General features: G+C 42.7%; 1 protein-coding gene and 1 pseudogene across 1 annotated transcript; both read right to left on the bottom strand.

Moving 5' to 3' along the window:
• Positions 1 to 39,002: 39,002 nt before the first annotated feature.
• Positions 39,003 to 92,020, bottom strand: LOC118931297 (collagen alpha-5(VI) chain-like). The gene is given in 31 exon segments (XM_057495419.1): positions 39,003 to 39,758; positions 41,180 to 41,305; positions 41,308 to 41,350; positions 41,395 to 41,479; positions 42,138 to 42,234; positions 43,568 to 43,858; positions 43,861 to 44,039; positions 44,041 to 44,225; positions 55,334 to 55,435; positions 56,097 to 56,147; positions 57,480 to 57,592; positions 62,099 to 62,226; positions 63,540 to 63,564; positions 64,391 to 64,459; positions 67,211 to 67,425; positions 67,892 to 68,324; positions 68,890 to 68,983; positions 71,263 to 71,285; positions 71,288 to 71,504; positions 74,792 to 74,845; positions 76,341 to 76,433; positions 77,004 to 77,146; positions 78,793 to 78,846; positions 78,849 to 78,875; positions 78,985 to 79,260; positions 79,263 to 79,322; positions 80,934 to 81,011; positions 81,014 to 81,224; positions 81,226 to 81,491; positions 88,706 to 88,731; positions 91,845 to 92,020. Coding segments are annotated over 31 exon segments (4,164 nt in total). The 3' UTR covers positions 39,003 to 39,534.
• A 5,587-nt stretch (positions 92,021 to 97,607) lies between these two features.
• Positions 97,608 to 143,805, bottom strand: LOC118931298 (Krueppel-like factor 17; annotated as a pseudogene).
• Positions 143,806 to 144,179: the final 374 nt, after the last annotated feature.

Genomic DNA, 144,179 nt, shown 5'->3' with positions numbered 1-144,179 from the left:
TTAGTGTAGTCACTGATATTGTGTGATTTCTGAGTCAGGGTCATAGGAAAAAATTGTGACAAGGAAAAAATCTTGGACTTAATGAATCACAGTGCATTGTGAGTTCAGACTGTCGACAGCCAAGTGATCTAAGTCAGCCAGAGTTCTGTAACTATCACTTATAAAATGAAATAACATACTGACTAGGTGTTGTATAGACAGTAAAGAGATATAATTGCTGATCGCTGTTATTCCAGCTGCTTGGATAGCACTGGACGAGAGGCTCTCCCTGCCAAAAGAACTTCTTGGACCATCATCGGTTAGCTTTAGGTATTAACAACCTTCTTTATAATGGATCAAGGATGACTTGCTTACCACTTTAAGTCATTATATGGTATTTGTGTAGAGTCATACAAGATTGTAGGTTGCCATCCACAGATCATTCTGTTTCTATGGGAACTGATTGCCTTCCTTGTTATCTGTGGCGCATGCCGCAGCTCACTAAATCTAAACCGAGGTCTGTTTCTTGTTATCTCTATCCCCTCATTGCCTGGCGACAGGGACAACTTTCCCCAGCGACCTGGGGGCAATGACATTCCTGTAGTAAAGCATGTTAATCATTGTGTCTAGAAACTTGTTAACCCACTCAAGAATGTGATACCTGATCAATAAACATGAGAGGTGCCTTTCCAGCACCACTCGAGCTGGAATGCCTTGAGTCCCCTGGCTGGCCTACTCAGGTCTTCGATATCTCCTCGCGTCGCCTCCTTTATCTGCGGGTCGGAGATGGGGAGGAGGCCGACACAAGGTGACTCTTTTAGATTGTCTAGATCCCTTTAAAAAGAAAGAAGCTAAGATCCAGAGAGATTCAGAGCAGCTCTAAAAACATAAAATAGATGGTCACGATGTGCAGTGAAGTGGGCAGTAAATATGCCCCGCTGCACACAGGCTATCTGAACAAGCTCTATGTCATGAATATATGTGTATGTGTTGTGTGTACTATGTATCATATGTGTGATGGTTAATGTTAAACTGTTTGCAATACATATAATTAAATCGGAAGTTACCTACAAATTGTACAAAATCCAACTAACTGAACAATACAAATAGTTATTTCAGTTTTTCCCTTTCATTCTGTTTGACTGTAAAATCTAATTTTTCATAAGTTTCTGATTTTCTTATATTTAAATTCCTAAATCTGTTTCTTTTTACAAATGGGTTTGATATTTTACTAACTAGAAACAGAGATAATTTACTGGAAAAAATCAAATGTATGTTGTACATTCATAATATAAACATGAAAAGTCCCTTGCTTCCTACAATTTGAGATATTTCATAGTGCTGTGAATAACTATTTGTAAGTAACTGTGCTCAAAAAACAAAAGAATTATATTCACATTCATATAATTTATAGTCGGGAAAATTTCAGCTGAAGTAATAAAATTTACTGGGCCAAATAAATAATGATGGATAGTAAGATGAACATTAAGGAAATGAATGGTTTTTTATATGAGGACATTAAACTCAGAGCACTGGTGTGTTGAGAAAAAGATTGGGGAAAAATTCACACTGGGAGGCGCCTTGAAAATGTGTTTGTTTGCGGAAACATGTGCCAATACAGTATCCAGTGCTGACGCCCCCAAACCCGACGGCTCTGCTCACTGCTCTGCACGGAACAGCACCCACGTGACTGCGTCAGCATCCGGGAACTGGGAAGAGCATGAGGATTGACGCAGGGAAAATCAAGCAGGGAACCTAAGTGGCTTATGTACTGCAAAGGAAAACCAATAGTATAAGATGCTGAAAGGGAACCAGTCATTCATTTTTTTAATTCCTCAGTACACTTGTTGACTTCTCAAGTTCTTTCACTTTTTTAAACAGATATGTAAAATGCAAATATAAAATACAAGAAAACAAATATACCACATTAAAAAATTTGTTATAAACAGAAATTAACAAAATCATGTGTATGTGGCTTTTTTTTTTAGTACTTAACATGTCCTCCAAAAAAATTTTAAACTGTTCTACACATTTATAATAAACAAATATTTAGAGGAACAAGATGCTTTTCAATTGTTTTGAGATCAGTAATGTTTATTGTAGTACATGCACATTTGTACATAATAAAATGCTAAGAGTTTCTAAGACTACTTTCACTAAGTAAAAATTAAAGCAGGAGATAGTAACTAGGTGAATGCTCAATATACCCCGACGTTACCCATTTTAATTGTATAAGATCTGGATGAAAGAACAAAATAAGCAATAGTTTGAGGCGGTTTTCTGTCTATACTTGGTTCAAAGTTTTAAGTGAAAAGAATGTTTTTAAAAGTACCAAGTAATCCCATCCCCCTCCACACCCAGACACAGAAACACTGCACATCGCAGCCAGAGTACAATGTTCTCTATTTTGGGAAGTAAGTATGAAATTATTTGTAGAGGGAAGATGGTTCTACGCGTTCATTTATTGTGGCTATTATGTTGTTTTTTTTATAATGCTTTTTTTTCCTTGATTCTTAACAATAACAGGTTCACATCTTGGGGGAGGGTTATTATTTTCTAATTATATCACTCAGTCATTGTTCATTTATTAGCTTGCATTGTCCTGTGAAGAAAATTGTCCTTTCAGGAATTGGTGATAAACTAAAGTTTATCCTATAAAAAATGTAAATATCTAATCCCTTTCCTTTAATTATCTCCTTTTCAGGGTGGAGTTGGCATAACAATCAATAGTAGCAGCAAACAAGCTTTCTTTCCCCTTTCTCCTTTCCTCCTGCCTTCTCTTCTTCCTTCTCCCTCCCTTCCTTTCTTTTATTTCCTTAATTTACCTCTCACTTTGCTAGTTTGTGTATTATTACACACTCAGGATTTTTGTAAATTAAACATTTCACATTAAATTGCAGTCATTTATCTTTTTGCTAGTCAGACTGTCTATAAAGAACTTTTAAAACTCAACAAAAAGAAAGAGACCCAATAAAAACATGGGCAAAGTGCTTGAAAAGCTATTTCTCCAAATAACATAAAATGACCAAAAAGCAGGTGAAAACATGTTCAACATCATTTGTAATTAGGGAAATACAAATCAAAGCCACAAAGAACACTTCACACCACTAGGATGCTTACAGTAAAATTAGATTCATAAAACATGATAACGGGAAGTGTTGGTATGGAAATGGAGAAATCTAAGCCCTCATTTGACATTACTTGGGAGAATGTCAATGGTTGAGCTGCAGTGGAAAACAATTTGGCAGTTCCTCAAAAAGATTGAATATGGAATTATCATATTACCCTGCAATTACACTTTTAGGTATATACCAAAAAGAATTAAAGACAGCTACTCAAGCAAGTACACGTGTTTGCCTGCTCACAGCGTGAACATGTCCACTAAGAGGGAACAACCCAAAGGTCGGTCAGCAGATAAATGAATAAACAAGCTTTGGATATTTTTTAGAAAACTTCCACATACAACCGAATGTTATTCAAACAAAAAAGGATGAGGTACTGACACATGCTGTAGCATGGATAAACCTCAAAACATACGAAGTGAAAGAAACCAGCTACTATTTTTCCTTTCACTTCTGTCAATTTTTGCTCCATATATTTTGAGGATCTATTGTCAGGAGCATTGACTATTTTGTCAAAATGTAATGTCCTTTTTAGGGCGATGCTTTTTGTTTGTTTTTATCCATTCTGTGAATCTTTGTCTTTTAATTTATGTTTATGCTATATACATTTAATGCATTTATTGACATCTTTGGATTTAAATCTGTTTTATTATTTGTCTTTTGTTTATTTCCTGTTTTGTTCCTACATTTTCTCTTTCCTGCTTTCTTTTTTGCTATTTGACATATTTTAGTATTCCATTTCATTTATTTTTGGCTACATCCTTCTGCATAATTTCTATTGCTTCCTTTAGATACCACAATAAACAATAAACTTTTCATAGTCTACTTAAAATCAATATTTTATTGTTTAAAATGAAATTTAGAAAATATACCACTGTATAGATACCTTTAATCTTTTTTTTTTTTTTTTAATAATTATTTTTTATTGAAGGGTAGTTGACACACAGTATTACATTACATGAGTTTCAAGTGTACAACACAGTGGTAGAACATTTATATACATAATTCTAGGTTCCAGCTATCACCCTACCAGGCTGTTACAATATCTTGACTATATTCCTTATGCTATACATTACATCCCGGTTACTAATTTATTTTACCATTGGAAGTCTGTCCTTTTTTTTTTTTTTTTTTTTTTTTTTTGTGAGGGCATCTCTCATATTTATTGATCAAATGGTTGTTAACGACAATAAAATTCTGTATAGGGGAGTCAATGCTCAATGCACAATCATTAATCCACCCCAAGCCTAATTTTTGTCAGTCTCCAATCTTCTGAGGCATAACAAACAAGTTTTTACATGTAGAACAAATTCTTACATAATGAATAAGTTACATAGTGAACAGTACAAGGGCAGTCATCACAGAAACTTTCGGTTTTGCTCATGCATTATGAACTATAAACAGTCAGTTCAAATATGAATACTCATTTGGTTTTTATACTTGATTTATATGTGGATACCACATTTCTCTCTTTATTATTATTATTTTTAATAAAATGCTGAAGTGGTAGGTAGATACAAGATAAAGGTAGAAAACATAGTTTAGTGCTGTAAGAGAGGAAATGTAGATGATCAGGTGTGTGCCTGTAGACTATGTGTTAATCCAAGCTAGACCAGGGCAATAAAACATCCACGTATGGAGAAGATTTCTCTCAGAACAGGGGGGGTGAGGTTCTAAGCCTCACCTCTGTTGATCCCCAATTTCTCACCTGATGGCCCCCCTGCGACTGTGCCTGTCTTAGGTTGTTCCTCCCTTGAGGAATCTTACCCATCTCTGGCTAACCAGTCATCTTCCGGGGCCATACAGGGAAATGTGAAGTTGGTAAGTGAGAGAGAAGCCTTATTGTTTGAAAAAGTTAGCTTTTTACTTCTTTGCATATTTATGCCCTGTGGCTTCTATGCCCAGCATTTGTCTTGAGGTATCTTTACCACTTGGAAGAATTATGATACTCAGTAAATTTGATATGAGGCACGAATTCTATTTAAGGGTTGTAATTAGGAAGGAAGAAGAAAAGCTATAGAAGTAGCAGGCGGAAGAAAACATGGGAAGATTGATTATTTCTTTGACATATCTTCTTGTAGAGTAACTTCAGCATGTATAGGTTTTAAGCTAGTACTTAAATTGCGCACACACATTAACATAATAGGAGTATACTTACATAACCAAAGAATACCTGTAATTACCAGCCATCTCCAGTGAAACCAAGAAAACCAGTTAGGCACCATAGGCATTTGTGAAAACTTATCTATGATATGGTGGATATTGTCCAACTGAACTTGAACAGTCTGAGAGAAATCAGACAAATTAAAACAACCCATTCCTGGGGAATGTTCACATCCCTTATGTTCTTTTAACAGTAAATAGTCTGTAGTTGTAAGATTTTGGAGCGCTACAATTTGCACTTCTCCTAATTCTTGGTTGAGTTCCAATGGTATAGATCTAGTCAAATTTGTTGTTTTACTGTATGCACAGGCCAGCTTAGATATCTCCTTCCTCATTCCCATGGCAAGTCCAGGAGCTGGTGGGATGAATGCATCTAAAGCTGTAGCAGTGCGTGGATCTTTGTTGGGGTTTTTTGATGATCATCTTCTGGCATGAGTCTTCCAGAGAGTGCAGATGTTGGAAGTTCTTTTTCATATCGTATCTTAGTTCATTTTCGGGGTAGCCCAATTAGGCTTTGATCCTCTGTATAAACACAAACAGACCCTTTGCCTACACTTTTATATGCCCTTTATACCCTTGTGTAGAACTCGTTGGAGGTTACCACACAGGAACTGCCCTTTTTTTTTTTTTTTTGCTATCACTAATCTACACTTACATGACGAATATTATGTTTACTAGGCTCTCCCCTATACCAGGTCTCCCCTATAAACCCCTTTACAGTCACTGTCCATCAGCATAGCAAAATGTTGTAGAATCACTACTTGCCTTCTCTGTGTTGTACAGCCCTCCCTTTTCTCCTACCCCCCCATGCATGTTAATCTTAATACCCCCCTACTTCTCCCCCCCTTATCCCTCCCTACCCACCCATCCTCCCTAGTCCCTTTCCCTTTGGTACCTGTTAGTCCATTCTTGAGTTCTGTGATTCTGCTGCTGTTTTGTTCCTTCAGTTTTTCCTTTGTTCTTATATTCCACAGATGAGTGAAATCATTTGGTATTTCTCTTTCTCCGCTTGGCTTGTTTCACTGAGCATAATACCCTCCAGCTCCATCCATGTTGCTGCAAATGATTGGATTTGCCCTTTTCTTATGGCTGAGTAGTATTCCATTGTGTATATGTACCACATCTTCTTTATCCATTCATCTATTGATGGACATTTAGGTTGCTTCCAATTCTTGGCTATTGTAAATAGTGCTGCAATAAACATAGGGGTGCATCTGTCTTTCTCAAACTTGATTGCTGCGTTCTTAGGGTAAATTCCTAGGAGTGGAATTCCTGGGTCAAATGGTAAGTCTGTTTTGAGCATTTTGATGTACCTCCATACTGCTTTCCACAATGGTTGAACTAACTTACATTCCCACCAGCAGTGTAGGAGGGTTCCCCTTTCTCCACAGCCTCGCCAACATTTGTTGTTGTTTGTCTTTTGGATGGCAGCCATCCTTACTGGTGTGAGGTGATACCTCATTGTAGTTTTAATTTGCATTTCTCTGATAATTAGCGATGTGGAGCATCTTTTCATGTGTCTGTTGGCCATCTGTATTTCTTTTTTGGAGAACTGTCTGTTCAGTTCCTCTGCCCATTTTTTAATTGGGTTATTTGTTTTTTGTTTGTTGAGGCGTGAGAGCTCCTTATATATTCTGGACGTCAAGCCTTTATCGGATGTGTCATTTTCAAATATATTCTCCCATACTGTAGGGATCCTTCTTGTTCTATTGATGGTGTCTTTTGCTGTACAGAAGCTTTTCAGCTTAATATAGTCCCACTTACTCATTTTTGCTGTTGTTTTCCTTGCCCGGGGAGATATGTTCAAGAAGAGGTCACTCATGTTTATGTCTAAGAGGTTTTTGCCTATGTTTTCTTCCAAGAGTTTAATGGTTTCATGGCTTACATTCAGGTCTTTGATCCATTTTGAGTTTACTTTTGTATATGGGGTTAGACAACGGTCCAGTTTCATTCTCCTACATGTAGCTGTCCAGTTTTGCCAGCACCACCTGTTGAAGAGACTGTCATTTCGCCATTGTATGTCCATGGCTCCTTTATCAAATATTAATTGACCATATATGTCTGGGTTAATGTCTGGATTCTCTAGTCTGTTCCATTGGTCTGTGGCTCTGCTCTTGTGCCAGTACCAAATTGTCTTGATTACTATGGCTTTATAGTAGAGCTTGAAGTTGGGGAGTGAGATCCCCCCTACTTTATTCTTCTTTCTCAGGATTGCTTTGGCTATTCTGGGTCTTTGGTGTTTCCATATGAATTTTTGAATTATTTGTTCTAGTTCATTGAAGAATGTTGCTGGTAGTTTCATAGGGATTGCATCAAATCTGTATATTGCTTTGGGCAGGATGGCCATTTTGACGATATTAATTCTTCCTAGCCACGAGCATGGGATGAGTTTCCATCTGTTAGTATCCCCTTTAATTTCTCTTAAGAGTGACTTGTAGTTTTCAGAGTATAAGTCTTTCACTTCTTTGGTTAGGTTTATTCCTAGGTATTTTATTTTTTTTGATGCAATTGTGAATGGAGTTGTTTTCCTGATTTCTCTTTCTGTTGGTTCATTGTTAGTATATAGGAAAGCCACAGATTTCTGTGTGTTGATTTTGTATCCTGCAACTTTGCTGTATTCCGATATCAGTTCTAGTAGTTTTGGGGTGGAGTCTTTAGGGTTTTTTATGTACAGTATCATGTCATCTGCAAATAGTGACAGTTTAACTTCTTCTTTACCAATCTGGATTCCTTGTATTTCTTTATTTTGTCTGATTGCCGTGGCTAGGACCTCCAGTACTATGTTAAATAACAGTGGAGAGAGTGGGCATCCCTGTCTAGTTCCCGATCTCAGAGGAAATGCTTTCAGCTTCTCGCTGTTCAATATAATGTTGGCTGTGGGTTTATCATAGATGGCCTTTATTATGTTGAGGTACTTGCCCTCTATTCCCATTTTGCTGAGAGTTTTTAACATGAATGGATGTTGAACTTTGTCAAATGCTTTTTCAGCATCTATGGAGATGATCATGTGGTTTTTGTCTTTCTTTTTGTTGATGTGGTGGATGATGTTGATGGACTTCCGAATGTTGTACCATCCTTGCATCCCTGGAATGAATCCCACTTGGTCATGGTGTATGATCCTTTTGATGTATTTTTGAATTCGGTTTGCTAATATTTTGTTGAGTATTTTTGCATCTACGTTCATCAGGGATATTGGTCTGTAGTTTTCTTTTTTGGTGGGGTCTTTGCCTGGTTTTGGTATTAGGGTGATGTTAGCTTCATAGAATGAGTTTGGGAGTATCCCCTCCTCCTCTATTTTTTGGAAAACTTTAAAGACAATGGGTATTATGTCTTCCCTGTATGTCTGATAAAATTCCGAGGTAAATCCATCTGGCCCGGGGGTTTTGTTCTTTGGTAGTTTTTTGATTACCTCTTCAATTTCGTTGCTGGTAATTGGTCTGTTTAGATTTTCTGTTTCTTCCTGGGTCAATCTTGGAAGGTTATATTTTTCTAGGAAGTGGTCCATTTCTCCTAGGTTTCCCAGCTTGTTAGCATATAGGTTTTCATAGTATTCTCCAATAATTCTTTGCATTTCCGTGGGGTCCGTCGTGATTTTTCCTTTCTCGTTTCTGATACTGTTGATTTGTGTTGACTCTCTTTTCTTCTTAATAAGTCTGGCTATAGGCTTATCTATTTTGTTTATTTTCTCGAAGAACCAGCTCTTGGTTTCATTGATTTTTGCTATTGTTTTATTCTTCTCAATTTTATTTATTTCTTCTCTGATCTTTATTATGTCCCTCCTTCTGCTGACCTTAGGCCTCATCTGTTCTTCTTTTTCCAATTTCGATAATTGTGACATTAGACCATTTATTTGGGATTGCTCTTCCTTTTTTAAATATGCTTGGATTGCTATATACTTTCCTCTTAAGACTGCTTTTGCTGTGTCCCACAGAAGTTGGGGCTTAGTGTTGTTGTTGTCATTTGTTTCCATATATTGCTGGATCTCCATTTTGATTTGGTCATTGATCCATTGATTATTTAGGAGCGTGTTGTTAAGCCTCCATGTGTTTGTAAGCGTCTTTGCTTTCTTTGTACAGTTTATTTCTAGTTTTATGCCTTTGTGGTCTGAAAAGTTGGTTGGTAGGATTTCAATCTTTTGGAATTTTCTGAGGCTCTTTTTGTGGCCTAGTATGTGGTCTATTCTGGAGAATGTTCCATGTGCACTTGAGAAGAATGTATATCCCGCTGCTTTTGGATGTAGAGTTCTATAGATGTCTATTAGGTCCATCTGCTCTACTGTGTTGTTCAGTGCTTCCGTGTCCTTACTTATTTTCTGCCCAGTGGATCTATCCTTTGGGGTGAGTGGTGTGTTGAAGTCTCCTAGAATGAATGCATTGCAGTCTATATCCCCCTTTAGTTCTGTTAGAATTTGTTTCACATATGCTGGTCCTCCTGTGTTGGGTGCATATATATTTAGAATGGTTATATCCTCTTGTTTGACCGAGCCCTTTATCATTATGTAGTGTCCTTCTTTATCTCTTGTTACTTTCTTTGTTTTGAAGTCTATTTTGTCTGATATTAGTACTGCAACCCCTGCTTTCTTCTCACTATTGTTTGCTTGAAATATGTTTTTCCATCCCTTGACTTTTAGTCTGTACATGTCTTTGGGTTTGAGGTGAGTTTCTTGTAAGCAGCATATAGATGGGTCTTGCTTTTTTATCCATTCTGTTACTCTGTGTCTTTTGATTGGTGCATTCAACCCATTAACATTTAGGGTGACTATTGAAAGATATGTACTTATTGCCATTGCAGGCTTTAAATTCGTGGTTACCAAAGGTTCAAGGTTAGCCTCTTTAGTATCTTACTGCCTAACTTAGCTCGCTTATTGAGCTGTTATATACACTGTCTGGAGATTCTTTTCTTCTCTCCCTTCTTGTTCCTCCTCCTCGATTCTTCATATGTTGGGTGTTTTGTGCTGTGCTCTTTCTAGGAGTGCTCCCATCTAGAGCAGTCCCTGTAAGATGTTCTGTAGAGGTGGTTTGTGGAAAGCAAATTCCCTCAGCTTTTGTTTGTCTGGGAATTGTTTAATCCCACCGTCATATTTGAATGATAGTCGTGCTGGATACAGTATCCTTGGTTCAAGGCCCTTCTGTTTCATTGTATTAAATATATCATGCCATTCTCTTCTGGCCTGTAGGGTTTCTGTTGAGAAATCTGACGTTAGCCTGATGGGTTTTCCTTTATAGGTGACCTTTTTCTCTCTAGCTGCCTTTAACACTCTTTCCTTGTCCTTGATCTTTGCCATTTTAATTATTATGTGTCTTGGTGTTGCCCTTCTTGGATCCTTTCTGTTGGGGGTTCTGTGTATTTCCGTGGTCTGTTCGATTATTTCCTCCCCCAGTGTGGGGAAGTTTTCAGCAATTATTTCTTCTAAGATACTTTCCATCTCTTTTCCTCTCTCTTCTTCTTCTGGGACCCCTATAATACGGATATTGTTCCTTTTAGGTTGGTCACACAGTTCTCTTAATATTGTTTCATTCCTGGAGATCCTTTTGTCTTTCTCTATGTCAGCTTCTATGCGTTCCTGTTCTCTAGTTTCAATTCCATCAGTGGCCTCTTGCTTCCTATCCATTCTGCTTATAAACCCTTCCAGAGTTTGTTTCATTTCTGCGATCTCCTTTCTGGCATCTGTGATCTCCCTCTGGACTTCATCCCATTTCTCTTGTGTATTTCTCTGCATCTCTGTCAGCATGTTTATGATTCTTATTTTGAATTCTTTTTCAGGGAGACTGGTTAGGTCTGTCTCCTTCTCTGGTGTTGTCTCTGTGATCTTTGTCTGCCTGTAGCTTTGCCTTTTCATGGTGATAGGAATAGTCTGCAGAACTGGGACGAGTGACGGCTGGAAGGACTTCCTTTCTTGTTGGTTTGTGGCCCTCCTCTCCTGGGAGAACAGCGGCCTCTAGTGGCTTGTGCTGCACAGACAGGGCTTCTGCTTCCTGCCCGGCTGCTATGGAGTTAATCTCCGCTGTTGCTGTGGGCGTGGCCTGGCTCGGGCAGCTACTCCAAAATGGTGGAGTCGCGTTGGAGCAGGAGCTGCTGGGAGGCTATTTATCTCCGTAAGGGGCCTCCCTGCTCCCTGCAGCCCAGGGGTTAGGGTGCCCAGAGATCCCGGATTCCCTACCTCTGGATTAAGTGACCCGCCCTGCCCCTTTAAGACTTCCAAAAAGCACCCGCCAAAACAAAACAACGACCACAAAAAAAAACAAGAAAAAAAATTTTTTTAATTAAAAAAAAAAAAAAATTTTTTAATTAAAAAAAAAAAAAAGGTGGTCGTTCGTTTTTCTTTATTCTCCGGTGCCAGCCTCAGGCCTCTGCTCACCGGTCTTTCTGCCCTGTTTCCCTAATATTGGGGTCCCTGTCCTTTTAAGACTTCCAAAAAGCACTCGCCAAAACAAAGCAGCAAAAAAGCAAAAAAAAAAAAAAATGGTCGCGCGCTTTTCTTATGTCCTCTGTCGCCCAGCCTCCAGTGCCTGCTCACTGTTCTTGCTGCCCTGTTTTCCCAGTATCGAGGGCCCTGCACTCTGGCCCGGATGGCTGGGGCTGGGTGCTCGGCAGTCCTGGGCTCCGTCTCCCTCCCGCTCTGCCTGCTCTTCTCCCGCCGGGAGCTGGGGGGAGGGGCGCTCGGCTCCCGCGGGGCCGGGGCTTGTATCTTACCCCCTTCGCGAGGCGCTGGGTTCTCTCAGGTGCGGATGTGGTCTGGATATTGTCCTGTGTCCTCTGGTCTTTATTCTAGGAAGGGTTGTCTTTGTTATATTTTCATAATATATGTTGTTTTGGGAGGAGATTTCCGCTGCTCTACTCACGCCGCCATCTTCCGCCCCTCCCCCTTTAATCTTTTTTTATATTGTAGTTACTTATATATTTAGCTATATACAATAAAAACCACATCAGTTATAAATTTTAATTGCAACAAACATAATTTTAAGATGTCTAGAATAAAATAGTCTCTCCTATTTTACCCACCCAGATTGTTGCCATTTCTGTTGATCTTTCACTTCATGAAGCTTCTTTCTGGTATCATTTAACTTCTTTCTCAATAACTTTCTTTAGCAGTTTTTTTTACAGTAGGTCTTCAACAAATTGTTTTAGTTTTCCTTCATCTAAGAATCTTTTTATTGCACCTTCCCTCCCAAAGGTTATTTCCATTGAATATATAATTCTACATAATAATTCATTCTTTCTGTTCATTAATAATTTTCCCCTTCCTCATGGCCTGCATGAAGTCTGATGAAAATTCTAGTCAGTTGAGTTGCTGTTCTCCTATAAATAATTCTTCAATTTTCTCTGTCTGTTTTCAAGATTATTTTCCTCCTATTCAAACTGTTTGATCATGACATGACTGGGCATTTTGTTTTGTTTTGTTCTGTTTATCTTGTTTCAAGTTTTTTGTGGTCTTTGAGGTTCTTAGTGTCTGTTTCCCAGCTCCTAGGAAGTTTTCACACAGTTATTTCCTCAAATGCTGTGTGAGCTTTCCACCTCTCTTTGGAATTGGTAGACACGTATTTTAATTATTTTGTTATATTTCCAGAGATTCCTGTTTATTTTTTCCAATCTGTGAACAATCAACAGTGTTCACAATTGTTTATGGAAACATTTTTTGAGAGCAGCTTTACTATCTTTGTTAGTTAATTTTAGCATCTTTCTTTCTTGATTGTCTGGCCCATACCAGTTGAGAGATTCCTGGTTTTTTATATACTGAATAATTTTGAATAGTATACTGGACTGTTGGAAATTATATTATGAGATCTCTGATCTTGTTTAAATCATATGGAAAATGTTAATATTTTTTCTTTGATCATGTAATTGACCTGGTTAGCTTCAGGCTGCAAATTTCAACCCAACTTCTGTAGATTGTAAGTTCAGTATCAGTTCACTTTTCAAGACTTTGCAGTGCTATTTGGGTCTGTGCCTGGTGTCTACTATGCAGTGACTGTGAGACCTAACTAGTAGTCTCTACCAGTTTAGTTCCTGAAATCTTCAGCTTGTTGGTTAGAGTCTGATTCATATATGCATAACTTGGGGATGACCTCCAGGATTTAAAAAAAATTACAGGATTGTATTACAAAACCCATGCTCTCTGTGGTTTCCTGCTACCTCGAGCTTCCTTCTATCCTTCCAGCCTGAAAGCTGAATCTTAATTAGCCCACTTGGTTGCACACGTATGCAGCATAGCCTGCATTTAAGACCAAGTAGGAGATACAGAAAGAAAAAAACATACAGGGATCTACCCCATTCTCGTGGGATCAGTGGACCACTTGTCAGAGGAGGCTCTTCTCCCTCGGAGCTGCGGCTCCTGTAGACTCCACTGCACGGCGACAGCTCCTGCCAACATTGCCATGAGACTGATCGCTGGCCGGGGAATGAGAGGTGATAAAGGGTTAAAAATGGGACTGGCAGTAGTCCTGTGTTCTCTTCCTAGCCTATCTACCATTGCATCAGGACTAGCAGGCTTCTCCCGAAGCCCTCTCTATCCATGTTTATGCCCACTTTGGGATTTCAGGCTGTTTTGCATTTTAGCTAGGGAAAACCAGTTAGGGGAAAATGGTAAAGCTACTGCTGGTTTTGTGGCATTTAGAATTCTGGTCTTTTTCTCCAAACTGCTTGCTATTATTAATTTTGCAGAAACTTCAAACAGCTGATCCATGCATTCTGTCCAGATTTTATAGTTACCTTCAGTGGGAAAGACAAGGTGGAGTGTGCTTATTTTATGTTATCCTGGGGAAACATAAATAATTTATATCTCCAGTTCTTTCTATTAAGAGTGACTGTTATAGTCTACTGATTCATGATGTGAAAATCCATAATATATATATATTTTATTGACCATATTATCCCTCTAATTAGGAGCTAGTGCACACAAGCATTTTACATCATCCTTTAAGGTTCTCAGTCAGCCCTTGACTACCTGGATGCACTGCCAGTCAGATTACATACCTCCTGATGTGTTCTCCCGATTTTTTGGTTAAATATCTCTTTAATCCTCTTTAAGTCACTTGGTGAGTCATGAACTTTTCATTTTCCTATTGTGCCTATAATTCAAATTTGTGAATTTCCTAATTAATAACTGATGACCACAATATCAAAGTAAAGAGCACCTTACTGTAATTTATTTTTTAGTTGGACTGTTCAAGCATTCTATTACTTCTCAAGCTAGTTTTGGTAATTTCTTTTTTATTTTCTGGGAAATTTTCAGCTTCACATAAGCCTTCATGTTTAATAACATACATTTATAATAATATCTCATTAGCTTTTAAACATGGCTTAATAATAATAACAATCACCTACTCTTCTACTGTACAAACTCAGTTCAGGGCCCAGTATTGTTCTACATATTGCACAAATAATAACACACTTAAACCTCATGATTGAAGAGCAACAGCCCATAAGGTAAGTACCATTGATATGATTCATCTAATTTTAGAGCTGAAGTAACTGAGGCATAAACGGAAGTTTACACAGCTGACAAATAGCAGTGCCAGGCAGCCTGGATTCCCAGCCTTTGGTAGTAATGTCTTTAACTTACCTCCTTTGTATTACTAGACTACGAGTTTCTTTGTTTTGTATATTATTTTCCTTTGTCTGGGAGTCTTATCTCCATGTTAGTTTTTTCATGCTGCTTCTCTCATGATTATTCCTCTTCACATCTTCATCTTATTTCTCAGTATTAGCAACCTATTAAATATTGTGAATTATTATTTTTTTAATTTGGGAAATCAGGTTTCAGTTCTAGGAAGTATGTTTTTTAAGGCTTCAGTAGCAAACCCTTGAGGATTGTCACTATTTTTTATGAACATTCTCCTCTCCTCTGTTTTGCATTATTTCTGTGTTTTTCAGCATGGTCTTGTTCTGTCATATTACTAATCTGTTTTGAAGAAGTTATAGCATATTCTTCTTCTTTTTTAGTTCCTATAATTCTACATCAGTCCACCAGAGTCTCTGAGACAACGGTAAATAAGGAAATAGAGAGAAGTGTGTGTTTCGGGAGTGCAGCATCACAGGAGCCAGGCCATGGCTTCCTCTGAGCTGAAAGAGCCCCTCGGCAGCAGCCTCTCTGGACGTAAGAGGCTGTCTGCTTCCCTTCCCATGGACTGAATAATTCAGTCTGTCAGTGCCTGGTATCTTTTGAATCTTAATCACAGCAGGACTGAGGGTTGCCTCCACAGATTATCCAAGTGGATAGTACAGAAATATTTCCTTAATTTGTCATGAAATACACAAATCTTGCTTTATGATATAGAGGAATGGTAAACCTTTATGTTGGTGGCCTGCCAGTTCTTTTATTGTACTATAGAGAATGAGTGCCATACCTTGGAATTTACCAGAATAAAAGAGGACTTAGACACATTACTGAAGCTAAAAAAAGAGCTTATAATTTTTGCTGTGTTATTTCAAAGAAGGAGACACTATGAGAAGGAATCAGGGTACATGTTCAGGCTGTTTCTTCATAGAATCTGTTAGAGTCACATTGCTTTTGGAAAGGTACTTTTCTGACTCCCTTACTTCACACTTAATATAATAAAGTATTAAAAATAGCATCTTAGGCTTTCCATTATACATTTTACATTTTGAAATGCAAAATCCATTGCATTTTATTTTTAAAATGTTTATGCTGTGAAAAATTCACCCACTGACTAATGAAATATTCATTACTTTGCTCTTCAGCATAAGATGTAGAGCCAAATAAAAACATCTTAAAGCAAAACTGTGTCTTGCAACATTATGTGGCAAATTTAAATGCTGCTGAATAACTGAGAACAATAGCAATTGATATTCAAGATAGTAAGTCTATCATGCAGAACTCAGTTATGGAAGTAGAACCACTAGGAACGGTAGGGAGTATGGAATTTATACAGAAGATTTACTTATGCAATTGTAGGTCCTGGTCACAGTGTACGTACACCTGTTGCCTTATGTTTGATGCTGTGCCTGAAGGGCGGGGGCAGTGTGTCAGGAAGGAAAGGTACAGACAGTGGAGGAAGGCAAGGGCAGGCCAGCACCCATGCAGACCAGCTGGAATCTGCACTGGCCTCTCACAGTCTCTAGTTTGGATGGTGAAGGTGATGCACTGGAGAGGCTGGTGCCCAAGAGTTGCAGAAAACGAAGTGGCGGGAGCTGTAGGCGCCGTGGGCCTGGCTGCTGTCCTGGGCCTAAAAGACGCGTCAGCGAATCTGCAGCCATGTGCGAACTCGCAGCACCGTGCTCCGCACTGCCCTTCTGGACCTAAAAGGAACTCAGCTGCTGCTTCACTTCCTCTTCCAAGTCCCACACAAAATGCCCCCTGTGGCCCACAGTGATCTAGAATGTGGAATTGGAAACAGTACTAGCTTTTCTCAGTTGACCTAGTAGAGATCTACAACACTGAGTAAAAGAACATATATTGATCCATGGAGTTTTTAAAAAGAAGTTATTGTAAAAGCTTATATTTGCTCTGGAAAGAACCATGGAACATGCCATCTTGAGGAATAACTGCATTAGTATACCAATTTGAGGTACTAATTTCTTTAAAAAATATATTATTATGTCGGCATGTCATATGCCAGGAGATGGAAACATGCTCCAGGCTGGATTTCTGGGCTGTATCACAGTCAGGGCCCTGTGGACACTGTAACTTTTCTTCAACGTCTGGGGTTCTCTTCTTCATAAGTCCTCTTGTCCATTCATGGCAATTTCAGTACAGTTATGCATAAACTATAACATTTTAAAGATATTGTTAATAGAAGTTATCAAGAACAGTCTGAAGGGATCATAAAATGCATATTTATACAAAGAAAATTGACTTTGTTCTATGACAGGAAACAATGATCCGAAGTTTAATCACAATGACACCTGCTGCAGTGCGAGAGCACACTGCGAACCCAGGTGCAAGGAGCAGGGTCCAGGGCCCATCTGACATTGATTCACACTGATTTAATGCCCACTGAAGGTCATGAAAGGTAAAATTAAATTGATTCAGCACTAAAATTCTATGATGCTTTTCAAACTATTGTAATGATAATGTATTATTCCGATTTGGGGTTTCATTAAAACTAAAACAAAATGAGAGTAGAAGTTACATATTTTTTTCCTTGAAATCTTAAAATCTAGACAATTCCACTAAACACTGTCATACTGGAATGATAAAGAAATCAAGCAAAACTGTAATATTATTATTTTAACTAATGTATCATTTTAGTAGTGTTATAAAGCTTTGATCTATATAATGAACTATCCTAAAAAGTTAGCAAATATAAAGAAAAAAACTTGTCTTTGTTTTTAAGCAGTAAGGGGCATTTAGTCAATAATTGTTTATTTCCAAATTTCTGTGCATCTTGTCCCATCTTGCCTTCTTCTAGCAACATTAACTAGACCAGGGGTCAGCAAACGAGAAAACCAGAGCCAAATCCTCCTCTCGCAATTTTGGTTTGGACCTCAAGCTAAGAATGCATTTTACATATTTGAAGGTTGTAAAAAACACAAATGACAAAACAAAAAAACCATAAAACAAAGAAGAAAATGCAAAGTCTGTATGTGACCCAGAAAACCCAAAATATTTATGACCTGGCCATTCACAGCCAGTTTGCCAACCCCTGGGGTAGCCAGGAAGTCCTTGGACACCATGATTTATAATTTGTTCACCTTGACATACTTAACATTCTTGCCACCTAATAAATACTCAGTAAATTTGTTGAATTTATGAAAAACTACTTGGTGTTCACTGTTACGGGAGTCATAGCAAGGCTGGTGCTAATGGCGAAGCTATCTAAAGGGTTCTTAGGCAGCAATTACCAGTACAATGGAGGCTGAGACTTGAACACTGACCTGCGTGGCAGAAACATACTTTCATATCCTTAATATGAAGTTGTTTTAGAAACTGACTCCCTACCTAGGGCCTCTATTTCCTGGCCAAACTAACATGTAGGTGTGGACCTGTGACCAGTTACAAGAGTGAGCCAGAGACTCTCTTTTCCCTTCAGCTTGCTGGATTCAGAGAGCAACCCAAATTCCACATATATACACACATGCGTACACCCCATAAATCAGTTATGTCATGAAGGGTCTGCACATAGCAGGATGGATCATGCATGATACTGCATTTCAAAACCAGTCATGTAAATATATCATCTGACTGACAGTGCTGTAAGTTTATGCATATTCAGCTGCAGCAAAAATAATTTTTACACACAGATCTGCCTCTGGCCGTACCTGCAGTGGTTTGGAGCATACAAGTTGAGAACTACTGGTATGAATTCAAGTTCTCTGCCAGCTGCATGACCCCAAAGTGCCTCATTATTTTTATGCAATTATAAAGTTTATGATTGAGAGGTATTGTTAGAGCAAGAAATGAACTGACCAGAATATCTAAACAAACCCAACACAGTGTGTAATTCATTGGGAGAAACAGTAGGAAGGTAGGAAGGGTGACAATCCATAACACAGTTTATTACCTCCTTCTTTTCTTTTTCCTTTTTCTTTCTTTACCCCGACCTCTGACAAAACTTTCCTGAGGCATTGTTTTCATATTAAACGCATGAAATCCATTACCATTTAAAATGCATTATTTGTCTTCTAAATATTTTAATTGTTCCTAAAAGTATTGGTGTAGTAAGTACAAACAGTTCAGTGTAGATGCGCTTCAAAGAACCACACAAAAGCCCTGATGGGAGAGGAAACGGCAATAACGGAGACAGGAACCTGCAGGGCAATCCACTCATTACCCAGGATGGTAGATATTAGCTACTTAACCAGTGACCACTTTCTCTTCTTTGCTAAAAATGCCTTGATTTTGTTTAGGAGAGAAGTGGTGAGATCTTGATGCTAAGGAAGTTCAATCGCTTATGGGCCCCCAAATTATCTTTGGTCTAAACACGTATGGGTTATTCTATTCCACTGGGCAGTATGAGGTAAAGAGATTTCTTCTGGCAGATTCTAGGAAGATTTTCTTTCCTTTTAATAAAAAGTGACTAGAAGAAGGCTGTTTTTTTGTGGTGCCCTTTCTGTACAGCGTAGTGTGAGGTGATGCCTCTCTGCAGCCACTAGGTGGCAGACAGGAGCCGTGGAAGCTGAGACTGCAGATGTGGAAGTCGATGAGAAGCGGCCCAGTTCTGGTTGAAATCTAGGAGCCACTGAATGAAGCCTCAGACAATGTGGGATTTTTTTTAAGAAAATTTGTTTAAAAAATACAAATACACTATACCTCAAGACAAATGCTGGGCATAGAAGCTACAGGGCATAAATCTGCAAAAAAGTAAAAAGCTAACCTTTTCAAACAATATTGCTTCTCTCTCACTTACCAACTTTACATTTCCCTGTATGGCCCCAGAAGATGACTGGTTAGCCAGAGACGGGTAAGATTCCTCAAGGGAGGAACAACCTAAGACAGGCACAGTCGCAGGGGGGCCATCAGGTGAGAAATTGGGGATCAACAGAGGTGAGGCTTAGAACCACACCCCCCGTTTTGAGAGAAATCTTCTGCATCCGTGGATGTTTTGTTGCCCTTGTCTAGCTTGGATTAATACTTAGTCTATAGGCACACACCTGATCATCTACATTTGCCCTCTTAACAGCACTAAACTATGTTTTCTACCTTTATCTTCCATCTACCTACCACTTCAGCATTTTATTAAAAATAATAATAATAAGGGAGAAATGTGGATTCACATATAAATCAAGTATAAAAATCAAACAAATAATCATAATTGACCTGATTGTTTATAGTTCATGATGTGTGATCAAAATCGAAAGTTTCTGTGATGACTGCCCTTGCACTGTTCACCATGTAAGAACTTATTCACTATGTAAGAACTTGTTCACCGTGTAAAAACTTGTTCGTTATGCTTCAGAAGATTGGAGACTGTTGAGAAAAAAAAACAACCTCCAGACTGAATTTATATAGGTCCCAAAGGGATATCTTGAAATACATTTTTAATAGTATAAAAAATAAAAACTCATACTGTTAAAAAAAATACAAATACCCTTAAATTCTAAACTTGGTCAGGACTGTAGATGAAAGCCTTTCTAATTCCTATATCCAGGTCATGTAGCACTGATGAAAAGCACATAGTAAAGATAATTACCAGAATCAACTCTTATTTCAGTGCCTTGAGGCCTTTTTCTAAGTGCTTTAAATACATCAGCTCATTTAATCTTCAGAACATTCTGAGTTAGACATTAATGGCCGAAGAGGAAACTGAGATACAAAGATACGTAACTTGACAAAGACAAAATACCTGTGACAAGAGAGTCCTGGTGTGGATAAAATGAGAGTTCCTGTGGGCAGGATTCTCACCTGGCCGTGGTTGACTAGCTCATTGCACACCTGTGGGCAATACATGGCTGTTGACTCTATAAAAGGAGCTCCACCCAGTGCTCTGGGTGCTACATGGTAGCAGGGCTGCAAGGCTGCAGGAGAGCAGAGCAGAGGCTGGAGTGGTGGCAGCACCAAGGACAGAGGCCCAGAGGACGGCTGTGTGGACAGAGGGGCTCAGAGGCAGAGAATGGCTTGCTGCATGCAGACTCACTCTGAGTGAATAGGATTTTAGTGACTGACCTGCCACCTGGAAATAAAGTTGGGTATAACCCTTTCACCCCAAGTACGTTTTGCTGTCAAGCCCTTCAGGCTTGTCCAATGAAGTGCTGTGGATATGTAAAATTCATTAATTATTTAGCCATTCAACAAACTGATAAACCTTTATAAAATATTGTGGGAGATCTATCTGTGAAGGGCCCCCACCCATAAGATGGCGAACCTCCTGCTTCTCATCCGGGTCCTCGGTTCCCGCCGGCACCACCTGAACCCCAATCACCCCTCGCCCCCCAATCCCAGCACCTAGCCTATAGCCACCAGCCCCGTAGAAGTAACACCACAATCACCCCATGCCCCTTCCTATATAACCCAGCACCTTTCCCTAATAAAGTGCAATTCTCCGGTGAATTGCTGCTGTGTGTCGCTCCTTTCCTTTCAATCGGGAACTGAATAACTAAAGAATAAATTCTCGTGGTGAATAAAAGAAAAAATTGCAAATATAAAAAAAACATTTCTTTGCCTGAAGCGATCTTATTTAAAAAGAAATAGGAACAGCACTGTATTAGTCATGGATTTCAACAAAAAAAGGAACCAGGTAATAGAATATATATGTCCATATACAGAGATTTATTTTAAGGAATTGACTTGTATAGTAGTGAGGGCTGGCAAGTCTGAAATCCACAGGGCAAGCCGGCCATCTGGCTATCAACTTCAGTTAAGAGTTGATGTTGCAATGTTGAGTCTGAAATCCACAGGCAGGCTAGGAACTCGGGCAAGTGTTTAGTTTTGTTTTGGAGGGTTGGTTGGTTTGGGGTTTTTTTTGTTATTATCGTCTCTAGCTGAATTCCTTCTTCCTTAGGAATCTTACCCGGCTTTGACCACTTTTAAACTGCATAACCTTGATGATTTCACCTTACCGGGAGGGCCAGATTGTGATTATTCCCTTCGAATTCCGAGGACCTTCCCGGCCCCTGTTGTAATCATCAGATTCGGGCCCGTAACAAAACCTCTTTGCGCCCAGCCGCTCGGGCTTTCCCTGGGGAGCCTCTCTTTCACCACTGGCTACTTCATAGGTGTATTTATGGACAGTTTATGTCCATCCCTTCCGTTTGTCTGGCCCTCCAAGCCTGTGTCTGTGCCCCTTACACTGAGTATAAAAATCAAACGGATAATCATTATCTGACTTGATTGTTTATAGTTCATGATGCGTGATCAAAACCGAAAGTTTCTGTGCTATGACTGCCCTTGCACTGTTCACCATGTAAGAACTTAGTCACTATGTAAGAACTTGTTCACCATGTAAGAACTTGTTCGTTATGCTTCAGAAGATTGGATATTGTTGAGAATTAGGCTTGGGGTTGATTAATGATTGTGCATTGAATCCCCTATACAGAATTTTATTGTTGTTAACAACCATTTGATCAATAAATATGAGAGATGCCCTCTCAAAAAAACTGATAAATAAAATAAAAGTGGTCAAACCAAGTTTTGACTCCTATCTGTCTGACTCTAAGTCTGTCTTCTTAATAACTACTGCCTTTCCTCAAACTTGCTTTTAAACTTCAGTTTTATTCATATCGATTCAACAAACAGTTCTCGAGCCCTTACCCTGTCCCAGCAGAGTGAGAGTTTTAGAGACCCCCCAAATGAGATATGCCTGCCGTCAGTTATACAGATGCTCTCCGTGCTGTATTCTACTTTCAAAAACGATGTTCCTTAAACTTTTAAAGATGGTTTATTCTTTGAGGAAGAATAGTGTCAAAAATAGAGATATTATGGGAAAGATATAGTTAACCAATCAAATCTTCTATGAATAAATTACATTATACTAAGCACTCTCAGTACTCAATTATATAAATTAAATAGCATTATCTGTATCAAATGATTAGAACTTTTTATTGTATAAATAATGTGCCCAAAATAATTATACAAAATATTTATTTGTATAAAAATGATGCCCCAACCCTTCTTAAGGAAGAGAGTAACACACATGTATGATTTCCCAGTGACTCTGACGCCTTTTCACCACAATAATAATACCCGTCCAATTCCCCGGAGCCCAGCTTGACCCGTCATGCGTATGAAGACACATGGATAGTATTGACTCCAGAGATCTCTGCAATATTCATACTTAACTCTGAATGGGTCTAGAATTTAGAAGTTTTTGATTTGTGTATTTCAAAGATAACTTGTCACATAAACGCATTCACAATGGCTGGAAGTGCTTCCCACCTGTTCCTCCCACCCCTCCTCCTGAGACACGTTTGCGTCTTCTCCCCTTGAAACTGAGCTGCTGCTTCGCATTAACTGCCAGATGGTAGGGGCCTGCTGCTCCGGGTCTGGGGCGCGGCCTGGCAGAGGGCTGGCTGCTCCTACCTGTGCACTTTTGTGTGCTTGAGTAGTGATGGGAGGGGACAGACTACCTTGGACAGAGCACATGGGACGGCCACAGGGAGAGACGACTGAACGCTCCAGGAAGCAGCAACCCTCCTGCTCAGCCCTTGCTTTGAACGGTCCCCTCCGAGACAACAGGATGAGGGAGCCAGCATGCTGACCTGCATGCTCCAGCCCCCTGGAGCCCCCACCTGCCCTTAGCCCCATTTCCATAGAGGAAGTGGCCACCTAGCCAAACCCAGTGACCCCAAAGTATTGTGAGGGATTTAAAAATTATTGTCATTCCACGCCGCTTAGCTTTGGGATTTATTTTTGTAAAACAACAGGCATTTTCACCACTTAGCCACAAGACTTCCCATTTCTTCAAACAAAAAGTCGTCTCTGTGGCATGTTACTACACTGATGGACAGTGACTGCAGTGGGGTATGGGGGGGCTCGATAATATGGGTGAATGTAGGAACCACATTGTTTTTTCATGTGAAACTTCCATAAGAGTGTATATCAATTACACCTTAATACAAAATAAAACAAAAAGTCATTGATATGGCTGATGCTGCCTCAGAGGAAGAGAAATATAACAGGGTCAAGAGGAATAAAGACAACACAATACATTCTATTTTATTCTTGGGAGTATTTTCTTTAATTCCACAGCCCTCAACTAAAGCCTCTTAGTGTCTTAATTTAAGTAACACATTCTAACAAACAAAGGACCATGAACAATACAAACATTACTCAATCTTATCACTTTTAATCACAGTTAAAGCTTAAAAGATCTTTAAAAAATTCTTACAATAAAACAATATACAGGTAAATTTTCTGGTCAAATCCTCTGTTTAATCATGTTGCTATTTTAGTTAGTATTATTCCACAATTATTATTGCAGTTGTGGAATAATATGCTTGAAATTTTGACAGGCTTGAAAATTTTTAAAACAAATGAAGATTAAGAAAAGTAAATTCTATGACTCACTATAGTTTCTTCCTCAAACTCAGTACTTTAAAAGTGACCTAATTATCTCTCACTCTAAAACTGGTTTCCTTCCTTGAAGGAAAGTTTTATTTTTCACTGTTATTTCCCTTAGACAGCTTTTTTATTACTTTTTATTCAGAATTTCTACAAAATAATCTTGAAATTTCAATTCATTTTAAGAAAAAAATCAATTTAATTGTGTTTTTACATAGGATGGTATAGAATACTATGATATTAATATTCTGCATTCTCTATTTTTTAAACTGTTTACCTCAATATTTTTCAGATACTTTGTTGTTTATTTTATGTCTTTATAAGTTGAAGGTTTAATTGTTTTTCTCTTCTCTTCCTTGATGGTGATAGGATTTTTTGTGGTACCCTTACTTCCAAGAGAACTTCTATGTTATCCAATAAATCTTACATGTAGGCTACTAAATGTTACTATATTCATTTTCTAAACACCTTTAATTGCAGCTTTATTCCCTCTTTTGTTTTGAATTATTTAAGATTGATTATGTTCTTTCATTTTTTTGGCAAATTTCCAGGATGGACTAATCCATTCTGTAATTTGTTATTAATATAATTATTTTTTAAATTTAAATCTAATTTAAAATTTTCTTTTTATCAAAACAAAATTTTTTGATAGGTTATTGTCTAGTCTTTTGTTTTGCTTTAGAATGCAGTGATATTTGAGGGTGTGTATCCCAGAATATGATTAAGGCAGGGATTATTCATGAATGTGCTCCTGTGTGTGTGTGTGTGTGTGTTGTGAGAAGGAGAGAAATAAAGGAAGAGAGGAGAGCCTGTGAACACAAATGTGTTCAGGAGTAGATACAGAAGACAAATACTACACCTCAACTGAATATTCAATAAAATAATAAGAATTATAATATTTTAAAAATTATTCATTAAATATCTTAACTTTTATTATATTTCAGAAATTTCTATTCTTTGCAACAACTCCATGACATAGAATCGTGACTAACTCTATTTTACAGGTGAGTAAACAGACATTGTGAGATTAAGTAATGGCTCCGCTGGCACCAAGTTTTGGTTCTGTTGGACCCTGTGTCAGATAAAACAGCAAAGACGATCCTCTTGTTGAGAGGGTCAGGGATTTTGTGACTGCTGTCACCAACAGGATGTGGTGAAGTGATGCACAGTGGTTCTCGAGCTAGCCTTTCGGAGGATTGGCAATTTCTACTGCCTGTCACTCCAAACCCTGAGCTGCCCCATGGGAGTCTAAGTATCCTTAGGTGCCCACGCTGTGTTAAGTATCGGGTGAGCATGCGGGGGAGCCTTTAAGAGAAAGATAAGGAGAGAAAGAGAGATGGATGTCTGGTTAGACCCCAGCTGTTCCAGCTCCAAACATTGGAGTGCTCCCAGCTGGGGCTACAGAAATCATGGGGCAGAGATTAACCAACCCCACTCAACCCTGTGCCCCATAATGTGAGATGTCATATACTGCCAACAATGTACATATAAAGTTTGCTGCACAGCACTACTAAATAGAGTATCATCATTTCTTTCCCTCTCTCATTCTCTCATGCTTAAGGAGGCATATATTCAGCGTTTACTTATAATGGTCATTTTTGTTTCTAAAACATAATATAATTTGTGTAGTTATCCTCATATATTAACTGCTATTGATTGTCATAAATATAAACGTGAAATGAGAAAACTAGCATCAAACGTCAGTACAATTTTTTACACTAATATGTGTATTTACTTTAATAGTTTTCTTAATTTTCTTTTAAATAGATATTGACCTTAATAGTTTTCTGCTTCATAACTGATATTTATATTTTATCTTTTAATCAGGTCCACTAAAATAGAATTAACCTGCTTTCTTAATTTTTTGTCTTATTTTTATCCACATCAGCTATAGTATGCCCAACATTACCCCTTACATACATAGTATTTGGGTTCTCACTAAGTTGAATGACCACTTAGATGTGTTGGGCTTTTAATTTGTTAAAACATAAACTACATTGCCATCAGTAATCTAGCAGCATTTAGAGTAGAAGGTAGCATTTGCAATGTATCTAATTTTTATTCCTTATGTGTTTTCCATTTTCTGTGTTGGGTATATTTATTTTGGTTATTTTTATAGAGACAAATGGATAGATAGAAAAAGAAAACTTAGTTTAGAGTAATATCATATGAGTATAGAGATCTTTAATCTTCTATCACATTCCTTTTCTTTCTCTTACCATTCTCATGTATTCACGAATACTTTCTAATTCCGGGGTCAGTAGAATTTCTTGCATGTATTTTTCACTTTATCACTTTAATTATAGGAGTTAATAGACTTGAAGCCTTGGGAGCAGGGTTCTGCACACACTAGAGAGCTCAGTTAGTGGTTGCTGTTGTCTTTAGTTTTGGGACATGCTTGAGGGTATTTGCTTTTTGGGTGTTGAGGTGTTTGAGTTTTTTATATATTTTGGATGTTAAACCCTTGTCGGATATGTCATTTACAAATATATTGTTCCATACAGTAGGATGCCTTTTTGTTCTGTTGAAGGTGTCCTTCGCTGTACAGAAGCTTTTTAGCATGATGTAGTCCCATTTGTTCATTTTTTATTTTGTTTCCCTTGCCCGAGGAGATGCGTTCAGGAAAAATTTGCTCATGTTTATATTCAAGAGAATTTTGCCTACGTTTTCTTAGAAGAGTTTTATGGTTTCAGACCATAAAGAAATGACTTACATTCAGTCTTTGATCCATTTTGACTTTACTTTTGTGTATGGGGTTAGACAATAATCCAGTTTCATTCTCTTGCGTGTAGCTGTCCAGATTTGCCAACACCAGTTGTTGAAGAGGCTGTCATTTCCCCATTGTATGTCCATGGCTCCTTTATCGTATATTAATTGACCATATATGCTTGGGTTAGTATCTGGGCCCTCTAGTCTGTTTCATTGGTCTGTGGCTCTGTTCTTGTGCCAGTACCAAATTGTCTTGATTACCGTGGCTTTGTAGTAGAGCTTGAAGTCCGGGAGGGTAATTCCCCCAGCTTTATTCTTCCTTCTCAGGATTGCTTTGGCTATTTGGGCTCTTTTGTGGTTGCATATGAATTTTAGAACTATTTGCTCTAGTTCATTGAAGAATGCCGTCACAACCCACTCTTGATTGGCTGAAAGTGCAATGCTTCACTTGCACAGGGCACAGCCAATCAACTGAGATGTAGCTAAGTATACTTTTGAATGGCTGAGTAGCACTTTTTTTTTTTTTGAAACTTACAAAGGCCTTGAAACTTACAGGGGCCCTGAACTCTACCTGCCTGCATCCCTGTATCACCTGCCTCAGATTGATATACAATTTAATAACTTGAAGTCTATACAATTTCCTTCATATTTTCTCCTTTCATCCTCTTGAAAGAAAATAAAGCACTTACTATATTGATGCCGTTTTTCTATGTCCTATTTTATTATTTCTAGTAATTTGCAGTGAATCAGCAATGATTGACATTGGTAGTGTAAAATTTCACACCACGAAGGGAACCTGCTTTATTGTAAATATGGCCACGCTCTTATTTTTGCTCTAAAATGTTCATGTGTTCTGTGTATTTGGGGGCTGGTCGCTCTGCTTTTAATTGCTAGTTTTCATGAACAAATAAAAATAAAGTTTATGTTGAGTGTCAGTTTATGAGCCAGAGCACACATTTAATCCTACAGTTTGGGGGTTATTCAAAATATTTCATTTAGAAATCCATTAATTATATGTTTTTCACTTAACCCACTCAACCTCAAAGAAATGCAGTGGTGAAAATACAGTGATTTTTTTCCCCTTAATTATTCAGTGAAGAGTCACCTTTTCACACACACAATAACCAAGAAGTTGCTCTGTGAATTCACAAAGATTGCGAGATCTAAGTATATAGTCTTAGCTACACACAGAGGAAAATGTAGGTAGGATACATAGATAATGACAGGAAAACTTATATAATTTGATGAATATATGCTTAGAGAGACAAATATGATTTTCTAAATTGAATTTCCATTAATGTTCTTTATTTCATCTGGAACTAACTTTAAATTGTTCTAGAAATGTCTGGTGACTCAGGAAGCTAGAAATGGGTAGGAGTGGTATTTCACATAAAAAATGGGACACCTATTTATTTTCAAAATGTTTTGGTTTTCCCTCTTCCCCCTGAAATTTTGGTTATTGACTCTATCTGGGGGGTTGGTCATTCCCCTCATGTAATGTGTCTTAAGAAATGGAGAACAATGGGTGAGACTAGGGTTCAGTTCTTGAAACAGAACTTTCTTTTAAGTGCCACCCTTGTGCACTAAGTACACACTTGTCTTGACAGAGGCAGTGGGACCTGAAGTGGGTGGGGCTGCATTCCCTCAAACTTCTATGATGCGCTGTCGCTGTGGTAACGCGGTGATGCCCACCCTGTGTTCTGCTTCATCTGTCACACTGTGAGCTGAGTAGTTCACTCTGGTGACAGGTGAGAAGCTCCTAGCTTTACCCAGAGCCTTTGGACATGGGAAACCTGAACTCTTGTTGTAAAAATATATTCATAAAGATCTTCTCAGAATGCTCTTGCTACTAATGGACTTGTTAGCTTTTTCTCATCTTTTTAAAATTTCCTTTCTCTAATTGGTCATACCGAGTTATAAATATGTTGTATAGTTTTGTTTATTCCTCAATTTCTACTTTTGGTTACTCTATCAAGTTGGTTGCCTTATATTTTTCTCCATTTAGAAAAACATACCATTTCCTCTTATACTCTACACCTCTCACTTCCCAGCTCTGGGGAAAACATGGCAGTTTTTTTAGCCTCATCAATTAAAATTAACTTCAGAAATTTAGAATGCTTGAGATGAGTAGGGAGGCATTTCCACAAGGAAGGCAGTGTATCACCTTATCACAAACCTTCCCTGCACTTCTGACACTGAATGTGTGTTGAGGTCAGCACATTTTGGGTCACATTAGTCCTGTTCATAGATTGTTGATCCCTGGACAATGCAGGGGTGGGGGCACTGATCCCCACCCAGTGCAGCTGAAACTCGAATACCTTTTTTTTAAATTGAAGTATAGTTGATATACAATCTTATATTAGTTTCAAATGTACAACATAGTGGTTCACATTATTAAATTCTCACCCAACTAATGCAGTTACTATCTCTCAACATAGAAAGATGTAACAGAATCATTAGCTATATTCGCCATGCTGTTACCATTACCACAAACAACTTGTATTATGAATGAGAATTTTTGTGTCCCTTTATCCCCTTTCTGCTCCCCACCCACTAATCCCAATCCCTCTCGCAAGGTAACCAACCACCAGTTACTGTTCAGTGTGTATGAGTCTACTGCTATTTTGTTCATTTTGTTTTTTTTTCTTTTTTTAGATTCCACAAATAACTGAAATCATATGGTATTTGTGTTTCACTGCCTGGCTTATTTGACTTAGCATGATACCCTCTAGGTCCACCCATGCTGTCACAAATGGCAGGCTTTCTTTCTTTCTTATGGCTGAATAATACTTCATTGTGTATATGTACCACCTCTTCTTTATCCATTTATTTACTGATGGGCCCTTTGGTTGCTTCCTTATCTTGGCTATTGTAAATAATGGTGCAATAAACATAGGGGTGCATATACCTTTTCAAATCAGGGATTTTGTTTTCCTCAGGTAAATTCCTAGAAGTGGAATTACTGGGCTGTATGGTATTTCTATTTTAGTTTTTTGAGGAACTTCCATACTGTTTTCCATAGTGGCTGCACCAATTTATATTCCCACCAAGAGTGTGGGAGAGTTCTCCTTTCTCCACATCCTTGCCAACAGTTGTCATTTCTTGTCCTTTGGATAATGGCGATTCTGACTGGTGTGAGGTGGTATCTCATTGTGGTTTTGATTTGCATTTCCCTGATGGTTAACAATGTCCAGCATCTTTTCATATGCCTGTTGGCCATCTGTATTTCTTCTTTGGAGAAATGTCTGTTCAGGTCCCCTGCCCATTTTTTAATCAGGTTGTTTGTTTGTTTGTTTGTTTGTTTGTTTTTGGTGTTAAGTTGTATGAGTTCTTTATATGTTTTGGATGCTAACCCCTTATTAGATAAATCATTTATGAATATATCCTCCCATACTGTAGGCTGCCTTTTTGTTCTGTTGATGGTGTCCTTTGCTGTACAGAAGCTTTTTACTTGGATGTTGTCCCACTTGTTCATTTTTGCTTTTGTTTCTCTTGCCTGAGATGTGTCCAGAAAAATTTGGTCATGCTTATGTTCAAGAGATTTTTGCCTGTTTTTTCTAAGAGTTTTATGGTTTCACATCTTACATTCAAGTCTTTAATCCAAGTTTACTTTTGTGTATGGAATTAGTGATTTCCCAATACCAGTTATTGAAGAGAAGGACTTTTCCTCATTGTATATTCATGGCTCCTTTATCATATTGGCCACATATATGCATGGGTTTATATCTGGGTGAGTAACTTTGACTTTCTCCAATTTAACTACTAATAGCCTATGGTTAATCTGAAGTCTTATGGATAACATAGTCAATTAACACATATTTTGTATGTTAAATGTATTACAATAAAATAAGCTAGAGAAAAGAAAACATTATTAAGAAAAACAAAAGAGAAAATGTTTCCAGTACTGTAGAGTAATTGTTGAAAAAAATGCACTATAAGTGGAACCACCCAGTTGAAACCCATGTTGTTCAAGGGTCACCTGGAAATAGTTTTCCAAAAGAGATCATAAGAATGTGAGTGTTCATTTGTGGATTATGACAATGAAGCAAACTGAAGGTACAAAACAACAGCAGACTCACAGACTCCAAGAAGGAACTAGCAGTTACCAAAGGGGAGGGGTGGGGGAAGAGAAGGGGATTGAGGGGCATTATGACTGGCACACGTGTCATGATGTCACAGGTGTCAAGGGGAAGACAGTGCAGCACAGAGCAGACAAGTGGTGACTTTGTGACATCTTACTACACCAATGGACAATGACTGCAATGGAGTGTGAGGGGGCACTTGATGATATGGGTGAATGTAGCAACCTCAATGTTTTTCATGTGAAACCTTTGTAAGAATGTATATTTATTAAGTTATCATAACTTAATAAAAAAAATATGTGAGTGTCTAGGTTTCAATTTATAACCCAAAGCACACATTTACTTTTAGTTTGTATTATCTAAAATTACATTTTACAGAGAAATCAATTATATGCTACCACTCAACTCATTCAGCACCCCAGATGTAAGCATGGTGAAAATAGAATGATTATTTTTCTCAAAGAATAGCCATTCTTTCAACATACAATGAAAGAGACAATTGGTAAATGAATCGATTTAGTGACAGATAGACAACCAAGTACACAGATTGTTAGTCACAGGCAAAGAGAAACAAGTAATGTACATAGATGAGAGCCATGAAATTTTATGTAACTAGATAACTGCATACATTCGCGGGAGAATTGTAGCTTTAAAAAGAATGAGTCTTGGGCGGGGGCCTGGGAGCACGGGAAGCGCGGGTCCCACGGCGGCTGAACATTTAATATTAAGAACATCCAGTTTTCATTAAAAAATTGTGATCATGAAAAGAAATAGGAAAGTATGGTCCATGAGCAGGAAAAAAAGAATTAATAGAAACTATCCTGGAGAAGCCCATTGTTGGATTTGCTCAACAAGGACTTTAAGTCATCTTTTGCAAATATGTTCAAATCACTAAAGCTAACGACATCTAAAGAATTAAAAGAAATTAAGAGCATGGTGTTTCACTAAATAGAGATTATCAGTAATGAAATATAAATTATTTTAAAAGAACCAAATAGAAATTCTGGTTTGAAAAGTGCATACTGAAATAAAAAATTCACTACAAGGGGTTTGATAGGACATTTGAACTGGCAGAAGAAAGAATCAAAGAATGCGTAGATTGATCAATTGAGATTATTCAGTTTGGTGAACAGAAGGAGAAAAGAATGAAGAGAAGTAAACAGTGTCTCAGAGATCTTGTGACACCATCTAGTGTAATAACATACACATAATGGCAGTCCTGTAAGGACAGCTGAGAAAAAGGTAGAAAGGGTATTTGAAGAAAAAATGACCAAAAGTTTTCAAATTTGACTTTTTAAAAACCTTAATTTACACATCCATGCTTCATAAACCCCAAGTAAGATGAACGCAAAGGTATCTCTATCTTGATACATCATAGTCAAACAGTTGAAAGATAAGCAGGATCTTGAAAACATCAAGAGAAAGGCGGCTCATTATGTACAATGGATCCTTAATAAAATTAACAGCTGACTTCTCATCAGATATCTGGGAACCTGAAGACAGGGGCATGATATATTCAAACTGCTGAAAGAAAAAGACTATTGACCAAGAATGGGATAGCCACCAAAAATATCCTTAACAAAACAAATAAGTGAAGATAATCCCAGATAAATAAAAAGTGGGATAACTTGCCATTAGCATACCTGCACTACCAAAAAAAGTAAAAGAAGTCATTCAGGCTGAAATGAAGAGACCAGACGGTAACGTGATTCCACACCCAGAAACGCAAAGCGCTGGGACACATTTGTCCAAAGAACTGCAGAGCGAGGACCGCAGGAGCCCTCGCTAGGGTTCTGCCTGTTGCACCTTCTGCACAGGCTTCTCGGCGGGCCCCGCGGGTAGCGCGGGGGAACTGCGGAGCCGGCCGAGCCGGGCCACAGCCCTTGGCAGGCGGGCCGTGGGGCCGCTGTGTCCCCACGGCAGGCCATCCGGAGCCCTACAGTTTGGATTTAAAGTCGGCACCCGCGGCCGGCTTGCAGGCCCCGCAGAAAGTGGCGTCGGTGACGCGCCCCACCAGGCCGGGCTCGCCCCGCCGCAGGGGCGATGCCGACGGCCTGCAGCGTGGGGTCGGCCGGCCCGGGGCTGCTCCCTGCGGCGCGCCTGGCCGCCTGCCCGCGCCGGGGAGCCCGCGGCCGCCTCCGCAGCTCATCTCCCGCCTCTCGCCGGCCGTCGGCCCCGGGCTCGGCGTCCAGCAGCTCGAGCGGCCCCGGCGGCCCGCGGTGACCGCGCTGCAGCTGCGCCGCCGGCCCCCTCCTCCCGCGGCCGCGCCGCCGCCGCCGCCGCCGCCGCCCCCAGGAGGGCCTCCGGGGAATCCCAGGGCAGTGAAGCTGTTCTCCCCTGGCTTGGGCAGTGGGGACTCGTCATTGCACGTTTGTCCAAAGCCGTAGACTGTGCAACACCAGGAGTGACCCCTAATGTCGGCTTTGGGGGATCGTGATGCGACAGTGTACGTTCATTGATTGTAACTAATGTCCCACTCTGCTGGGGGATATAGACAACGGAGTCGGTGCCTGTGCAGAGAAAGGGGGTATATGGGAAATCGCTATACTTTCAATTCAATTTGTTCCTGTAAACTCTAGAACAGCTCTAAAAATTAAGGTCTATAAAAAGCAAAAAAAAAAAAAAGAAGAATGAGTGTTGCAAATTAAAACCACAATAAGATATCACCTCCCACACCAGTTAAGATGGCCAACATCGAAAAGACAAGGAACAACAAATGCTGGCGAGGATACAGAAAAAGGGGGAAATTTCTACACTGCTGGTGGGAATGTAAGCTAGTTCAACCATTGTGCACAGAAAGCAGTATGGGCGTTCCTCAAAAAACTGAAAGTAGAAATACCATTTGACCCGGGAATTCCACTCCTAGGAATGTAACCAAAGAAAACGAGTTCTCAGATTCAGAACGACATAATGCACCCCTATGTTTATTGCAGCACTATTTACAATAGCCAAGAAATGGAAGCAACCTGAGTGTTCATCAGTAGATGAATGGATAAAGAAGATGTGGTACATATACACAATGGAATACTATTCAGCCATAAGAAACAAATCTTACCATTTGCAACAACATGGATGGAGCTAAAGGGTATTATGCTCAGTGAAATAAGCCAGGCAGAGAAAGACAAATACCAAATGATGTCCCTCATTTGTGGAGTATAACAACGAAGCCAAACGGAAGGAAGAAAAATGCAGGAGACTCACAGACTCTGAGAAGGGACTAGTGGTTACCAAAGGGGAGGGGTGGGGAGGGCGGGTGGGGAGGGAGGAGCATCATTATTAGGTGCACAGGGTGTGTGGGGGATTGCAGGGAGGATAGTGTGGCAGAGAGAGGACAAGTAGTGATCCTGTGGCATCTTACTAAACTGATGGACGGTGACTGCAATGGGGTTTGGAGGGGGGACTCCATAATATGGGTGAATGCAGTAACCACATTGTTTTTATTGTGAAACCTTCATAAGATTGTATATCAATGATTCCTTGATAAAAAAAAAAAAGAACGAGTCTCTGTTCAAGTGGTTTCAGTGTAACGTGTTTCTTAGTTCTTTGACCTTTCATCCAGATCTTTTTCCAAAAGCTAAGCTATGGTCTCTTGACCAGGAGTCAGGCAACTGGATCATTCTGGAGAACAGTTACGCATATTTTTTTGTCAGGGGCCACAGGGTGTGGGTTCAGACTCATCAGCACTGACTCATTTGTAGACTGACTGTTACACCAGGCCTCAGGGTGTCTTTACCTAGAAAGCCAAAGGCTTGGATTCTCATGTCTCTCCTCCTCCCTCCACTGTCCTTCTTCCAGCAAGGGGGACAGCCCAGCACCAGCTCCGTCTGTGCTTGTTAACCCCCCACATCCATGTTCCTCCTTTGTCCAATCAGACACAGTTCCCTGACTAATTCCCGAGCACCACCACTGAACTGCCTCAATTCTCCATCTTCCTAATTGCCCCTGAGGACGTGGTGCAGCCCTGTGAATGCGAGGCAGAGGAGAAGGTCCCCTCCAGAGCCACCGTAAATTTGCCTTTCTTCAAGAGAGAAACATTGATTGCTTTCTTGGCTTCTTTTTCAATAGAGTTCAAGATAGGGAAAATCTGATCACGTACAGAACAAAGATATTAGGTAGTGCTTATTTGGGGGAGCGGGATGGGGCAGAATCTTAGCCACTGATACTTGACTTAAAAGGGCCTCCAAAATCGGCAGTTATTGGATTGTAACCTGTATTTTAAGGGGCCTTTTTCCTCAGCAATTTTTCCGTTTTGGATTAAGAATTTTGTAATTGCCACTCAAGCCAGACTGGAGAGCTTCCCTCTCCAGGAATGCTTCTGTCTTTTCTGTGCGTGCCCTCTGTGCCTGTTTTAGGGGCCTGTGACTGCACCAAGTCTTCCCCTCTGGTTTCCTAGAGTCACCAAGAGAACAAAACTCCTGTGCAAACAGGACACCATGTGGTCTGATGCTCACAGTATTCTCTCCTCTGTAATTGCAGGTGGCGTCAGGAGCAGGGGAAAGCAGTAAGTCTCCCAGAATCACTCACTTGATAAGGAAATAGTCTGGATAAGTAATGTGGGGCCTTCTTGCTGGCTTTAGTCTCTGGAGCCACCCTGCTTCCAGCTACCTGGTGGGAGTGGGGGTTGGGGGTGTAGTAAGAAATGGATTTTCCACATATACACAATGGCGTACTATTCAGCCGTAAGAAGAAAACAAATCCTACCATTTGCATCAACATGGAAGGAGCTAGAGGGTATTATGCCCAGTGAAATAAGCGAGGGGGAGAAAGACAAGTAACAAATGATTTCCCTCATTTGTGGAGTATAACAATGAAGCAAAAGTGAAGGAACAAAACAGCCGCAGACTCACAGACTCCAAGAAGGACCTAGTGGTTACCAAAGGGGAGAGAGAGAGAAAGGGATTGAGGGGTAAAGTGATTGGTGCACATGGTGTGTGTGGGGGTCATGGGGAAGACAGTGTAGCACAGAGAAGACAAGTAGTGACTGTGGCATCTTACTACGCTGATGGACAATGACTTCAATGAGGTATGAGGGTGACTTGATAATATGGGTGAATGTAGTAAGCAGAATATTTTTCATGTGAAACCTTCATAAGAGTGCATATCATGATAGATGAATGGATAAAGAAGCTGTGGTACATATACACAATGGAATACTACTCAGCCATAAGAAAAGGGCAAATCCAACCATTTGCAGCAACATGGATGGAGCTGGAGGGTATTATGCTCAGTGAAACAAGCCAAGCGGAGAAAGAGAAATACCAAATGATTTCACTTATCTGTGGAATATAAGAACAAAGGAAAAACTGAAGGAACAAAACAGCAGCAGAATCACAGAACTCAAGAATGGACTAACAGGTACCAAAGGGAAAGGGACTGGGGAGGACGGGTGGGTAGGGAGGGATAAGGGGAGAGAAGTAGGGGGGTATTAAGATTAGCATGCATGGGGGGGTAGGAGAAAGGGGAGGGCTGTACAACACAGAGAAGGCAAGTAGTGATTCTACAAAATTTTGCTATGCTAATGGACAGTGACTGTAAAGGGGTTTATAGGGGAGACCTGGAATAGGGGAGAGCCTAGTAAACATAATATTCGTCATGTAAGTGTAGATTAGTAATACCAAAAACAAAAAAAACAAAAAAAAACAAAAAAAAAAACAAAAAAAACAAAAAAATGGCAGTTCTTGTGTGGTAACCTCCAATGAGTTCTACAAAAGGGTATAAAGGGCATATAAAAGTGTAGGCAAAGGGTCTGTTTGTGTTTATACAGAGGATCAAAGCCTAATTTGGCTACCCCGAAAATGAACTAAGATACGATATGAAAGAGAACTTCCAACATCAGCACTCTCTGGAAGACTCATGCCAGAAGATGATCATCAAAAAACCCCAACAAAGATCCACGCACTGCTACAGCTGTAGATGCACTCATCCCACCAGCTCCTGGACTTGCCATGGGAATGAAGGAGATATCTAAGCTGGCCTGTGCATACAGTAAAACAACAAATTTGACTGGATCTATACCATTGGAACTCAACCAAAAATTAGGAGAAGTGCAAATTGTAGCGCTCCAAAATCTTACAACTACAGACTATTTACTGTTAAAAGAACATAAGGGATGTGAACATTCCCCAGGAATGGGTTGTTTTAATTTGTCTGATTTCTCTCAGACTGTTCAAGTTCAGTTGGACAATATCCACCATATCATAGATAAGTTTTCACAAATGCCTATGGTGCCTAACTGGTTTTCTTGGTTTCACTGGAGATGGCTGGTAATTACAGGTATTCTTTGGTTATGTAAGTATACTCCTATTATGTTAATGTGTGTGCGCAATTTAAGTACTAGCTTAAAACCTATACATGCTGAAGTTACTCTACAAGAAGATATGTCAAAGAAATAATCAATCTTCCCATGTTTTCTTCCGCCTGCTACTTCTATAGCTTTTCTTCTTCCTTCCTAATTACAACCCTTAAATAGAATTCGTGCCTCATATCAAATTTACCGAGTATCATAATTCTTCCAAGTGGTAAAGATACCTCAAGACAAATGCTGGGCATAGAAGCTACAGGGCATCAATATGCAAAGAAATAAAAAGCTAACCATTTCAAACAATAAGGCTTCTCTCTCACTTACCAACTTTACATTTCCCTGTATGGCCCCGGAAGATGACTGGTTAGCCAGAGACGGGTAAGATTCATCAAGGGAGGAACAACCTAAGGCAGGCACAGTCGCAGGGGGGCCATCAGGTGAGAAATTGGGGATCAACAGAGGTGAGGCTTAGAACCTTACCCCCCCTGTTCTGAGAAAAATCTTCTGCATACGTGGATGTTTTATTGCCCTTGTCTAGCTTGGATTAACACATAGTCTACAGGCACACACCTGATCATCTACATTTGCTCCCTTACAACACTAAACTATGTTTTCTACCTTTATCTTGTATCTATCTACCACTTCAGCATTTTATTAAAAATAATAATAATAGAGAAATGTGGTATCCACATATAAATCAAGTATAAAAATCAAATGAGTATTCATATTTGAACTGTTTATAGTTCATAATGCATGAGCAAAACCGAAAGTTTCTGTGATGACTGCCCTTGTACTGTTCACTATGTAACTTATTCACTATGTAAGAATTTGTTCTCCAGGTAAGAACTTGTTTGTTATGCCTCAGAAGATTGGAGACTGACGAAAATTAGGCTTGGGGTGGGTTAATGATTGTGCATTGAGCATTGACTCCCCTATACAGAATTTTATTGTCGTTAACAACCATTTGATCAATAAATATGAGAGATGCCCTCACAAAAGAAAAAAAAAAAAGTACACACTTCCAATGGTAAAATAAATAAGTAACCGGGATGTAATGTATAGCATAAGGAATATAGTCAAGATATTATAACAGCTTGGTAGGGTGATAGCTGGTACCTAGAATTGTCATATATATAAATGTTGAATCACTATGTTGTACACCTGAAACTAATGTAATGTAATACTGTGTGTCAACTACCCTTCAATAAAAAATAATTATCTACAAAAAAAAAGAGTGCATATCAATGATACCCTCATAAAAAAATACACACAAGCAAAAATAATTCTCTTTGTCAGTGAAAAATATTTTTTAAATCTGAGGTGAACTTGTGTCCTATAAACATTATTACAGAGTAGGAATCATTGTGACAAAATAGTATTGGCCTAATGCTGTGAATATTCTTTGGTAAGAAGTTTCCATTTATAAGGTAAAGAAGTTACACTGTCCTCTGGCCTGCATGGTTTTTGATGAGAAATCTGCAGTTATTTAAATAGTTGTTCATGTCTTACAAAACACATATTTTTCCTCTAGCTGCTTCAAGATTTTTATCTTTTGCTTCCATCAGTTTGTGATGTGTGTGAGTGGAGTTTTCTCTGAGTTTTTAAAACCTGTAAGTTAAATCTTTTACCAATTTGGGAAGTTTTGGGCCATTACGTCCTCAACTTTTTTTTCTGAATAATTCTAGCTTTCCTTTCCTTCTAGAATACTAATAAAACAAACATTAGACCTTTTGATACTGTTCCACAAGTGTCTGAGGCTCTGTTCATTTTTAAAAAGCCTTTTTCTCTCTTCAGAGTATGTAATAATCTGTCTTTAAGTTTACTGACTTTCCTCTGTCATCTTCAGTCTGCTACTGAGCCTATCTGGTGAATTTTTAAAATTTCAGACATTGTATTATTTTATTTCTAGAATTTTCCTTTGGTTCTTTTTAAAAAAATCTCTATTTCTCTGCTGTGAATGTCTATCTTTCTGTTCATATCAAGTTGTTTGCCTTTATTTCAGGAAATATAGTTTTAACAACAGTTTTAATATATTTGTCTAATAATCAAAACTTTAATCAACTTGAGGTTGGCATCTGTTGTCTTTTCCTTTGAGAATAGTTTGCATCTGCTGGTTCTCTAAATTTTGCATAATTCTGGATTTTATCCTGAACATTTTGAATATTATGTTGTATAGACTCTGAATCCTATTACCATTTTCTGTAGAATTTTAATTTTCTTAAGCAGACAATCAATCCAGTAGGTTCAGAATGCAACCTTCTGTAGGCAGTGGTTCCAATCTCAATTTAATGTCCAAAGCCTTTGATGTCTTGTTTTGGGTTTTCTCATCCATGCACAGCTTAGGGGGCAGCTGGGACTTAGGCAGTTCCCATAATTAGAATTAAAGGATGCTCCAGTCCTCTTCTCTCTGAGGCCACCCCATAGGTTCTCTTTTCCTGGTTCCTCTGGCAGAAAGACAGGCTTTCTCTTTAATTTTATCTGTTTAGCCTTCCACTCAGTTCCACCTTCAGAGCGAAACCATAAGGGAAAAGAGGGATTGAAAATGGGGATTTCTTCCATCATCTTTGAAAAACAGGGGCCCCTTTTCCTAGGTTTTCTACCCATAAATATGGGGCTTTTACCGAGTCTTAGCCACCTGCTCCCCTGCCACCATATAGGTCCTGCCCTCACCACAGAGCCACAAAAGAAAAAAGAAAATGGGAAACTCATGCCCCCTCACAATGTATCTGCTTTTGTGCAGGTCCCAGGTAATTGCTTTTGGTATTTTGTCTAGAGTTTTAAGTTATAATCGGTGGGAGGGACAGTAAGGTGGGCTTCCTCCAACTCGAGGTGAAAGTAGGCTCCGTCCATCCTGACCAGAACCAGGTACTTCATTGTATTTATATTTGATTTCTTATTCTCTTTCCCCTTTCTGATTTTTTTCATAATCCTCTATCTTGTTTTCCATCATTTTGCTGATTTTGTTCTATGTACACCTCACATACTAGCTGTATCTACAACTATGCCTATATATATATATAGCATATATGTATATATATGAAGTGTACATCATACTATACACATATATAGTATTTTACATACATAGTGCATACATGTATAGCATTTCATTGTTACCTGTACCACTATTTATCATATCTGCTGCTAGGCATTTTTGTTCCTACTTTGGGACTGCTGCAAATAGTGCTATTATAAACATCTGAAACATGGCTTTTGATGAATATATATTTTTCTCTTGCGTCTTTACATTGGAGTAAGATTGCTGGGTCATAGGATATGCATGTTTTCAGCTTTAGTAGGTAACCAGGAATATTTATTTAAAAATACTTTCCCACATAATTCTGTGTACAGCCAAGACGGTAAGTAGGTGCCGCAGAGCTTCCTGCAGCTCCCTGCTCTCCATCTGCCATTTCCTCCTTAGCTGCAGGCGCACAGCACTTCCTCAGGCAGCCTGGGAAGCTGCCCTGGGCCTGCGCAGAGACCTGGGGGCCGCAGCGCCTTGCCCTCTGCGGGAGCGGGGAGCGGGGAGCGTCCCCCTCAGACGGGGAAAGCTCGGCTGCTGAGGCCGAAGGCACCGCCGCGGCTCCGGCCCCAGAGCTCAGTGCGCAGCCCCCAGCACCCCCACTTTGCTCGAGGACCCAGGGCCTCTCCCACTCCCTCAGGACCCACGTTCCCTGCTCTGGCCTCTCACGCTGCCGTTCCCTGACCTCACACCAAGCATTCGGACCTCTTCTAGTTCTGGTTTTGTCAACACCACTGACGCCTTCTTTTGTCTTTCTGGAGTTTTATCTCCCTTGCCTCCAATGTTGGGGACCCCTTAGCACTGGTGTCCTGGCATCTCTGTCTGTCCCACCGAGTTCTCAGTGCTCATCTTCCACCAGGGAAAATCCCAACAAAGGAAACTCGGAGTCTCCAGTTCTACTGGTACCTTTTTGATCTCGTTGCTTCCCGTTTCCTAGAGCGCAAGTTCCTTCTGCATGTGCCTCTTCCTTGTCTCTCATCAGCAGTTCCCCAGCTGAAAAGAGCAGGTATAACTCCCGGATCCGGTCAGCAGTGTCCCGGAGCCAGTCGTGCGATTGTCCCCTCCCACAAGGACGTGCTGCTCCGGGGGCCACAGTCACCAGACAGCCCGCTGCTTCCTGCCCCTGCTCGGTGCGCCTCGGGAGTCCGGCCGAGGTGACAGAGACGGGAGACGACGAGACACACGCCGGCCACGTCCCTCGCGGGACTGAGTGTGAATACGGGCAGATGCTGCACCAGGAATCAATTTTATGCATGCGATTGGAATAGTCCAAATGCAGGCTGTGGATGAAGATGAAACTTGACTCAGGGGCAATTTTTTAATGTTTCAAAGGGAAATTAGACAGTGGTATCCATGGTTCAGGACTCCAGACTAATATAATTTTTGTCTTTGAATTTTTACTGACTGCTTAGAGTTTTGCTTTGCAAAACCAAACTTAAAAGAATACTTTCTGCCAGTCTTCATACAGGGCCTGTTTTCTAAATAACAAATGTTTTTGTTGCTTTTGTGATTTTTTTCTCTTTCATGTTTTTCTGCTCTAAAATTGTTTCATCTAAATTTTGATGTCATGTATTTTCTGTTTTGACAGTGCCCACTGTTAGTTAAATAGTTATCAATAAGGCATTAATAAGGGCCTTTTTTAAAGGCAACAAAAATGGAAACATCATTCTAATATAGGTCACATTCTGTCTGCTGTAAACACCAGATCTGTGCTGTCATCACAAACCAGGGGCATTTAACACACACGGCGCACACATACACACACGCACACACATCCTGGAAATGAAACTCCATTCATTTCAAATTATTTTCTTAAGGACTGTTTCCAGCTGTAGCATTACCCAAGCTGAATTTGTCAACTCACAACACAGTGTTTTCTGTGCCAGCGTTCTCTGGATTGAGGGAGCTGATGTCAGCACACTCGGAGCTCAGACCTGCAAGGGGATATTTGTTGATGGCACCTGGGGAGAGAGTGGGCTGGTGAATCTAAATTTTACCCTTCCATCTTCTGACTATCACCCAAAGTCAGTTAACCTTTTCCTGTGGTTACAGGCGTTTTCAAGAGCAAATTACTTTCCTAGGGGACTCGGTAAAATAGGCACCCTCTGAAATTGCAGTACCTTGTTGGCAAAGTCAATGACATATAGCAGTGATGGAGTAAAAATTTCTCATGCTCTGTATGCCACAGGCTTGTGATACAGTCAAAGGACAGCTCTTAATTCCCGTCTATCATCTGTTTCTCTCCCTCCAAAAGGAGGATCTTTTCAGAAGACACCATTGGCTTTTGAAATTGTCTGCCCTATTTATCTTGGGGTTGGAAGAAGGCACCATTTTTTGCAACTGACAAGCCTGCTATTGCATATAAATCCAAGATTCCTGAGGGTCATGCAAGCCCTGTGGCTTTATGAGTCCCAGAGAGTCTGCATCTCTGTGATTCCCTAGTACACTTGCAGGAGCTGGAGACAGCCGTTCAGTGTGGCCCCTGCCCCACTCTTCACCCCTAGCACAGGTCGGGCTTGTGTGATGCTGCAAGCTATTACATATGCTACTGAACCCATGTCCACAATTATAGCACACGGATACTGTCGAGGCCCCACTAGGAAAAGGCACTCTTAATTCCCCTGCCTGGCGGGTCCTGAGCCCGTTCTGTGCGACAGAGGCTCTAGACAAGATTGGTGTCTGTGGCTCATAAGAATTAAAGTCAGAGCCCAAGGCAGTTTACATTGACAAGAGAAACTAGAAGGCCTTGGAGGAGGTGGACAGTGGTGGTAGTGGGACATTTACTACAGCAGAGCACCTTATTGAGGGTTTAGGAAATGAAGTATAGTTGAAAGGACAAGAGCATGGCTTTGGGGTCAGAATGCATGGGATTAAGTCTAGAATTTGCCAACTATTGTGCAGTTTTGAGCAATTCATTTAACGTCTCTGAACCTTAGTTTTTTCTCTTATAAAATGGGGATACTAATACTTTCCTTTAAGGGCTATACTGAGGATTTAAAGATAGAATCCCCTTAAAGAACTAGGCACATAGTAAACACTTACATATTTGGGCTAAAAGGCACTTCTTTTTTACCCATATGGGGTTTCTGGCAAAGTTCCTGACTGTGCAGAAAGTCACGATCGTAAGACCTGAGGCTTGTCTCTGTGGCTGTCTTGCTGTCTCCGACTCACACTTTAGACTGCAGCCCTCTCTGCTAAGGTGAGGATCCTGTTACTAAGACATCTGGGGGCTTGTACACAGAGACATTAAATCTATTGCAAAAGCAATAGAAGGGAAAAGGTTTAATGACTTACGTCTGATTAAATGGGCAAATGGCTTGACAGACTTGGTGATATAGCTCAGATCTGGCTTGTGGATCCGCCCAAGCTGGACTAAGTGCCGATCCAGTGGGTGGCTGGCTAGTTCCTCTCGTTCCTTGTCATTGTGTGTAGGGCCAGAGGAAAACACAAATATGGCATAGCCCTGACACTTGGCTCTCAGAGATACATTTCCTAAGACTTCCTTGTCTAAGGGGTTGGTCTCGCCAGCAAATCTGACAGAGATAACTTTGTTTTTCCTCAGGCTGGGGGTTCCCACAAGGACATGTCAGCTGTCCACTGCAGGGCATGACTGATAAAAACATCTCCACTGAGCTGTTGAAGATTGTCTTGGAGATGATGTTTCATTTGGCTGATACTGTTAGAAGTAACCAAATCAAATTCCAGGCAGACAGGCCATTCCTCAGTGTTGGGCACATAGCCTGCAGGAGAGTAGCTCAGGACAGCCCTCGTCTCCTAAGCTGGAGGTCAGTGGATCTGGGACAATGTGAAGGTAACAAAGCACTGAGCTTATAAAAGTTTTCACTTCCTTAAACTCATCATTTCCTACTCTTTGGGAAGCATCTATGAGGAAAGCCACATACATATGATATTCTTGAAGAGAGGCATCTCCAGGCTCATAAGGAAATGCCAACTGAGGAAGACAGGAGGTAGGTGCTTAATGTTCTTTCTCTTCCATGGACGAAGTATGTTTGTGAACCTTACCAAGCAAGAAGTAGGTTTCTAGCTGACAAAAATTTATTGATGCTCATTTGCACTGGACCCATTATTAATATTTTACATCTATTACTTCATTTAATCCTCACAAAAACAATTCTCACAATGACCAAATTAACATGTATTATTGCCATAAAAGCATACTATTGAAATAGAATGCCAAAAAACACATCATGGAGGACATTATTACGGCAAATGCTCTGCTAGATGCTCAAATGCTCAAACAGCTGTGCATTCCTGGGGCAAATGCTGCAGAATCTTTTGTATCTATTGTTGGATTTGTTTGAGGGATTTTTTTGACACATAAAAACTGTATATTTTAAGGCATACACTGTGGTGTTTTACTATCAGTATATATTGTGTAATGATTATCACAATCAAGCTCATATTGTTGGATTTGATTTGCTAAAGTTCTGTTTAGAATTTTTGTATCTATGTTCATGAGGAATGTTGATGGGTAGTTTCATTTTCATGAAATGTCTCCCTGGTTTGGGTATAATGGTAATCTGGCCTCAAAGAATGATCTGGCTTTGAAATATTCTTTCCTCTTTAATTTTCTGTAAGAGTTTGTGTAGAATTGGTATCATTTCTTCCTTACATGTTTTCCTAAATTCACTGGTGAAGTTGTTTTAGCCTGTAGTTTTCTTTATGGGAAGGTGTAAACTAAAAATTCAGTTTCTTTAGCAAGTTTAGAGCTGTTTAGATTGCTTATTTTTAAGTGAGCCTTACTAATTTGTGCATTGTAAGAAATTTGTCCATTTCACCTAAGGTGTCTAATTTATAGGCAAAAAAATTATTTATAATGTTCCCTGATTTTCCTTTTCATACCTGTAGAATATACCTCCTCATTCATTCCTGATATTCCTGGATATTCTTTTTTCTGGTGAGTCTGATTATAGGTTTATTGATTTTATTGATGTTCTCAAAGAAACAGCTTTTAGTTACAGTGATTTTCTCTTTTTTATTTCATTGGACTCCACTTTAATTTTATTACTTCTTTTCTTCTGCTTACCTTGGGTTTATCCTGCTCTTTTTCTGATTTCTTAAGTTGAGATCATTGATTTGAAACCCTTCTTATTTACCAATTTAGGTCTTTGATGCTATAAATAACCTCCTAAGGACTGCTTTGGTAGAATCTCACAAATTCAGGTTTATTGTGGTTTTTATTTTTTTATTTTTTTATTTTTTTTTTTTATTTTTATTTTTTTTTTTTTTAGATAATTATTTTTTATTGAAGGGTAGTTGACACACAGTATTACATTACATTAGTTTCAGGTGTACAACACAGTGATTCAACATTTATATACATGATAATTCTAAGTACCAGCTATCACCATACCAAGTTGTTACAATATTTTGACTATATTCCTTATGCTATACATTACATCCCGGTTGCTTATTTATTTTACAATTGGAAGTGTGTACTTTTTCTTGGTTGTTGTTGTTAGGGCATCTCTCATTTTTATTGATCAAATGGTTGTTAACAACAATAAAATTCTGTATAGGGGAGTCAATGCTCAATGCACAATCATTAATCCACCCCAAGCCTAATTTTCGTCAGTCTCCAATCTTCTGAAGCATAACGAACAAGTTCTTACATGGAGAACAAATTCTTACATAGTGAATAAGTTACATGGTGAACAGTACAAGGGCAGTCATCACAGAAACTTTTGGTTTTGCTCATGCATTATGAACTATAAACAGTCAGTTCAAATATGAATACACATTTGATTTTTATACTTGATTTATATGTGGATACCACATTTCTCTCTTTATTATTTTTAATAAGATGCTGAAGTGGTAGGTAGATACAACATAAAGGTAGAAAACATAGTTTAGTGTTGTAAGAGAGCAAATGTAGATGATCAGGTGTGTGCCTGTAGACTATGTGTTAATCCAAGCTAGACAAGGGCAATAAAACATCCACATATGCAGAAGATTTCTCTCAGAACAGGGGGGGTGAGGTTCTAAGCCTCACCTCTGTTGATCCCCAATTTCTCACCTGATGACCCCCCTGCGACTGTGCCTGTCTTAGGTTGTTCCTCCCTTGAGGAATCTTACCCGTCTCTGGCTAACCAGTCATCTTCCGGGGCCATACAGGGAAATGTTAAGTTGGTAAGTGAGAGAGAAGCCTTATTGTTTGAAATGGTTAGCTTTTTATTTCTTTGCATATTTATGCCCTGTGGCTTCTATGCCCAGCATTTGTCTTGAGGTATCTTTACCACTTGGAGGAGTTATGATACTCGGTAAATTTGATATGAGGCACGAATTCTATTTAAGAATTCGTTGTAATTAGGAAGGAAGAAGAAAAGCTATAGAAGTAGCAGGCGGGAGAAAACATGGGAAGATTGATTATTTCTTTGACATATCTTCTTGTAGAGTAACTTCAGCATGTATATATTTTAAGCTACTACTTAAATTGCGCACACACATTAACATAATAGGAGTATAGTTACATAACCAAAGCATACCTGTAATTACCAGCCATCTCCAGTGAAACCAAGAAAACCAGTTAGGCACCCTAGGCATTTGTGAAAACTTATCAATGATATGATGGTTATTATCTAACTGAATTTGAATAGTTTGAGAAAAATCAGACAAATTAAAACAACCCATTCCTGGGTACTGTTCACATCCCATATGTTCTTTTAACAGTAAATAGTCTGTAGTTGTAAGATTTTGGAGCACTACAATTTGCACTTCTCCTAATTCTTGGTTGAGTTCCAACAGTATAGATCCAGTCAAATTTGTTGTTTTACTGTATGCACAGGCCAGCTTAGATATCTCCTTCATTCCCATGGCAAGTCCAGGAGCTGGTGGGATGAGTGCATCTACAGCTGTAGCAGTGCGTGGATCTTTGTTGGGGTTTTTTGATGATCATCTTCTGGCATGAGTCTTCCCGAGAGTGCTGATGTTGGAAGTTCTCTTTCATATCGTTTCTTAGTTCATTTTCGGGGTAGCCAAATTAGGCTTTGATCCTCTGTATAAACACAAACAGACCCTTTGCCTACACTTTTATATGTCCTTTATATTATTGTGTAGAACTCATTAGAGGTCACCACATAGGAACTGCATTTTTTTTTTTTTAATCATTAATCTACACTTACATGACGAATACTTACGAATACTTTGTTTACTAGGCTCTTCCCTATACCAGGTCCCCCCTATATACTCCTTTACAGTCACTGTCCATCAGCGTAGCAACCTGTTGTAGAATCACTACTTGTCTTCTCTGTGTTGTACAGCCCTCCCCTTTCTCCCACCCCGCTATGGATGCTAATCTTAATACCCCTCTTTTTCTGCCCCCCCTTATCCCTCCCTACCCACCCATCCTCCCCAGTCCCTTTCCCTTTGGTACCTGTTAGTCCATTCTTGAGTTCTGTGATTCTGCTGCTGTTTTGTTCCTTCAGTTTTTCCTTTGTTCTTATATTCCACAGATGAGTGAAATCATTTGGTATTTCTCTTTCTCTGCTTGGCTTGTTTCACTGAGCAAAATACCCTCCAGCTCCATCCATGTTGCTGCAAATGGTTGGATTTGCCCTTTTCTTATGGCTGAGTAGTATTCCATTGTGTATATGTACCACATCTTCTTTATCCATTCATCTATCGATGGACATTTAGGTTGCTTCCAATTCTTGGCTATTGTAAATAGTGCTGCGATAAACATAGGGGTGCACTGATCTTTCTCATACTTGATTGCTGCATTCTTAGGGTAAATTCCTAGGAGTGCAATTCCTGGGTCAAATGGTAAGTCTGTTTTGAGCATTTTGATGTACCTCCATACTGCTTTCCACAATGGTTGAACAAGTTTACATTCCCACCAGCAGTGTAGGAGGGTTCCCCTTTCTCCACAGCCTCGCCAACATTTGTTGTTGTTTGTCTTTTGGATGGCAGCCATCCTTACTGGTGTGAGGTGATACCTCATTGTAGTTTTAATTTGCATTTCTCTGATAATTAGCGATGTGGAGCATCTTTTCATGTGTCTGTTGGCCATCTGTATTTCTTTTTTGGAGAACCGTCTGTTCAGTTCCTTTGCCCATTTTTTAATTGGGTTATTTGTTTTTTGTTTGTTGAGGCGTGTGAGCTCTTTATATATTCTGGACGTCAAGCCTTTATCGGATGTGTCATTTTCAAAGATATTCTCCCATACTGTAGGGTTTCTTTTTGTTCTATTGATGGTGTCTTTTGCTGTACAGAAGCTTTTCAGCTTAATATAGTCCCACTTGTTCATTTTTGCTGTTGTTTTCCTTGCCCGGGGAGATATGTTCAAGAAGAGGTCACTCATGTTTATGTCTAAGAGGTTTGTGCCTATGTTTTCTTCCAAGAGTTTAATGGTTTCATGACTTACATTCAGGTCTTTGATCCATTTTGAGTTTACTTTTGTATATGGGGTTAGACGATGGTCCAGTTTCATTCTCCTACATGTAGCTGTCCAGTTTTGCCAGCACCATCTGTTGAAGAGACTGTCATTTCGCCATTGTATGTCCATGGCTCCTTTATCAAATATTAATTGACCATATATGTCTGAGTTAATGTCTGGATTCTCTAGTCTGTTCCATTGGTCTGTGGCTCTGTTCTTGTGCCAGTACCAAATTGTCTTGATTACTATGGCTTTATAATAGAGCTTGAAGTTGGGGAGTGAGATCCCCCCTACTTTATTCTTCTTTCTCAGGATTGCTTTGGCTATTCGGGGTCTTTGGTGGTTCCATATGAATTTTTGAATTATTTGATCCAGTTCATTGAAGAATGTTGCTGGTAGTTTCATAGGGATTGCATCAAATCTGTATATTGCTTTGGGCAGGATGGCCATTTTGACGATATTAATTCTTCCTAGCCATGAGCATGGGATGCGTTTCCATCTGTTAGTGTCCCCTTTAATTTCTTTTAAGAGTGACTTGTAGTTTTCAGAATATAAGTCTTTCACTTCTTTGGTTAGGTTTATTCCTAGGTATTTTATTTTTTTTGATGCAATTGTGAATGGAGTTGTTTTCCTGATTTCTCTTTCTGTTGGTTCATTGTTGGTATATAGGAAAGCCACAGATTTCTGTGTGTTGATTTTGTATCCTGCAACTTTGCTGTATTCCGATATCAGTTCTAGTAGTTCTGGGGTGGAGTCTTTAGGGTTTTTTATGTACAGTATCATGTCATCTGCAAATAGTGACAGTTTGACTTCTTCTTTGCCAATCTGGATTCCTTGTATTTTTTTGTTTTGTCTGATTGCCGTGGCTAGGACCTCTAGTACAATGTTAAATAACAGTGGGGAGAGTGGGCATCCCTGTCTAGTTCCCGATCTCAGCGGAAATGCTTTCAGCTTCTCGCTATTCAATATAATGTTGGCTGTGGGTTTTTCATAGATGGCCTTTATTATGTTGAGGTACTTGCCCTCTATTCCCATTTTGCTGAGAGTTTTTATCATGAATGGATGTTGAACTTTGTCAAATGCTTTTTCAGCATCTATGGAGATGATCATGTGGTTTTTGTCTTTCTTTTTGTTGATGTGGTGGATGATATTGATGGACTTTCGAATGTTGTGCCATCCTTGCATCCCTGGGATGAATCCCACTTGGTCATGGTGTACGATGGTTTTGATGTATTTTTGAATTCGGTTTGCTAAAATTTTGTTGAGTATTTTTGCGTCTACGTTCATCAGGGATATTGGTCTATAGTTTTCTTTTTTGGTGGTGTCTTTGCCTGGTTTTGGTATTAGGGTGATGTTAGCTTCATAGAATGAGTTTGGGAGTATCCCCTCCTCTTCTATTTCTTGGAAAACTTTAAGGAGAATGGGTATTATGTCTTCCCTGTATGTCTGATAAAATTCCGAGGTAAATCCATCTGGCCCGGGGGTTTTGTTCTTTGGTAGTTTTTTGATTACCGCTTCAATTTCGTTGCTGGTAATTGGTCTGTTTAGATTTTCTGTTTCTTTTTGGGTCAGTCTTGGAAGGTTGTATTTTTCTAGGAAGTTGTCCATTTCTCCTAGGTTTCCCAGCTTGTTAGCATATAGGTTTTCATAGTAGTCTCTAATAATTCTTTGTATTTCTGCGGGATCTGTTGTGATTTTTCCTTTCTCATTTCTGATACTGTTGATTTGTGTTGACTCTCTTTTCCTCTTAATAAGTCTGGCTAGAGGCTTATCTATTTTGTTTATTTTCTCGAAGAACCAGCTCTTGGTTTCATTGATTTTTGCTATTGTTTTATTCTTCTCAATTTTATTTATTTCTTCTCTGATCTTTATTATGTCCCTCCTTCTGCTGACCTTAGGCCTCATTTGTTCTTCTTTTTCCAATTTTGATAGTTGTGACATTAGACCGTTCATTTGGGATTGCTCTTCCTTTTTTAAATATGCTTGGAGTGCTATATACTTTCCTCTTAAGACTGCTTTTGCTGCGTCCCACAGAAGTTGGGGCTTAGTGTTGTTGTTGTCATTTGTTTCCATATATTGCTGGATCTCCATTTTGATTTGGTCATTGATCCATTGATTATTTAGGAGCGTGTTGTTTAGCCTCCATGTGTTTGTGAGCCTTTTTGCTTTCTTTGAACAGTTTATTTCTAGTTTAATGCCTTTGTGGTCTGAAAAGTTGGTTGGTAGGATTTCAATCTTTTGGAATTTACTGAGGCTCTTTTTGTGTCCTAGTATGTGGTCTATTCTGGAGAATGTTCCATGTGCACTTGAGAAGAACGTGTATCCTGTTGCTTTTGGATGTAGAGTTCTGTAGATGTCTATTAGGTCCATCTGTTCTAGTGTGTTGTTCAGTGCCTCTGTGTCCTTACTTATTTTCTGTCTGGTGGATCTGTCCTTTGGAGTGAGTGGTGTGTTGAAGTCTCCTAGAATGAATGCATTGCATTCTATTTCCTCCTTTAGTTCTGTTAATATTTGTTTCAGGTATGTTGGTGCTCCTGTATTGGGTGCATATATATTTATAATGGTTATATCCTCTTGATGGACTGAGCCCTTTATCATTATGTAATGTCCTTCTTTGTCTTTTTTTACTTTCTTTATTTTGAAGTCTGTTTTGTCTGATACCAGAATTGTAACACCTGCTTTCTTCTCTCTGTTGTTTGCTTGAAATATCTTTTTCCATCCCTTGACTTTAAGTCTGTGCGCGTCTTTGGGTTTGAGGTGAGTCTCTTGTAAGCAGCATATGGATGGATCTTGCTTTTTTATCCATTCTATTACTCTGTGTCTTTTGATTGGTGCATTCAGTCCATTTACATTTAGGGTGATTATTGAAAGGTATGAATTTATTGCCATTGCAGGCTTTAAGTTTGTGGTTACCAAAGGTTTAGGGTTAGCTTCTTTACTGTCTTACTGTCTAACTTAACTCGCTTGTTGAGCTATTATAAACACAATCTGATGATTCTTTATTTCTCTCCCTTCTTATTCCTCCTCCTCCCTTCTTCATATGTTGGGTGTTTTGTTGTGTGCTCTTTTTAGGAGTGCTCCCATCTAGAGCAGTCCCTGTAGGATGCCCTGTAGAGGTGGTTTGTGGGAGGCAAATTCCCTCAACTTTTGCTTGTCTGGGAATTGTTTAATCCCTCCTTCATATTTAAATGATATTCGTGCTGGATACAGTAGTCTTGGTTCGAGGCCCTTCTGTTTCATTGCATTAAGTATATCATGCCATTCTCTTCTGGCCTGTAGGGTTTCTGTTGAGAAGTCTGATGATAGCCTGATGGGTTTTCCTTTGTAGGTAACCTTTTTTTTCTCTCTGGCTGCTTGTAATACTTTGTCCTTGTCTTTGATCTTTGCCATTTTAATTATTATGTGTCTTGGTGTTGCCCTCCTTGGATCCCTTGTCATGGGAGTTCTGTGTACCTCTGTGGTCTGAGAGGCCATTTCTTCCCCTAGTTTGGGGAAATTTTCAGCAATTATTTCTTCAAAGACATTTTCTATCCCCTTTTCTCTCTCTACTTCTTCTGGAATGCCTATGATTCTTAAATTATTTCTTTTATATTGATCACTCAGCTCTCTTAAAATTCTTTCATTCCTGGAGATCCTTTTATCTCTCTCTGCATCAGCTTCTCTGCGTTCCTGTTCTCTGTTTTCTAGTCCATTAATGGTCTCTTGCATCTCGTCCATTCTGTTTTGAAGTCCTTCCAGAGCTTGTTTTATTTCTGAATTCTCCTTCCTTAGTTCTTGCATATTTCTCTGCAAGTCCATCAGCATGGTTATGACTTTTGTTTTGAATTCTTTTTCAGGTAGACTGGCTAAATCTATCTCCCCAGATTCCTTCTCAGGGGAAGATGTAGCAGATGCCGAAGCTGTCTGGGTTAGTCTTGTCTGAATCATATTTTTTTGCCTTTTCATGTTGACAGGTGCTATTGACTGTCAGCTGGGAGGGCCAAAATTTTCACTTACTACTGGCCTTTCTTTACTGGGGCAACTGCGACCCCTAGTGGCTTGTGTTGGGTAATTGCGTGTAGAGTGGGTCTTTGTGTCTTGCCTGGCCGGAAGGGAGAAATTTCCCTTTCTGTGGGCGGAATTTGTCTCAGGCTGCTTCTCTGCTTTCGCAGCGCCCGGTGGGGTGATGGATGGGGGGGCTGCTTGACTGTTTGCCTCCGTGAGGGGTCTCAGAGCTGTTGCCCAGGGGGTTAGTGCACCCGGTTTTCCCTGTAATTTCCAGCTGCTGTACTGTGACCTGGGTTGTTTCCGTCAAGCTGTTAAGTCCCTGTCCCTTTAAGACTTTCAAAAAAGCCCCCGCTTTTCTTTGTCACAGGGGCATCAGCTTCAGCACCCGCTCTGAGGTCTACCCCCTGTTCTCCCAGTATCCAGGGCCCCCTGGGCATATACTGTGTCTGCGCTCTGGCCCGGATGGCTGGGGCTGGGTGTTCGGCAGTCCTGGGCTCCGTCTCCCTCCCGCTCTGCCTATTGTTCTCCCGCCGGGAGCTGGGGGGAGGGGCGCTCGCGTCCCGCAGGGCCGGGGCTTGTATCTTACCCCCTTCGCGAGGCGCTGGGTTCTCGCTGGTGTAGCTGCAGTCTGGCCACTGTCCTGCGTCTTCTGGTCTCTCTTTTAGGGCTAGTTGTGTTTGTTGTATTTTCAAAAGTATATATGTTTTTGGGAGGAGATTCCCACTGTCCTACTCACGCCGCCATGTTGGCTCCGCCTCCTGTGGTTTTTATTTCCATTCATTTCAAAATACTTTCTAACTGCACTTCTGATTTTTTCTTTGACCATGGATTCTTTAGAATTGCTTTAGTGTCCAAATACTTGGGGATTTTTCAAAGATTACCACCAAAACATTTCTAGAGTTCTTGGCTATCATGTATTAGGAGCATGTGAAAATTAGTCAGATGGTCATTTCTGTCATTTTGCAGCCCGTCTCCTGGAGCCCACTAATCATTACGTGCTCTGCCACCAGGATCTCTGCTTTCCAACTACAGCATTTTGGCTTCTTTAAAAAGGCCAATCAACACACTTTGTTAAAGCATAAGGAAAAGTCAAGCAAAACTGAAGGAACAAATAGCATCAGTCTCAGAGACTCCAAGAAGGGACTAGTGGTTACCAAAGGGGAGGGGTGTGGGAGGGCAGGTGGGGAGGAAGGGAGAAAGGGATTGAGGGGTATTATGTTTAGTAATGGTGTGGGGGATCATGGGGAGAACAGTGTAGCACAGAGAAGGCAAATAGTGGATCTGTGGCAACTTGCTGCACTGATGGACAGTGACTGCAGTGGGGTATGGGTGGGGACTTGATAATATGGGTAAATGTAGTAACCACATTGTTTTTTCATGTGAAACCTTCATAAGAGTGTATATCAATAGTACCTTAATAAAAATTTTAAAAAAAAGAAAGGGCAAGAGGTAGGGATAGTAAAGGGGCAGGAGGAGTCTCTTGGGTTGTGGATATATGTTGACTATCTTGTGCAACATACACCACACATCAAATCATAATACTGTTGACTCTGAATACATGTAAGTCAACTGTATGTATGTCTATTATATTCAATAAAGTGTTTTAAAAATTCCAAAAAGAATAAAAAATAAATAAGGAAAAGAATTTTATGAATGTTCTGGCAGAAAAGGAAGAGCTGACTTATCATGTCAGTGAAATATTTGTTTCACTTATGCCTGTACCAGAAATATTACTACTTTTTCCAATTTTTTTATAAATGAGCAAAATCTCAGTATTTTCCAAAGTACCTAACAGAACTATTCTATAAAGATGTATATTTCACCTATAAAATCTCAAAAATAGGTTCTCTACCTACTTAAGGGATTAGCATGAGAATCAAAGAAGCTAAAGGTAGACGATTATGCCTTGAAAACTCTAACATTTAGTCAGACATAAGGTGTAATTTTTCTTCTTTGAGTCTAAATTCATCTTACTTATGAGTGGGCCTTCAAAAATATTTTCCTTCAAGAAAAGGTGGCAGAAGTGTGGGTAAAATATACCGGTAGTTCATACCACCGTTGTGTATTTTCTGGAAATGTAATGGAGCCAAATTCCTACCTTCAAGTCTATGGGAGAATTTCCTCAGAATGGCAGAGGAGGGAAGGCTGGCTCACTTTATTATGGACAAGGCTCGGAAGGAATTAGGGGTCCAGCTAGATTTCCAGGGAAGCACCCCCAGAGATTAGCATAACTTTGGCCAACATTTAAGCCACAATGCCATGTGTGCTCCAGTAACTTTGGGGTGATGGGGGCAGAAAGGGAATTCAGGGAGAAGGGAGAATCTACGGGGCCCTGAGCCACTCGGGCTGGGGTTAAGTGTGCTGTGAAGTAGTTCCACAGCCTCTCATAGCCTTTGTGGGAAATCTCAGGATATACGTCAGTTATCCAGGGGCCTGACTTGAGATTTGTCCAGGGGCCCAAATCAGCCAAGTGTCTCTCCACAGACAAGTCATGTTTACTGAGGCTACTTCATGCATTTCTTTCTACAAGAACTGTAGCAGGCATTTTTCAAGTTAATATTCTGTATGAGACTTCTCATGAGGTTGGCAACGTTTTCCTTTTTGCTTCTCAGAGTATTAAAGTGAACATTCCGTTTGCTTTGGGTCCTGCGCTCGGCTCTGTGCCTGCCTTCGCTCACTTCATCTGTCAGCAGCACCGTGAGCGGGACTGTTGCCACTCCCGTTTCACAGATGGCAGCTGAGGCCAGCGGGGGTGAGCGACACGGCCAGGACAGGACAGCCTGTAGGTGGCAGAGGCAGAATCTGAACCTCCTCTGCGCAGCTCTTTCAGAAGAACTGATCCTGAGCTCTCGGGGGAGAGCAGATACGTTAACTGCCTCACCAAAGGCGGTTCCAAAGATCGGGCTTTGAAGAATGAGGTTCTCAGTCAGTTGCTGTTCCTTCTGATTAAAGCCACTAGAGAGTTTTCTTCCAAAAGTAAGCACTTATATGAATTAAATAAATTTGTAGTTTTTTTCTTTTCTAGGCATTGGGAGCAGTGGTTACGGGCAGAACCTTTGGCATGTCTCTGAGCCCCGTCTCTGCCGTCCGTGACCTTCGTGAACCCAAGTCTCCTCCAAGCCTCAGTTTCATTATCTAAAAATCAGTAATAATAAACTATAACCTTATAAGGTTTTTGAAAGAATAAACTTTCCACAGCACCTCAGATGTCCTGAGTACTCCATAAATATAATTTTTAGAGGGAAACAAACAAAAAAGTCTCAGACACCTAAAAATTCTACCCATGATACTATATTCTGCGAATCAGAATTTCCATAAGAAAAAGTGCAGTCAGTTGGTAGTGGAACAAAATTTACACACTAAAGTACAAATGCACACATACTTTAGGGAGAAGAAAGTTCATCTGGTTAACTGCACAGGAGTCGGCAAGAATTTACATACCTCTTCACTCACCACCACCACCCCAGGCCTGCCTGGTGAGGCCACTGCAAGCTGGGACAGCAAGGCAGGCAGGCACAGAGTGTGTGCAGCTATTTGTCATTCGTTTCATGCCATAGGGATATACAAACACATTTAAAATTCTCTCGTTTTGTTGCATGAGGTCCTTTTCCCTCCATTTACCTGAACAAGTCAGACTATCTTAAACTAGACTCCATCCTTTTCCCCAAAGACTTAGAATAAATGTCTGTCTTGGCCTGAACTTTTCTAGGTGGCACTTAGTTATAAGACTGACTCTTGCCATCGACTTCACATCCTGAAACAGTAGTCTAAGTAGGTACCAGCATACGGAGAAAAAGTGAGGCACGCCTTAGGGGCTGTTGATACCCAAACCACTGCATCTGGAACTTTGTTTTTAATTAAGGTGCTCTGTTATTCTGTGTTCTGGATTCTGGTGAATTTATAAGAAGGACCTGGTAAAAAATGAAAGTAAATTTCAAAAACAGAATTGAGCCACCAAAATTATTTAAAAATAAGGCTCCCAAATGATGACATGATCAAACTTTTCCTTCAATTTTGCACCTGGATGTATTTCCTCATTTGTAAATGAGACAAGGCTGTCCCCAGGCAATGCGGCACACATAGTCACAGCCGGAGTGGTGGGGACGGCAGGGGTGCGCGTCCCAGCTCTGCCGCTTCCAAGTGGGATGGCTTAGCTTGCAGTTCTTACTCATTGCATCATGAGCTCCTCTGTAATATACAGAAAGTAATAATAATGAGGATGATGATCAGAGGGTTTTTTTTGGTAAAGATTAAATGCATTGTGTGTATAGAGTGCCCACCTCTGTGCCTGGCGCATCGCTGCACTGAATGTGACTGCCACTGTTCCTCACGCACTGCCCGGTCACCAAGCGAGGCCAGGTGGACAGTGCTTCGGGAACTGTGCTGCATGGAGTAAATACTGGCCTGGAGAGCATTCCATCTGTACTTTTTATTGAACTGACTACTTTCCGATTGTATTACAGATTTTTGGTACACACATAATACTCTGCCAGACTACAAGCTCCTTGAACACGGACTTTGTCTAAGTCTTTTTTTTTAGAAAAAAAAAATTCCTCTCTATCCCTCTCCCCACAGAGACTAGCCAGGGCTTAACTCAAATGTGGAGCCAAGTACCTATTTGCTACATGAAAGGATGTTTGAATAATTATGGGAAAATCAATGTAAATGCTTAGCAGAGTCTTCATATAGTAAACTCTTAATGGGGACTGCGGCTGCCCCTCCACCACCCCCGCAAGCCCATCCCACTTCACACCCTTACCCCCCACCACGCCCACCTCATCAGCGCTACCACCACCCCCATCACCTCCCCACCAAGACTGTTACCGCTACCGCCATGTCACCATGCCCTCTATCCTCCATCTCCACCACCAAGATCACTGCGGCCAACACCTCTGGCATCACTACCAGCAGCGCCAGACGCCTTGGCCGCCGCTGTCCTCACGGCCCCCACGGCCGGCTCAGCCATTATCACCCCCGCAGCCCTCACCCAGTGACTACTCAAGTATCTGAGCTTTATTCCATTGGAAAGCAATCCACATGAAAAAAAAGTCACTAATACTAGTACATTCTTTATTAATGCAACAAATGATTGCATGAGACATACAGAAGCAACCTCACTGAACATTTGAATTCAAATTTCAGGGTATGAGCCCACATACCCTGAACTCTCAGTTCACATTAGTTGGGTCCACATGCAAAACCTTCAAGTGACACAGCCCAAACTGTAATAACAATACAATAAATTCCCAAGCAAAAGTAAATGCAACAGCCTCAGTCTACATTTAAAATGAATGAGAGACTCAGTTTATTCCCCAGAGAATATCAAGATGGTTGAACTTTCCCAAAAAGCTCATGAGATGTGTACTTAAAATCCACACATGAGCACAATTCTGCTACTGACCTTTTTAGAATGTGTTTTGATGGGAAAGTAGGATGCTCAGCTGCTGCTCCGTGAGTGCCTCCGAAGCCATTCTGTTGCATTTAATTCCAGCCCAGACTTAAATTTAGCAGAAGTGAAGAAGTGCATTCAATGTTCAATACATGACAGCAAAAATTAGAAGCAAGCTAAATATTCAACAAGAGGTAAACAGTTAAATGCATACATTGTTGAAAGTAACATTATTAGGACACAGAAAAATCAGTACGAAGCTTGCCGCAATATGTAAAATGTATGGCCTAATATTCTATGAAAAGGATGGGCAATTGAATAAAACTATGTAAAACTGTATGCCTGTGGAAAAATGAAAGAATGTATTTCACTCTACAAATAGCTCAGTTTGCTAAATTGTTTGAGACTCTTTGTATTCAAATTTTATATGGTGATGATAATACTTCAACAATTTTTTAAAAATCAGCAGAATCCTGAGGGTGTAATGGGGAAAACAGTGAACAGGGTGTAGGAATTGTGAGTCCCTATAACTGAATCTTCTTGAATGATTTTTGGGGCATGAAGTTTCTTTGAAAGCAAGGCTTCTCCCACAGCTGACAGTTTGGGTAATTCTTTATTATGAGGGTGAGGTCTTGTGCATGGCAGGGCGCTTAGCGGACTGGGTGCCAGCAGCACCTCCGGTTGAAACAGCCAAAAAAGTGTCTCTGGAGTCGGGTGAAGTGGATGTGCCCCTTCCCTGGTTAATTTGCAAGAAGCGATCACTAGACAGCTTCCAGCTCTAATACCCTGTGATTGATTCAAAGTCAAAAGACATATTGACTTAAAAAAAGATGATTTATAGATCAGAATCAGATTAAAGTTAGAAAAATAGAATATGTAAAACAAACCCCATTCAAATTCCCTTGAGCACAATTCCAGCCTAGTTTGAAGGGGGAAGTGTTGCTTCTCATTTCTCAATGAAATTCATTGTGAAGAACATCAACTGAAGATCTTTTAAGGCCTACAATGGCCTAAAGCTTTGAGGCACCCCCAGGCTGAGTTTGGATTGATGCTTAACATTCATTATAAATTATCCTGTCTCTCTTTAATGTTAATACTAACTATATCTTAAATATTAGTTAACAAAGCATCTTTGATGAAAGTGCTAGACTCGCCACTAGGTTCGACAGTTGCAATTTAATTAGAATTAAACCACCCATTTTTTGTTATTTAATTCCAAAGAGCTATGTATCTTCCACTGGTGAGTAATTAGGAGGGACTGAATTTTCCAAGGAATTTTTATATTGCCGATGTTGCGGTCAAAATGCATGACAGAATCTCTAAATAAATCTCTGTATGTTTGGATCTTAGAAAGTGTTTCATTAGGTAGATGTTGGATGGATGGATGAATGGATGTTCAGTGGTCTTCTTCGATGAATAAAATAAGATTTTAACCCAGTTCCCCTGGAACTCTTTGAAACAGGAATTCTCACTTCTGTTCTGTGACACGGCTACCTAACTGCTTTCAGCTCCACTGAGAACACCCAGCAAATGCGGCAGGAGGGCAGTGCCCCAGATCACCTGTGCTGCTCGCCAAGACTCAGTCTGCTGAGCCCCCGCCCCTGGGGTCTGGCTCAGTAGGTCTGGGATGAGCACCGAGAACCCGCACTCCTAACGCGTTCCCAGGTAATGCTGGTGCCCCTGGTTAGGAACTACACTTTAGAATCACCTGGACAGCAGATCTCAAACTTGAGGACACACAGAACTCACCGAGGGTGGTTTTTCCTCAACACTCACATCCCTAGATATGAAGCAGTAATTCTGAGGAAGGTTTAGGATCTGTACTTATGGACTTCCAGGTGATCCTGACATAGACTGCCCTTGAACTGCTTGAAGGAGTGAAGAGAGCCAGGAAAGGTGATGGAAATGGAGATGAACTTGGAAATCAGAGTGAGAGGAAGGAGCTGAGAGAGGCATAGGTAGAGAGTGACTGCGCCTCCCGTGAAAGGGGGTGGTCGCAGCTCCTCGCCACACACAGGACTCTGGGAATGCTGTACATTTCTTGTTAAGAATGGTTATACGTAATGCTATACATTTCCTGTTATACCTAATGGTTAAGATTTCTAACTTTCCCCCAAGACTCAGTTCAAGGGCAGAAAGATCAGCCATAAGCATCACTTTATAAACGAGGAACAAGCATAGCACATGGAGATACTTATGAAAGTTATTAACCTTTTATTTGTGCAATACATCTGGAACTAATCAAAGCTCATCTCTTAGCAACTGAGTAAAATATCTGAACCACAATTTGCTTTCCCAAAGGACAGCACAGTTCTCAGCAGGTTTTGGCAACTGGCTAAAGATGATACTAAAAAAAAAAAAAAAAAGAGGGAGAGGAAGGAACAGCATAAAGTCTCTAGACAACACTTAGGTTGAGACCCAGATACATTTTAAAGGATAAAAAAATACATATTTTCCTTAGCTTGATACTCTCACAATTTTCAAGCTATCACTACCTGACATAATCCTCCCCAGAGTTCCCAGGACATTTCAGCCCACTGCAGGATAAATTGGGTGGGTGGGTAATAGACAATTTACATATTTTCCTCTTACAACTACGCACAATTATTTCTTCAGCTAAATTGGACCTTACACTGGCTATAAGTATCTTGATTCCCACACATCTGAAAAAGCAAATGAAAGTCTTTCTATTATTACTGAACAAAAATCATTAAAAAGCACTGCAAAGATGGGTTTCTTTTTTTTCTTTCTTAAATAGCCAGTCATATCTGTCTTTCCTGAAAAAGTTTACATTTCTGAATTATTAGACTTTAGAAAGCTTATCTCTAACAAAACTATCACAAGTAACAGTTTTGTATTCTCAAATACAAAATACTGCCAAAACTTCTCTTTTTCTTTTTCTTCTTTTTAAACCAAATCATAATAAACTCTTGTGCCTTGAGGACTGCTATAATTCCCGTATCATTAAAATGAATGCCCAAAATTAACTACATCCAATAAAAAAACGTTTATTCCCTTCTTTAACTTATGTCATGACAACAAAATTGTTTTAACTGAAAAATAATACGATGGCACTACATATATCCATTTTTACTGAATTAACTCTTTTCTAAGCCTTATTTTTCAAGTAATCATTGACTGTTTTATTCTTAGCTTTGAAAAGGTAAGTTCAGCTATTTTAAAGATAAAGTTCTATATTTAAATTTCAGCAACAGGAGGACAATGTGGAGCCATGAGTGTTGAGCCCAAGGAAAAGAAAATTTATTTATCCAAGGAAGCTACTAAGAATGAATTTTATTCTTTCTTATGAAGGATTGACAAAAAATTAGCTCCCTTTTTTTTTAAACTTGCATATTCTAACAATACACATGATATGGCATGTTTTAAAAACTAGCATTCTGGTCAGATGAGCATCTTGGAAGGTTCTAGATGCATGGATGTAAAGGCTGAATAGTCAGTTTATAATGTCACCCTTTTCAATGAAAATACACACAAAAATCCTATATATCTGGTTTATTTGAAGCTATTAAATCTTGACAAAAGGTATTACTGTATTGCTATTCAAATGTATAGTGGAGGAAGTGGGGGAGTTTATGCTCTATCATTTCCCTCTCATGCGATCACAAATTCTGGGGCACTGGCCCAGCCAACTCCTCGTCGCTTTAATTCCCCCTTTGCTGTGATGTTCTCTATCTTGCCCCTTCTCCGTCACACTAACCTTCTAGGTGTGGCGTCCAGAGGAATATGGTTTGGTGGGAGTACCGGGGACACTACACGCTTCTGTCAGTGATCTCCTCAGGGTACCGTCACCATTTAAACCTTCACTTTCTATGAAAAGCAGTAGCTGCCGCTACCATTTTGAACTTAAGAGCTGCTACAGAGACCAGCCTTAATGTATTTGATTCTGTACTAGTGTTAAAAGATGAGGACCCAGTTATCTTTAAATGTCCATTGTAACTTTTCATTTCCTTACCAGAAGTAAGACTTGCAATTTCTTCAGAAACCTTATCCTTTTCATATTTACTCGTTAACTCCTGTAGCATCAGCTTTTAGCTCGGAATGTAGACCAAATGGTCGCCTCCACTGTCCTCCAGCACAAGAGATGAGTCTCTCCTGGCACGTAATTCCTGGTCAATGAAGCTGTTCTCTCCGGAAGAAATCTCATGCAGCTCAGAAGCAAACCTAGAAAATAAAAAAGAAACTTTAAGTGAACCTGGATAACTTTAGGGAATGCAGATAAAATATCCCAAGAATTTCAAATAGTTGTTAATTATCTCTTGGTAGCAAAAACCTGAATTCATTACAATCATAAAATTCATTAAGATTTGTTATACTTATTAAAAAGTTATAAACTGATAAATAAAATAATCCCATTTATCTTTCCTTTTCCCCTATCTGCTTATAGCCTATGAATTACTACTGGGGAATAAACCAAGCCTGATTTGCCACAGAGTTTTAGGTAAATGACCAAAAATACAGGTTTTTGGAACAGCCAAATGACCTGTCTCAGATTGAGATCAATCACCACAGAAATATAGAAAACAGTCTTTAATCTGTCAAGTACTGTTCTGAGAAGAATAAGATTATATGAAGCATATCTTGACACGATGCCTCTTAAAATGGTGTCTACATTTATATTCTTAGGAGTCTGAGTTCTCTATGATAATTTGAGAAAAAAATAACTAAGAAGACATTTTGTTTATTTAAATGATGATAGAAAACATATTCAGTGTAAGTTTATTTTTCTCTTATTTCATGCAACTCCATGCAAATGTTTAATTTATATCCGTGTTTGCCTTGGAATCTGCTGCAGAGTGGCAGCGAGTGCCTCTTCACCTGCTGAGTTAATAAGGAAAGGAAAGGAAGTGAGATGTGACACAGGAATGATGCATTCACGTCAGATGGAAGCCAATGCAGAGTGACCGCTTTGCAGTGGTGCCGGGAGAGAGAAGTGTGAGGGGGGCCAAGCCGGCCTGCAGCAGAGAAAGCGAGCCGAGAGCAGGCACACCCTGAGCTCACATCATACAGTACATATTTACCACGACGTGCCATACTTTTGTAGTTTCAGGAATTCTTTTTTAGCAAAGCAGAATCACCCATTACATTAAATCAGTGTTTTAAGCTTGTGTCTTATTGAGTTTGCTTGGATCTGATGCACACATTTTGGTCTGATAGTTATGTAAGGATTATACACAGGGTATTTGCAGCTAGATTTATGTTTGTACATGTTTAAATCACATTACACTACTTTGTCCGCCGCTCTGTAAGAATTGTTTTTCTTTTAAATGAACTTATAACTTAGTCAGTATTAGGTGACACTACTTCCCTTGGTATCAGTGCCACACTGTCCTCCACAAGGAGTGGGCTTGCTGGACCTTCCTTGCTGAACTACCAAGTAAATGACATCTACATTAGGGGAATATGTGCACTTGCATACATACAGAGGAACCCTTCATCTTGCCGGTTTGCTTCTGGATATACATAAGACACCTCACCTGTTCTGAGAAGCTCTTTGCTTAACTGCAATCTGAAGAGGACAGCTTAATTATGGGCCTAAATCCGGGCTTTCCCAGGCTGCAGTCAGGGATCTGAGCTCAGGAAGTACAGAGGGAAGCTGAGTGCCACCGATAGGCCACTCTCCTTCTGTCTGAGGCTCGAGATGCATTCCGATTGATTGATTTATGTTTTTGCTTAGGGTACGGTTTTGAGAAAATGTATTTACAGATGTAAGTAAACTGTGGGGTCTTTTATGTTACATTTTGTGGGTAAAACAACGAATCACATGCAGCCACAGACGTGAGACCAGACATGGGGACGAACTCGAACGAGTGCCTCAGCAGAGGCAGAAGGTGCTGAGAAACAGGAGCTGTGGGCTTTGACTGAGAGTGAAGGTGGGCTCCAGGGAGGACACGGCTTCAAGCAGGGCCTCGAGCGGTGGGTAGGTTCAGGGTCCCTGGCAGTGCGACCAGAGGCCAGGGCAAAACGACAGTTCTCAGGAGGCAGAAAGAGTCCAGGGCAGGGGAGAGGTGGGAAGTGAGGCTGAGGCGATGTAAGGCTAAACTATGGGTTCTATTCTGAGGTCAATTTCAGTGGGAGAGTTTCGGAAGAAACCATGTATTTAAAAGCAAATTGTAATAAGGTTCATGAGGCTGTTATAAAAGCATCAATCCAGAAAGCGTGCTTGACATGTGACTTGGCTACATAAAATGGAACACATGAGAAGTCTTTACTTCGAGACCGGATCGATTTCCTTAGTCTAGTGACCTGCCATCAGCAGGTTAGATGCCCATCATTCAGTTAACAGACACCTGTAAACATGAGAGCCGCCTAACTGGCAGGAGATTACGTGCTTCTTCTGCCCTAACGAGACCACAGGCTTTCTCAAGCACTGGCGGTGGATACTGATTGAATTCTCCTATTGAGAGAGCAAAGAGACAGTTAGATTTTTTTTAATTCATTTTATTATCATTAATCTACAATTACATGAAGAACATTATGGTTACTACACTCCCTCCTTCACCAAGTCCCCCCCAACAAACCCCATTACAGTCATACAGTTAGATTTTTAAAGTAGAAACTGTGTTTACTAGGGAAAGAGCATCCCAATGGAATCTACCTGAAGTAATAAATGTCACTGAAATATCAGCAAAATTTGGCTGGGGTGAAAACAGAAAATAGTAGCAACTAGCAATAGCATTCAAAACTGATTTTAGAGTGTTTTGCACCAAAGAAATGGAAGTCCTCAAATCGTTCATTTAAGGGTTGATCATGATGTAGAGATACATGATTTCCATTTGCTCAGAGGAATATAATCAAAGATCTATTCTGATAGTATCAAGCTTTTTCACTCAGACTTACACTAATGGATCAAACATAGAAAAGGCAATATTTCATGACATAATGCTACCTCTATGCTTCTGCAGCAATTAACACTGATTTCTAGGAGGAGAACCACAGAAAAGATTTTAGCTTACTGACCTAAATATGTCCCTTTGCTCTCTTCCCATCGTCATTCTATAAGATATGGGATATTGAGAAGTATGTTATTTTTTCCCCTCACTGAGGAGAATAAATAGTTTCTAGCTAAAGGAGGTCTTTGGCCATTGAATGATTAAAGACTCTGAAAATATCTCAGAGAACGCCTGTGGTTTCATGACAATCCTATCGGACAGGTGCTGTCGCCATGCACTCACCACATCTGTGCACACGGGGAGCAAACAGCCAGCTCCAAACCTTACACAACTGGGCTCGGCAGCTTAGGAAACATTCCTGAGACTATTAGGAGAGGAGTCTCTTGTCTTTTTAGTCTCTATTACATTTATTTTATACAAACCAAGTGGTTATGGGCAGGCAGAGAATTGGATGTGTTTAGTAACATTGCTTAGGTGGAAATGAAAAGTAACCTAGTTCTAATAACTAACTGCAAAGCCAAACTTAACAGCCCAGCAAGACCGGCTCTGAGTTATTTTATAGAGTCTTTTAAAAAGTGTTGCATCATCATCAGTCTTGATGGTGTAAAGAACAATATTGCATGGAAAAAGATGGATATCAATGACTCTGAATCAAGAAATAGCTCACAAGAGCCAAATTTTGAATAGGAAGTTTTAGGAATGTCTTAACCAGTTTGATTTACATACATTCCCTTTTTATACATGCAGAAAGTGATATAGGGTAATCTGCCTAAAATAACTCTTTTAATTACTGTAAAATGAAAAGTACTCTAATAGGAAAACTGGTATTGACATTTAATTGGAAACATATTTTCTTTCTTTTCACATGATATAAGAGAACCACAGAAAAGATTTTAGCTTACTGACCTAAATATGTCCCTTTGCTCTCTTCCCATCACTATTCTATAAGATGTGGGCATGTCCAGTTAGAGAAGTAACATGGCACCAGAGGGTGATGACAGGGTTCTGCAATCGGACATGAGCCGCAGGAGAAAGGGGGCACTCTCTGCAGTGCAGAGTGAGCTCTGGGGGTATTTCCCCTGTGCTGGTGTTGGGCATTTGAATACCAGGGCTGCTCTGGAGTTCTAGGATGGTCTGATTGGTTCCAGTAGAACCTGAGTCTAGTCCTGTCAGATTCCCAGAAAGAATGAGTTCAGCTCCAATTCTCCAGGATCCTCTGGGCCAGGTTTCTCAATCTCAATGCTGTTGACATTTTGGGTGGGCTCATTCTTTGCTGTGGGGACATCTATGAACTGTAGATTCTTTAGCAGCATCCCTGGCCTCTACCCACTAGATACGTGTGTGTCCTTTCTGTCAGTCGTGCCCATCAAAAATATATTCAGACATTTCCATATATCCTCTGGGAGACAAAATCATCCCCAGCTGAAAATCACTACAGTGTTTCTCAAACCACTTGTGGCAGAGGATAAAGGTGTTTTCATTTCTAATTCTTCACAGATTAATACTTCTGGTTTGTACCTTGTTCAATAAGACCAAGACCACTGTTCATGCACTCGGGTGCCGTGGCAATGTCAAATCGCTTTAAAAGTTTCTAGGTGCTTATTCCCAATTCCTGCGTTTCTCCTCTCACAGGTCAGTGTGCGGATAGCACCTATGCAGTGGGTGGTGCTTTGCAGGCACAGGTCCAGAGCCTTGCTTCACATAGTGTTATTCTGGGCCAGAAGCATGGACATCACTGGGGACCACGTTAGAAATGCAGAATCTCAGGCTCTGCCCTAGACATACTGAATCAGAACCTGCGTTTCAACAAGATTCCTGCGTGACTTGGGCGCTCAGACTCTTAGGAGCAGTGCAGGGCGATGCCGCCATCTTTATACCCTCACATAGGCCTCTGGGATGTGCTAACGTTGGAAACAAACCAGACATAGCAGGAAAAACTTTTGTTTAAATGTGCATCCTGGAGACCACCTAAGAGCTGCTAAAGGTAAGCTGAGCGAGTGTAGCTCAGGAAGCCTTCAGTCACTCTGTGCTTTCTAGCTCAGATTTGGGCTAAGAGACAGTCTATCATGAGAAAGGTCTCAACTCATTATGACCAATGTATAAAAAGGGCATAACCAGGAGATGTCCTATCCCTGTCCTCATCTCCCCATCTAATTCATATTTGGGTTAGCTGTAGATACAAAGATATGTTGAGTTATCAATTCTATTAACAAACACTACTTCATTAAAACAAAGAGGGAAAACAAAATAATGACTTACGTCTGAGTACACAAATGGCTTTAAGAATTTTACAATATAATCCAGATCTGGTTTATGAATTCTCCCAAGCTGTATCAGGTGGTGATCAAGTGGGTGGCTGGCTAATGCCTCCATGTCATCCTTATGTTCAGAACCCAGAGAAATCACAAATATGACGTAGCCTTGTCACTTGGCCTTCAGAGCCGTCTTCTTTAAGAATTCCTTTCTCTCAGACAAATACCAAATGATTTCACTCATCTGTGGAGTATAAGAACGAAGGAAAAACTGAAGGAACAAAACAGCAGTAGAATCACAGAACCCAAGAATGGACTAACAGTTACCAAAGGGAAAGAGACTGGGGAGAATGGGAGGGTAGGGAGGGAGAAGGGCAGGGAAGAAGAAAGGGGGTATTATGATTAGCATGCATAATGGGGGGGAGAGGAATGGGGAGGGCTGTGCAACACAGAGAAGACAAGTGGTGATTCTACAACATCTTACTATGCTGATGGACAGTGACTGTAATGGGGTTTGTGGGGGGACTTGGGGTAGGGGAGAGCCTAGTAAACATAATGTCCTTCATGTAATTGTAGATTAATGATAATAAAATAATTAAAAAAATTAAAATTATCAGAAGGAAGCCAATAAACACATGAAAAGTTCTTAAACCTAAAAAAAAAAAAAAGAATTCCTTTCTCTCATGATTTTCTCCAGCTGAGACCACAAAGATGACTTTGTGTTTCCTCAGGTTGGGTGTTTGGGAGAAGAGATTCTCTGTGGTCCACAGTAGGGCACAGCCAGTGGTGACTTCTTCTAGCTGCTGGAGGGAAGTCTGGATGTGGCTCTTCATTAGGACTTGGCTGTCGTAAGTTGTAAACTCAAACTCTGCTTTTGCTGCACCCTTCTTTCTATCCCGAGGAGAATAGCTCTGTAAGACAATCCTGTCACCATGGTCTGAGATTAATGGCTCTGAAGCAATGTGGAAGTTGTCAAGCATTGAGCTAACCAAGGTTTTCATAGCCTTAAACGCATCACTTCCTATATTCTGAGAATTTTCGAAGAGGAAGGCTACATCCATGTATGAATTTTCAGGTAAAAAGATCTCTTTGATGTGAGCATTTGGGAAACATTTATCTGAAAACACACAGAGAGACACATCATTGGCTCAGTGTCTGCACAGCAACACACTGTTGTTTGAGATCTTTAAGTGATTCGGTGACTGATTACCAAGAGTTAATAATCTGATCAACACCTCTTCAATCTCACGTTATTTAAAATTAATAAAGGATTTGCAATGTTGCAATGTTTCTATGGCCATTAGCAAATAAGTTGGGAGGGTCTTTGCTGAAAGCAGACTATATGTATATTGCAGCATTTATATCTGAAGTCTGCATGTCCTGTCCAAACTCATTTGGAAAATACTTTCACTATTTTAATACAAGCTACCAAATTGTCCCCAATAAAAGCCACAGCAACTAGGATAATCTTCTAAACCACATCTCATACTCTATGAAAACTCCAAATGTTACAGAGATTGAAACCCTGGTATACAGTATTGGAAGACCATATATTTAAGTTGGGAAACTTAAAATAGAATCTACAATCAAAAAATAGAAATATCTGATAAAGCCAGATTTAATAACTCACCCAGAAGGCATTTAAGTGTTTCAGCCTAATAAACTTTTCTCTTTGTTCTTACCATAGCAAAGTGTACAGAGCTGAAGTCTTTCTAATGGTTCATATTCACCATTTGGAGAAACTGGGATCACCCAAAGTGTTCCACTGTTGTCAAACTACATTGAAAAAAAAGTACATACTTATTTGCCCATTTTCTTTAGTCATTATCAGGAAGCCATTGTGCACACACCCACTCTAAGGGTTGGTTTCCAACACACCTAACCAGTCCCCATCACCTTGTATTATAGCCCTTTGCTCTATTCAGTACATCTTCTCACACAGACATGCACACACACATACACAGACACATACACATTCACACACATATACACACTCACACACATACAAACACACACTCCCCCTTCTGCAGTAAACATAACCAAAAGAAGTATATGGAACAGGTATATTTTATAATGAGAAAACTATTTTATGTTAGATGACAAAAATATTTTTAAAAACTATTTTATAATGAGAAAACTGCCACAAGATAACCACCAGAGTCATCCACTGGGGCAAGTAATGAAATCTCACTATTTCCAGGCCTGCAGTTCTACACTGAATTTTTACATGCTTCTGATTATGTAACAGCTAATTATAGACCATACATCAGGTTCTGAAGTTGGATCCTGCAGAAATTTTACATTCACAAGTTCTCTGTGGCCTCTTTAAGTTGTGAACCCAGTTATTTCCACCCCAATCACACTTCCTACGAAGAGCATATTTCAGATGTCAAGCAGACTTCCCCAATCACAAATCCTAATTAAAAGTCTATTTCAAAAGGCAGAAGACACTAAGACTATGCAAAATTCCTGGTAATACTCTGCTTGATTTTGTATGTTTATTGATTCCTTTTTTGCTTTAATATTCACTGAAATGAACAATATATAGCATTCATTCATTCACGCAGTGAGTCACTAACTACTTATTGGGCATTTAGTCTCTGAGGCACCAGTGCAAGGCAGATACTTTTTTTCAGGGCAAGGCGGCCATCATTCCCAGGTGGCGAGGAAGATACCTGCCCACCACAAACATGCTCGTGCTTTCTCTCCTTCTCCCATGAGAAATTAGAGGGTTAGAAAAGCTTCTGTTTTTCTGTAATGCCGAGTGAGAATTTGAAAAAACTTATTATCATTGCAGCTTTATGATGATTAGAAAATGTTTACTACATTCCTACTCGCCACTTTTCATGAAAGTGGGTGCTTTGGGTATTTTTGTGTATTTGACCTTGTTGGTCTCCCATGTACAGACTAAATGCTGCCTTGGCAAATCAAGGGATTTCATCCATAGGAGTAAAGCATGTGCTCCTCATTTATTCATTCATTCATTCAGCAAATGCTTGGTGAATGCTTACTATGTTATGGGTACTGTTCTAGGTGGTAGGGATAGTGGTGGACAAAACAAGTAAAATCCATGCCTTACATTCTAGTAGGGGAACATACACCTAACAAGTCATTTATTTACTATTTACATATATTGGGAGGTCATTATTTTTAAAGGAAACCTTTATGACTTGCTCCAGCCCTTTTTGTCAGGACCTATTGTGACTTTCCCTGTGGCTTCCATTTTTCAAAACTTTCCTGGGTGTGTTATGAGCACATTAATTCTCTTCATGTCACTGTGGGCTTCTTCTCCTTTTCACAGTGGAGATATGTGTGTCTGTGTAAAAACAGGCCTTTGTAACCTCTTGGACCCCATGATGGCTTCACCTGGCTCTAGGAACATGTACTGCATGGATAACCGGAATATATCTAAACGTGGCAGGGGGGTAAATGGAGAGGTTCTGCCTTTCTGTGGGGAGGGCGAGGGCAGCGCAGATCCCACGCAAATCTGTGCATCCAAACGGGATAGAACCTCTCCTGGAAAACAGTCACCACATCAAATTTTGTACCCAACATTAGGGGTTCAAGGTCCCCCACTGAAGATCCACTGAACCTGCTGTTCAATGATATAGCAAGCAGGCGACATGTGTGAGAAGCGCCGGATCTGCAGAGGCTGGAAGGGGAAGCACCACAGTTACGACCCTTTGCAGCACACAGACCTGAGTGTGGATCTTGATTCAGCGCTGTAGTAGCTTTACAAACCTGGAGAAGTCCCTCAGCTCTCAGGGCCTCAGTGTCTCCTTTTTAAATGGACATGGCGATTGTACTCACCTGGGAAGGCTGTGCGGACGCGTGGGGGTCTGTGCGGACTCCAGGGACAGGCTCAGCCACCAGCAGGAGCCGAGTGATCATGGTGCGTTCACCACTGGTGACCGCTGCTGCTGGACATGGGGTTTCACGGGCCCTGGCAGCTGCAAAGGGGGCCTGGAGGCCACAAGTCCTCCCCACGCCCACCTATCCCACCCTGTAAGGACCACTATCTTGGAAATAAGGAAGTTGTCAAGGGAACTTCTTACCCCAAAAGACTCATCAAGAAAAACCTCTCATTAAAAGCAAAGACTGCTAGGCTGATGCCCAGGGTGCTCAGCTCCACGGCGGCTGTGATGAGTGACGTCCTGCGAGTCGTTTGCCCATTGCTGGAAAACATGGCGACTCTCCTCACGCTGGCTCCTGCATGCGTCTGCCTGAAGACATTCCGGGCCACAGACCTCATCGCTTCACCCATGTCTCGGGCTTCCCTAGGGGGTCGGTAGATGTGTTAGGTCCATCTGTTCTAGTGTGTCGTTCAGTGCCTCTGTGTCCTTACTTATCTTCTGTCTGGTTGATCTGTCCTTCAGAGTGAGTGGAGTGCTGAAGTCTCCTAGAACGAATGCATTGCATTCTGTGTCCCCTTTTAATTCTGTTAGTATTTGTTTCACATATGCTGGTGATCCTGTGTTGGGAGCATAGATATTTATAATAGTTATATCCTCTTGTTGGACTGCCCCCTTTATCATTATATAATGTCCTTCTTTGTCTCTTGTGACTTTCTTTGTTTTGAAGTCTATTTTGTCTGATACAAGTACTGCAACTCCTGCTTTTTTCTCTCTGTTAGTTGCATGAAATATCTTTTTCCATCCCTTCACTTTTAGTCTGTGTATGTCTTTGGGTTTAAAGTGAGTCTCTTATAGGCAGCATATAGATGGGTCTTGTTTTTTAATCCATTCAGTGACTCTATGTCTTTTGATTGGTGCATTCAGTCCATTTACATTTAGGGTGATTATCGATAGGTATATACTTACTGCCATTGCAGGTTTTAGATTCATGGTTACCAAAGGTTCAAGGGTAACTTCCTCACTATCTAAGAGTCTAACTTAACTCACTTAATATGCTATTGCAAACACAATCAAAAGGTTCTTTTCTTTTTCTCCTCCTTTTTCTTCCTCCTCCATTCTTTATATATTAGGTATCATATTCTGTACTATCCCTTGATTGACTTTGGGAATAGTTAATTTAATTTTGCATTTGCTTAGTAATTAGCTGTTCTACTTTCTTTATTGTGGCTTTATTACCTCTGGTGGCAGCTATTAAGCCTTAGGAACACTTCCATCTATAGCAGTCCCTCCAAAATACACTGTGGAGATGGTTTGTGGGAGGTGAATTCTCTCAGCTTTTGCTTATCTGGAAATTGTTGAATCCTTCCTTCAAATTTAAATGATAACCTTGCTGGATAAAGTAATCTTGGTTCCAGCCCCTTCTGCTTCATGGCATTAAATACATCATGCCACTCCCTTATGGCCTGTAAGGTTTTTGCTGAGAAGTGTGATCATAGCCTGATGGGCTTTCCTTTGTATGTGATTTTTATTTCTCTCTCTGGCTGCTTTTAATAGTCTGTCCTTATCCTTGATCTTTGCCACTTTAATTACTATATGTCTTGGTGTTGTCTTCCTTGGGTCTCTTGTGTTGGGAGATCTGTGGGTCTCCATGGCCTGAGAGACTATCTCCTTCCCCAGATTGGGGAAGTTTTCAGCAATTACCTCCTCAAAGACACTTTCTATCCCTTTCTCTCTCTTCTTCTTCTTCTGGTATCCTGATAATGTGAATATTGTTCCGTTTGGATTGGTCACACAGTTCTCTCAATACTCTTTCATTTTTAGAGATCCTTTTTTCTCTCTGTGCCTCAGCTTCTTTGTATTCCTCTTCTCTACTTTCTATTTCATTTATCATCTCCTCCACCGTATCCAACCTGCTTTTAGTACCGCCCATTGTGCTCTTCAATGATTGGATCTCCGACCGGAATTCATTCCTGAGTTCTTGGATATCTTTCCATACCTCCATTAGCATGCTGATGATTTTTATTTTGAACTCCCTTTCAGGAAGAGTCATAAGGTCCATCTTATGTAAATCTTTCTCTGGAGTTATATTAATTTTACTCTGGACCAGTTGCCTTTGGCGTTTCATATTTGTATATGGCACCTTCTAGTGCCCAGAAGCTCCACTCTCTGGAGCTGCTCAGCCCCTGAAGCAATGTCGGGGGTCACAGGGGAGTGGTATTGGTGCCTGCAGGGAAGAAAGAGCTGTTTCCTGCTTCCCGGCTGCTATGCCTGTCTCCACTGCCTGAACCAGTGGGCCGAGCACACAGGTATAAGCTTTTGTCCCAGAGCAGCCGGATATGGATCCTGCTTTCCACAGTGGCTGGAATCTCAGTCTGTCCGGGAATTCTGCCTGTATTAGCTTTCCAACCCCATAATCACACGAGTATCATGAAAGCACCATGAAATATAGGTTTGTGCTCCCAGAGCAGATCTCTGGAGTTAGGTATTCAGCAGTCCCAGGCCTCCACTCTGTCCCTGCTCAGTTTCTCTTCCTCCTGCAAGTGACCTGAGGTGGGGGAAGGGCTTGGGTCCCACCAGGCCACAGCTTTAGTACGTTACCCTGTTCTGTGAGGTCTGCTCTTTTCTCCAGGTGTATGCAGTCTGGCGCCATCCTCTTTCCTGTTGCTCTCTCAGGATTAGTTGTATTAATTATATTTTCAAATCGTATGCAGTTTTAGGAGGAAGCCTCTGTCTCACCTCTCATGCCGCCATCTTTCTGCTTTGTTTTCTTTATTGTGAGGATTATTCCTAGTAAATTGGGCCAGGCTCACAGCCCCAGGTTGCTGAGTGGTACTGAAATGCGGTGGCTTCCCAATGACTGGATCCTCAGTTGGCCGTGGGCTCCCCACAAGGCAGCAGCATGATACCAGTCTCCACACTTAGAGCCCTCCATGTGGGCTGTGGGCCCCAAGAGCCCTCTGCAAGTGCGTGCTGACATACAGCACTTCCTCCAGTGGTTTCCTGTGTAAGGATTTCTAAGTGTTAATGGATCAGGAGATTTAGGGTCAAGAAGTTGACTATCTTGTTAAGGCTTCGTGTCTATGGCAGCGCTTGGCTGGCTGACTCCAGAGCATGTACTTGAAATCACAACCTGCTGCTCGGATTAAGAGCTGGCTTGGTTTGAAGGGGAGAGAGATGCAGGCTGGATGCTTCCTGAAACTGTGTCACATCAAATGGAGCACACAAGTGGTTTCAGTTCCTCCACATCTATCTAGTCTCATAATTTGATTGATGAACCAAGTGAGAGTTTGGATTCTAGGGTCAAAGACTGAGACTGAACACTTCTCCAGAGTGTGGCACCATGAAGCTACGCCTGTGGTGCTTTGCCCACCTCCCTTTCCACGCACTAGGCACTGGGCTTCAGGTGCAGAGAAAAGCCCTCGCAGACAAAGCTGCCTTGCCCTGCATGGGGGTAGACAGGAGCCTGCCCAGCACCCTGCCACTGATGAACACGTGCCAGCACCACGGACACAAGCCTGTGCCCTCCTGCCCCAAAGGAGGTTACACTCAGGATGCAGACAAGGAAGAGGGAAAAGATAAGTAACACATTTTCCCCCAAAACTACCAAAACGCCATATGAACAAAATCCCACCTACCCCTTCTATTGGAAAATAAAGTTGAAAGAGAAATTTCAAAGAAATCCATGAAAAAGAAAATCACTGTTTGTGGGCTGAGGGCCACAAAAACTTACAGGGTCTCCATCGTCTCCCCTGTATCCTCTGCTGCCTTTCAGACCCAGAAAACCCTGAGAAGAAAGAGAGAAAAAAAAATGTTCGCTGTCTCCCTGCAAGTGAGACTTGTGAAATCATCAGGCTCTGGAGGCAAGTCCCCCCTTGAATGCGGTATCATTTCGTGGGGGTGGCTGTGAGTGTGGGGAGAGTCTGACAGCCCTGGAGCCTGCATCTGTCCGCACTCGGCTTGGAAGCCGCTGCAGAGCCGCCCACCCTGGGACCCAGCCTGTAGCTCAGGGAGTCGGGGCCAGTCCTGAGGATCTGTGTGTGGAGCACAGCTGTGGCCCCAACAGCCCTTGCGGCAGGCAGTTCAGTAACATTACCAAAGACACTGTAATTTCCTCTGCTTTTTTGAGAGCTCAAGGAAGAATGAGCATGTCTCCCAAAAATGAGGTACATATATTCAAATTGTGATTAGCTCGCCTCCTGCTGCAATGTGTTTGCGCGGCCTCACGGCCTGTGGCCCAGATTCAGCCTGAGGTGTGTTCCTTCACCCCCTAGTGCAGGTCCTGGCTTCCTGCCCAGGATGCCCAGGGGCTGTGCTCTGGAAATAGAACTCCAATGTCGACTTGGGCAAAGTAATGAGAGGGAAAGCCGTGCTGATCAAAGTATCACAACCCAGTAAAGCAGCCGAGGTAAATCATGTATCCTTCCACAAGGGTGGGCAGCACAGAACTCATGACCAGATACTGCATTTGATCTCTTAACAACAAAAAGAGTGGACTACTTTTAATTTTGATATCTAAAACATATTGGAAAAGCGCATTCAATTACATAAAATACAAAGGCATAGACCAATTATATGTAAGATGAACATACAGGAAGCCACCACCCAGCCCAAGAAACAGGACATCACAGGTACCCAGGTCCTGCACCTTCCCAAACACAGCCCGCACCTCGCCTCCACTCCAATCCCAATCTTTATAATACTGTCTTGACTTTTTTTCATACTTAACTACATAATTATACATCCCTGAACACAATAAGTTAGTTTTGCCTGCCTTCAAACTTTTTGTAAGTGGAATCATATGTATTGTCCTGTGTTTTTGCTTTTGGAGGCCATTCCTGTCCTTGTGAAGTTTATGCCTGTTGTATGCAGCTGTGGTTCATTCATTTTCATCACCACCGAGTGAAGGTACTGTCACACTTTATCCAAGGTCTTGTTTAAGGGCTATTCATCTGCAGGGCTGTGTTCTCTTAGCAGTTCAATTTCACCCCATTGCTGATGGAGCACAACTCTCGCCACTACTTCTAACACCTCTGTCACCTTTGAAACTGTCTGCAGTTGGTACAAAAGTATAAACTACAAAAGCAGGGAACAGCATCCCCAAGGAGGCTGACACAAAGGAGCTGCTCTGCACCGTGTCCGGACCTGGCTCCCACCCCACCGAAGTCCCCTGGACCTGCCAAGGCAATGCCATCTGCATCCAGCAGAAGCTGCAAACTCACCCACTCAGTCTATCCCACCCCTGCCAAATCAAGGCCCACCCAGTAAAATCACTTCACAACCTTCAAGGCTAGTGGTCCTCGGGTCCTGTGAGGTCCTGGAATCTCTGAACACTTGCAGAAGGTACAGCAGCAAGTCCTCTCTGCAATGTTTCCCTGGAAGAAGCAAACCTGAGTGAGCTGCAATCACAGGAACTTTGATATACAAGGATTATATTCACACTGATCCTAACCCACCACCCACACATCTGTCCTCTCTCTGTGGGCGATGGGCTGCAGAGTAAGAGGTGCTTTTTGACTTAATACTGAGGAAGGCCACCAAGCTGGCACCCGCGTTAGCCACAGGACCTTGCCGTGGCAATGCCCTCTGTCTGCAGAAAGGTGCCCCCCACACAAGCAACCATGGGCCAAGTTTGCAGAAAACTGTTGGCTCCTAGGATGGCTGCCTGTTTTCTGGGTTTCTGTGGCTTAAACGATTGGGGCTTTTCTATTTGATTAGGGGTTGGTTAGTTTTTTGCTTCTCTATGCGTTCATTTGCTGAGATGACAAAGGAGGACAGGACACACAGAAAAGCACAATGTCCTGGTCTTCCACACTCCGCGCACTAAACACCACACACCTAGTCTAGTGGGAGACAAACTAGGCAGTCTGTGGAAGAGCTCATCATGATTCCAACTTTGTTCTCATGACATTTTGAATAACTGGGTTTTTTGTTTAACAACTAACCAGATACTGTGCTAGCATTCTGCCCAGTTCTCTCATTCCAATGGTCAAGTGAGTCCTGTAATCAAATCCTTTTTTGAGTTCAAAACTGGAAAAATCCTCTTGAGCAGTTGTGTTCAGGGAGACCACCAGCAGAGCATCAAGCCCTAGGAAGTGAAAATTACAGATATAAAACCAAAGGGATTGTACATGAAAAAGAAGAAAAGCCCATCATATTTCTACTCAATGAATGTTATTCAAAGAATCAGAAAGGGGAAAAAGAAAAGAAGCAGCAGTGCTCTTGACACATGAAGAACCTGAGGACAGGCTGGCCCGCACTTTCAGCACGTGCACGGGGCTCTGGTCCCTGACTTGGCATGAAATCTCCAAGAAACAGTGAGCAGCTATTTAGGTATCTTACAGAACAACACTAGCAGAATGCTGTGTTTAAATTTTTTTTAAGAAAGAGCATTCTTCATCCTCAGAGTTTTTCTGAATTTTTCTGAATGTAAATTAATGATAGCTTTTAAGTCCTCTCCATTGCCAACCCCCTGGGAGCCCAGGCCCTGGGAGCCTGCAGAAAGCCCAGGATGACTCTGGTTGTACTAGAGGACATGAGAGTCACAGGACAGACACACTCTTTCCCTGCAGAGGTCTGGCCTCTCAGGAGAGGTGGGCAAGAACCAGACAGTTGCTAAGAGAAGCAGTAAGTGCTCTCAAAGGCCAAGTTAGGGTGCGATGAAGGCCCAAAGGGTAAGCTCTAGCTCAGTCTGGAAGATCGTGAAAGGTTCCTGCAAACCGCGATGTCTAAGCTGATCCTAAAGGGATGAAGAGAAGTTCGTCCAAGGAAAGAAGCACAGCCGGGGGTGTGGAGAGAAGATGTGGGAGGAGCTGGGAGTGGGGCGGGCTCTAGGCAGAAGGAGAGTGTGTCTGAGGACCTGCAGGAAGAGGCAGGGATGGGGAGGTGCCTAGTGCCAGGGAGGTAACGCTAGAGAGGGCTGCAGGGCCTGAGGGCATCTGATAGGAGAAGAACACCGAGAAGGGAAGGTGTCACAGCCAGCAATAAGGCAGGAGGTTCTGTGGCCTCCGGGGAGGCTGCCCGTGGAGCCAGTGAGGGCCTGCACCTGGGAGCTCTCAGACAAGGCACCCATTGGACCAGTAGTGGGCCTCTCCACTGCACAGCACTCTCAACTCCTGCGTTTAGCTTCCAGCTTGGCCTGAAACTATGACACGGGCGGGGTGGTAGAGTGAGAAAGGCTTTTCAGAATCCATGCTGCCATCATTCACATGGTCAACCAGAAACAGCAGGAAGTGTCCCAGGTTAGGTTCACTGAAAGCGGACCTGAGAGGACCTGGGTGCGTGCAGCTGCGTGACAGAGTGGGGAGGAGGGAAGGGCAGGGCCGCTGTAAGCAAGGACATGTCTCAGTGAGGTCTTCGCTTGGCATGATTCATGGAGGACGCTAGAGTGTAAATGGCATCAGAGTCGACCCATGTGAGGTGAGGGTCCTGAGCTTTCATACCCCTACCTCACTGACTGCCCCCCAGCACCCTCAGGTGGGGCATGGTATAACCCCACCCCAGCCCCAGCACCAGGTAACAGTTCAGGTCAATCAAGTGCACAGGTCTGTAGAAGGTCAGATGCAAGCACATGGTCATTGCATCTGCAGCCTTGGAGGTGGGTATGTGGCGTTGGCCAGAGCGCCAACTGCATCTGCGACGAGCAGCCCAACAGACCTCAGATCCAGAGCATGGGAACAGGTACATCTGTGCATCCCATTCCATGCCTCCTAATTTAAATTTTCAACTCAGTACCTGCTTCCCTGAGCCTGTCCGATTGATTTTCTAGCATTGGGATGCTTTCACCCCCAAACCATCTGAAAAGATGAGCAGCACCTAGGGAAAGAGGAAATCAGAGAAAGGGGTGATGTGAAAATGAAATGATGGGGAGGAAGAGACAAATGCAAGAACGGGGAGGTAGAAGATGAAAATGTGACCAGGTTTCCTGTCCTCGGGATGCAGATTTATCCTCAAACGTGTCCCACAGAGACTGCAAGAACTCTGCATTCAGATGACTCGGCCCATTGAAGGTGACTTGCAGCAGGTGGTCAAATATCCTTCTCTGGTAGATTTCGAACCTGGCAGGGAATTCTTGGTCATTGCTCACCTTAAAGGCCATGCTCACCTGCACCTCTGCGCCTGCCCCACAGTTCCCTCCCCTGATGGAGATGAGGTCCTCTAAGATACCTGGGAGGTATGATTCCAGCTGAGGGTGGCTGTCAACAAATGCTGCCTGAGCCCATGAGTGGAAAGGTCGAACCTGACCACTATGTCCACAAAGCAATGAGGAAACCAAGGGAAACAAGGCCAGATTAATGAGCAGACAGGAGCAAGGAGGGGCGGATCAGGTAAGAAAATGGAGGGGGCTCATGGAAGGCCAAAAGTGCCCAAGAAGGAAGATACTGGCTGTTCAATCAGCATATGATACAGGTGCTTCCTCTGTCCCCTTTACATTTTTCAAGTTCTAGTAACTGAAGCTCCAGTGTGGTCCAGTCTTGAGCTCAGCAGCTGGCTCGCTGTGTGTGTGTGTGTGTGTGTGTGTGTGTGTGTGCATGTGTATTTTATTCTTCAGTGCTTCATATAATCATAACATTTAAATATTTGAATTGCCCTGAGAGGTGATTCAATGCAGAGGCCATGAACTCACATGGCTGGAAAGGCCCAGTGGGTGGAGTAGATGCATGGAGAGTGAAGAGAGGGAAGAGGCTGATTGGGGAGCAGGGCCACCTGTTCACTGTTCAGCTGCAGCCTAGAGAAGCCAGGTGGGAAAGGGCACCCAACATTGTTAGATCACCAGATTTTTCAAAGAGAAACCTGAAACCTACATTTGTAATGTAAAATCTGCCGTTTGTAAAAGCTGTCATTGATTTAACAGTTGTCAACACCAACAATTGAACACAGTTAAGCTGCAAGCTGCCATTTGCTTACCCTTGCCTCTCTCCACTTGCTCATTTTTCACACAAGAAGACAGTGAATCATGGAGGCTGCGGCTGAAGTGGTATCAGAACCCTGGCTTTCTGCCTCCAGGCCCAGGGCTTTTCCACCACTATAGTTTGCCTCCAGAGAAGCACCCTAAGCGGGACGTAAAAGGTCTGGAAAGAAGTGGCTCCAAGCATAACAACACTAGAAATAGAGGCACTCTGAGGGATTTCTGTGTGAGTCCCACAAGATGCTATTATTCACGCTCCTTCCAGCCACGCTGTCCTCCCAGCTCCCAGACTGAATGCACAGAACCTGAGTCCCACATGGCTACTCTTGGCTGGAGCTCAGCAGCAATATCCACATAGGATGGGTCACTTCTCCCCTTCCCTTCCTTCCCCCCAACCTCACCTGACTCATTAATCACCCAGCTGGACTCTGCAGCCACGTGTTCATGACCTCTGGAAATTAAGCAGTCCCTAAGGACAATTCAAATCATTACTATGCTATGATTATTAAGAAATGAATGCCATTATTAAAAGAAGAAAACATATGCACACACCCTATATCTCTTACAAGATAGCAGAGTTCAAATAGTAAAACCTCCAGTCAGCACACATTTACTTTACCTATGTCTACTGGATGCAAAGCATTCTCTGGCACTTCCGGAATAGGAAGGGGAGGAAATGGGAGCCTGAGCTCCCGTGCTAAGGGACACATAAACACTGGACAGCAGTAAGGGGGCAGGGCTGACCATGGGGCACACCCCAGGGCCCCCCTCAGCCTCTGTACCCTTTTTCTTGTCTCTGAGGGAAGCTGACTGATCCCAGACTTCCTGGAAACAGAGAAAAAGTCTATTCTCACTGCACACTATTCTAAAAATATGTTCAGTTAGAGCTAGTCCATAAGGCACCTTGGGAAATGGGGAAATGGGAAAGTTGCAATTAAATAAAAATAAAGAACAAGAAAACACTTACTGGTTTTCCCACAGCTCTGGTAGATTTCACAGACCATTCTGTTTTTCATATCCACATTCTTCAATTTATTGAAGTCTTGAAAGTGATTATTTTTTCAGGATTGACTGTTATTGGCAGAAGCTGTTCCTTATGAATATCTCCTATGCCCAAAACCAGGACACAAATTCCATGTTTTTTCAGGATTTCTGCTGCATCTGTCACATTATAGGAGGGATCCGTGGATGTGATAACAACCAAAGTTTGAGGGACTCCAGAGTTCATTCTCCCTCCAGCAGATGATTCAAACATGACAGCTCACTTGTTTCAGGTCAAGGTCGATTCGTGGAAATTCATTGCTTTTGATGACAGTTTGAATTGAAGTCTTCTATTGGGTTGTAATCAGTGTATTTTCCAACTGAATAATTTCTTGGTAGTGGCCCCCAAATGGGGCCGTCCCAATTTTAATTTTTTGAGACTGAATGTCAAAATTATCAATTAAGTCTGACAAGAAAGTTGTCATAGTAACAAACTCAGAGCCATCAAAAAAGAAAATCACATCAGCTTCTTGAAGGTTACAGCCTATAATTAGAAAAAATAAATCAATTCTTTTCCTTATCAATCATTCCAAATTTTTCCTTTACTCAAACAGTTAAATTGCTTCACTAAATCTCCACATTAACAGCAAATCGAGGTAAGTTAACAGAAGAATCACAGATTGACCCTGAAAGAGAAGGAAAAATAGCAAGGAGAAAGATAATAGACTTGGTTTCAAATATTAATTATTTTCATGGTTCATTTGAAAAGACACTGAAAGCTGCTCAGAAAAACACCCAAGTTTGAATACACTGAATATATTCATTGAAAGATAATGACAAAGGCAAGAAATTCCTTCAGCACACCGAGATCAGAAGGAGTTAGGCAGATAAAGGAGGTGAGCCGGTGATTGGAAGAAACCAGTCTCTCCTTTACCCGGTGATTGCCCTAAAGCGGGCCTTAGCTAAGCCTTTCCCAGTATCACCTAGTTCAGCACAGGTCAGGATAGGGGCTGGGTAAGACATTTGTGTGACCAGTAGATTTTGAATCCTGCCTCTGCTGCTTCCTGGCTGTGTGGCCTCGGGCAGTGTACTCGCTCTCTGCTTCAGATAGCAGTGGAGAAAACTGATATAAGTCAAGTGAAGAGAGAGAGAATTAAGTGCACTTAGAAATGGTTCTTGAATGCTCCACATCGCTAGTCATCAGAGAAATGCAAATTAAAACCACAATGAGCTATCACCTCACACCAGTAAGGATCGCTACCATCCAAAAGAAAAACAACAAATGTTGGCGAGGTTGTGGAGAAAGGGGAACCCTCCTACACTGATGGTGGGAATGTAAATTAGTTCAACCATTGTGGAAAGCAGTATGGAGGTTCCTCAAAAAGCTCAAAATAGAAATACCATTTGACCCAGGAATTCCACTTCTAGGAATTTACCCTAAGAATGCAGCAGCCCAATTTGAAAAAGACAGATGCACCCCTATGTTTATTGCCACATTATTCACAATAGCCAAGATATGGAAACAATCTAGGTGTCCATCAGTACATGAATGGATAAAGAAGAGGTGGCACATAATACACAATGGAGTATTATTCAGCCATAAGCAGAAAACAAATGTTATCATTTGCAACAACATGGGTGGAGCTAGAGGGTATTAAGCTCAGTGAAATAAGCCAGGCAGAGAAAGACAAGTACTAAATGATTTCACTCATCTGTGGAGTATAAGAACAAAGAAAAACGGAAGGAACAAAACAGCAGCAGAATCACAGAACGCAAGAATGGACTAACAGTTACCAAAGGGAAAGGGACTGGGGAGGATGGGTGGGAAGGGAGGGATAAGGGCGGAGAAAAAGAAAGGGGGCCTTACGATTAGCATCTGTAATGTGGGGGGGGGGCCACGGGGAGGGCTGTGCAACACAGAGAAGACAAGTAGTGATTCTATAGCATCTTGCTATGCTGATGGACAGTGACTAATGGGGCATGTGGGGGGGACTTGGTGAAGGGGGGAGTCTAGTAAACATAATGTTCCTCATGTAATTGTAGATTAATGATAAAATTTAAAAAATTGTATCTCAAAAAAAATACATACCATGTTCAATAAGATCCCATAGTTAAGACTATAAATGAATTAAATATCACAACATGGAAAAAAAAATGGAAGGCCTGTGACAACCTGCCATGAGAAAGTCTACTGGCACCTTTTTTCCAGCAGCATTTGTGTCTCTGCGTCACATTTTGGTACACCTTGCCTTACTTCAAACTTTTTACTATTATTTTTGTTAAGGTAATCTGCAGTCAGTAATCTCCGATGTTACTATTGCAGCTGTTCTGGGGCACGAAGAACCACACCCATGTGAGGCAGTGAACCTCATGCATGAATGTGTGTGTCCTGACTTCTCCTCCAACAGGCTGTTCTCCCATCTCTCTCCCTCTCCACAGGCCTCCCTGTTCCAAGAAACAAAAATATTGAAATTAGGCCATTACTAACCCTACAAAAGCCTCAAAGTGTCCAGGTGAAAGGAAGAGTCAAATGTCTTTCACTTTAAGTCAAAAGATAGAAATGATTAAGTTTAGTGAGTAAGAAATGCCAAAAGCTGAGACGGGCCAAAATCTAGGCCTCTTGAGCCAGACAACCAGCCGTGCTGTAATGCTTTCCCCCTCTCCTTTCACAGATTTGGACTCCTAATCAACTGCTTGCATCCCGAACTCTACCTCAGCGCCTACCTACAGAAGGTAGGCATGAGGTGAAAACAAAACAGCCCAATATTCAAGGAGAAGACTAGAAATGTAGGTGATTTGATGAGGGCCCGATAATAAATAAGAGGCCAGGCCTGCCCAAGGAGCTCATAGTCCAGTGACAGACACAGAGGGGGAAACAACGTGTATGCGTTAAGTGCTCCCACCAGGGAAATAGAAGGCGTGGGATACAGGACACGGTGGGGCACTGTTGGGTATTGGGGCAGGAAACTGGCAAAAGCAGAAATGTGACAGACAAGCTAGATGTAGCCAGGGGAAGCGATGGGCTGGCTGGTGTGTTGTGCTGGGTAGAGTGGTGCCTGCAAAGATGTGGAGAAGTTCAGAATGACAGGAGAGATTGTGAAGAGAGGAGGGGCCATGGACGAGGTTGGAGATGTGGGCAGGGGCTTGATGGAACTCAGGAGTTTAGAAATTATAAACTGTAAACAGAGCAGTAACAGTCCAGTGTGTATTAAAAGATCATGCAGTGTTAAGAATGACCAGGAAGAGGGCAAGACAGATGGCAAGGAGACCAGGTTTTGTGGAGGGATTCAGGGAAAGTCCAGAATAGGCAGAAGGTTAATATGGTCCCACTGCTGTGGGAAAAGTAAAATCTTTTTCTTAGTGGATAAAGAAGTGGTACATACACGCAACGGAATATTACTTAGCCATAAAAAAGGAAACCTTGCCGTGTGTGACAACATGGATGGACCTGGATGGCATTGTGCTAAGTGAAATAAGTCAGAGAAGGACAAATACCATATGATTTCACTTTTATGTGGAATTAAACACAAACAAATGAACAAAACAGAAATAGACCAATAGACACAGAGAAGAGATTGGCGGTTGCATGATGGGGAAGGGGTCATCAAATAGGTGAAAAGGATCAAGAGGCATAAAATTCCAATTATAATATGTTAGTCATGGGGATTGAAAGTACAGCATAGGGAATATAGTTAATAAAATTGTAATCTCTTTGCATGTTGACCGATGATAACTGCACTGTATGGGGTGAACATTTAAAAATGTAGATAATTGCCGAATCAGTATGTTGTATACCTGAAATCAGTAGAATATTGCATACCAATTATACTTCAATTAAAAAAAGATTATACCATCATTCGGGATCTGAAGCCAAGAAGATGAATTCATTGCTTACTAAGGCAGAGCCATGGTGGCTACACATAGTTTCATTCAGCACAGAAAATCCTGATCTGACACAGGGCTTGGGGGAAGGTGTCGTTTGGGCTTGAACTGCTTACGGAGGTGGGAGTGGGTTAATGTGGATTTTAAAACATGATTTGTGTTGCATTCAAAAGTAGGTTTCAAAATGATAGAGACGAAAGGATAAAAGAGAAAAAGAACAAAAGGAAGTCTGCAGGAAGAGAGTGAAGGAAGAAGAAAAGTAAATTCGTTAGCTGAGTAATTCACTTGCCAGGATGGGAGGAGCCTATATTTGAATTTCAACAGTTTCTCCATTTGGGTCCTGTTTCTTTTCTGGCATCCAATCCAGGACACCGCATTGCATTAACTGCCGTATTTCCCTCGTGTCACCATTTCTCTGTGTTGCCTTGTTTTTCATGGTCGAGGCGTGTTTGAAGAATACTGGTCAGGTACTTTGTAGACTGTTCCTCAGTTAAGGTTCTGCTGAAGTTTCCTCATGATTAGACTGGAGTTACATATTTTGGGGAAGAATATCACAGAGGTGAGGTACCCTGTTAGGGGTACATGACGTGAGCAGGAATCGCTACTCTGCTGGGTGAAACAGTCTTAGGGCAGCCCTGAAGTTTTTCTCTTTGTCTTGACAGACAAGGCAGTTTTTACCGCACTGTGAAACGACTCTGGAAGAAATAGGAGCAGAGCAATTGTTTTCTAAACCCCTTTGAGGGTGAACTGCCTTCGGGTGCCCAAGCAAGATAAAGAGTAAACCCTTGGTGATACTCAGTGACTGTCTGGGCAGGGCACAGGCAAAAATACTCTGGGTGCAGGAGAGACTTTGATGATAGAGAAAGGCAGGATCGCGACAGAGGAAAAAACCATGGGAAACAAACAAACAAACAAACAAAAAAACTGGTCGGGTCACACCGGTGAAAGCAAAGGTGAATGAGAATGAGAAATGGCTTCAGCCTTGCCAGTGCTAATCAGTGGCAATGTTTATTACATCCCCTTGGACGGCCCCTCCTTTCTCTACTCGCACAGGGAAAAAAAGCAGCAGTTAAAAGTACTACACTAATTCCCTAAACACGGGACTAGACCTCCAGACACAACCTTCAGTGAAAAAAGGCAAATTCCAGGATAAATGCTGAATAATGCTATTTATACGAATTTAAATGGACATAAAAACACTATACTTTGTCATATGGGGCAGTGAGAGAAAGCAGATCAGCGGTTGTGCGGTGACGCGGGGTGAAAGTGAGAAAACAATCTGGATTGCAACCTTATTCCCCAGTAGCAGCCGCCTCTGGGTGGGTTGAGGCCAAGGCGGCCTGCGATGCCAACACACACGGGCCTTCCGCAGCTCCTGCGGGCCCTCTCGCCTCCCCTCTCCGCCCGCCCAGGGCCCCAGGAGAAGGTGCTAGGGTGGCCTGCAGTAAGGCTTTTAGAGACCTGAGGCTGATGGAGGGGGCGGGGGCCGTCGGGCAGGACTTTCCAGGAGTCGCTGAGGGCCCAAGCTTGCTGCTGATGCAGGGGCCATAGGCGGTGGGGGCCCAGTGGAGACCTAGAGCTTTGTAGGAAGGGGGTAAGAGGTAACCCATGTGACCCCAGGCGTATGTTAGTTACCCTGCTAGTGTGAAGCAGTCTCTGGGATTGAATGGGGCAGGGGAAGGGAGATGGGTATCAAAAAATCCTTTCCTAGGTAACCTGATGGAATCTAGAAGTTTGCCCTGGAAGTAATTTGTACTAAATTTACAGCAAAGAAATGAAAGATGCCGAACCGAATGGCTGATTGGATCTCGGGTCGAGGCCTCGTGTGCTGATTGGCCTCGGGTCGAGTCCGGCTACGAGGGCAAAGCCATTTGCGTTCAGATCCGGAATCTGCGGCTGACCCGCTTTGTGACCTCCAATGAATTACTTCACCTCTCTTGTTTCCGCATCGAATGATCACATATATAAAATCCACCTCACAGGATGGTGTTGAGGAGAGTTGGACTACTTCACGTAAGTTCTGCCCCACGGGATGGAGACACTGGGGAAATGACCATAATAACTTCCGGGGGCACCTTATGGTGACTCAGTCGGTCTCGGTGTCCGGAGAAGTCAAGACCACGCAGGGGGAGGACGACGCACTGGGCTCCGCCTTGGAGGGCGTGGCGACACGCGGCGCCTATATAAGGCGAGGCCTGCGCTGCGCTGGCGCTGCGCAGCTCAGGGGTCGCCGCTCTTACCTTGCCGGGTGCGGACCTCAGCCCTGCGCTGGATCGTCTTATGGTGACTCCACCTTCGAACGGAGGGGCGAGTTCCAGGTTCTGGGGTTGGAGGCCAGAAATTCCCAGGTGGGCAGTCGAGAATTCTAGCGAGAGGTTCACTCGTGGGAGACAGGGACCGAAACATCTGAAATGGTTCTGTGCCTCACGACACCCGCCCCACCCCCAGTGACTGCCCTGCGCACGGGGTGCCGTCCTCAGGACTGACGCGGGCCTACAGGGGAAACTGCAGGTGGGGCTGGGCCTGCCGGCTGCCATCCTTGACGGCTCCTCCAGGACACGGCCGCTGCCTGGCTGGTCCCCGGACCACCGCCTGGCACTAGGCCGCTCCCAGCGCCTGCGGAGCGATGGAAGGATGCGCAGATCGCGAGGCCGCTGAGGCGCAGGGGCCTGGGAGGACTGGGTTAATCGTTCGAGAGAGGATGAGCTAGGCGTAGGGTGTGAGAGAGATTCTTCCGTTCCTTCCTAACTTCTCTGAACATCTTTTAATTTTCCCCAGCTTTTCTGAGGTAGAATTGACAGACTTGCGTGTTATTCAGAGTGTACAGCATGATGATTTGATGATTTGATGTATATATACATTGTGAAGTGACTACTGCAATCAAGGTCATTATCACATCCGTTATACATCACTTGTTTTTGGTGAAAATGCTTAAGATGTACTCTCAGCAAATTTCAGATTTACAATGCAGCATTATTAGCTTGATCACCGTCCTGTACATTGGATCCTTAAACGTACTCACCTTAGAACTGCAGGTTCACAGGCTTTGACCAACGCGTCTCATTTCCACACGGCCCCCGCACCCGCCAGCCACTAGCAACCACCATTTTACTCTCTGATTCTGTGATTTTGACTTAAAAAAAGATTCCAGTGATAAATACATATAAGCGTTCCCCCCCCCCTTTTTTTTTAACACAGCATGATGCCCTCCAGATCCATCCACTGCGTTGCAAACGACAGAATTTCCTTCTTTTCTTATGGCTGAGTAATACTCCGTTGTGTATATACACACCACATTTTTAAAATTTATTCATCCCATTAGCAGATACTTGTGCTTTTCTATATTTTGGCTATTAAGAATAATACTGTAATGAACATAGATTGGTGTGTAGATATCTCTTTGAGATATTAATTTCATTTCTTCAGATAAATACCCATGAGTGGACTTGCTGGATCATACAGTAGTTTTATTTATTTCTGGAGGAACTTCCACGCTGTTTTCCATAACGGCTGTACCAATTTACATTCCCAAACAACAGTGTACCAGGTTTCTTTATCCACATTCTCCCCCAAATTTGTTATCTCTTGTCTTTTTGATAATAGTTATTCCAACAGGTGCGGGGGGCTGTCTCATTATGGTTTATATTTGCATTTTCCTGATGATTAGTGTTGATCAACACCTTTTCCTTTACCTGTTGGCTGTCTGTATATCTTCTTTGGAGAAGTGTCTATTCAGGTCCTTTGCTCATTTTAAATTGGATTGTTTGTGTTTTGTTATTTTAAGTTGTATGAGTTTCCTTATATATTTAGGTATTAACCCCTTATTAGATAGATGGTTTGCAAACATTTTCTCCCTTTCCACAGTTTGCGTTTCACTTTCTTGATTGTTTGCTGTGCAGAGACTTTCCAATTTGATACAGTCACTTGTTTATTTTTGCTTTTGTTGCTTGTGCTTTTGGTGTTTTATCCAAAAAAAAAAAAAAAATCATTGCCAAGACCCAAGGCAAGGAGCTTTTCCGGTATGCTTTCTTCTAGTTTTAAAGTTTTGGTTTCAAGTCTTTAATCTATTTCGAGTTGATTTTTGTGAGATGTAAGATAGGGATCCAGTTCCATTCTTTTGTATGAGAATATCCAGTTTTTCCAACACCCTTTATGAAAGAGATTATTCTTTTCCTGTTGTGTGTTCTTGGCACCCTTGTCAAAGATTAGTTGACCTAGATGTGTGGATTTATTTTTGGGCGCTTGATTTAGTTCCGTTGGTCTCTGTGTCTGTTTTTATTCCAGTACCGTACTACTTTGCTTACTGTAGCCTTATAATGTAGTTTGAAGTCAGGAAATGTGATGCCTCCAGTTTTGTTCTTCTTTCTCAAGATTGCTTTGTAATTTTGGGTCTTTTGTTGTTTGATCTGACTGTCAGGATTATGTTTTCTATTTTTGTGAAAAATACCATTGGAATTTTGATCTATAGGTCACTGGGTAGTGTGGATGGACATTATGACAATATTAATTCATTGAATCCAAGAACAAGGGATATCTTTCCATCTGTTTTTGTCTTTAATTTCTTTCACCGGTATCTTACCGTTTTCATTGTACAGGTCTTTCATCTCCTTGCTTAAATTTACTCCTAAGTGTTTCGCTGTGTTTGATGCTGCTGTAACTGGGACTGTTTCCTTAATTTCTCTTCCAGATAGTTCATTGTTATAAAAATGCAAGTAACTCTGGTATGTTGGTTTCACATCCTGCAAGTTTGCTGAGTTAATTTATTCCAAGAGTGTTTTCGTGGAATCTTTAGGGTTTTCTATACATAAGATCCTGCCATCTGCAAACAGAGACAATTTTACTTCACTTCTGATTTGGATGCTGCTTATTTCTTTTTCTCACCTATCTGCTCTGGCTGACTTCTAGTACTATGTTGATATAAGTGGTGACAGTGGGCACTCTTGGCTTGCTCTTGATGTGAGAGGAAAAGCTTTCAGCTTTTCATCATTGAGTATGTTAGCTGTCAGTTATATATGGCCTTTGTTATGTTGAGGTACATTCCTTCTACCCTTAATTTGTTGAGAGTTTTTATCATGAAAAGGTGTTGAATTTTGTCAAGTGCTTTGCCTACAACTATTGAAATGATCATATGATTTGTATCCTTCATTTCTTGATTAATTTGTCACATCTATTGATTTGTGTATGTTGAACCATCCCTTCAACTCAGGGATAAATTCCACCTGATGATGATATACGTTCCTTTTAATGTGCTGTTTAGTTCAGTTTGCTTGTTTTTCGTTGAGGATTTTTACATCTACGCTATCATCAGGAATATTGGACTATAGTTTTCTTTTCTTGTAGTGTCCTTATATGGCTTTAGTGTCAGGAATAATGGTGGTTCTCATAAAATGACTTTGGAAGTGTCCCCTCCTCTTTAGTTTTTTGGAAGAGTTTGAGAAGGGTTGGTATTAATTCTCCTTTTAATGTTGGGTAGAACTCACCAGTAAAGTCATCTTGTCTTGAGCTTTCCTTTGTCTTTTGATTACTGATTCAGTCTCTTTACTAGTTGTAGATTTATTCCGATTTTCTATTTCTTCATGGTCCAGTGCTGGTAGGTTGTATGTTTCTATGAATTTATCCATTTCTTCTAGGTCATCCAATTTGTTGGCATATTATTGTTCACAGCAGTCTCTTACAATCTTTGTATTTCTGCACTATCAATTCCACTGTTGCCTCTTTCATACTTGATTTTATTTATTTGAGTGTTCCCTTTTTTCATAGCTAGCCTAGCCAAAGGTTTGTCAATTTTGCTTGTCTTCTCAAAAAACCAGCTTAGTTTTATTCATCTTTTCTATTTCTGCTCTTTGTTGTTCCCTTTCTTTTGCTAACCTTTGGCTTAATTTGTTCTTCTTCTAGTTCCTTGAGATGTAAAGCTAGGTTTTTGTGTGTGTGTGAGATCTTTCTTAATGATCTCCTAGGACTGCTTTTGCTGTACCCCGTAAGTTTCCATATGTTGTGTTTCCATTTTCATTTGTCTCGAGATATTTTTCATTTCCCTCTTGGATTTTTCTTTGACCCATTGATTATTCAGGAGTGTGTTATTTAATTTCCGGGTATTTGTGAATTTTCCAGCCTTTTTCCTGTTGAGTTCTGGTTTCGTACCATTGTGGTCAGAAAAATACTTGATATATTTATAAGACTTGTTTTGTGACCTAACACGTGATCTACCCTGGAGAAGGTTCTGTGTGCTTTAGAAGAATGTATGTTCTGATGCTGCTGAATGGAATGCTCTGTATATGTCTATTAGGTCCATTTAGTCTAAGGTGTAATTCAAGACCAGTGTTTCCTTACTGATCTTCTGTCTGGATGACCTATCTGTTTTTGAAAATGGGAAACGAAGTCCCCTCCTACTGCTGCGTTGCCGTCTACTTCTGCCTTCAGATCTGTTAATATCTGCTTAATATATTTAAGTACTTTTATGTTGGGTGCATGTATTTACAGTTGTTATTCATTCCATTACTTTCTGCCTTTGATTGGAGAATTTAATTCATTTTACATTTAAAGTAATTATTGATTGGGTAAGGACTTACTAGTGGCATCTTGCTAATTGCTCTTTGACTATTTTATAGTTCAGTTGTTCCTTTCTTCCTGTCCTGCTGCCTTCTTTCATAGTTTGGTGACTTCCCATAGTTCTATGCTTTGATTCCTTTCTCTTTCTCTTTTGTGTAACTGCTATAGGTTTTTGCCTTGTGGTTGCCGAAAGACTTACGTAAAACATCTTATAGCTATAACAGTTTTATTTAACCTGATAACTTAACTTCCATCTCATACAATAGCTCTATTCCTTTACAGCCCACTCCCCCTTCGTATGGTTTCGATGTCACACTTTACATCTTTTCATGTTGTGTATCTATTAAAAATCATTATAATTGTATTATCTTCCCCTGGAATTCACAGCAGTGACGGCTGTTACCCCAGGGGCAAAAGCTACTGGTGTCATCTGCAGAGCAGGCCACTTGCGTCCAAGCCTACAAACATTATGGGGTCCTCTGCTGTGAAAGCTGCAGGGAGTCCACAGCTGTCAGGAGGGCCACTGAGATCCTCAGCAGCAAAAGCTGCTGGCGTCCTCCGTAGAGCAAGCCACTGGGGACAGCAACGACGCCTGCTGCGTGGCTGCGACTGATGCCTCCACTCTTCTTTGTTCCCAACCATCTCCAGATGTCTCAGCCAAAACTATATTCCAGTGATCCTTTCTGTGGGGTTATTTGCTGGGTTTTTTTTTTCCCTCCATTGTGCTGCTGTAATTCTTAATTGTATCCTTGAGCCCTCCCCAGACTATTTTCATTTGTGGATTGCTATCTAATTGTTACATTGTGTGTGCAAAGGGATGAACGGTATCTTTTATTCCACCGTCTTGCTGACATCATTTCTGAAAATCCAGGACTGATTTAAGAGTTCCTAAAGCCAGAAGGGATCGATCTGTTTTCTCAAGAACCTATGTGTTAGGGCCCGGATGCAGATTAGAGCTGCAGGAGTAGTAAGCAAAGTCCTTCACTGGGTGGGTCCCTGTTTTCTGAGGTCCTCCTAGCAGGATCTGTCAAACCTGCACAGGATGAAACAGAGTTCTCTGGACTTGAGGACCTTCTAGTCCAGCAGCCAGGGGAGTGGAGTAGATAGGAATTAAACTATTACAAGGGTGGGAAAGGAAATACAAGAGTAAGATGTTTTGAGAGGCTGACATTTAATGAGGCCATCACCTCAGAGAATCCCTAGGTTTTGATGGCTCCTCTCAATGGAGTGTCTCCACAGTGGCACTGGCCTCATGGAGGTGCCTTGAGCCCATACCTTGAAGTGACAGTGGCCCCTGCTTACACAGTGGCTTTGAAAATTCCATTTGTTTTCAAGCAGGTATGTGTACATCAATGAAATATAAAGCCATCTGTCACTTCTATGGATTTGGTGTAGGAGAGGACTTCAGAGTGCCCTCAGTTCACCATATGCAATGGCAGTCCAGTCATACAGTTTGAATACTGCCTGGGGGAATTAACATGGCTGGCTCTCTGCTCTGAGAGTCAAGATAGGGTAGGTTTTGATGATAGGGATAGGAAAGGAGATCAGATTTGATAAGACAGGACATAATTTGGCTGAGTGGGGCAAGATGAGCAAGGGACAGGACAGGGATATGGCAAAATTGAGCAGACTGTCTGGCTAGGCTGGGACAGGAGCTAGGAAGAGCCACACAGGAAGAAAAAGATGTGAGGTTACTTACATGGATGCTTTGGGAGATACTTTTAAACTTGATACCAGATGAGGAGGAAACCTAGAAGTATATGGACGGCCACTTTGGACAGAAGTATAAACCTTGGTCATGTGCACATTAGGCCTCTGCCTCTAAAACTACTTATTTGAATGGTTCCAGGAAACCCATGCTTTCCAGGATGGTTATCAGGAAGCTGGAAGCCCTGGGAGCACCCAAGGGAGTCTCTGGGGAAAATTTCCACAGTGGATACAGGTCTGTGACAACCCAGGCCAGATGGGGTGCAATTCCGAGTGATAAGAGTCTTCTGTATGGGCCAAATCACTTCACTTCCCTGGACCTCTGTTTTCTCTTTTTGAAAATGGGATTAATCGTGGCTGCCATCTTCTGGGGTCATGGTGGGAATGAGATGAGATAATATGTTTGAAATTTCATTTGTTTAACCAAATCTCCAGTCAATGTCTGAGGAGGCAGGGCATCTTTGAAAAGGTTTCTGAGGCAAGATCTCTAGATAATGGTGGGGCATTCGTAAATTCATCTAGATTTCCACATCCACTGGTAGATAGGAGTAGATAAGAACTGCATTTTTAAAATGTTGCTCTGATGATTGTGTATTGGTGTGAGGGGCACTGGACGGAGCCAATGCCAGACCCTGGGGGGCCAATTAGGAGGCAATTGCATGAGATTTCAGGCAAGAGATGATGGTGGGCTAGACTAGGAGAGAGGGTCATCAGGGATGGAAAGGAAGGGTGTGTGGAATTGGGACTTGAGCTGAGTAGCTGAACTTCTTTTTCGTAGGATCCCACAACTGAAGATCTAATTCAGTTATCAGGCAACATCGAAGACATTTACTTTGACATGGATTCTTTCCTTCAGACAGTAGAGGAAACTGAAGAGCATTTTCAAGACCTCTCTGAGACATTTAAGACAAGGACCCCAGCTGTCCCAGAGCCACAGCTCTGTATGCCTCTGACTGTCCGTGATGAGGACGGACAACATGAGCCACCCCAGAACCAGGTGGTGACTCCCCTGAGGCCCACAGTGATGGCTTCAGCGTGTCCTAGCATCCCTGAGACAGTCCTTGTGCAGAACCAAACAGCACCCCCTGTCAAAGCCCTTGATACTCCCCCTGGACTCGTAAGTGAGACTTTTTCCGTGGACCCAAACATGACCTCCTTTGAACAGAGAAAATCAGCAGAAGCCTCCCTGATGACAGATGGCAATGACAACCCAAAGGCACTGTTCACTGATTGCCAAAACATAACCATCACTGCAGACAAGATGACAATCCCCGATGAAGGCAGCCAGGTGAAGTCCCTCAGCGATGACCAGACCCTCTATGGAGGCCAGATAATACCCCTTAAAGGGGTCCACATGAAGACGTTCAGTGGTGACCAGACCCTCACCAAGGGCCATACAGTGACTTTGAGTGGTAACCAAACCCTCGATGGGAGCCAGGTGACAACCCTGGGTGAAGAGCAGGTGGGGATCCTCAGTGATAACCAGAGCCACAGTGGAGGTCAGATGACCTTCAGTGGGCACCAGACCCACTGCTGGGGCCAGTGGAAGATCCTATGCGATGACGAGATCCTCTATGAAAGCCAGATGACCATCGGTGGCGATCAGACCCACGATGGGGGCCAGATGGAGGACCCCACTGCTGACCAGAACCCCCATGGCAGCCAGATGATCTTCAGTGGGGACCAGAACCCCTACTGGGGCCCGATAAAGACTCCCATTGATGACCAGAACCCCCATGGAGGCCAAATGACCTTCAGTGGGGACAAGACTCTCTACTGGGGCCAGATGAAGACCCCTAATTATGACCAGCCCCTCTATGGAGGCCAGGTGAAGGCCTCCAGTGATGACCAGACCCTCTTTGGGGGCCAGGTGAGGGCCCCCAGTGATGATAAGACCCTTTATGGAGGCTGGATGGAGCCCACCTGTGGTGACCAGATGTCCCATGGAGGCCAGATGACCTTCAGTGGGGACCAGACCCTCTGTGGGGGTCAGATGACCCTTATGGGGGATTGTATGACGACCTTCTCTGATGACCACACTCTCTCTGGAGGCCATCTACTGCCAGATCAATCACCGTTGTTGCCATGCTCAGGAGTCCCGTACTTACCAAGTTGCCCTTTGATCCAAGGGCAATCCACGGAAAAGCAAAAGAGTGATCTCAAAACCCAGAGAGGTCAATTCCAAAACAAACCCGGCACTTCGAAGGCCTACACTTGTGCATACCAGGACTGTGGGAAATCATATGCAAAGCCTTCCCAACTCCGAATCCACGAACGCAGACACACTGGTGAGTGAGGGCAGAGGGATAGAGATGACAGGCAAGTGACTAAAGATCTGTGCCTTTACAAACCTTTAGGGTCATATGAGATTGTTGACACCTCCCTCTAAGCCTGGAACCCCAAAAGACCCCAGAAAAGTGGCCAATTTGAAAGGGGGGTTACAACAGTCCTAGGGACAGACAGACCCCAGTTCAGAGACAGAACCAACCTGGCTGCAGTGTTGACGGTGCTGGAATGGTGGGATTAAGTGGGCTTTTTTTTTTTAACCTCTTAGGAATGGTCTTGACTTGGTCCAAGACTGCCCCTCTCTCAACCTCCTATTCCCCCACTGACTTTCCTGCTGACCCCTGCTTCTCCTATTTTCTTTCCCTCCTTCACAGTTTTCCTCTCATCCTTCCAGCTCATGCTGCCCTCATTCTCTTCCTCATTTACTCACTTCCTCCAGTCCCCTTTCTTCTTGCTCCCCTCCAACACCTACATGCTCGAAACCTTTTTTTTTTTCCTCCATTCACTTTCAACTTCCGTGTCCCCTGCTACCTCGAAGCATGACAAGTCTCTTTCTCCCTCTGGTCTAGGGGAGAAGCCCTACGAATGCAACGTGAAGGGATGCACGTGGAAATTCTGCCGTTCAGATGAGCTCAGCAGACACAAGAAAAAGCACAGTGGAGAGCAGCCCTACATGTGTACTAAATGCAACCGGAAGTTTGCACGATCTGATCACTTGAAGCAGCACCAAAGAGTCCACAAGTAATTTTAGCCCGTGACTACAAACCCATCAGCCTATAAAGAAATGAGTACAGCTGAAAGATGCTCCCTGCTAAGCCTTTGTTTGCCCAGCCCTGGCACTGTGCTGGCATATAGTAGGTGCTTAATATTACTTGTAAATAGTTAAGATTTTCATGTATCTTTCCTCAGGCATCCAAGGAGGACATGTATGCATTTCAACAGAATTAAAAGCACTCTTCATTCACTGCCTTCTCCAGGGGCTGCTGCTTCTGTCACGTGCTATATAATCTTCCTAGATCTTGCTCTGTGCATTCACCACCGTGTGTACATGTAAAAATGTATATATGTCAACAACTGACATACATACATAGTTCAGATATGTAAAGAATGTAGCATTCTATATCTGAGCTCACGTCTCTTTGGAGCTCCATTTTTATGGGGTTGAGGAGAGGAATACTTGACCACTTCTAGTGTAAAATGGTCTCAGATTAAATGAAACTCATTTGGATGAGTACTTAATCTGTTCAAAAGTTGAACCTGCTGTCAGGGCTGTTTCTTTCCTCAGGCAAAGTGCCTCTGTCCCCTCTGCCTTCTCACCATGCTGTCAGGGACATAGTGGGTGATGGCACTGGCGCCAGAGGTGGTCACATGCTTGCTGCCAGGGTAAGGATCTAACCTTTCCAGTGGCCTTGGGCCCTTTTATGCATCACTTCTGCTGACAGATCCGCAGGTGGGGTGGCCTGTGGTCTGTTTGTCTTCTCACTGGCATGGCTTCATAACCGTCCCTGAGGAACAGAGGTGTCTTTCCCTCCTGACTAGCTCCTTCGCCCAGCTCCTGCAGGCCCTGCCCGCAGGTCTGGGTTTGATTCCCATCCAACCCCCAGCTTGTGAAACATCCCGCTTTCAAAAAGGTTTGGGTAAAGGCACAGATGTGATTGATCCCACTCCTCCTTTCCGAGGGGAGCACCTTGAAAAGCCCTTTCTACCCAAAGCCCTGAAAGGGAAGCAGACCACAAATCCCCGGGGCTTCAGTGGGCCCAGCAGCAGCATTTGAGGTTCTTCCTGACCCACCCACTCTCACCTCGCAGAGGGCCCAGGAGTTAGATCCCTGAGTCTTTGAGGGACTCAGGCAGCATTTTGAAAATCATACCTTAATGTTGTATTTGGTACTATATGAAATAATATATATGAGTTGTAAGTATAAAAAATGGGAACATCTGTGAGAGTCCATCACGCAGTGCCATCAAGTGTCAAGATGTTTGATTAGAGTAATGAGCCAAACCAAACTGAGAGGAACCATCAAGCGTTTATTTCCTTACTGCTGGGGAGTGAGCAACAGGCAAAAAGAAGAGGTGCCTGCCCGCCGCCCGTGTCCCATCATTCCCCTGGAGGATGAAACTGGCCAGACAAGCATTAAGTGGCGTGCTGTGCAGATGGGGGGAATCCTCTCACTGCCCCAAACTAAAGACTCCTACTTTTTATGGCTGGGGAATAGAGGGAGGGAGAGGGGAAAGGGCTAGGAGTGGAAAAGTCCCGAGTCAGACGGGGAAAACGTGCCTCGGCCGGGGCTTCCAATAAGGCGGCCTCTACAAGGGGGCACCCAAGCTAGGAACGCGGGTATGAGTATGAGCGTGGCCAGCCTGTGCGGTGAGCCTTCGACAGCAACTCCCTTCAGAGAATTGCCATGCACCTCCTGTGCAACAAGTCTGGTGTGGAGAGGGCAGCTTCCCCCCATGACAGGCAAAGTCTTATAATGACCTATGGTCGGAACTGAAGATGACAAATACGATTTTTTAACCTGGAACTGGACTTTCCAACTCCAGGGCCTGAGCGAGAAGCATAGGCTACCCCACCCTGGACTCAAATGAGCCAGGCATTGAGGTGTCGGGACCATGCTGGTGAATCATTGTGAGGGCCACAATCAAAGTCACTCCCAGTAGGATAATCAGGCTTGCCTGGAGAAGTGAAGATAGCTATGGGCCCCATGGGCTAAAAAGCTGGAGAAAGATGTCCTTAGCGCCTTAGGATCTACTCTAGAGAGCCAGAGGCCTTCTGCCTAAGCCTCCTAATAGACCGTCCTCTTTGGCCAAGTTCATTCCTCTAGGTTTTGGCAAATTCACAGACCTCCGTCCTTGGCTGGCCAGCTGGAAGCCAGGACTGCGCAGTCGGCCAACACTATGCAAGCCAAGTTGTTGGAGCTGGTGCTCCGTGACTCCAAGGCTGACACGGTATCATTAATAACCTCAGTGAGGGTTAAGGACAACCTTTTCTAATTGGGTGACCCCAACAGTGGGAGTGAGTGTAGACAAGAAGGCCACTGCCAGCGTGGCCAAAATGGCTCTGATGGCGGATCCTGCACCCTTCTTCCAGATGTTCTGGTGTCCTCCAGAAATAGGACTGTTTACATTTAGGGGGTGTTTTGCCCCTGCAGAATCCAGCTGTGGCAGTGTATCATGTCCACGTTAATAAGTTGGCACATTTGAGTCACTAGAAAGCCCCTAGTAGGCCAGTAATTGCGTCTCAAAGAGTGTGTACCTTTCAGCCAATTCCAGGAGTTTATGGATCAAAAAGCCAAACAGGGCCACTGGCCCATGGCACTGTTCTTCTGCCATTGGCTCCAGTTGGCAAATCGAGAAGCTGCTGAGCCCTCTAACTCAGAGGCAAATGTGGATTCATGGGGCCAAGGGAAGGGTGGCTGGGGTGGCCCATTGGAGGGCCTCCACTCTAAGGAGGCAGCCTTTCTCGTAACTCAGTAGACAAATGCCATTAAGATCCCCACATGGATTATGTGAGAACACCAGTAGCCAAAGACACCCACTAAAACCACCTCCTTTATGTTCGTCATTGGCACGAGAGGTCATGCTCCTTCCCAGATAATGCCCAAGACTTTCACTGGATACTAGGTCCTTGTGCCTTACCTGTGTTAATGGTACAGCTGTATTGCTACCTGCGGGTCAGTAGGCTGTTCAGTCCTGGGTGGGCAGTGCCCTTGTCTGGGCCCACCAGGAGGATGCCATCAGCATGGCAAAGGCTGGTGCCCCCTCCAGGTGCAGGACTTTTTCCAGGCCATGTTGATGGTGGAGCCAGAGAATTTAGGTCGCCTTGTAGTAGGACATTAAAGGTGAATCACAGCACATTGCACATAAAGGCGAAGTGATCTCGATCACCTGAGTAGAGAGGACCTGCTAAAAGAGGCATTTTCAATATCAACCGGTGCATACCGCGTTTCCTCACCTTGGGCAATAGCCTCTGTCAGTCATGACATCAGGTACCATCAGGGCTGTGGCACCGAGCCTCCTGCAATCAATGGTGAGTCTCCGGATACCGTAGGCCTTGAGCACAAACAAGCCATACAGGTCTATGGAACGGAGGAACCGTCTCATGGAGAACTTCAGCTTCCTTGACTGGCAATGTGGGTGGTTATTTCTTTTTTTCCTCCAAGCAGCCAATACCTTTTAGGTGCTGGTAGGTAACTGAGTAGGTTCACAGATCATCCACACGCCCCACTGAAATGCAGCGATTCTTGGCAGGGATTTGGGGCAGAGGCAGTAGGAGTACAAATAGACAATACATCTGTACCCCCAGTACATTCCCTAGTGGGGGCCATAGCAAAGGGCGTTTGGAGGGACCTAAAAGGACCCACCCATAGCTGGGCTTGGGCAAGGGTCCCAGCGGTCATCTCAAATCCAAAAAGGGAGAGCTTTATCTGTTTGCCCCTCACCCAGGAGCCAGGGTTTCAGGGATCAGTTGCCTGGGCACGAGCAGCCAAAGGCCCAGGAAATGCAGTTCTCTCCCTCATCCCCATTGACACCTGACCTTGGCAGATAGAGTCTCCAGTCTCTTACGGGGACAGAGGGACCTTGGCCTGCCCCCCGGTCTTGCTTGTTTTCGAATGCCACGAGGTCCAGGTAAGATTGGCGGTGCTCCACTTCACCTCTAGGCTCGCCGGGAGGAGCTGCTTGTCAGGTGCCCCACAGTTGCTGCTTTGTCCTGGATCCCTTTGGCCCATCAATCTCCTTTGAGACGGTCACTAGTAACCATCTTTTGGGGAAGGCCTTTACCCAGGATGCCCAGGGGAGGGCACCAGATTGTTACTCTTACACCGCTCTTTCCCCTGATCAATCTTTGTTTTCTTGCCAGTGGCCACTTTTTCCATGTCCAGAAATTTGTCAGTCAAGACTTGGACTGTGTCATGGACCGAATGACCAGACCTCATGAAGAAGTTTAACCGGGTCTGGTGACCAGCGTGGACAAGGCTGGAAATCTGAGCCTGGCTAGCAGTCTTACCTCCTCCTGTTCTCAATCCCTCACTGGAAACCCAAGGAATCATGAGGACAGCTTGCAGGGGTGCTACAGCCTCTGCAAGCACGGTCCAAACAAGGACCTTGTCGGAGGTGGGCCAAACGTCTCAGAGCCAAATACTGCCCATCGAGGAAGGTGTTAGATGCTGCTGCTCTTCCTCCCTTCCTTCGTCCTTAGGCAAGAGTAGCTGAGGTCAGGGCGCTTCAAAAGAGGTGCTCTGTGATAATGCACCCCGCCGGGCACCCCCATCCCTCACTAAGTTTAGGGAGATCATCTTTTTCACTGTGGAAGCAAACTATGCAAGTCTCTAGAGCTCTTGGGACCACTGGACAAAGCAATCCCTAAGGACCCTACACTCTTTCACTTAAAGGCATGAGTCTCAGTCACACACTGCATCCCAGGATGTCCACTGGAATCAGGGGCCTGCTTAAAGCCAATAGTTATGGAATGCATTTAGCAGGGTCTCTGACAGTTTTTGGTCCCAACTTCCCCTGCATTCTTAAAGTTCCTTTTGTTGGATTTCCAATTTGACCCCCCTGGGTGAGCCCAGCCAGAGAGTTGAGAGCTAAAGACAACCGATGGTTCCCCTCAGAACTGAACCGTTCCTGTAAACGACCCCTAGCACCACCCAAGGCCCATTGGCACGGCAGTGGAAGTGCCCCATGGGATCCTAAGGTTTTTGATTCTCTTCCGAACAGCTTTGTGTTCAATCAGCCACCCTGCTCGCTCCATCAGTTTGTTGAGTTGTTGAGGTTCCAAAATGGTTAATTAGGACGAGACAAACTGAAGGTAAAAATCAAGCCTTTCTTCACCTACTGTGACAGTGCAAGCAAAGGGTGAGGAGGAGAGGGGCTGGCTGCACCGCCCCGCTTCTCCCCGTGGAGCAGCGCTGGGCCAGGGGCAGGTGAATGGGGGCAGGCAAGAATGTCACCCTGCCAACATGCCCTGCAGGAAAAGCTCCTGCCTTTTTATAGACCTGGGTTATCTGAGGAAGGAAGGGGAGGAAGGACCAGCAGTGGAAAAGAACTGAGTAAGAGTGAAGTGCCTCACCAAGGTCCCCAGGAAGGCAGCCTCTGAATGGAGGCACCTGGGCGGGAAAAGCAGATATGCACACGAGCATATGTGACTCCTTGCAACTCTCTTCAGAAAACATCAGTGCCCTGGCTACATGTCTACAATAACCAAGTCCCGTGTTGGGAGGGCAGCTTCCCCATGAGGATGGCCAGGCAACTCATGGTCAGTCTGCTGGTTTGTAGTCACTGGGGAAGCAGAGCTGGTCCACAGTCACTGAACAGGCGGGAGGCAACCCTCCAGGGTGCAGGTGGCTGCAGACCGTCCAGGTGCATAGGAAGGAATAGAGGTGCTGGTGGGCAGTGTCCATGATGGGCTGAGTGCAGGGGTTGAGGGGGGTGGTCAGGGGACAACCTGGGGAGCTCACAGAGGGCCTGAGGGCACTGGTGGGTGGCAGGCCTGGTACGTGGAGAGTCAGCATCGAGCAGGCTGCAGGAAGGTGACCACCAAGCTGGGCTGGGGCTGCAAGGTCAGGGAACAATGTGGAACTTGTGAGTGCACAAATAGACCAGAAGAATCAACCAGAAAGTCCATAAATACACACAAGTAGACATGGAAAATCAGAATATGATAAAAGTGACAAATCACTGGAGCAAAGATGAACTTTAAGAAATTGTGTGGGAACAACTGCTGAACCTACTAGCAAAAGCTAAAATCAGATCTCTATCTCAGTCCATACATAAGGATAAACTCCTAATGGATCAGGTATGTAAAAGTAAAATATGAAACCCTACAACAACTAAAAAAACAAACAACAACTGGTGAATTCCCCTATAAACAAATTTAGAGAAAGGATTCTAACCCTGACTCAAATCCAGATGCAATAAAAGAAGAGGGTTGGTAAAATTGACTGCATGAAAATAAAAATCTCCCACATGGTTAAAAACAGAGAGATAGGTAAAATCAAAAGATAACTGGCAAACTCTCAAAAATTGGTAAAATACACCAAAACCCAGAGGAAAAATGGACAGAATTGTGAACAATTCAAAAAGAAAAAAGCCCATAAATACACAAAAAGAAATCTAATTATCATTCATACTTTGGAAGTGCAATTAAAACAATGAAAGAGTAAAGTCAGTGAAAATGGCAGAGGAAGGACCTCCAAAATTTCTCTCCTCCAGAAAAGCCAGAACACTGGCAAACACCATTAGAATCAACATTGCCAGCACGCAGGAAATTAATCAAAGGCCTACAGCAATCTGGGGAGCATGTATTGAAGAAAAATGGTTGAATATCAGTAAGAACAGTGAGCTTTGTGGCATTCCAGTTTGTCCTCTTCTCATCCACCCTAGCTCCATGGAACGCCAGCAGCCTCCAGTCAGGGTGAAAACTAGCAGCCCAACAGCACTGCAGAGAACAGGACAGGGTCGGAGTTCCTTTAAAGCACCATTCCCAGGGAGCTGTCATTATTTGACCTGATTCCCTGCAGGACCCTAGCTTGCAAGGCTGTCTATATTTGACCTGACTCAGAGCTTGCAGGGTGCAAACAGCCTTTCCTCTAGGGCCATTTACTGAAAATGATCACAGTCAACTGTTGACCATCACACCTGCCTGAGGCAGTGGACAATAGTTGGGAGCAAATAATAGGCTAACCGAAAAAATGAAAAGTTGAAGCGGGGTAATAAGATGTCCATAGGAGACTTTGTAAAACTCCCACATATTCCTGGGAATCTGGAAGCTCCCCTCCACACACAGGGCTGTGCTCATGCCCAGGGCTCTGCATGTGCTTGAGAAAGATGTGAGAAGGCCCTCAGCTCTCACCTCTGGCTGACCTTGAGGCTCTGTGCAAGCAGGAGTGAAGGCTAGGATGGTGTCGTCAGTTGGCATCCTACTGGATGTTGAAGATGTGCTACCATGATATACACACAGAGCCAACTGACAGCTGCGAGACTCACTGTTCCCAGGCATCTAAGGAATCTCTGTCCAAGCATTAGCTGACCACACGGGGACAGAGCAGACGTCGTTGGTCGCATGTGACAAGGAATACAGCCTTTGTGGAATTAGTTCAGAAAAGTCGCTAAGCAGATACAATAATAAATAACCACCACCAACCCTGGGGAAGGGCAGAATCACATTTCTAGAGTTGCTGCATTATATTATGTAAGAATGTCCAGTTTTCAACAATAAAAATTATGAGACATGCAAAGAAACAAAAAGGTATGGCCCACACGCAGGGGAAAAAAGTATTCAATAAAAAATGTCTCTGAGGAAGCCCAGACATTGGACTGATGAAGCAGACTTTAAATTGGCTATTTTAAATATTTCCCAATAACTAAAGACAAGTATGAAAATGTCGTCTCACCGAATAGAGGATATCAGTACAGAAGCAGGAACAGCTAGGTATCTATATGCAAAAGAGTGAAGTCACAGCATACACAAAAATAACTCAAAATCATCAAAAACCTAAATATAAGAGCTAAAAGTAGAAAACTCTTAGAAGAAAGCATAGGGGTAAATCTTTATGATCTTGAATTAGGTAATGATTTCTTAGATATGACACCAAAAGCACAACCAACTAAATAAAAAATAGATAAACTGAACGTCAGCAAAATATAAAACTTGAGTCTTCAGAGGACCCCATCAAGAATATGAAAATACCACCCGCAGAATGGGAGAAAGTACTCACAAATCATATTCCCAATAAGGGTTGAGTATCCAGAATACACAAAAACCCTTACAACCCACCAATAAAAACACAAATCACCCAATTTTTAAAATAAGCAAGGGATCTGAATAGCCATTTCTGCAAAGAAAGAACACGAGTGGGCAATAAGCACATGAAAACATGCTCAGTTTGCCCAGATAGCATTAGTCATGAGGGAAATGCAGATCAAAACCACAGTGAAATGCCCCTTACACCCGCCAGGGTGGCTATAATAAAAAAGATGGACAATAACAAGTGTTAGTGAAATGGAGGAATTGGAACTCACACTTTGCTACTGGGAATGTAAAATGGAGCCATCACGTTAGAAACAGTTCGGCAGCTCTTCAGAATGTTAAGCAGAATTACATATGACTCAGCAATTCCACACCAAAGAGGATTGGGAACAGGTCCGCACAAAAACCTGTACGTGTGTGTTCATTGTAGCACTACTCATAATGACCGAAAAGTAAAAATAAGTCAGGGGTTCAGCAACTGATGAAAGGATAGTGTGTATATCCATACAATAAAATATTCTTCAGTCATAAAAAGTAATAAAGTCCTAATTCATGCTGCAACAGAGGCAAATCTTGGAAACGTTATGCTAAGTGGAAAAAGCCAGTCACAAAAGGCAATGTACTGTATAATTTCATTGGTAGGAAATGCCCGAACAGGCAAGGCAGCGGGGACAAAAGTAGGTCAGTGGTCTACCGAGGGCTCGAGAAAGGCGGGGAAACGTGGAGAAGACTACTAATAGGTATAGGGCTTCTTTTCCGGGTAACGAAAATGTCTTGGAATTAAATAGTGATGACTGTACAACTTCATGAATATACTAAAAAATACTTAATGTACACTTTAAAAGTATGAATTTTATGCTATGAGAATTAAGTTATTTGGACATAAATAATTAAAGGAATAAATAGGGAATAGAAAAAATCTCCCATGCAAAAGAATTCTAAATGATTTGTGTAGATACTCTGCCTTCAGAGAGGTAGAACATAATTCCTTACTCCTTAACTGTGGGCTGCACATGTGACTTCCTCCCAGAGCCCCTAAAAAGGGAAGAGGGAAGCAACTTGACGGTAGAAAAACTTACCAAACACTCGCTCAGAAAGGTGACCAAGGTCAACGTTGATTGCCGGGCAAGGTGGAGAGCCTGGCTGAGCTTGGTGACCATTAATTTATGGACATATCCATCTGTCCTGTTATGGAACTTCTTACTGTGGCATCGACTGCTTGTATAGTTGGTTAGAGTCTGCAGGGGCTTGGCCTTTGCCAGGTGAGTGCCACAGCAGGACAGAGGCGAGGTAGTCTCAGTCTGGTCTTTCTGTGTTTCATTTAGATGTTGTTAGAGCGGATGAAGCAGGTGACAAGTTCTCATAAGGGAGCTCCCAGATGGTGGGGTAGGAATTCAGAGGGTATGGTGGGGTAGTTGGGGAGAGAGTTCAATGGAATGTGAGAGGGGAAGGTTCCCAGGTCTTTGGAACACCAACCTTGCACAGCTGTTGGATCTCATTATCATTCATTCATTCAAAAATTTACTGGGTGTCTGGTGGATGCCCAGGGGCTCTCAGTGATGGGGATACAGTGGCTAAGTGGTCAACTGGGTCTTACCTCCTTCTGGAGCTCTGAGCTAAGTGCAGGGAAGGATAACCCAGGAATGTAATCCCAATTGTATTTGGCAAGCCCTTCATGGGTGCCTTATGTCAACGATGGATGGAGGCTTGTGGGCCAAAGAGTGGGTAACTGCATATGGGGAAGGAGGCAAGATGGTGGTCTGCAAAACCAGCAGATTGAGGAGTGGTGTTTGGGGTGAGGTGTTTAAGCAGAAAAGAGTCTGACTTCACTGTTATAGGTCCCCTACACACCCCCAGCCATGGTCCCTGGTGGCCGGCTGTGCTGGCAACTCCTTTGCTGGGTACATAGGATGAAGACTGTCAAAAATGGAGGCTGCCTGGGGCTACACCTAATGCCTTCCAGAGTCAAGTTCCCTGGGCTTGGCTTGGGTCCAGAGGAGAACACCCCCTTCTCTGTCTGAGCCAGCATAGAATTCAGCCACCCTCCACAGACTGGAGACACAGTTCTTAAAAGAATCCTAGGTGCTGCGGATGGAAGCCACCTTTTGAATGAAGCCATGAATGGGTGCAGAAATTGTCTGGAGAGTGGGATGGGAAGGATGGCATGTGAAAAGGCTTTTAGAAAAAACACTGGCACATCTATTCCACTCCTTCATTTACTATAACAAGAACATAATGTCCCCTTTCAGTAAGTCTGTCTCTCGGCTTTCAGGAGTTCATTCATTCACTCAGTTCTCACTTGGTGACTCATACCTCAGGCTATGAATCATATACTTTCACTCGTGCTAAAGTAAAAAGATAAAAGATAAGCCTTTAACTTTCAGTTTTCTTCTGTTTCCTTTGCCTGCTTCACTAAAAAAAAAACATTTAAAATGGGTAATATATACATATAGTACAAAATTCAAAAGTAGAGCATATTATTCAGTGAAAAGTCCTCCTGCCACTCTTGACCCTCTCCCCTTGTAAGTGAGGCTACCTATCTCTTGTTACACTGTCTTCCAGACCCACACATAAATAGCATATTATTCATACCACTGGGTCTTTTGGTGCTTTCACTTATCAGTACATCTTGGATACTGTTTTGTGTAAGCAAATGCAGAACTACTGTAATCTTTTTAAATGGTGCATATAATTCCATTGTATGGATGTCACATGCGACCAACGACGTCTGCTCTGTCCCCGTGTGGTCAGCTAATGCTTGGACAGAGATTCCTTAGATGCCTGGGAACAGTGAGTCTCGCAGCTGTCAGTTGGCTCTGTGTGTATATCATGGTAGCACATCTTCAACATCCAGTAGGATGCCAACTGACGACACCATCCTAGCCTTCACTCCTGCTTGCACAGAGCCTCAAGGTCAGCCAGAGGTGAGAGCTGAGGGCCTTCTCACATCTTTCTCAAGCACATGCAGAGCCCTGGGCATGAGCACAGCCCTGTGTGTGGAGGGGAGCTTCCAGATTCCCAGGAATATGTGGGAGTTTTACAAAGTCTCCTATGGACATCTTATTACCCCGCTTCAACTTTTCATTTTTTCGGTTAGCCTATTATTTGCTCCCAACTATTGTCCACTGCCTCAGGCAGGTGTGATGGTCAACAGTTGACTGTGATCATTTTCAGTAAATGGCCCTAGAGGAAAGGCTGTTTGCACCCTGCAAGCTCTGAGTCAGGTCAAATATAGACAGCCTTGCAAGCTAGGGTCCTGCAGGGAATCAGGTCAAATAATGACAGCTCCCTGGGAATGGTGCTTTAAAGGAACTCCGACCCTGTCCTGTTCTCTGCAGTGCTGTTGGGCTGCTAGTTTTCACCCTGACTGGAGGCTGCTGGCGTTCCATGGAGCTAGGGTGGATGAGAAGAGGACAAACTGGAATGCCACAAAGCTCACTGTTCTTACTGATATTCAACCATTTTTCTTCAATACATGCTCCCCAGATTGCTGTAGGCCTTTGATTAATTTCCTGCGTGCTGGCAATGTTGATTCTAATGGTGTTTGCCAGTGTTCTGGCTTTTCTGGAGGAGAGAAATTTTGGAGGTCCTTCCTCTGCCATTTTCACTGACTTTACTCTTTCATTGTTTTAATTGCACTTCCAAAGTATGAATGATAATTAGATTTCTTTTTGTGTATTTATGGGCTTTTTTCTTTTTGAATTGTTCACAATTCTGTCCATTTTTCCTCTGGGTTTTGGTGTATTTTACCAATTTTTGAGAGTTTGCCAGTTATCTTTTGATTTTACCTATCTCTCTGTTTTTAACCATGTGGGAGATTTTTATTTTCATGCAGTCAATTTTACCAACCCTCTTCTTTTATTGCATCTGGATTTGAGTCAGGGTTAGAATCCTTTCTCTAAATTTGTTTATAGGGGAATTCACCAGTTGTTGTTTGTTTTTTTAGTTGTTGTAGGGTTTCATATTTTACTTTTACATACCTGATCCATTAGGAGTTTATCCTTATGTATGGACTGAGATAGAGATCTGATTTTAGCTTTTGCTAGTAGGTTCAGCAGTTGTTCCCACACAATTTCTTAAAGTTCATCTTTGCTCCAGTGATTTGTCACTTTTATCATATTCTGATTTTCCATGTCTACTTGTGTGTATTTATGGACTTTCTGGTTGATTCTTCTGGTCTATTTGTGCACTCACAAGTTCCACATTGTTCCCTGACCTTGCAGCCCCAGCCCAGCTTGGTGGTCACCTTCCTGCAGCCTGCTCGATGCTGACTCTCCACGTACCAGGCCTGCCACCCACCAGTGCCCTCAGGCCCTCTGTGAGCTCCCCAGGTTGTCCCCTGACCACCCCCCTCAACCCCTGCACTCAGCCCATCATGGACACTGCCCACCAGCACCTCTATTCCTTCCTATGCACCTGGACGGTCTGCAGCCACCTGCACCCTGGAGGGTTGCCTCCCGCCTGTTCAGTGACTGTGGACCAGCTCTGCTTCCCCAGTGACTACAAACCAGCAGACTGACCATGAGTTGCCTGGCCATCCTCATGGGGAAGCTGCCCTCCCAACACGGGACTTGGTTATTGTAGACATGTAGCCAGGGCACTGATGTTTTCTGAAGAGAGTTGCAAGGAGTCACATATGCTCGTGTGCATATCTGCTTTTCCCGCCCAGGTGCCTCCATTCAGAGGCTGCCTTCCTGGGGACCTTGGTGAGGCACTTCACTCTTACTCAGTTCTTTTCCACTGCTGGTCCTTCCTCCCCTTCCTTCCTCAGATAACCCAGGTCTATAAAAAGGCAGGAGCTTTTCCTGCAGGGCATGTTGGCAGGGTGACATTCTTGCCTGCCCCCATTCACCTGCCCCTGGCCCAGCGCTGCTCCACGGGGAGAAGCGGGGCGGTGCAGCCAGCCCCTCTCCTCCTCACCCTTTGCTTGCACTGTCACAGTAGGTGAAGAAAGGCTTGATTTTTACCTTCAGTTTGTCTCGTCCTAATTAACCATTTTGGAACCTCAACAACTCAACAAACTGATGGAGCGAGCAGGGTGGCTGATTGAACACAAAGCTGTTCGGAAGAGAATCAAAAACCTTAGGATCCCATGGGGCACTTCCACTGCCGTGCCAATGGGCCTTGGGTGGTGCTAGGGGTCGTTTACAGGAACGGTTCAGTTCTGAGGGGAACCATCGGTTGTCTTTAGCTCTCAACTCTCTGGCTGGGCTCACCCAGGGGGGTCAAATTGGAAATCCAACAAAAGGAACTTTAAGAATGCAGGGGAAGTTGGGACCAAAAACTGTCAGAGACCCTGCTAAATGCATTCCATAACTATTGGCTTTAAGCAGGCCCCTGATTCCAGTGGACATCCTGGGATGCAGTGTGTGACTGAGACTCATGCCTTTAAGTGAAAGAGTGTAGGGTCCTTAGGGATTGCTTTGTCCAGTGGTCCCAAGAGCTCTAGAGACTTGCATAGTTTGCTTCCACAGTGAAAAAGATGATCTCCCTAAACTTAGTGAGGGATGGGGGTGCCCGGCGGGGTGCATTATCACAGAGCACCTCTTTTGAAGCGCCCTGACCTCAGCTACTCTTGCCTAAGGACGAAGGAAGGGAGGAAGAGCAGCAGCATCTAACACCTTCCTCGATGGGCAGTATTTGGCTCTGAGACGTTTGGCCCACCTCCGACAAGGTCCTTGTTTGGACCGTGCTTGCAGAGGCTGTAGCACCCCTGCAAGCTGTCCTCATGATTCCTTGGGTTTCCAGTGAGGGATTGAGAACAGGAGGAGGTAAGACTGCTAGCCAGGCTCAGATTTCCAGCCTTGTCCACACTGGTCACCAGACCCGGTTAAACTTCTTCATGAGGTCTGGTCATTCGGTCCATGACACAGTCCAAGTCTTGACTGACAAATTTCTGGACATGGAAAAAGTGGCCACTGGCAAGAAAACAAAGATTGATCAGGGGAAAGAGCGGTGTAAGAGTAACAATCTGGTGCCCTCCCCTGGGCATCCTGGGTAAAGGCCTTCCCCAAAAGATGGTTACTAGTGACCGTCTCAAAGGAGATTGATGGGCCAAAGGGATCCAGGACAAAGCAGCAACTGTGGGGCACCTGACAAGCAGCTCCTCCCGGCGAGCCTAGAGGTGAAGTGGAGCACCGCCAATCTTACCTGGACCTCGTGGCATTCGAAAACAAGCAAGACCGGGGGGCAGGCCAAGGTCCCTCTGTCCCCGTAAGAGACTGGAGACTCTATCTGCCAAGGTCAGGTGTCAATGGGGATGAGGGAGAGAACTGCATTTCCTGGGCCTTTGGCTGCTCGTGCCCAGGCAACTGATCCCTGAAACCCTGGCTCCTGGGTGAGGGGCAAACAGATAAAGCTCTCCCTTTTTGGATTTGAGATGACCGCTGGGACCCTTGCCCAAGCCCAGCTATGGGTGGGTCCTTTTAGGTCCCTCCAAACGCCCTTTGCTATGGCCCCCACTAGGGAATGTACTGGGGGTACAGATGTATTGTCTATTTGTACTCCTACTGCCTCTGCCCCAAATCCCTGCCAAGAATCGCTGCATTTCAGTGGGGCGTGTGGATGATCTGTGAACCTACTCAGTTACCTACCAGCACCTAAAAGGTATTGGCTGCTTGGAGGAAAAAAAGAAATAACCACCCACATTGCCAGTCAAGGAAGCTGAAGTTCTCCATGAGACGGTTCCTCCGTTCCATAGACCTGTATGGCTTGTTTGTGCTCAAGGCCTACGGTATCCGGAGACTCACCATTGATTGCAGGAGGCTCGGTGCCACAGCCCTGATGGTACCTGATGTCATGACTGACAGAGGCTATTGCCCAAGGTGAGGAAACGCGGTATGCACCGGTTGATATTGAAAATGCCTCTTTTAGCAGGTCCTCTCTACTCAGGTGATCGAGATCACTTCGCCTTTATGTGCAATGTGCTGTGATTCACCTTTAATGTCCTACTACAAGGCGACCTAAATTCTCTGGCTCCACCATCAACATGGCCTGGAAAAAGTCCTGCACCTGGAGGGGGCACCAGCCTTTGCCATGCTGATGGCATCCTCCTGGTGGGCCCAGACAAGGGCACTGCCCACCCAGGACTGAACAGCCTACTGACCCGCAGGTAGCAATACAGCTGTACCATTAACACAGGTAAGGCACAAGGACCTAGTATCCAGTGAAAGTCTTGGGCATTATCTGGGAAGGAGCATGACCTCTCGTGCCAATGACGAACATAAAGGAGGTGGTTTTAGTGGGTGTCTTTGGCTACTGGTGTTCTCACATAATCCATGTGGGGATCTTAATGGCATTTGTCTACTGAGTTACGAGAAAGGCTGCCTCCTTAGAGTGGAGGCCCTCCAATGGGCCACCCCAGCCACCCTTCCCTTGGCCCCATGAATCCACATTTGCCTCTGAGTTAGAGGGCTCAGCAGCTTCTCGATTTGCCAACTGGAGCCAATGGCAGAAGAACAGTGCCATGGGCCAGTGGCCCTGTTTGGCTTTTTGATCCATAAACTCCTGGAATTGGCTGAAAGGTACACACTCTTTGAGACGCAATTACTGGCCTACTAGGGGCTTTCTAGTGACTCAAATGTGCCAACTTATTAACGTGGACATGATACACTGCCACAGCTGGATTCTGCAGGGGCAAAACACCCCCTAAATGTAAACAGTCCTATTTCTGGAGGACACCAGAACATCTGGAAGAAGGGTGCAGGATCCGCCATCAGAGCCATTTTGGCCACGCTGGCAGTGGCCTTCTTGTCTACACTCACTCCCACTGTTGGGGTCACCCAATTAGAAAAGGTTGTCCTTAACCCTCACTGAGGTTATTAATGATACCGTGTCAGCCTTGGAGTCACGGAGCACCAGCTCCAACAACTTGGCTTGCATAGTGTTGGCCGACTGCGCAGTCCTGGCTTCCAGCTGGCCAGCCAAGGACGGAGGTCTGTGAATTTGCCAAAACCTAGAGGAATGAACTTGGCCAAAGAGGACGGTCTATTAGGAGGCTTAGGCAGAAGGCCTCTGGCTCTCTAGAGTAGATCCTAAGGCGCTAAGGACATCTTTCTCCAGCTTTTTAGCCCATGGGGCCCATAGCTATCTTCACTTCTCCAGGCAAGCCTGATTATCCTACTGGGAGTGACTTTGATTGTGGCCCTCACAATGATTCACCAGCATGGTCCCGACACCTCAATGCCTGGCTCATTTGAGTCCAGGGTGGGGTAGCCTATGCTTCTCGCTCAGGCCCTGGAGTTGGAAAGTCCAGTTCCAGGTTAAAAAATCGTATTTGTCATCTTCAGTTCCGACCATAGGTCATTATAAGACTTTGCCTGTCATGGGGGGAAGCTGCCCTCTCCACACCAGACTTGTTGCACAGGAGGTGCATGGCAATTCTCTGAAGGGAGTTGCTGTCGAAGGCTCACCGCACAGGCTGGCCACGCTCATACTCATACCCGCGTTCCTAGCTTGGGTGCCCCCTTGTAGAGGCCGCCTTATTGGAAGCCCCGGCCGAGGCACGTTTTCCCCGTCTGACTCGGGACTTTTCCACTCCTAGCCCTTTCCCCTCTCCCTCCCTCTATTCCCCAGCCATAAAAAGTAGGAGTCTTTAGTTTGGGGCAGTGAGAGGATTCCCCCCATCTGCACAGCACGCCACTTAATGCTTGTCTGGCCAGTTTCATCCTCCAGGGGAATGATGGGACACGGGCGGCGGGCAGGCACCTCTTCTTTTTGCCTGTTGCTCACTCCCCAGCAGTAAGGAAATAAACGCTTGATGGTTCCTCTCAGTTTGGTTTGGCTCATTACTCTAATCAAACATCTTGACACTTGATGGCACTGCGTGATGGACTCTCACAGATGTTCCCATTTTTTATACTTACAACTCATATATATTATTTCATATAGTACCAAATACAACATTAAGGTATGATTTTCAAAATGCTGCCTGAGTCCCTCAAAGACTCAGGGATCTAACTCCTGGGCCCTCTGCGAGGTGAGAGTGGGTGGGTCAGGAAGAACCTCAAATGCTGCTGCTGGGCCCACTGAAGCCCCGGGGATTTGTGGTCTGCTTCCCTTTCAGGGCTTTGGGTAGAAAGGGCTTTTCAAGGTGCTCCCCTCGGAAAGGAGGAGTGGGATCAATCACATCTGTGCCTTTACCCAAACCTTTTTGAAAGCGGGATGTTTCACAAGCTGGGGGTTGGATGGGAATCAAACCCAGACCTGCGGGCAGGGCCTGCAGGAGCTGGGCGAAGGAGCTAGTCAGGAGGGAAAGACACCTCTGTTCCTCAGGGACGGTTATGAAGCCATGCCAGTGAGAAGACAAACAGACCACAGGCCACCCCACCTGCGGATCTGTCAGCAGAAGTGATGCATAAAAGGGCCCAAGGCCACTGGAAAGGTTAGATCCTTACCCTGGCAGCAAGCATGTGACCACCTCTGGCGCCAGTGCCATCACCCACTATGTCCCTGACAGCATGGTGAGAAGGCAGAGGGGACAGAGGCACTTTGCCTGAGGAAAGAAACAGCCCTGACAGCAGGTTCAACTTTTGAACAGATTAAGTACTCATCCAAATGAGTTTCATTTAATCTGAGACCATTTTACACTAGAAGTGGTCAAGTATTCCTCTCCTCAACCCCATAAAAATGGAGCTCCAAAGAGACGTGAGCTCAGATATAGAATGCTACATTCTTTACATATCTGAACTATGTATGTATGTCAGTTGTTGACATATATACATTTTTACATGTACACACGGTGGTGAATGCACAGAGCAAGATCTAGGAAGATTATATAGCACGTGACAGAAGCAGCAGCCCCTGGAGAAGGCAGTGAATGAAGAGTGCTTTTAATTCTGTTGAAATGCATACATGTCCTCCTTGGATGCCTGAGGAAAGATACATGAAAATCTTAACTATTTACAAGTAATATTAAGCACCTACTATATGCCAGCACAGTGCCAGGGCTGGGCAAACAAAGGCTTAGCAGGGAGCATCTTTCAGCTGTACTCATTTCTTTATAGGCTGATGGGTTTGTAGTCACGGGCTAAAATTACTTGTGGACTCTTTGGTGCTGCTTCAAGTGATCAGATCGTGCAAACTTCCGGTTGCATTTAGTACACATGTAGGGCTGCTCTCCACTGTGCTTTTTCTTGTGTCTGCTGAGCTCATCTGAACGGCAGAATTTCCACGTGCATCCCTTCACGTTGCATTCGTAGGGCTTCTCCCCTAGACCAGAGGGAGAAAGAGACTTGTCATGCTTCGAGGTAGCAGGGGACACGGAAGTTGAAAGTGAATGGAGGAAAAAAAAAAAGGTTTCGAGCATGTAGGTGTTGGAGGGGAGCAAGAAGAAAGGGGACTGGAGGAAGTGAGTAAATGAGGAAGAGAATGAGGGCAGCATGAGCTGGAAGGATGAGAGGAAAACTGTGAAGGAGGGAAAGAAAATAGGAGAAGCAGGGGTCAGCAGGAAAGTCAGTGGGGGAATAGGAGGTTGAGAGAGGGGCAGTCTTGGACCAAGTCAAGACCATTCCTAAGAGGTTAAAAAAAAAAAGCCCACTTAATCCCACCATTCCAGCACCGTCAACACTGCAGCCAGGTTGGTTCTGTCTCTGAACTGGGGTCTGTCTGTCCCTAGGACTGTTGTAACCCCCCTTTCAAATTGGCCACTTTTCTGGGGTCTTTTGGGGTTCCAGGCTTAGAGGGAGGTGTCAACAATCTCATATGACCCTAAAGGTTTGTAAAGGCACAGATCTTTAGTCACTTGCCTGTCATCTCTATCCCTCTGCCCTCACTCACCAGTGTGTCTGCGTTCGTGGATTCGGAGTTGGGAAGGCTTTGCATATGATTTCCCACAGTCCTGGTATGCACAAGTGTAGGCCTTCGAAGTGCCGGGTTTGTTTTGGAATTGACCTCTCTGGGTTTTGAGATCACTCTTTTGCTTTTCCGTGGATTGCCCTTGGATCAAAGGGCAACTTGGTAAGTACGGGACTCCTGAGCATGGCAACAACGGTGATTGATCTGGCAGTAGATGGCCTCCAGAGAGAGTGTGGTCATCAGAGAAGGTCGTCATACAATCCCCCATAAGGGTCATCTGACCCCCACAGAGGGTCTGGTCCCCACTGAAGGTCATCTGGCCTCCATGGGACATCTGGTCACCACAGGTGGGCTCCATCCAGCCTCCATAAAGGGTCTTATCATCACTGGGGGCCCTCACCTGGCCCCCAAAGAGGGTCTGGTCATCACTGGAGGCCTTCACCTGGCCTCCATAGAGGGGCTGGTCATAATTAGGGGTCTTCATCTGGCCCCAGTAGAGAGTCTTGTCCCCACTGAAGGTCATTTGGCCTCCATGGGGGTTCTGGTCATCAATGGGAGTCTTTATCGGGCCCCAGTAGGGGTTCTGGTCCCCACTGAAGATCATCTGGCTGCCATGGGGGTTCTGGTCAGCAGTGGGGTCCTCCATCTGGCCCCCATCGTGGGTCTGATCGCCACCGATGGTCATCTGGCTTTCATAGAGGATCTCGTCATCGCATAGGATCTTCCACTGGCCCCAGCAGTGGGTCTGGTGCCCACTGAAGGTCATCTGACCTCCACTGTGGCTCTGGTTATCACTGAGGATCCCCACCTGCTCTTCACCCAGGGTTGTCACCTGGCTCCCATCGAGGGTTTGGTTACCACTCAAAGTCACTGTATGGCCCTTGGTGAGGGTCTGGTCACCACTGAACGTCTTCATGTGGACCCCTTTAAGGGGTATTATCTGGCCTCCATAGAGGGTCTGGTCATCGCTGAGGGACTTCACCTGGCTGCCTTCATCGGGGATTGTCATCTTGTCTGCAGTGATGGTTATGTTTTGGCAATCAGTGAACAGTGCCTTTGGGTTGTCATTGCCATCTGTCATCAGGGAGGCTTCTGCTGATTTTCTCTGTTCAAAGGAGGTCATGTTTGGGTCCACGGAAAAAGTCTCACTTACGAGTCCAGGGGGAGTATCAAGGGCTTTGACAGGGGGTGCTGTTTGGTTCTGCACAAGGACTGTCTCAGGGATGCTAGGACACGCTGAAGCCATCACTGTGGGCCTCAGGGGAGTCACCACCTGGTTCTGGGGTGGCTCATGTTGTCCGTCCTCATCACGGACAGTCAGAGGCATACAGAGCTGTGGCTCTGGGACAGCTGGGGTCCTTGTCTTAAATGTCTCAGAGAGGTCTTGAAAATGCTCTTCAGTTTCCTCTACTGTCTGAAGGAAAGAATCCATGTCAAAGTAAATGTCTTCGATGTTGCCTGATAACTGAATTAGATCTTCAGTTGTGGGATCCTACGAAAAAGAAGTTCAGCTACTCAGCTCAAGTCCCAATTCCACACACCCTTCCTTTCCATCCCTGATGACCCTCTCTCCTAGTCTAGCCCACCATCATCTCTTGCCTGAAATCTCATGCAATTGCCTCCTAATTGGCCCCCCAGGGTCTGGCATTGGCTCCGTCCAGTGCCCCTCACACCAATACACAATCATCAGAGCAACATTTTAAAAATGCAGTTCTTATCTACTCCTATCTACCAGTGGATGTGGAAATCTAGATGAATTTACGAATGCCCCACCATTATCTAGAGATCTTGCCTCAGAAACCTTTTCAAAGATGCCCTGCCTCCTCAGACATTGACTGGAGATTTGGTTAAACAAATGAAATTTCAAACATATTATCTCATCTCATTCCCACCATGACCCCAGAAGATGGCAGCCACGATTAATCCCATTTTCAAAAAGAGAAAACAGAGGTCCAGGGAAGTGAAGTGATTTGGCCCATACAGAAGACTCTTATCACTCGGAATTGCACCCCATCTGGCCTGGGTTGTCACAGACCTGTATCCACTGTGGAAATTTTCCCCAGAGACTCCCTTGGGTGCTCCCAGGGCTTCCAGCTTCCTGATAACCATCCTGGAAAGCATGGGTTTCCTGGAACCATTCAAATAAGTAGTTTTAGAGGCAGAGGCCTAATGTGCACATGACCAAGGTTTATACTTCTGTCCAAAGTGGCCGTCCATATACTTCTAGGTTTCCTCCTCATCTGGTATCAAGTTTAAAAGTATCTCCCAAAGCATCCATGTAAGTAACCTCACATCTTTTTCTTCCTGTGTGGCTCTTCCTAGCTCCTGTCCCAGCCTAGCCAGACAGTCTGCTCAATTTTGCCATATCCCTGTCCTGTCCCTTGCTCATCTTGCCCCACTCAGCCAAATTATGTCCTGTCTTATCAAATCTGATCTCCTTTCCTATCCCTATCATCAAAACCTACCCTATCTTGACTCTCAGAGCAGAGAGCCAGCCATGTTAATTCCCCCAGGCAGTATTCAAACTGTATGACTGGACTGCCATTGCATATGGTGAACTGAGGGCACTCTGAAGTCCTCTCCTACACCAAATCCATAGAAGTGACAGATGGCTTTATATTTCATTGATGTACACATACCTGCTTGAAAACAAATGGAATTTTCAAAGCCACTGTGTAAGCAGGGGCCACTGTCACTTCAAGGTATGGGCTCAAGGCACCTCCATGAGGCCAGTGCCACTGTGGAGACACTCCATTGAGAGGAGCCATCAAAACCTAGGGATTCTCTGAGGTGATGGCCTCATTAAATGTCAGCCTCTCAAAACATCTTACTCTTGTATTTCCTTTCCCACCCTTGTAATAGTTTAATTCCTATCTACTCCACTCCCCTGGCTGCTGGACTAGAAGGTCCTCAAGTCCAGAGAACTCTGTTTCATCCTGTGCAGGTTTGACAGATCCTGCTAGGAGGACCTCAGAAAACAGGGACCCACCCAGTGAAGGACTTTGCTTACTACTCCTGCAGCTCTAATCTGCATCCGGGCCCTAACACATAGGTTCTTGAGAAAACAGATCGATCCCTTCTGGCTTTAGGAACTCTTAAATCAGTCCTGGATTTTCAGAAATGATGTCAGCAAGACGGTGGAATAAAAGATACCGTTCATCCCTTTGCACACACAATGTAACAATTAGATAGCAATCCACAAATGAAAATAGTCTGGGGAGGGCTCAAGGATACAATTAAGAATTACAGCAGCACAATGGAGGGAAAAAAAAAACCCAGCAAATAACCCCACAGAAAGGATCACTGGAATATAGTTTTGGCTGAGACATCTGGAGATGGTTGGGAACAAAGAAGAGTGGAGGCATCAGTCGCAGCCACGCAGCAGGCGTCGTTGCTGTCCCCAGTGGCTTGCTCTACGGAGGACGCCAGCAGCTTTTGCTGCTGAGGATCTCAGTGGCCCTCCTGACAGCTGTGGACTCCCTGCAGCTTTCACAGCAGAGGACCCCATAATGTTTGTAGGCTTGGACGCAAGTGGCCTGCTCTGCAGATGACACCAGTAGCTTTTGCCCCTGGGGTAACAGCCGTCACTGCTGTGAATTCCAGGGGAAGATAATACAATTATAATGATTTTTAATAGATACACAACATGAAAAGATGTAAAGTGTGACATCGAAACCATACGAAGGGGGAGTGGGCTGTAAAGGAATAGAGCTATTGTATGAGATGGAAGTTAAGTTATCAGGTTAAATAAAACTGTTATAGCTATAAGATGTTTTACGTAAGTCTTTCGGCAACCACAAGGCAAAAACCTATAGCAGTTACACAAAAGAGAAAGAGAAAGGAATCAAAGCATAGAACTATGGGAAGTCACCAAACTATGAAAGAAGGCAGCAGGACAGGAAGAAAGGAACAACTGAACTATAAAATAGTCAAAGAGCAATTAGCAAGATGCCACTAGTAAGTCCTTACCCAATCAATAATTACTTTAAATGTAAAATGAATTAAATTCTCCAATCAAAGGCAGAAAGTAATGGAATGAATAACAACTGTAAATACATGCACCCAACATAAAAGTACTTAAATATATTAAGCAGATATTAACAGATCTGAAGGCAGAAGTAGACGGCAACGCAGCAGTAGGAGGGGACTTCGTTTCCCATTTTCAAAAACAGATAGGTCATCCAGACAGAAGATCAGTAAGGAAACACTGGTCTTGAATTACACCTTAGACTAAATGGACCTAATAGACATATACAGAGCATTCCATTCAGCAGCATCAGAACATACATTCTTCTAAAGCACACAGAACCTTCTCCAGGGTAGATCACGTGTTAGGTCACAAAACAAGTCTTATAAATATATCAAGTATTTTTCTGACCACAATGGTACGAAACCAGAACTCAACAGGAAAAAGGCTGGAAAATTCACAAATACCCGGAAATTAAATAACACACTCCTGAATAATCAATGGGTCAAAGAAAAATCCAAGAGGGAAATGAAAAATATCTCGAGACAAATGAAAATGGAAACACAACATATGGAAACTTACGGGGTACAGCAAAAGCAGTCCTAGGAGATCATTAAGAAAGATCTCACACACACACAAAAACCTAGCTTTACATCTCAAGGAACTAGAAGAAGAACAAATTAAGCCAAAGGTTAGCAAAAGAAAGGGAACAACAAAGAGCAGAAATAGAAAAGATGAATAAAACTAAGCTGGTTTTTTGAGAAGACAAGCAAAATTGACAAACCTTTGGCTAGGCTAGCTATGAAAAAAGGGAACACTCAAATAAATAAAATCAAGTATGAAAGAGGCAACAGTGGAATTGATAGTGCAGAAATACAAAGATTGTAAGAGACTGCTGTGAACAATAATATGCCAACAAATTGGATGACCTAGAAGAAATGGATAAATTCATAGAAACATACAACCTACCAGCACTGGACCATGAAGAAATAGAAAATCGGAATAAATCTACAACTAGTAAAGAGACTGAATCAGTAATCAAAAGACAAAGGAAAGCTCAAGACAAGATGACTTTACTGGTGAGTTCTACCCAACATTAAAAGGAGAATTAATACCAACCCTTCTCAAACTCTTCCAAAAAACTAAAGAGGAGGGGACACTTCCAAAGTCATTTTATGAGAACCACCATTATTCCTGACACTAAAGCCATATAAGGACACTACAAGAAAAGAAAACTATAGTCCAATATTCCTGATGATAGCGTAGATGTAAAAATCCTCAACGAAAAACAAGCAAACTGAACTAAACAGCACATTAAAAGGAACGTATATCATCATCAGGTGGAATTTATCCCTGAGTTGAAGGGATGGTTCAACATACACAAATCAATAGATGTGACAAATTAATCAAGAAATGAAGGATACAAATCATATGATCATTTCAATAGTTGTAGGCAAAGCACTTGACAAAATTCAACACCTTTTCATGATAAAAACTCTCAACAAATTAAGGGTAGAAGGAATGTACCTCAACATAACAAAGGCCATATATAACTGACAGCTAACATACTCAATGATGAAAAGCTGAAAGCTTTTCCTCTCACATCAAGAGCAAGCCAAGAGTGCCCACTGTCACCACTTATATCAACATAGTACTAGAAGTCAGCCAGAGCAGATAGGTGAGAAAAAGAAATAAGCAGCATCCAAATCAGAAGTGAAGTAAAATTGTCTCTGTTTGCAGATGGCAGGATCTTATGTATAGAAAACCCTAAAGATTCCACGAAAACACTCTTGGAATAAATTAACTCAGCAAACTTGCAGGATGTGAAACCAACATACCAGAGTTACTTGCATTTTTATAACAATGAACTATCTGGAAGAGAAATTAAGGAAACAGTCCCAGTTACAGCAGCATCAAACACAGCGAAACACTTAGGAGTAAATTTAAGCAAGGAGATGAAAGACCTGTACAATGAAAACGGTAAGATGCCGGTGAAAGAAATTAAAGACAAAAACAGATGGAAAGATATCCCTTGTTCTTGGATTCAATGAATTAATATTGTCATAATGTCCATCCACACTACCCAGTGACCTATAGATCAAAATTCCAATGGTATTTTTCACAAAAATAGAAAACATAATCCTGACAGTCAGATCAAACAACAAAAGACCCAAAATTACAAAGCAATCTTGAGAAAGAAGAACAAAACTGGAGGCATCACATTTCCTGACTTCAAACTACATTATAAGGCTACAGTAAGCAAAGTAGTACGGTACTGGAATAAAAACAGACACAGAGACCAACGGAACTAAATCAAGCGCCCAAAAATAAATCCACACATCTAGGTCAACTAATCTTTGACAAGGGTGCCAAGAACACACAACAGGAAAAGAATAATCTCTTTCATAAAGGGTGTTGGAAAAACTGGATATTCTCATACAAAAGAATGGAACTGGATCCCTATCTTACATCTCACAAAAATCAACTCGAAATAGATTAAAGACTTGAAACCAAAACTTTAAAACTAGAAGAAAGCATACCGGAAAAGCTCCTTGCCTTGGGTCTTGGCAATGATTTTTTTTTTTTTTTTGGATAAAACACCAAAAGCACAAGCAACAAAAGCAAAAATAAACAAGTGACTGTATCAAATTGGAAAGTCTCTGCACAGCAAACAATCAAGAAAGTGAAACGCAAACTGTGGAAAGGGAGAAAATGTTTGCAAACCATCTATCTAATAAGGGGTTAATACCTAAATATATAAGGAAACTCATACAACTTAAAATAGCAAAACACAAACAATCCAATTTAAAATGAGCAAAGGACCTGAATAGACACTTCTCCAAAGAAGATATACAGACAGCCAACAGGTAAAGGAAAAGGTGTTGATCAACACTAATCATCAGGAAAATGCAAATATAAACCATAATGAGACAGCCCCCCGCACCTGTTGGAATAACTATTATCAAAAAGACAAGAGATAACAAATTTGGGGGAGAATGTGGATAAAGAAACCTGGTACACTGTTGTTTGGGAATGTAAATTGGTACAGCCGTTATGGAAAACAGCGTGGAAGTTCCTCCAGAAATAAATAAAACTACTGTATGATCCAGCAAGTCCACTCATGGGTATTTATCTGAAGAAATGAAATTAATATCTCAAAGAGATATCTACACACCAATCTATGTTCATTACAGTATTATTCTTAATAGCCAAAATATAGAAAAGCACAAGTATCTGCTAATGGGATGAATAAATTTTAAAAATGTGGTGTGTATATACACAACGGAGTATTACTCAGCCATAAGAAAAGAAGGAAATTCTGTCGTTTGCAACGCAGTGGATGGATCTGGAGGGCATCATGCTGTGTTAAAAAAAAAGGGGGGGGGGAACGCTTATATGTATTTATCACTGGAATCTTTTTTTAAGTCAAAATCACAGAATCAGAGAGTAAAATGGTGGTTGCTAGTGGCTGGCGGGTGCGGGGGCCGTGTGGAAATGAGACGCGTTGGTCAAAGCCTGTGAACCTGCAGTTCTAAGGTGAGTACGTTTAAGGATCCAATGTACAGGACGGTGATCAAGCTAATAATGCTGCATTGTAAATCTGAAATTTGCTGAGAGTACATCTTAAGCATTTTCACCAAAAACAAGTGATGTATAACGGATGTGATAATGACCTTGATTGCAGTAGTCACTTCACAATGTATATATACATCAAATCATCAAATCATCATGCTGTACACTCTGAATAACACGCAAGTCTGTCAATTCTACCTCAGAAAAGCTGGGGAAAATTAAAAGATGTTCAGAGAAGTTAGGAAGGAACGGAAGAATCTCTCTCACACCCTACGCCTAGCTCATCCTCTCTCGAACGATTAACCCAGTCCTCCCAGGCCCCTGCGCCTCAGCGGCCTCGCGATCTGCGCATCCTTCCATCGCTCCGCAGGCGCTGGGAGCGGCCTAGTGCCAGGCGGTGGTCCGGGGACCAGCCAGGCAGCGGCCGTGTCCTGGAGGAGCCGTCAAGGATGGCAGCCGGCAGGCCCAGCCCCACCTGCAGTTTCCCCTGTAGGCCCGCGTCAGTCCTGAGGACGGCACCCCGTGCGCAGGGCAGTCACTGGGGGTGGGGCGGGTGTCGTGAGGCACAGAACCATTTCAGATGTTTCGGTCCCTGTCTCCCACGAGTGAACCTCTCGCTAGAATTCTCGACTGCCCACCTGGGAATTTCTGGCCTCCAACCCCAGAACCTGGAACTCGCCCCTCCGTTCGAAGGTGGAGTCACCATAAGACGATCCAGCGCAGGGCTGAGGTCCGCACCCGGCAAGGTAAGAGCGGCGACCCCTGAGCTGCGCAGCGCCAGCGCAGCGCAGGCCTCGCCTTATATAGGCGCCGCGTGTCGCCACGCCCTCCAAGGCGGAGCCCAGTGCGTCGTCCTCCCCCTGCGTGGTCTTGACTTCTCCGGACACCGAGACCGACTGAGTCACCATAAGGTGCCCCCGGAAGTTATTATGGTCATTTCCCCAGTGTCTCCATCCCGTGGGGCAGAACTTACGTGAAGTAGTCCAACTCTCCTCAACACCATCCTGTGAGGTGGATTTTATATATGTGATCATTCGATGCGGAAACAAGAGAGGTGAAGTAATTCATTGGAGGTCACAAAGCGGGTCAGCCGCAGATTCCGGATCTGAACGCAAATGGCTTTGCCCTCGTAGCCGGACTCGACCCGAGGCCAATCAGCACACGAGGCCTCGACCCGAGATCCAATCAGCCATTCGGTTCGGCATCTTTCATTTCTTTGCTGTAAATTTAGTACAAATTACTTCCAGGGCAAACTTCTAGATTCCATCAGGTTACCTAGGAAAGGATTTTTTGATACCCATCTCCCTTCCCCTGCCCCATTCAATCCCAGAGACTGCTTCACACTAGCAGGGTAACTAACATACGCCTGGGGTCACATGGGTTACCTCTTACCCCCTTCCTACAAAGCTCTAGGTCTCCACTGGGCCCCCACCGCCTATGGCCCCTGCATCAGCAGCAAGCTTGGGCCCTCAGCGACTCCTGGAAAGTCCTGCCCGACGGCCCCCGCCCCCTCCATCAGCCTCAGGTCTCTAAAAGCCTTACTGCAGGCCACCCTAGCACCTTCTCCTGGGGCCCTGGGCGGGCGGAGAGGGGAGGCGAGAGGGCCCGCAGGAGCTGCGGAAGGCCCGTGTGTGTTGGCATCGCAGGCCGCCTTGGCCTCAACCCACCCAGAGGCGGCTGCTACTGGGGAATAAGGTTGCAATCCAGATTGTTTTCTCACTTTCACCCCGCGTCACCGCACAACCGCTGATCTGCTTTCTCTCACTGCCCCATATGACAAAGTATAGTGTTTTTATGTCCATTTAAATTCGTATAAATAGCATTATTCAGCATTTATCCTGGAATTTGCCTTTTTTCACTGAAGGTTGTGTCTGGAGGTCTAGTCCCGTGTTTAGGGAATTAGTGTAGTACTTTTAACTGCTGCTTTTTTTCCCTGTGCGAGTAGAGAAAGGAGGGGCCGTCCAAGGGGATGTAATAAACATTGCCACTGATTAGCACTGGCAAGGCTGAAGCCATTTCTCATTCTCATTCACCTTTGCTTTCACCGGTGTGACCCGACCAGTTTTTTTGTTTGTTTGTTTGTTTGTTTCCCATGGTTTTTTCCTCTGTCGCGATCCTGCCTTTCTCTATCATCAAAGTCTCTCCTGCACCCAGAGTATTTTTGCCTGTGCCCTGCCCAGACAGTCACTGAGTATCACCAAGGGTTTACTCTTTATCTTGCTTGGGCACCCGAAGGCAGTTCACCCTCAAAGGGGTTTAGAAAACAATTGCTCTGCTCCTATTTCTTCCAGAGTCGTTTCACAGTGCGGTAAAAACTGCCTTGTCTGTCAAGACAAAGAGAAAAACTTCAGGGCTGCCCTAAGACTGTTTCACCCAGCAGAGTAGCGATTCCTGCTCACGTCATGTACCCCTAACAGGGTACCTCACCTCTGTGATATTCTTCCCCAAAATATGTAACTCCAGTCTAATCATGAGGAAACTTCAGCAGAACCTTAACTGAGGAACAGTCTACAAAGTACCTGACCAGTATTCTTCAAACACGCCTCGACCATGAAAAACAAGGCAACACAGAGAAATGGTGACACGAGGGAAATACGGCAGTTAATGCAATGCGGTGTCCTGGATTGGATGCCAGAAAAGAAACAGGACCCAAATGGAGAAACTGTTGAAATTCAAATATAGGCTCCTCCCATCCTGGCAAGTGAATTACTCAGCTAACGAATTTACTTTTCTTCTTCCTTCACTCTCTTCCTGCAGACTTCCTTTTGTTCTTTTTCTCTTTTATCCTTTCGTCTCTATCATTTTGAAACCTACTTTTGAATGCAACACAAATCATGTTTTAAAATCCACATTAACCCACTCCCACCTCCGTAAGCAGTTCAAGCCCAAACGACACCTTCCCCCAAGCCCTGTGTCAGATCAGGATTTTCTGTGCTGAATGAAACTATGTGTAGCCACCATGGCTCTGCCTTAGTAAGCAATGAATTCATCTTCTTGGCTTCAGATCCCGAATGATGGTATAATCTTTTTTTAATTGAAGTATAATTGGTATGCAATATTCTACTGATTTCAGGTATACAACATACTGATTCGGCAATTATCTACATTTTTAAATGTTCACCCCATACAGTGCAGTTATCATCGGTCAACATGCAAAGAGATTACAATTTTATTAACTATATTCCCTATGCTGTACTTTCAATCCCCATGACTAACATATTATAATTGGAATTTTATGCCTCTTGATCCTTTTCACCTATTTGATGACCCCTTCCCCATCATGCAACCGCCAATCTCTTCTCTGTGTCTATTGGTCTATTTCTGTTTTGTTCATTTGTTTGTGTTTAATTCCACATAAAAGTGAAATCATATGGTATTTGTCCTTCTCTGACTTATTTCACTTAGCACAATGCCATCCAGGTCCATCCATGTTGTCACACACGGCAAGGTTTCCTTTTTTATGGCTAAGTAATATTCCGTTGCGTGTATGTACCACTTCTTTATCCACTAAGAAAAAGATTTTACTTTTCCCACAGCAGTGGGACCATATTAACCTTCTGCCTATTCTGGACTTTCCCTGAATCCCTCCACAAAACCTGGTCTCCTTGCCATCTGTCTTGCCCTCTTCCTGGTCATTCTTAACACTGCATGATCTTTTAATACACACTGGACTGTTACTGCTCTGTTTACAGTTTATAATTTCTAAACTCCTGAGTTCCATCAAGCCCCTGCCCACATCTCCAACCTCGTCCATGGCCCCTCCTCTCTTCACAATCTCTCCTGTCATTCTGAACTTCTCCACATCTTTGCAGGCACCACTCTACCCAGCACAACACACCAGCCAGCCCATCGCTTCCCCTGGCTACATCTAGCTTGTCTGTCACATTTCTGCTTTTGCCAGTTTCCTGCCCCAATACCCAACAGTGCCCCACCGTGTCCTGTATCCCACGCCTTCTATTTCCCTGGTGGGAGCACTTAACGCATACACGTTGTTTCCCCCTCTGTGTCTGTCACTGGACTATGAGCTCCTTGGGCAGGCCTGGCCTCTTATTTATTATCGGGCCCTCATCAAATCACCTACATTTCTAGTCTTCTCCTTGAATATTGGGCTGTTTTGTTTTCACCTCATGCCTACCTTCTGTAGGTAGGCGCTGAGGTAGAGTTCGGGATGCAAGCAGTTGATTAGGAGTCCAAATCTGTGAAAGGAGAGGGGGAAAGCATTACAGCACGGCTGGTTGTCTGGCTCAAGAGGCCTAGATTTTGGCCCGTCTCAGCTTTTGGCATTTCTTACTCACTAAACTTAATCATTTCTATCTTTTGACTTAAAGTGAAAGACATTTGACTCTTCCTTTCACCTGGACACTTTGAGGCTTTTGTAGGGTTAGTAATGGCCTAATTTCAATATTTTTGTTTCTTGGAACAGGGAGGCCTGTGGAGAGGGAGAGAGATGGGAGAACAGCCTGTTGGAGGAGAAGTCAGGACACACACATTCATGCATGAGGTTCACTGCCTCACATGGGTGTGGTTCTTCGTGCCCCAGAACAGCTGCAATAGTAACATCGGAGATTACTGACTGCAGATTACCTTAACAAAAATAATAGTAAAAAGTTTGAAGTAAGGCAAGGTGTACCAAAATGTGACGCAGAGACACAAATGCTGCTGGAAAAAAGGTGCCAGTAGACTTGCTCATGGCAGGTTGTCACAGGCCTTCCATTTTTTTTTCCATGTTGTGATATTTAATTCATTTATAGTCTTAACTATGGGATCTTATTGAACATGGTATGTATTTTTTTTGAGATACAATTTTTTAAATTTTATCATTAATCTACAATTACATGAGGAACATTATGTTTACTAGACTCCCCCCTTCACCAAGTCCCCCCCACATGCCCCATTAGTCACTGTCCATCAGCATAGCAAGATGCTATAGAATCACTACTTGTCTTCTCTGTGTTGCACAGCCCTCCCCGTGGCCCCCCCCCCACATTACAGATGCTAATCGTAAGGCCCCCTTTCTTTTTCTCCGCCCTTATCCCTCCCTTCCCACCCATCCTCCCCAGTCCCTTTCCCTTTGGTAACTGTTAGTCCATTCTTGCGTTCTGTGATTCTGCTGCTGTTTTGTTCCTTCCGTTTTTCTTTGTTCTTATACTCCACAGATGAGTGAAATCATTTAGTACTTGTCTTTCTCTGCCTGGCTTATTTCACTGAGCTTAATACCCTCTAGCTCCACCCATGTTGTTGCAAATGATAACATTTGTTTTCTGCTTATGGCTGAATAATACTCCATTGTGTATTATGTGCCACCTCTTCTTTATCCATTCATGTACTGATGGACACCTAGATTGTTTCCATATCTTGGCTATTGTGAATAATGTGGCAATAAACATAGGGGTGCATCTGTCTTTTTCAAATTGGGCTGCTGCATTCTTAGGGTAAATTCCTAGAAGTGGAATTCCTGGGTCAAATGGTATTTCTATTTTGAGCTTTTTGAGGAACCTCCATACTGCTTTCCACAATGGTTGAACTAATTTACATTCCCACCATCAGTGTAGGAGGGTTCCCCTTTCTCCACAACCTCGCCAACATTTGTTGTTTTTCTTTTGGATGGTAGCGATCCTTACTGGTGTGAGGTGATAGCTCATTGTGGTTTTAATTTGCATTTCTCTGATGACTAGCGATGTGGAGCATTCAAGAACCATTTCTAAGTGCACTTAATTCTCTCTCTCTTCACTTGACTTATATCAGTTTTCTCCACTGCTATCTGAAGCAGAGAGCGAGTACACTGCCCGAGGCCACACAGCCAGGAAGCAGCAGAGGCAGGATTCAAAATCTACTGGTCACACAAATGTCTTACCCAGCCCCTATCCTGACCTGTGCTGAACTAGGTGATACTGGGAAAGGCTTAGCTAAGGCCCGCTTTAGGGCAATCACCGGGTAAAGGAGAGACTGGTTTCTTCCAATCACCGGCTCACCTCCTTTATCTGCCTTTCTCCTGGTTAGTCCTTACCTGAGCTCAAACCACACTTCCCAAGAAAGGCCTTCCTAGCCCCCTTGGACCACTTCACCAAGTGTCTGATGTTTGTCCTTAGAGCACATTCCTCTCATCCCTCCTCCACTAGACTGTAACCTACCCAAGGGCAAGAGCCTGTTTTACCCACTGTAGTACACACAGTGCAACCATGCCCAGTGGATCCTCCTCCTTCTGTTCCTCAGAGACAGTGATGGGTCACCAAGAGACTGTTCTCTTGCCTTCCAGAAAGGAACCTCGCCCTGGGCCACTGATTCTGACATGTTCTGCCCCACAGAAGGGACCTGGCACCCAGGTGGGAATCAAAGAGACTTCAAGTACTTGAATCCTCAGTCCCTGGGGCCAGTAACTGGGTTAAAAATGAGCGCCCCCTGCCCTTATTTTTTATTTCACGCACTCCCTTCCCAGAGTCTGGGCACCCGGATGCCCAGAAGTCTATCTGGAAGGCACGAGGAGAAGGGATGCAGGTGGCCACACTACACAGGGCTGAAGCACACCGAAGTCCCCAAGTTAAACTTGCCCAGACACCCGGCATGAGCTTGAGCCTCGTCAGCAGTGTGGAGTGTTTCCTCAAGTTTCACCTGTGATGTTTCTGCTCCACAGCAAGCAAGGAACCCTCATGCTCTGAGTCCTTAGCGTCCAGCACAAGGTGTGAAAAAGTGTAGATGTCCAGGGAATGGGAGGTCCAGCTAATGCCCAGGAACCCTTCAGGGCTCACTTGGGCACCTCCTGGAGAAGTCTTCTTCCCTGACACAGCCCTCCACTGTCTCTGTGCCCCCCAACAGGGCGCCCTCACAGCCATGGCACTCTCTGCATTGTGGGCTCAAAGAATATTCGTTGTGTGAAATGAGGCTTGCAGGCTGACTCTCCTCTGAGCGGATGCCAAGGCCAGTGCTCGCTCTCTCTGCCTGAAATTCTCTTTCCTCTTCATTCACCTGCTCAGTTTGTTTCAACATTTGAGGGACTACTAAGTAACAGATACATCTGCTGACTGGGCTCAAGGGTCACCTCCCCCAAATTCTTTTTAACCTTCCCTTGTAGGTGCACCTCCTCCCATGGTCACTGCACCTAGGTGATCTCTATGCCATGTTTTCTCTTCTGGTAAATGAGAAAAACGGTACTGGACTGGCTGGGACACATCTTACATGCCCAGTCTGGTTCTCTCTGGAGGAGACTGATCATAGTTGGGACCTGAACTCTGGCAACTGAGAGCTTGGGCAAGTTCCGTTCTATGAGTTTGCTGGTCAGTATAAGGGTTAAAATCCAGAAGTGAGGTTCTGAACTACCTGGCTGGGTTGTCAGGATATAGTCATTATGCCCTCAACCCTAGGGGAGGAGCAGGGCAGGACAGGCTCTTAAATACCTGGTATTTGGTAGTCCAGGCACCTGCCCTCAGTGTTATAGTGAGGTTCGTCCTTCTCTGCCCCAATCTAATGTCCTCTACCCCCAAGACGCCTAGAGAACAGAACCTAAAACAAGAACTAAATAGTGATGTTTGACTGGGAGGTGCAAACCTAGGGAACTGAGCCTGGGAAAAGGGAAGCAGGGAAGAACTGGGCATCATGCCAGGCGGGAGCAGTCTGGGTCCTGCTTGCCGACCAGCCCTGAGCAGCCTGGCAGGAGTGGCTGCCAGCTCCGCAGGAGGCCTCCTCACCAGCATGTACAGTCTTCCCCCGTGCATTTGTAGGGTCTCTCACCTGCAGAGTTGGGTGACAAGGAAGAGAGAATTAAGTAGAGGCACAGGCCAGCATGTGGAAAGGAAGGGGTCTGACTGTACAAGGCAGAGCAATCAAGGTTGAGGAATCAAAATGAAAAATAGGAAAGCGGTGAGGAGGCAACACAATCAGCAATCCCGGTCACCTTGGCACAAACTGGCCTGTGTTAAGGCAAGTTGGGGGCCCACACAACTCAATCCCAAGTTTGAAAGGTGATGGGCTAATCCAAGAGCATTACAAAGCAGCAACCCAGCACCAATCTGAAGACCAGAGATGGCTCCAGCCCCGTCCCACCCCACCCGTCTGATACCTCATTCACCTGTGTGTTTGCGTTCACGACTCAGGAGGTGGAAGCGTTTAGTATAAGCTTTTCCACAGCTCATGCTGGCAGCGGTAAGGCCTTGAGATCGGGGATCTCCTCCTGGGACGGAGCCCTTTCCTGGGCCATGGAGTTCTGCTCTGCTTTGCGTGGAACAGGTATAGGCTGCTCAGGTAGGAAGGGGTCTTCCTGGGAAGCTGGCTGGCTCACAGAGTCCTGGGATTCTAAAGCCAGCAGTGATGGGAAACCAGTTGGAGGCATCCCAAAGTCGTGGGGATTGGTAGAGGGTAACATATTAGCCAAAGGAGGGAGCACTGCCTGGGCTTCAGTAGAAGGCATGGTTGGGCCCAATAACATTTCAGGTGTTAAAGAGTGTCTGTTAGAAGGTGCTGCTTGGGGGCCGGAATAAGGCATTGTTAGCACCTCAATGTGAGACATCATTGGGATGCCACTGGGAGCTCAGCTCAGATTGGCAACCTGCTGGGGGCTACCCTTAAACTCTCACCGAAGGTCATGGCCATCCCCAGAATACTGGGGTATCCTGAAGGCATTGTCTGGGGCCCCTTGAAAATCATCATTTGTGGCTGGGAGGAAGATATTCCCTGAGAGTAAATGATCGGGGAAGCAGTAACAGTCACTTGAGGGCAGTAGTTCACACCAAGCTCAGGCAGCAACATGCTGAACCACGGCCCCATTTCACTTGCATTCTGCCTGGGTGTCTCAGCAGAGACCATGGGGACCCTCTCCAGCTCTGTGCGCTGAGGAAAGCGAACACCTGATGGGCCATGGTTCCAAGAGGTGTGCACTCCGCTGCTTCAAGGAGATGGAAACATGTCCAAGGACACTGACTTCTCGGTATCCTTGGAGAGAGAGGAGAGAAAGGTGAAATTCACCCTAGCTCAAATCCTGCTTCATAAGTCCCTCCTCCTTATCTCCACACCTCACTCTAGGCCTCCATCACCTCTTGACTGAATTATCCTGCCTCCAGGTCATTGTCCAGGTTGGGCTTTCTGAGATGCAGGGCTGACTGACAGGAGCATGGGGGAAGGCTAGATGTGATTCATACTATTTTTCCTCCTCGGCATTTTTTTGTTTTTATTTCATAAAATGATACAAAGAGAACGAATAATATATTCCACAACCTACAGACCTTTAATAAAATGCTAAGAAAACCTTCACACTCCTCAAAACTCCAAGAAAATTCTCACATTCCAGATTATATTAAAGTGTGAATGAAGGTGAAGGAACATCACAAACCAGCAAAATGGGTGCAGAAAGCCACAAAGGTAGAAGAATGGACACTTCAGATGGGTTCTGGCTTCAGCAAAAGTTAGAAACCCTCTGAAAATATCTACCTATTGAAGAAGGTCTCAACCTAAGTGGAAAATGCTGTGGACAGGTCTGAGATGAAACTGGAGGAGATAAGGAGAAGAGGCAGACTTTTTAAAAGTGGGGGGGGCGGACGTTGTCTTAGAAGTCAGGGGCAGTACCTTTGATGGGTCACTGCTGTGAAGGGAAGAAAAGAAGAAATTGGTAGTAGACTCTCTTGAAACAGGATAGGATCCAAGAATCATATATTTTAAAGCTGTCCATTCCTGTAGTAGTAGAGAATGACCTCTTGAGCTGAGAAACTGGGAAAGCTATCCCACCCACTCCTGTGCTGGGAAGGTCCAGAAAAGACAAATCCACTCCAAGAGGAAAATATAAGTAGTACGTATCCATAAAAGATACAAAAACATCAAAATAGAAATTGAAGATTATGTCTACTCCACCCCAGCTTTCCTGTTCCCTCCTCCACATCCTCTTTTTCCCATCTGACAGCTCAGACTCAGAGTCCCAAGAACCAGCCAATCAACTGATCCTCTAGACCTAGTGTCACTTCACTGCAGGGCCTTCATGATCAAAATGCCAGAAAAGATTTAAAGATATTACCAGCCTTTCCAACCAAAACTCTTCAGGAGCATCAATGCCTTGCTTACTGTGATGATAGAGTGATTGAAGATTATGTGAATATCAAAGATCTGGCTTGAAGCCAAACTGTGGTTCACTATATGAAAATAGTAGAAGCTCTGCTGACTTATGATGCCCGTTATTATGCAGTAAAGGATCAACAAGGACTTCCTTGGGGGCTTGGAGTCAGCTATAAAGGAATCAGCCAGTATGATTTCCAAGATAAAGTGAAACCTCAGAAAGTAACTGTGAATCATTTCAGACACTTACAAGAACTTTGAGCAGTTCTGAAGCGAGCAATAGCACTTTAAGGGACCGAATAGTCTTAGGCAAAGAACTTTCATTAGTGAAGCCATAGGTTAGGAGAAGACTGAAGTGTAAATTACTTTTTATAACTCATTTATGTACCATTTATACAGCAATTCCACATCTAATCATTTACACTAAGGAAATAAAGTTATACACAAAGAAAGAAAAAAGAAATCGAAGACTGTAATTTCTCAAGAGAAAAAGCAAATCCACCAGAAAAATGCTGCCACAGATCAAGGAAAAACTAACATTTCAAACACAAGCTTAAGAAAAAGAAAGAAAGCAGAACTTAAGAAAGCAACTGCAGCCTTTACTCCAATTACAGGAATATCATAGAACAGAAATAGAGGAATCCAAAAAGTTATGTCCAGACAATAGGTTACAAGTTATGTTGGAGGAGGGGGAGGGGAGCAGGGGGGTCACGTTATAAGGTGCACTACTGTGGTGGTGGCAGTGTTTCACAAAGTCTTTTCTTTATAATAATTCATTAAGCTATGCATTTATATTCACTTTTTCTGAGCACTATTTTTCACAGTAAAATGGTTTTAAAATGATATGAGAAACTGGGATTTCCAGCATAAGTGAAAATTCTCTTTTTGGAAGAATTTACTTCAGAGAAGTAAAAACACCAAAATTTAAATACGAAATATTTATACAAACTCACAGCATCTTCACGCTCAGATTTTGGTCTCCAATTCCATTTCTCACTAAAAGGAAGAGAATTTCCTGACTACAAGTCTATAACAAGGCAGCAATAAATGAGCCTGGTACATCTTTTTTTTAAATTTTTTATTAAGGTATGATTGATATACACTCTTATGAAGGTTTCACATGAAAAAACAATGTGGTTACTACATTGACCCATATTATCAAGTCACCGCCCATACCCCAATGCAGTTACTGTCCATCAGGGCAGCAAGTTGCCAGAGATCCACTATGTCCCTTCTCTGTGCTACACTGCTCTCCCCGTGACCCCCCCACACCATGTGTACTAAACATAATACCCCTCAGTCCCCTTCACCCTCCTTCCCCACCCACTCTCCCACACCCCTCCCCTTTGTTAACCACTAGTTCATTCTTGGAGTCTCTGAGTCTGCTGTCATTTTGTTCCTTCAGTTTTGCCTCATTGTTATACTCCACAAATGAGTAAAATCATTTGTTACTTGTCATTCTGTGCCTGGCTTATTTCACTGAGCATAATACCTTCTAGCTCCATCCATGTTGCTGCAAATGGTAGGATTTGTTTTCTTCTTATGGCTGTATAATATTCCATTGTATATATGTACCACATCTTCTTTATCCATTCATCTACAGATGGAAACTTAGGGTGCTTCCATATCTTGGCTATTGTAAAAAGTGCTGCAATGAACATAGGGGTGCATATGTCTTTTTGAATCTGAGAAGTTGTATTCTTTCGGTATATTCCAAGGAGTGGGATTCCGGAGTCAAATGGTATTTCTATTTTTAGTTTTTTGAGGAACCTCCATATTGCTTTCCACAATGGTTGAACTAGCTTACATTCCCACCAGCAGTGTAGGAGGGTTCCCCTTTCTCCGCATCCTCGCCAACATTTGTTGTTCTTAGTCTTTTCAATGCTGGCCATCCTTACTGGTGTGAGGTGATATCTCACTGTGGTTTTAATTTGCATTTCCCTGATGATTAGTGATATGGAGCATCTTTTCATGTGTCTGTTGGCCATCTGAATTTCTTCTTTGGAGAGCCATCTCTTCATATCCTCTGCCCATTTGTTAATCGGGTTATTTGCTTTTTGGGTGCTGAGGTATGTAAGTTCTTTATATATTTTGGATGTTAACCCCTTGTTGGATATGTCACTTACAAATATATTCTCCCATACTGTAGGATGCCTTTTTGTTTTGTTGATGATGTCCTTTGCTGTACAAAAACTTTTTACTTTAATGTAGTCCCATGAGTTCATTTCTGCTTTTGTTTCCCTTTCTTGAGGAGATGGGTTCGGGAAGAAGTTGCTCATGCTTATATTCAGGAGATGTTTAGAGTCTGGTACATCTTGCCAGAAAATAATGGAACTTTCAAAGGTGATTAGGATTGTGTCCTACCAAGATAACAATTACACCTTCAGAATTTGTCTGATGTAATGGAGTCTATTTAAAGTTGGTAATTTCCAGGAAATTAAATTGGAAGATAAACTATGGTTAATTTTGATTTCAGCTCTTAGGTAGGTGGAGACTACCACAAAACACCGCTAGTCCCATAGCAGGCAGCCTTACACACATTCATGGAGCAGCTTACATTCAGTTTGTAGGAGCCAGAGTGGGCAATAAAAATCTTGTGCTCCAAATTCTGTGAATCTGTGTTCTGATTTGTAGTTGCTGCCTCTGATCATGAGGTGAAGACACAGAGGTGGAAAGCCACTGTTGAAAGACCCACTGCCATTGTTACAAATCCTTTGTCCTCCAACTAACCAGATTTCCAGGGTATTTAAAGGGCTGGTGCCAATTTCTTTCCCTCTCTGTCTTTGCCTTTTTTCTCTTTTGGGAAGCAGACATTTAAGGACTGAAATATTCAGAAGCAACCACATCTATCAGAAGAAAAGATGCAGATTCAGAAAAATATCTGAGGAAATTTACATTTACACCTCAGGATGATCTTGGCACAGAGACAACATATAACAATCAAAAAGAAAAACCATATAGTGACTGCAATGCAATGGGGTATGTGGGGGGCTCAGTAATATGAGTGAATGTAGTGACCACATTGTTTTTTCATGTGCAACTTTCATCAGTGTATATCAATAATATTTTAAGAAAAAAAAGAAAAACCATATAAACAAACAAACAGACAAACAACAAACCCTAAGGAAGAGGGAGAATCTGACTTTCAGATTTCTACATTATAAGATTCAAATCTCCACTTTAAAAACAACCTCCAAAAAAAGAAAATATCCCTGAGAAAGACCAAATGTTGGACTTATTACACAAAAAAATTTAAATAAGTGCCTTAAAGACACTCAAACAGCTCAAACAGACATTCAGAAAAAGGATGTGGACAAAGTCATAAAAATGATGCATGAACAAAATGGAAATAAAGAGATAGGGAAACAAAAAGAAACAGAAAAGAAATTCTGGACCTGAAAAGTGTGATAACTAAAATGAAAAACTGACTAGAGGGACTTAAAAGCAGATTTGAGTAAGCAGAAGAATCAGCTAATTTGAGTATAGGTCAACTGAAATTACCAATTTAAGGAACAGAAAGAAAAAGATTGAACAGAGCCTAAAGGAACTGTGGGACATTTAGCAGACCAACTTATATATTTTGAGAGTCCTAGAAGACAGAAAGCAATGGGCAGAGATAGTTCTTGAAGAAATAACGGCTGAAAACTTCCCAAATTTGATGAAAGAAAGACATGAATATAGGCAGGCCAAGAAGCATAATGAACATCAACTAGGATAAATGGAAAAAAAATCCACACTGTGACACATCATAATCAAGCTGTCCAAAGACAAAGAGAACCTTGAAAACAAGAAGCAACTCATCACATATTCCCAAATAAGATTTCCAGCAGATTTCTCATCAGAAACCTTGGAAGCCAAAAGGTAGTAGGTTGATATATTCAGAGTGATGAAAGAAAAAACTGTCAACCAAGAGTCTTATATCTGTCAAAAGTATCCTTCAAAAATAAAGGAGAAATCAAGCCATTCCCAAATAAACAAAATTTAAGGGTGTTCATTACCACTGGACTTGCCCTGCAAGAAATGCTAATGGGGTCCAGCAAGTTGAAATAAAAGGACACTAAATAGTAACTCAAAGCTGTATGAAGAAATAAAGATTCCTGGTAAAAGTAAATAACATATGGACAATTATAAAAGCTAATCTTAGTGTAATTTGATTTCTAATGCCACTTTTTGTTTTCTACATGATTTGAGAGACTAATTGTAAAATAGTAAGAAATCTATATATTGATCTTTGCCCCTGGTTCCTGACACAGAGATCCTAAATCCCTTGGAATTTCTTGGGTGATAGGAGCATCTTTTGTTCTAATGAGGTGACTCCTGGGGGGGCTCCTGGAGGGGGTTGGTCACCAGAAAGACCAAGCCATTCTTAGAAGCTTGGAAATTCTGACCACCCTTCATTCTGCAGGAAAAGGAAAGGGGCTAGAAAATGAATTAACAATACCTCCATAAAAATCCCTAAAATAGGGAGTTCAGAGAGTTTCTGGATTGTTGAACACATGGAGGTGCAGGGAGGGTGTTGTGCCTGGAGAAAGTTCCACATCCCTTCCCCACACCTCCCATTTTCCTATACCTCACCCCCCATGTATCTCTTTATCTAGCAGTTCACCTATAGCCTTTAAAATATACTTTGTAATAAATAAGCAATAGCATGTGTACTGTTTTCCTGGGTTCTGTGGGGTACCCTATTAAATTATCAAACCTGAGGAGGGGGTCATAGGAATCCCAATTTATATATAGTCAGCCGATCAGAAGCCCAGGTGACAATCTAGACCTGCAATTGGTGTCTGAAGCAGGGGATGGGGAGCAGTCTTGTGGGAGGAAGCCCTTAATCTGTGGGTTTGAGTGCTAACTCCAGGCAGTTATAGTGTTGGAGCTGCTTAGAAAAGTGTTGTAAATTTGAGAGTAAAGGAAAAGTTTTTTTTCCCCTCAGGCACTAAAACATACAAAAACTATTTTTAGTTTATATTTTGGGATATACAATGCAGGAAGATGTAATTTTGTGACATCATTAGCAGGGGTAGGACTTGATGAGGCAGTTTTTTTGTGCTGCTGAAGTTAAGCTGGTATAAATTTAAATTAAGAGTATTATAACCTTTGGATGGTTAGATGTTCCCCATAGTAAACAGGAAGAAAATAGCTATAGAATATACACAAAAGGAAATGAGAAGAGAATTAAAGTTTCATTACAAAAGAAAATCAGCTAAACACAAAAGACATAATACAGTAAAAGAGGGACCAAAAAAGCTAAAAGACATATAGAAAACAAATAGCTTAATGACAGAACTTCCTCTTTATCAGTGATTATTCTAAATGTAAATGGCTTAAACTCTCTAATAAAAGAGATTAGAAGAATGGATTAAAAGAAACATGATAAAACTAGATGGCGTCTACAGGAGACTCACTTTAGATCCAAAGAAACAAATAGGTAGAAAGTGAAACAATGAGAAAAGATATTCCATGGAAATAGTAAACAAAAGAGTGGGAATGGCTATACTAATATCAGACACAATAGGCCTTAAGTCAGAAAAGGCTACAAGAGACAAAGGACATTATCTATTAATAAAAGGTCCAATATAGCAAGAAGACAAAACAGTGATAAACATTTATACACCTAATAACAGACCATCCAAATATATGAAGCAAATCGCAACCAAATTGAAAGAAGAAATAAACAGTTGTAAAACAATAATTGGAAACATCAACACCCCACTCAGAATAATGGATAGAACAACCAGAGGATAAGGAGACAAAGACCTTGAACAACATAATAAACCAAGTAGATGTAACAAACATGCAGAACAGTCTACCTAATGCATTCTTCTCAAGTGCACATGGTACATTCTCCAAGATAGATCATATGTTAGGTCACAAACTAAGTCTCAATAGGTTAAGAGAGAAATCAGTAATGGCAGCAACACTATAAAATCCCCAAATTTGTGGAATTAAACAACATACTCTTAAGCAATGAATAGGTCAAAAAAGAAATCACAAGGAAATCAGGAAATTCCTAGGAGACAAATGAAAATGAAAATACAACATTAAAAAAAGAGTGGGGTACAACACAAGCAGTGCTAAGACATAATTTATAACTGTAAATCCTCACAGTTAAACAAAGAGCTCATGTGCTCTACAATAAAAACCAAATCTATTATATTTGGGCAGGAAAAGAAGATCTCAAATATCAATCTGGCTTTACATCTTAAGACAGTAGAAAAAGAACAAACTAACCCTAAAGCCAGCAGAAGGAAGGAAGTATTAAAGCAGTATCAATGAAACCAAAAGTTGGTTATTTGGAAAATTAATAAAACTGTCAAACATTTAACTAGACCAACCAAAAAAAAAGAGAAAACTCAAATTACTATTACCAAAAATGAAAGTGAGGACATTACTACTGATTCAACAGATATGAAAAGGACTATAAGAGACTACAATGAACAACTGCATGCCAACCAATTTGATAGCCTAAAAAAATTGATAAATTCCTAGAAAGACAAACCTACCAACACTGAATCATAAAGAAATGGAAATCGAAGCAGACCCATAACTAGTAAGGAGACTGAATCACCAATCAAGAGCCCCAGGGCAAAGCAAGGACCTGAACTTGATAGCTTCACAGTAAATTCTACTAAACATTTAAGAACACCAGTGCTTCTTGAATTCTTTAAAATTCTTCAAAAATTTAAGAGGGAGAAATACTTCCCAACTCATTCTGTGAGCCCAGCATTACCCTGATATCAAAAACAGACAAGACATCATCACAAGAAAACTACAAACTTTTTTTACTAATATAGGTGCAAAAATCCTCAACAAAAAACTAACAAATCAAATCCACCCACAGATCAAGTGGGATTTATCCCTGGAATGCAAGGCTGATTAAATATACAAAAATCAATCAATGTAAATATATTAAATAAGGGAAAACACAAACCTATCAAGTGATGCAGAAAAAGCATTTTTGAAACATCCAACATCCTTTAATGATTAAAAAAAAAAGCACTAAAAAACTAGAAAACTTCCAACATGATAAAGGGTATTTATGAAAAAGCCACTTCTGACATCATCGTCAATGGTGAAAGACTGACAGTTTTCCTCTAAGATCAGGAAGAAGACAAGGATGCCTGATTCCACCACTTTTATACAACATCATATTGGGTCTAGCCAGTACAATTAGGCAAGAAAAAGAAATAAAAGGCATCCAAATTTAGAAAGTAGTAAAACTAACTCTGTTCCCAGATGATGCAATCTTACATGTAGAGCTTTCCAAAAAACCGACAAGATGGCAGAAGTGGACATTCTGCAAGTTCACCTACCATGGCACGGACCCAGACCAGATGCGAGACGTACTGCCTGATTCAAAACTCACTACAAAGCCACAGTAATCGAAACAGTGTTGTGCTGGCATTAAGGATAGACCTGTTTGCAACATAAAGGAACAGAGCCCCTAAATAAATCCCCATATATATGATTTTCAACAATGGTTCCAAGACCATCCACTGGGGATAAGACAGTCTTTTCAATAAAAGGTGCTAGTATAACTAGATATCCACTTGCAAAAGAATGACCTTGGACCCTCAACACCACATACAAAAATTAACTCAAAATGGATAAAAAACATAAACATAAAAGCTAAAATTATAAAAAACTTAGGAAAAAAACTAAGGGGAAGCTTCATGCCATTGGATTTGGCAATTATTTTTTGAACATGACACCAAAGGCATAGGCAGGAGAAGGAAAAATCGACAAAATTGGACTTAATCAAAATTCAAAACTTTTGTGCATCCAAAGACACTACCAACAGAGTATTAAAGGCAACCGATGGAATGGGAGAAAACATTTGCAAATTCTGACATATCTGACAAGGGACTAATATCCAGAATACACAGAGAACATAAAAAACAGATTCAAAATGGGCACAGGATTTGAAATAGACTTTTCTCCAAAGATATACAGGTAGCCAATAAGCACATGAAGAGATGCTCAACATCTCTAACTATTAGGGAAATGAAAATCAAAACCACAATGAGATGCCAGTTTGTACCCATTAAAATAACTATTACCCAAAAAACCCCAAAAGTATTCGCAAGATGTAGAGAAACTGGAATCCTTGTGCAACCACTGGTGGGAATGTAAAATGGTGCAGCCACTATGGAAAGCAGCATGGCAGTTCTTCAACAAATTAAAAATAGAATTACCATATGATTCAGCAAGTCCGTGACTGGTTTTACACATATTAAAAATTGAAAGCAGGGACTGGAATAGGTATTTGTTCACCCACATTCAAAGCAGCATACTCACAGTAGCCAAAATGTGGAAGCAACCCAAGGGTCCATCAACAGATGAATGGATAAACAAAATGTGATATACATACAATGGAATATTATTCAGCCCTAAAGTGGAAGGAGATTCAGACAAACTCTTCAACATGAGTGAACCTGGAAGACATCAAGCCAGTAACAATAGGATAAATGTATGATTCCATTTACATGAGGTTCTTAAGAGAAGTCAAATCTGAAGAGACAGAAAGTAGAATGGTGGTTGCCAGGGACTGGGTAGGAGGAATGGAAAAGTTACTTTTAAAAGGTTAAGGAATTTCAGTTTTAGATGATGAAAAAGCTCTGAAGATGGATGGTGGTGATGGATGCACAATAATGTGAATATGCTTACTATACATTTAAACATGGTTATAATGATATTTTTATGTTATGTATATCGTACCACAAATTGTTTAAATATTTTTTAAAAGACAGAAGGGATTCCCAGTGGCCAAATTTGTGACGATTTTGAGAATCAAAAAGAATAATTGATTTTAATAGATTAAATCTATGAAAATTCATGAGCCAAAGTAACAAGGGTCAGCTATTATCCCACCTTTAAACACTGTGAACTGAAGTGAAAGAATGAAGCACTTATTCTTTCTGGTAGGAAACTATTTCACAATGACTAAATAATTCCAGTTGTTTAAGAAAACTCCTACTTCATGGAAGCGCACAAACTAATAAATGTAGAAGGAATGATGAAAGTTGAAAATCATTATTTTACAACCCCCTAATGAAACTTCTAAGGAAAAATTAGTATTTGGCTGAAACCAGGAAGTGAATGGTGGGGAACTGGGTATTTGGATACATGCAAGGTAACATTACACAGATCTACACAGATCACTTTCTGATGGCAAGCTTAAAAGATAAATTTGCATAGGAGATCAAACAGACTTTTCCATACCTTAATTCAAGGGCCAAGCCTAGTGTAACCAAACGTGGGGAACCAGATGTTGTCTCCTGGTATCATGCGGGATGAAGCCCGTTAGGACCTATGAGTCCCTCTTACGAAAAATCACAAATCCAACTAAGCTTTAAGATCTAACTCCAAGTTAGAGGTAATATTAGAGATAGGAGATTAAGCTAAATTATACCATGAGAAATCAATCTGATAGATCCAATAGAAGGAATATTCTACAAGACAAAAATTAGGATCATGAAAAACAGAGTCAGGAAAAAAGAAAATCATTCCAATTTCTAAGAGACTCAAGAAACATAATAATCAGATGAAGCACATTGTCTTAAATTGGGTAGTGGTTTGGACATGCCCATTGTAAAGGACATAGTAAGGACAACTAGGGGAATATGAGTAAGAATTATATATAAGATGATACTGAGAAATTATTATTTATTTTGATAGGTTTGATGACGTTTTGAGTAGGGAGGAAAACAATTATTTTAACCGTATAAGTGTTGAGGACAGCCTGATTCATTCACCACTATATCAGAAAGCAGCATAAGTAGGACTGTTATAGGCTCCAGATAATTGTCTTTTGGAGGGGTGTTTTGGGAGCACTCAGCCCCTTTTCCCTCCCTCTCAATAATACCCCACTTTTATGTTCCTGATCCTTCACGGGCAAACTTTTCTGAAGATGTCTAAATACACTTTCACCACTACCTCACCTTATTATTCCCCCAAATCCATTGTGGTCCACAGATCTCCACAGAAAGCTTTCATAAAAGTAACCGACGACTTCCGTGTCACTAAGTCCAAACACTTGTCAGACTCCTTCTCGCGTGACCTCTCCGGAGCTTCTGAGACCACTGGCTGCTCTTCTTGAAAAACTCCTTTCCCAAGCCTCAGGAACACACTGTCACAGTTGCCTGGTTTTCCTCCTTCCTTTTTCCAGCCCTCCTCCTTTTCAGTCTTCCTTGGGCAGAATTCAAGGCAGTAGTAAGAAAGCTGTTGTGATAATCTAAGCGAGAATTAAAATGGTGGCCTAACGAGAGAGGTGGAGATGGAGAAAATGGAATGGTTCCTGGAGATGTTTTAGAGGTAGATGCAGGAATTGGTTATTATTTGGGTCTGGGGGTGAAGCAAGCACCCAGGTCAGTTCACCAGATTTCTGGCTTGCGCAGTTGCTTGAAAATACTGGTTACATTTTCAGAGACTGCTTCCTACTGCTCTTGGAATAACCACCTGAAGCCCTGCAGGCCCTCGATGGTGAAAGGGTCCCTGCCTCCCCTCCCCTCGGCCCCCTCTCCCATCACGCTCTTGGCCTTGGTTTCACAGTCCTCCTCCTTTCCAGTCTTCCTTACAGGTGTTCCCTGCGCTCTCTCGGGCAACCTTTCTCATGCTAATGGATCCACTTCTGTTTATACTCCAATTATTTTTAAGTCAGTAGCTCCAGGGCAGATCGCTCCGGAATATTCCAGCTGCCTAAAGCTCCGTCCATGCAGGTGGCTACAACATTCTACTCCACGAACCCACCTCCAAACCCACCTCCAGGCCAAATCCTCAGCTGTCTTCTCCACCTCCTAAATCAGACCAAATGCCTCCCATGGCCCCTGTACATCTCCTTCACGGTAATCTGTACATTTCTAATCTTTCAGACATGCATTAATGAAATGATATAATATCTTATGATAAACACGCAATTGTAATCCCAGAGTCTACCAAAGGCCTGCCATTTAGTAATTTTTTCCTCCTTGCCAGCATCCAGTTTACTCCCCTAACTTTGGTCTTCGTTCCTGCGCACTCAAGAGCCTCTAGACCGTGAGAGTTATCTGGAACCCTTTCCCCCATGCCCAACCCAGAGGCTAATTGCTCTGTGGATATTAATTGAACAAACGACACTCGATTTAGGTCCTCCATCTCCCATCCTTGCCCTTCCCGCCCCTCACCTGAGGCGTCCCTCAAATGGCCGATACCTCAGAGGATTTCAGCTTTCCTCCACTCCCCCAGCCCCAAAGCCGGCACTGGGGCTGACGCCCAGACTCACCTCCACAAGCTGGTGCTGAGCTGCCTGCCACTGGCTCAGCCCGTCAGCCTCCTGCTCCATCTCAGCCTGGGATCTGCTGCACAACCACACTGTGCGCGGGACCAGGCCACCAGGCCCACATCAGAGTGCAGCAGAGACCTGCCTCCAGGGCTTCGCAGGTCGGCTGCCCAGCACCACCAGCCACAATCACCGCGCTCAGCTTCTACTTCCTGCCCCCAGGGGGCGGAGCCAGAGCTGCACTCGCGCCCCACTCACCAGCTGGGCCCCGCCCCACCGTGGGGGGGGGGGCCCTCTCCTGCCCCAACACAGCAGGGCCACTAACATGGGCCACTTCTATCTACCATCGGGCCCACCCAGTCTGAGCTCTTTGGCCCAAGTTAGGGTGGGGACACCAAGGTTTCTGACTCCGGCCAGGCCTTGCGGACCTCCCAGTA

This window comes from Manis pentadactyla, chromosome X, assembly GCF_030020395.1.
Source record: "Manis pentadactyla isolate mManPen7 chromosome X, mManPen7.hap1, whole genome shotgun sequence".
NCBI lineage: Eukaryota > Metazoa > Chordata > Mammalia > Pholidota > Manidae > Manis > Manis pentadactyla.
This window is presented reverse-complemented; position numbering and strand designations above follow the sequence as displayed.